The 144,179-nt window shown below is 41.2% G+C and overlaps 3 protein-coding genes across 10 annotated transcripts in view; all 3 read left to right on the forward strand.

Moving 5' to 3' along the window:
• The first annotated feature begins 3,692 nt into the window (after positions 1-3,692).
• ATP13A3 (ATPase 13A3) lies at positions 3,693-94,900 on the forward strand. 7 transcript variants are annotated; one of them, XM_045502556.1, is made up of 35 exons: positions 5,132-5,637; positions 6,408-6,451; positions 23,551-23,610; positions 30,957-31,055; positions 32,476-32,649; positions 33,609-33,791; positions 34,080-34,150; positions 36,050-36,130; positions 37,305-37,374; positions 39,593-39,727; positions 40,175-40,247; positions 42,985-43,116; positions 44,395-44,574; positions 44,712-44,869; positions 45,803-45,991; positions 47,693-47,754; positions 51,279-51,429; positions 54,374-54,490; positions 55,367-55,384; positions 55,477-55,630; positions 55,725-55,845; positions 64,962-65,086; positions 66,643-66,818; positions 67,827-67,949; positions 68,033-68,112; positions 68,952-68,994; positions 69,080-69,189; positions 69,487-69,583; positions 70,503-70,575; positions 72,413-72,590; positions 74,180-74,364; positions 79,823-79,911; positions 83,285-83,365; positions 84,862-84,951; positions 91,414-94,900. In XM_045502556.1, the coding sequence occupies exons 4-35, from the start codon at positions 31,005-31,007 to the stop codon at positions 91,609-91,611; spliced, it is 3,768 nt and encodes a 1,255-aa protein (XP_045358512.1). In that variant the 5' UTR covers positions 5,132-5,637; positions 6,408-6,451; positions 23,551-23,610; positions 30,957-31,004; the 3' UTR covers positions 91,612-94,900. The 7 variants fall into 7 exon arrangements, with proteins under 7 accessions (XP_045358514.1, XP_045358513.1, XP_045358512.1 ...); XM_045502559.1 differs by lacking the exon at positions 23,551-23,610 and adding an exon at positions 88,967-88,986; XM_045502557.1 differs by lacking the exons at positions 5,132-5,637; positions 23,551-23,610 and adding an exon at positions 3,707-3,783.
• A 4,406-nt stretch (positions 94,901-99,306) lies between these two features.
• Positions 99,307-101,729, forward strand: GP5 (glycoprotein V platelet). Of its 2 annotated transcripts, none has more exons than XM_045502562.1 (2): positions 99,307-99,434; positions 99,750-101,729. In XM_045502562.1, exon 2 carries the CDS (start codon positions 99,775-99,777, stop codon positions 101,461-101,463), a length of 1,689 nt encoding a protein of 562 aa, XP_045358518.1. In that variant the 5' UTR covers positions 99,307-99,434; positions 99,750-99,774; the 3' UTR covers positions 101,464-101,729. The 2 variants fall into 2 exon arrangements, with proteins under 2 accessions (XP_045358518.1, XP_045358519.1); XM_045502563.1 differs by having other exon boundaries at positions 99,313-99,417.
• A 31,216-nt stretch (positions 101,730-132,945) lies between these two features.
• LRRC15 (leucine rich repeat containing 15) overlaps positions 132,946-144,179 on the forward strand; it is a 13,272-nt gene continuing 2,038 nt past the window's right edge. Inside the window, exons 1-2 of the mRNA XM_045502564.1 lie at positions 132,946-133,027; positions 140,825-144,179. The exon at positions 140,825-144,179 is cut by the window's right edge and continues 2,038 nt beyond it. Coding sequence (XP_045358520.1) covers positions 140,830-142,584 — 1,755 coding nt within the window. The 5' untranslated portion in view covers positions 132,946-133,027; positions 140,825-140,829 and the 3' untranslated portion in view covers positions 142,585-144,179. The remainder of the gene's footprint in view (positions 133,028-140,824) is intronic.

Consider the following 144,179-nt stretch of genomic DNA (forward strand, 5'->3'; position numbering starts at 1 on the left):
TATTTAGAAGTATAGAAACAAAAATATGAGTACAACATAAACAAATAGAAGATAGAGACACTAAACAGATACTTTGTTAATGTTGTAAGTGTAATGAATGAGATGCACAGAAGAGAGATTCTTAGCCTGGGATTCAGGAAAGAGATGATTTTTGAGATTGTAAATTCATCCACTCATTCATTCGTTCATTCATTCATCCAACTACAAAATTTGAGTGTCTACCATATGCCAGGCTTCATCTAGTGCTGGGTATGTAGTAATAAACCAAATTGACTCAGTCTGTGCCAGTAGCCGCACTAAGAGATGGCGTGAGGGGATGTTTTATGTGTCTCTTCCCATAATTCCAAAAGTCCTTCCCCCATTTACAAAAATTGACAACTGACTTTTTCACTCTTAATAAAGTGCCATGCAAACACAGCCTCAGGACAAACCTTCATTTCCTCTTCCAAAAAGATTGCCACTTTTTTTTTTTTTAATGCAGTTTGTTTGTTTGTTTGTTTATAGACAGAGAGAGGTAAAGAGAGAGAGAGAGAGAGAGAGAGGGAGAGAGAGAGAGAATCCCAAGCAGGCTCTGTGCTGTCAGTGCAAAGACCGACACGAGGTCCAATTCCACAAACTGTGAGATCATGCTATGAGGTGATATATCAAGGGTCAGATGCTTAACTGACTGAGCCACCCAGGCACCCCAAAGATTGCCACTTTTAAGCTCCTTCTGGAGTGCAGCTGGTCCTCATCTGGTCTGGTGGGAGAGACAGGTGTTACATACATACATAAACTTGCAGGTAATTGTGATAATGGTTATAAAGAAAACAAATGGAGGTCATCAGAAAATAAAGGAAAGAATGAGTGGCCAGGAAAAGCCTTTCTCAGGAACTGATGCATACGCATTTAAACCAAGAGGTGAATTTGTAAGAGTTAGCCAGGCAAGGAAAAAAGGGAAGAGGCAGAAAGAACAGGTTTTGCAAAGGCTCAGAGGCAGGAAGGAGTTTGGTGTGTTTGCGGAACTGAAAGAAGGTGCAACTATGGTTGGAATGAGGTGAGGTGGGGAAGGAGAGCTGGGGTATAAGGAGAGTGATGGTGGAGGAGTGCCAGCGAGGCAGGCCACTTCCAACACTGGACCTTGTTCGTCAAAGATACTCACATTTTATTCTCCGTGAACTGGGAGCCTCCATCAAGAGCTGTGCTCCAAGTCCCACACAGTAATACACCCTGGCTGCTACGTGAGAATGGATTGGAAAGGAGTTAAGGGTGAAAGTAGGGGAATTAGTTGGAGGCTAAGGCAGCATCCCAGGTGAGCGATGGAGGTGGCTTGGGTTTTTCTAATAGCATTTGAGATGGAGAGATGTGGAAGGATGTGAAATGGGTTTGGTATTGGATTGGAAAAAACGACTGCCAGGTTTCTGGAGTGAGCAGTGGGTGCCTTTTGCTAAAGTCAAGAAACCTGGGAAAAGAGCTGGTTTGGGGAAGAAGGGCAAGAGTTGAGTTTTGGAAAAGTGAGTTTACGAGGTAGGAGTGAGACATCATGCGAAGATGATCGGGACATATGGCCCAGGGACTCTGAAGAGAGACAGGGGTTACAGGTATGCAGATGTTAGCTACAGCCATGGTGGAGAGGTCACCCGGGGGGACTGCATGTGGGTCAGTGCTCTTATCCTTTCTGGGTGTCCCAAACACCTTTGAGAAGCTGATGAAAACTACACTTCTCCCTTTTATAATAAAAGTTTTTGCTTTGAAGTTTAAGGAATTTGTAGACCCGTGAAGCCCACCCACAATTCTTGTGAAGTTGATAGATGACAAATTAAACAAACAAAAATTTGTGTAGAGAGACACATGCACTCTTGAGCCTGAACGTGAGCCTGGGCCCCAGCACCACTGAAAGGTAGGATAGAGGAGACACCACCATAAGTTGAGAGGGAGTAAACAAAAGGGAGTTCCAGAAGCAAGCTATGGAAACTGGGAGAAACTTGTCTCCAGAGTAGGAGAAAAATGCTGAAGAACCAGCTTGAAAGATAAGGTCTGAGAAGTATCAGCTGGAGTAGGCAACAGTGTGACCTTTGGGAGGCTCAGGACGGGACCTACAAAGGGTGGGCTCTCTCAGGAGCAGGCCCTGCCCCTCTCCAAAAGCTGGAATGAGGGAGAGACACCGGGTGCAGTGAATGTGTGGATGTTCCCTCTTGGTGATCTTGGTGGGGAGGTGATGGTGAATGCCAGAGGCAAGCAGGAAAGGGGTTTTGAGGGTGGAGGAGAAGCCAGACAGCCCTTATGGAAGGTAAAGTTAGAGCTTACTGGGAGGACTGTTGTCTATTTGGTGCTGTGATCATGGGTTGGGGCTTAAAGAAGGAGCAGGATGGAGGAGGGAGGGGCTGGGCCCTTCGTGAGCAGTTGCTGGGCCCAGAATCATCATGGGTGGAAAATCAGCAAGCCTCCCAGAACTTCTCAGGACTTGCTTCACTCTTTTTCGACTCTTCTTGGGCTTCTCTTCCTTCTCTGGCTCCGTCTTTCCCCTCAGCATATAAACACACTCAAGCTTTTCCTAGTGACTCAGCATCTCCAGTCAGTATCCAAATTCTCTCCTTGCATACCCAGAAGGTCTGTAGCAGGGAATTTCTTGATATATTCAATTACTTTTTTTCTTCCTACAGTTTTCCCTTGCCCTGCTGTGTGTGGCCTTGCTCTGGGGATTTTGGCTGCTTCTTGAAGTCTGGGGGGGCTCTTTGGGGGGTCTTTCAAAAGCCTTAATGCGTTGACAGGTTCATGCTGGATGCCTTGGAGGTACACTTGCAGCCAGAAGCCTGGGGAACGTCTGCAGCATTTTCAGTGAAAGCGCATTTCAGATAGTTCACTCTGGAGGCTGAGTGGAGGACAAGTTTGTCTGAAGGAGGCTGCTACAAAGGATGGCTGGAGCCTGTAGGAGGTAGGGGTTCGGGCTTATTAAGGAGGTGAAATAGATAAGGTTACTGGATAACTGGGTTACTGGATAAGGCAAAGGGCTGAATCAAGAATGACTCATGCCCAACTTTCTAATTCTGATGGCAGTAGGTGGTGGTGTGGACAGCTGAGGGAGGGGCTGAGACGGAGCTAGTGGGATGGGCTCACTCCCTGCTGTGCTGACTTTGGGGTGCCTGTGTGATGGGCTGCCAGGCAGGCAGCTGGATATTTGGGTCTAGTTTTTGTGAAAGAGGTCTGGGCTGGAGATGGCTGATTGGGTAGTTGAAACGGTGAGGATGGAGGTAGTCCCCAGAAGAGTGGAGTGACAGGAGCTTATGGGGAGGCTCTCATTTAAGGTGCAGAGTCACAATTGGTGTCACTGAAGGATGTCATCAGAGGAGGCAGGGGCCTCATTTACTGCGAATGTGAGAATTAGGAGAGCGCACGCCCTTGGAACCCGAGGGAGCATTGAGATTCCAGAAGGTGAGACTCATCTTGAGGTGTCAAACGTAGCGGAAAGATCCAGAGAGTTAGGCCTGAGGAGTACCTGCCCGCTTTGGGAAAAGGAAGATCAGAGGTTACTCTTGCCTGGGCAGGGTTAGGGAAGGGAGTGTGTGTGGGGAGAAAAAGTAGACTGCCACGCGTTGAGAAATGAGGAAGTGGAGAGGGGCAGGGGGAGGGACCGCGACGACATTAAGAGGCCAGCAGGAGAGGCAGAGAAGCACTTAGAAGCTACCTGCTGGAGAGGGCACTTTGGAGCGGAGTGCTGGCACCACGGTTTTGTTTTTAGACTTGAGAGACCTGAACTTTTTAAAGGCGGAGGGGAAACAGCCTGGAGCCAAGGAGCCGTGAGAGGTGAGGGAGGAGGCTTTAAGGGCTCAATCCCACCTAGCGAGCTTCTTACAGTTTGCCAACTTCCACACCTTTTATCTCCTGTAATCATTCGAATAGTGTGAGGTTTGAAACACACACACACACACACACACACACACACACACACACACACACACACACCGGTGAGACTGCGCCCAGGGGTTGTGAAGAGAGATGTGGACTCACTAGGTCCAGGGCGCTCTACACCACGTGAGGAAATTCGTGGAGCCTGTCCAGCCCCACACAATTTAGGGGGCCAGGAGTAGCGTGTTCCTGGCTCCCAGGGAGGTGACATCTGCGCCATAAACTCGGGGGCAGTGTGCTGTCTCAGATGATGTGTCACCATATGTCGCGGAGGGAGCCGGGTAGTAAGTAGCCCCTGAGAAGTGTCACCATGTGCTTTGAACCAGAGGCTGAATGCTTCCTGCGACGTATCCCGAAAGTGCGGTGGACCAGGGGTAGGGCGCGTGCCATCCCTTCCCCTTCTCGCGTTTAGGCAACTAAGAGTTCTGTTAGCCGCAGGGCGTAGTAACAATAGTGATGGCCCAGCTTCCCCGGCGCGGGCGCGGTAGGCTAGGGGCCGAGAGACTGCTGGAGCCCCAGGCAGCAGGTGGCGGGGCGCGCTCCCGGCGCGCGTCGCCGAAGGGACGCCGCGAAAACCAAACGCGCGATTTGTATATCCGGCCGGGGCCCTGCGCCGAGATAAAGCTTCTGCGGAGGGAAGTATTTAATTCGCTTCTAGCACCATCGGAAGAAACTCCTTCACGCCGGAGGCTGTGGGGTGGGCGCGTGGGAGCTTTCTCTTGGGTACGCTCCCCAGTCCTCCGCCCGAAGCCGGGTGCGCCGAGCCGGTTGTCAAAGGCGAATTACAGTATTTTGTTTGTTTTTCGATGGGGAGGCGTTGCTGTTAAGGAATGAAAGAGGCCTGGATTAGAGCTAGCATCTGGCTTCCTCTGCATTCTAGCACAAGTTTCCTGCTCGACCTTGACTCTGGCCAAGTCTATTCCAGGCCCCTCACTGGTCCTCAGCTTCCCTGTTCATGAAATGGGAATTTGGACTATGATCTTGTTTTTGCACAGCCAGGGTGGCAAACTCCATCTCGTCCAGGCCAAAAAAACGCCGTCCTCTATGGGTAGCCTCCTCTCCCCTACACCCAGCTCTTTGGAAGGGTCCTCTTTTCCCCTTCTTTTCTTCGCCCGCCTAGGGGGCTGAAGGGGAGGTGGGCGGGGACTGCCCCATCGGCCCGCCCGCCTCCGCTTGCCCCGCCCCCTTACGTCCCCTCTGCGCCCCTCCGCCCTCGGCGCGGGGATGAGGCAATCACGTGACCTCACATCCGGCGCGGGAGTCCCGAGCTCGCAGCGCGCGTTCCCCCGCCCGCCTGCCCGCCTGCCCGCCGGCTCTCCCCGCAGCGTGATCCGGGCGCCACGGCGGAGGGGAGGGGGGGTTCGCGACGTCGCTGGCGGCGGGAGGCCGTTTCGGAGTGCAGACCGCCCCCCTCCCCTGCCAGCCTCCCCCACCGCCCTCCCTTGTTCTCGCTCTGCCCCGGCTGCACGCCGCCGCCGCGGGCGCCGAGGAGGAGAGCGCGGACGCCCCTGTGCCCGGCGCGGCCCGGGCCTGCCCGCGGCGCCTCCCTCCCTTCACCCCGAGCCGCAGCGCGCGGCGGCGGCGGCGCCTCGAGCCCGAGCGACCCGCGGCCGCCGGCGCCGGCCGAGGGCGATGGGGCTGGGCTGAGGCGAGGCGGCGGCGGCGACAGCGGCGGGCCCGGGCCCCGGCTCCCCGCGGTCCCTCGGCTGCTTCGGCCGGGAGGCCGGCGAGGAGACGGCGCAGCGGCGGCGGGTGAGTGGTCGGGCTTTCCCGGGACGCAGGCTAGGGGTGTGGGTGGTGGTGATGGCGAGGGGTTGAAGGAGGTGAAGGGGGTTGTCGGGGGTGGCGGGTACAAGGAGGGCTTCTGGTCGGCTCCTCGGGCCGGAATCCGGCATCCCTTCCCGGGGGAGGTGAGTGGGGTGGGGAGCGGAGCGCTAAGACCGCGGAATGTGTGTCTGGGACAGGTGAGGCGAGGAGGAGACACCCACGTTGTGGGTGTGAAGGCCTGGGTTGGACACGCTGCCTGCGGGGCCGGCGAGTGTGTGCTGGGACTTGAGAGAGGGATGGTGGTCCAGCCCTTTTCGAAAGTCCTTTTCGAAAGATGGTGTGGTTGAAGGGCCGGGCGCTTCATGTGTTTCTGCGGGTGCTGCCCGAAGGGATCTTGAGTTCGTCCTTAGCCTCCGAGTAGTGGGAGCTTCTTGCCAATCACCGCATTTTACGGGTAACTCAGTGAGGCCCAGAGAGGAAAAGTGACTTCTGAATTGCTCAAGGCTTCTCACTTTGACTCTGTAAGCGAGCCTCAGAAAAAGCCAGGGTCCTCTCGTCCAGTACTTGCGCGGCCGCGCTCTCTACGGCCTTAACATCTTCCCCATTACCTTCGCATAGTTAGGCTTGGTAGATGTTTTGACCTCTTTTGAGGGGGTTGTGGCGGAGGGAATGGATTGAAGATTGACAGCTCCGTGCGGGGCTTCCCAGTTGGGAAAGCTTTTGTGACAGGTGTTTATCATTTCCTCTTCCCATAGATCTGACAGGAACATCCTTGGATCTTGGTGTCTGGACATAGGAGGTATGAATCACTCACGTAATTAACTCCTTTTAATCGTCAGTGTCTTAGAGCTATATTTAGTGGTTATATTAGTGCAAAATGAATGGGTATGGAGTTGTAAACCTAGAAACAGAATCCTGTGTTGCCTACGTATGATTCTGAACTGAATAAGTAGAACATTTGTGTACATGATGACTATTTTAGATCTATGAGTCAGGAAGTTAGACTTTTGTAAAAATCCAAGAAATGCAGGAAAGTTAAAGATTATTGCAAAATGAATACTGTCTTTTAAAGGCTTTGTTGCTAAAGTGAACGTGTTCTGATTCATTGTCTTTTGAAGAGTGATTTCGTAGTTAAAAGTGTTTTACCTTTGGTTACAACTCAGCCTCTTTACCAGGCACATATATTAATTTTGTTTCACTGGAATATATGGGGCAGTCTTTTCTCAGGAGGATTGTTACTTTGTGGAATAGGCTATAGGCTACAGTTGCCAAAATAAATGCATGTGGGCATCCCATTCTGGTTTAGCAATCCTTTTTTTTTTTTTTAAGCAGATCAGTTACTGGAAGTTTCAGGTAGTAAGCCTATTATTAATAATTGTCATGGAAGTTTACTTTTGCTACTCTCCTTGCCTTTGCATCATCCACTGTTAGATCAGGTGAGAGTGAGACAGTTGAGATTTTTGAATGTAGTTAGAACAGCAAAGCTTGTGTTTGCACAAGGCATTGGGTAGGAAAAGTGATGGCACTGGTTGTTTCAATTTATAAGTAGTAGAGTTATAAATGAAAATATTGAGTAACAGTTTATTTTGAAAATACAGTTGACAGGCTTTGATTTGATGCAGTGTTCAAATTATGTAGTAGGAGGGCTGATTTCTTTGTCTAGGTCAACCAGGATGCTTTATTTGGGGTATGCCAGGTAATTAAAATTTTAATTTGTAGCTGATTTGAGATAAATAGGATAAACTACATAGATAGGAAAAGTAGTTTTATAGTAATTAGAACAAAGCTCTGTAAGCCTGAATGTCTAAACATTATCTTCTGATGAGTTTCTACCTGGTTCTGCTTATTACATGTTAGAGCTAAAATACTTGTGTTGGTTTAGTTAACCTTTAATAGTTCTTTCATTTAGGTAGTATCAGTTTCCTGCCTATGTTATAGTTTGAATATGGGTTCTTAGGTGGATAATAACTGTGTGTTGGCAGCTACAACATATTGTAGAGAAAGCATGGACATGGGAAATCATACTGGAGTTTGATTTTTGACTTTTCATAACTAGTTGTTTGACCAGTGCTGATAGTTACTGAGTAAGCTCATTGTATGGTAAACTTTGAATTTAACACTTGACATGAATTAATGCATTTAAACCCTGTTTTACAGATGAGGAAACTTGAGATTCAGAGATGTTAAGTTGCTTAGAGTCACGTACAGCTAGCATGGTGAACCTAGAAATAGAAACTGCTTGTTACATACGGTAACAGAGTTAGGGTTCTGGCTGTCTTCAAAGTCCTTTGTATTCTAAGTTGCTTAACTTCCTGATCTTCATCATCATCATCATCATCTTCTACTTTTTTTTTTTTTTTTAAATTAAAAATGAATACTCATACTTACCTTAGCAGGTTTTGAGGATTAACTGAGCACTTGTATTCTCCATTTCCCTCTTGCATTTCATATACTAAATCAGGTTATGCTTCTGTAACATGGTTTTGTAACCACTTGTGAATATAACGTTTTAAAATGTGAGCATACCTTATTCCCAAGATTAATAGTTGTCCTAGGAGATGGGCTACGATCAGTGATATGGGGACATCCTGTGAAACTGTCTTTATTCTGTATTTTTTCCCAATGGTCTGGGTGATGGTGGAAGTAACTTTATACTTGCGAATGACAGCAAAATGGTTGTAGTTGCTAAAAAATAGAATTTTAAAAGGCTCTTGATTACGTGCTTTATCTCATGCTGGGTTCTGTTCACTGGTAAACTTGATAACCTAAACTATAAGTAGTAAGTGGAAGACTTTGTGAGTGGAACCTAAATTGAATAGCAGTTAGCAGCTTATCACGTGTTGAAGACCCGTACTCTTAAACCAATTCACAGTGTTATGTTAGAAGAAGATAATCCAGTGCCTGACATGTACCTGGTACGTCACCAGAAAGTTTGTTCCAGTGATGGGATGCATTCTGAATGTACTGTAGAGCTCATCTAATTAAATCTGCATCCAAGAGATAGCTGATGGGATTTGATCTTTGGTTTTGGAACATAGTTTGTGTGAAATGAAGCTAACTGGCTTATGTAGAGAATAAATCTGTAGTCACCAAAACCATGTTCTAATTAACCCATCTCACTAGTCCAGGAAACATGCAAGAAACAAGGAAATAATTGTTAGAGTCTTACTTAAATTTTGTTGATTTCATATTTTAAGAGTAGAGAAATAAGAGAAGGTCAGAATTAGAACACATCTTTTAAGATTTATTTAAAAAAGTAAAAGGTTCTGGGCTTATTGAATGTGGAGAAAAGTAGGTGGTATCTGTAGGGTAGAATGTCCTGAACTTAATGGTAGCTAATGATTATATAAGTTATGAGTTAAAAACATTTGTGTTAGTAAGATTAAAAATAGAGAGGTGATATGAAATGTCATGAATAAATGGTAATAAAAAATGAGCACTTTGTAATCACGAGTTAAAAGATGTTATGGAATTAGTAAGGAGGGAGAAGAATGCAATGAAGCAAAGGGAGAGCTGTTCAAGGAAACTTGAGGGTGCGCATTGCTGAGTTTCCATAGGACAGTGCTCCAGAGAGAAATGTCCCAATACGGGATCTGGTAACATCTTAGACCCAAAAGGCTCATAATGGGGCCTTTGTTAGGTCTGAATGGTAAAATATTAACTCAGCTAGGAAACTTTAAGACTGCCAAATTAAAGGAGTTATGTACCACGGGGCATCTCTCCCAGGGAAGAGGCCATATAGACTTGAAAACAGAGCTCCACAGAAGCAGGTTTCTTTGAAGGTACATCTTTTACCTCTTCCTGTCACCAAAGGCCACTAATGCTGGTATGAACTGAGAATGCAGGAAGAAGTACCCTGTGTTTAAAGTTGATTTGTGTGTGTGGGATGCGATGAATTAAGTGAGTTGTAATCAATCTCTTTTTTAAAACATTGTTTTAATGTTTATTTATTTTGAGAGAGAGACAGACAGTGTGAGCAGGGGAGGGGCAGAGAGAGAGGGAGACACAGAATCCAAAGCAGCCTCTAGGCTCTGAGCTGTGAGCACAGATCCTGATGCGGGGCTCAAACTCATAAGCTGTGAGATCATGACCTGAGCCGAAGTCGGACGCTTAACTGACTGATCCACCCAGGCGCCCCTGAGTTGTAATCAATCTCTGAATGGAAATTTCTCTCTCTTTTGTTGACTCTTTCACTTACTCCCTATGATCTGTTGACACCCAGATTCTAGTTAGGTAAGAAATTGAATTTCTGGGAAGAGTGAGTTAACTACGCAAAGTAGAATTTCCTGATTATATGATGTGGAACTTGCTGATGTATGTAGTCTTTTTCTCAGCTTTTTTAATTTATTTTTTATTAAAAGATTTTTTTTAAAGTTTATTATTGAGAGACAGAGCATGAGCATGGGAGGGACAGAGAGAAGGGGAGACACAGAATCTGAAGCAGGCTCCATGTTCTAAGCTGTCAACACAGAGCCCGACGCGGGGCTGAAACTCTCAAACCATGAGATCATGACCTGAGCCAAAGTGGGATGCCTAACTGACTGAGCCATCCAGGTGCCCCATTCTCGGAAATTTTAAATAAAAATATTTGGGTGCACCAGTTGGTGGAGCATGTGACTCTTGATCTTGGGGTTGTAAGTTCAAGCCTCGCCTTGGGTATACAGATTACTTAACAAAATCTTAAAAAAAAAAAAAAAAAAAAAAGAATTGTACCTCTTGTTGGGTGGTGGTATAAAGACATTTCTACCTCTAATAGCAAGCTAGATTAATTGACTATTCTATTTAGTTTTTTCTGCTTTCTTCATAAGGCATTTGTGAGTTGGACAATGAAATAATGAAGTGTGAGATTGGAAAACATTAATGCTGAATGGTCACAGATAGGTCAAAGACTAGTCCCTTCTTTTTATAGAAAAGGAAACATGTCTGGAGAGTAAGTGATAGCATCCTAGTAAAGGATCTGGGGTTAGACGGTTTCTTTAGGTAGGGTATTCTTTCCACTCTTTCCTTTGTTCTAGTTACCGGCCCATCTCAAAACTCGATGTGCATTTTTTCTTTTTTCTATTGAGAACCAACGTTAAGGATTGCTTTTGATTACTTGACAGGCTTTTATTTTATTTTTATTTTATTTTAAAATAAGTCATGGAGTAGTTACTACATGTCTAGTGTGCCTTCTTCTAATAGCATCCTTGTTGCTCTGCTTTTTCCCATTTGTGAAAAAGGATGAATAATGCATTAGTTATTAACTTACTTTGATACACAAGACCAATGTTTTGGTTCCCAGTTCTTTCTGATCTAAAGAGCTGAGTAAAATGAAATCACCTTTTATGTGGGGGCTTTGGGCCTAAATTCTCATTTAAGGTAAAAATCCAGTATAGTCAAAATTACCCTTGAAAAAGTCCTTTAGGAAGGCATCAGTTTGAAAACTGATTGTTGACTGACATACCGTTTTTCACTTCCAACAGCCAGTTATTTCTCCAGCTTTTAGGTTATTTTTTTTGTGTGAGCTGGATCATAATTGGCTATGTGAGATACCTTTGACAGGTGAATGGGACTTTAGATTGGCTGAGAAACAGCAAATTTATAGTCTCCATTGCATGCTCACTCTGGGACAAGGATGTAAAGGCAGGCATCCTGCCACCATTATTTAAAGTTATTTTTTCTCTTGTTTTTCTTTTTTTCCTATAGCACAGATAGTTGAATGAGTGTAATTAAAGGCATATATGATGTGAGTCCACAATGTGAATAATGGAGAAAGAAATTAGATATTTATGAAAATCTGTTCTCTCTCCACGGTTATATTGGGTGTTTTATAGCACACAAAGAACCTAGAATAATTAAAAGACTCAATAATAACGTTGGAAATATTAGGGGACCATTTGTACTTTGTATAACTCTGGGTTGATATTCAGCTATATTCAATGTTAGATAATGTCTTCCTTAACTACTAGTAAAATCTGCATTATTTTAAGAGAACTGTAGATGCACCTGGCTGGCTCCAGTTGGTAGAGCTTGGAACTCTTGATCTTGGGATTATGAGTTTGAGCCCCATGTTGGATGCAGAGTTAACTTAAAAATAAACAAACAAACAAACTATGTAAGTTGTTAATGTTTTCCTTGAAATTTAAAGTATCTGAACCTAAACATTACTCTTGGGATAGCACAGTAAGAAAATACTGGTCTGGTGGCTAAAGATGCCTTGGGAGAGGGTGTGATACATATAGGGGTTAAAATGTGGGCACCAGAGCCACGTACAAGTGACTTTAAATTCCAGCCTCATCACTGATTAGCTCTGTGGTTGGGTTCAAGTCACTTAACCTTTTTTAGTTTCTTCATTTGACAAGTGGAGGTAATAAAAGCTACTGGAGAGAATTGTGAGGATAAGAGCCTCAGTAAATGGTAACACACTATTATTTGTTCAATGTAGTTATGGTTTAATAACATTTAGCATATTCGAAACAAATGTGTGTGTGTGTGTGTGAGAGAGAGAGAGAGGGAGGGAGGGAGAAAAGTGAAGAGAGGGGAACGTAGAGGGGGGATTGAGGATTGCTGCCTAATTTATTATTTTAACTGGAGCAGCAGGCAATAATGACATAGTTTTGTATTCAGGCTTTTCATAGTAAAATACCATGATTTTGCATCTTTGGGAACAACATCCTAAAAAGCTCAAGCTGTTAATCTCATGTATCGCTAATGTACATTTTATGTATATTTTTATCTTTCCCTTTCTCTCTTTGGGTGTGTTTGCAGTCATTTCCCCCTATCCTCTGTGTTACTGTTACCCATTGTCTGTCCCTGGCCATGTTATAAAATTTAAAAATATGTTTAATTAGGCTTATTTAGTGGAATCTTATGTGATTTATTTTCATTTAGAAATACTGACTAGTGAAATGTGTCTACATCTTTAAAAGGAAGGTTTGAAATTTTATTTTCTCTCTGTGGCCTTTGGATTGATTTCTTTAAATGTGGGTCACTGGTTCTTCAAAGACCAAAGATTTTTCATTCATCTCTACATTATGCCTTAACTTTTTTTTTTTTCTTTTTAATGTTTACGTATTTTGAGAGAGGGCAGAAGCAGGGGAGGGGCAGAGAAAGAGGGAGACTGGATCTGAAGCAGGCTCTGTGCTGACTGCAGAGAGCCTGATGAGGGTCTCGAACTCATGAACCAAACTGTGAGATCATATGTAACCTGAGCCAAAGAGGTGCCATCAAGTTGAGGTGAGCCATCAAGGTGCCCTAATTATGCTGTAACTTCTTAAGCCATCAGTTTTCTAAGCTCATTTATAATTTATTTTGTCCATGATTTCCTAAAGTTTCTCTTAAAAAAAATTTTTTTTTTGCCTTACTGTTTTTCCATGCATAAAAGATAGAATCCTTATTTACATGCCAATTATAATAATGTGTTTCAGTTTACTAAATAAAATGTAAAGTACTACAGGCAAGTAGCCTAATTTTGTCTGGAGCACTTAATTATTTGAACGACTAGACTAACTTAACAAGTTCTCAGTTAAAGTCGATTTTTACCTCAGGGATCCTTTTGATAGGAAAATATGCTTTTTATAGTGATTACTACTGCCTTAGAGTTCATTGATGGATAATTTTGAGCTAACCCATGCTTGTTTTCTGTTCAGTTTTTGGTGAGAAGAACAGGATAAACTGTTTAGTTAGGTTCAAAAGCATCTTAATGTGTTTTTCTCTTGAATCCTTTCTTATCTCTGATGCAGCCCATAGTGAATGACCCTTCCTCATGTTGCCTTAAAAGTATTGTGGCAATTACCAATTATTGTAGCACCTACGTGTTGTGATTTTTATAGGCAGGAAGGAAGGAAGGAAGCTTGGTTAGGGCCTTTTGGTTATGCTCTTAGGATTGTGTTGGCACATCTGATTATTCAGTGTGTTTTAGTCCTGTGTGTGCCAAGCACAGGGCTAGATGCTGGATATATGTTGATGAATGAGTTCTGCCATCTTAGAGGTGAACAGTCTAGCAAGTGAACACAGTGCTGCTGTGCTGTACAAGCCCAGAAGACACCATTCACATTGTATTGGGAACGGGGCCCTGTGTCATGGCCTTTGGTCTCTTTCAGTTGAAAAAAGTTCAGAATCTCCATCACCTGCAAGTTAATCCATATCTGTATCATATCAGACAAGGCCCTTCATCATAGAGACCACCCTGTGCCCCAGTCAGTTTAGGTAACTTGTATTCCTGACATTTTCTAGGATTTCTCACCTTAGTACTTCTTCTTTTTTTTTTTTTTGAAGTTTTTATTTTAATTCCAGTTATGTAACATACAGTGTTATGTTAGTTTTGGGTGTACAGTGTAGTGACTCAGCACTTCCATACGCCTCCTAGTGCTCCTCATGGCAAGCGATCACCTGTTGAACCCATCCCGAGCTGCCTCCTCTCACCTCAGTACTTCTGCATGTGGTGATTTCTCTGCTTGGATTCCATCCCTCTGTTATTTTCCCTCTTTTTACTGCCTGTTTGCTTGAGGAACTTCACACCTTTTAGGTCTTATATCAAGGGATAGTTCTTCTCTGAAGTCTTTTCTGTCCTTTGCCTTCCTCTCCCTGTTCCTCATGCTCCCACGATACCTACTTTATAGCAGCACATAACCATTTTGTTTGATATGTGTTTGCTTATCGTCTAGTTTACTAGACTTGGCTTCTTGAGGTTAGGAGTTTAATCTTTGTAATCTCCAGCATTTAGCACAGTGCTTGGCACATGTGGGCAGTGACATCCTAAAACATGACTTTTTATGAAATCAGAAGTGGTGATAAGCCATAATGATTTGTGCTGGAATGTTACTTTAATATTTAGAGATTTATCCTGAAATGTTAGGATACTTGGGCAACATTGATTTTTTTCAATTAATGTGCCTTTTCCTAAATCAAGCAATGGTCTAGGGTAGATTTCAAGATACTACTGGCTAGGATAAAGACACTGTTTTAAGTTCATTGGAGAACATGTTGGTGAACCTTTCTGTCTAGAATAATGAAAAATTGACCATAAGTGGTCTCTAAGACCAGCAAAGCTTTTCTTTTTTTTAAATTTATTATTATTTTTAAGTTAAATCCAAGTTAGTTAACATAGAGTGTAATAATGATTTTAGAAGTAGAATGTAATGATTCATCACTTACATGTAGCACCCATTGCTCCTCCCAACAAGTGCCCTCCTTACGGTCCCTTGCCCATTTAGCCCATCCCGCCCCCCAGCACCCCTAGAGCAGCCCTCAGTTTGTTCTCTGTATTTAAGAGTCTCTTATGGTTTCTGTCTCTCTCTGTTTTTATATTATTTTTGTTTCTCTTCCCTTATGTTCATCTGTTTTATATCTTAAATTCCACATGTGAGTGAAATTATATTTCTCTTTCTCTGGCTGACTTATTTCGCTAAGCATAATATACTCTAGTTCTATCCATGCTGTTGCAACTGGCAAGATTTCATTCTTTTTGATTGCTGAGTAATATTCCACACACAAAGCTTTTTGATCGAAGAATGGGTGACCCATAGGATTGCAGTAGCACTCTGTTTCTGCCGGTAGCACCCATGGCTGCTACCATGTGGGAGTGGATGTGGTGACGAAATGAGAACACTTGTGGGAAGCCCAGGCAGGAATACTCTTAGACTTTTGCGTGGGCCAGCTTCTGAATGCTAGAACTACAATGCCCATTCCCTCTCTCTTCTACTTTTTTTTTTTTTTAAGTTTTGTTAGAGATTTATCTTAGATTTTCAGCTTTGAGAAGCTATAACTAATTTACGTATTAACTTCTGAACAGAATGACTGTTGATGAAGAGGAAGTTGTTGATACTGAAGAACACGGTGCTGTGGGCGGAAGGTGTATAGGGTTACATGAAGTCGGTAAGGGGCCTGGGAGGGGTTATTGGGAGAGTTGGAAAAGGACATTGGGATGAGTATAGGAGCATGCCAAAGACAAAATTTACTTGGTTGTGAAATTTTACCCTTTCTTCACACCCCTTGTCTTGCCCTGTCCCATTCATTCACCTAGATTGCTTAGTGCTGGCCTCATTCTCAACCTTTAAGTTTTTAGTCTGTAAGTCCAATGTTGTGGGACAAATGTTCTGACACATACAGAGGGACAAAGATGGGAGATGTCCTCTGCTGGAAGGTAAAGGGACACTCAGACTATGGTGGAGAACATACTTGACCAGGGTCTGGAAAAACTTGTAGGAGTTCTTTAGCCAAACTGTTAGGGCATTCTTGGCAGAAGGAACAATGTATGTAAAGGAATGGAGGCAGGAAACGAGCCCTTTGAGGGATTAAAATGTGTTCTATATAGATGGAAAGTAAGGTTTGTAAGAGGTGAATGATAACCTTTGGTGAAAGAAAGGCAGGTGGTGTTGATGGCTAGGCAGGGCCAGATTCTGAAGGATATTAACATGTTTTCCATTTAGTTGTGACTTTGTCCTTGGAGCCCAATTGGCTCTCTCCTCTACTTCCCCATGGTGGGGAAACACATAGTATTGTGCATTGTGAGACTTTTCAATTTTTTGCTAGTGAGAGGACTACTCAACTTTCTTAATCCAGTATATTTCTTCAAATGATACAAGCAGAGGATGCCTTTTTTTTTTTTTTTTTTAAGTAGGCTCCATGCTCAGGGCAGAGCCCAGTGTGGGGCTTGAACTCATGACCCTGAGATGAAGACCTGAGATGATATCAAGAGTCAAACGCAAAACCAGCTAAACCACCCAGATACCACAGGGGATACCTCTTTTTTTTTTTTTTTTTTATTTCTTCTGTAATTTATTTATTTTTTATAATTTACTTTCAAGTTAGCACATGGTGCAATAGTGATTTCAGGAGTAGATTCCTTAAGCCCCTTACCCATTTATCCCATCCCCCCCTCTCACAACCCCTCCAGCAACCCTCTATTCATTCTTTATATTTAAGAGTCTCTTATGTTTTGTCCCCCTCCCTGTTTTTATATTATTTTTGCTTCCCTTCTCTTCTGTTCATCTGTTTTGTATCTTAAAGTCCTCATATGAGTAAAGTCATATGATATTTGTCTTTCTCTAATTTCACTTAGCATAATACCTTCTAGTTCCATCCACGTAGTTGCAAATGGCAACATTTCATTCTTTTTGATTGCTGAGTAATACTCCAGTGTGTGTGTGTGTGTGTGTGTGTGTGTGTGTGTGTGTGTGTTGTGTACACACACATACACACACCACATCTTGTGTATCCACTCATCCATCAATGGACATTTGGGCTCTTTCCATACTTTGGCTATTGTTGATAGTGTTGCTATAAACCTTGGGGTGCATGTGTCCCTTCAAAACAGCATACTTGTATCCCTTGGATAAATAAATACCTAGTAGTGCAATTGCTGGGTTGTAGGGTAGTTCTATTTTTGTTGTTTTGAGGAACCTTCATACTGTTTTCCAGAGTGGCTGCACCAGTTTGCATTCCCAGGGGATGCCTCTTTAAATATTTTATTTTGGAGGGACTCTAACCAGTTTGGGAAATGCTTCTGCAGACCATAGGAAGCTACTGAAATTTTAAGCAGAAAGAAATAATCACGTCTGGTTTGTATATTGTTAAGAATGGGGAAGACCAGAGAGGGCATCAGGACCTGAGTTGAGGCAATGTCGATGGAGATAGGGCATGGTGAGGTGGATGTGAGAAAGGTAGAAATGGTAAGACTTAGTGCCTAGTTGGATACAGGTATGGAATAGGAAGGAGTCTAGGATGACTTCCAAAATCCTGGCATGGAGCTTTATGCAAATCATATTCATTTTTTTTCTTTACATTTTTTTTTTAACGTTTATTTATTTTTGAGACAGAGAGAGACAGAGCATGAACGGGGGGAGGGGCAGAGAGAGAGGGAGACACAGAATCGGAAGCAGGCTCCAGGCTCTGAGCCATCAGCCCAGAGCCCGACGCGGGGCTCGAACTCACGGACTGCGAGATCGTGACCTGAGCCGAAGTCGGACGCTTAACCGACTGAGCCACCCAGGCGCCCTGCAAATCATATTCATTTAAGGAGTAGAAAGATACAATAAAGTTACTGAATTTTAGCTGTATGTAAACATGTATGGTTGATGTTTAAATCTGTGGATCTGGAGCTTGAGAGAGATTAGTGCTGAAAATACTGATTGGCAGCTCTTGGTAGTTTTCACCATAGATGGATCAGTGTTGCCACCCTTGGTCCTTGGGTTATTACAAAGAGAGAAGGCTGGAGAATATTAATTAAGAAGTGGGTAGAGGAAGTGGGGCCTCGGGCAATGTTAATAATTAAGAAGTGAGCAGAGGAAGTAGAAACTTGGTAACCTGGCTACCTGCCCCATGACCCAGGCTAGTGTAATATGAAGTATAATTTAGAATTGTGGGAAGTAAAAGGTGTGGGCCATCTTGGGAACCTGGTCAGTATTTTCCTTATGAAAGAGTATATTTCAGGTACATTGGGCTTTGAAATGAATTTTTGGAAAACAGACCCTTGAAAGATGATACTGTCTGCATGTTAATTCCTTAATTTGTTGGTAAGGTTCTTTGACAGAAGTCACCCCATGCTTGACTTTGTGGGAAAATAAAAAATGCTGATTTTGGTTAAGTGAAGTTTATTTTTTTCCTGTTTTTAAAAGACGATATTGACTGAAAACTGGTCAGTAAAGTAGATAAGGCCTGTAAAAGTGTTTTGTAAACTAAAAATCCCTGTACAGATGTCAGTTACTACTGTTATGGTTGGCATAGTGCCCAAATGCATTGGTCTTTTTTTTTTTTTTTTTTTATCCTGAATAGTGGATTACAAAATGACCATAGGAAATGAGAAATTTCAGATTTCTATGATGGTTGTACCATGAGTAAGACCATTATTCTCTTCAACAGCAATTTAAAGTGTTTTTGGAATACTTGTTGAGTGCAGATGTTAAGGGCTTTGCGCTTCCTTTCAATGCTGAGTCAACATGGGTAGGTTTCAAGTTGGGGAAAAGGAGTGAAGTGGAAGAAGACAAATTCACATTATTTTAAAAAGATCCAAGTACTTACCAATTATAGTTGCAAATTAGCAGGATTGTACTTTTTGTACAGAAGAGTTTCCTAGTGATTTTGTGCTTCTTTTGTGGTCAGGTCTTCATAACGTCTGGAAAAATGAAGTGTGAACTGTAGTGTTGCACAGATGATGAGTAAAACTAATTTTGCTTTCTTGCCAACGTAATACAATAATCTTGAAGTGAACAACGCTGAGTTAATAAAGAAAAATTATTTTGGAGTTTGCTGTTAATAAGAAAAATGAACATCTCTGGGGTCTGTGTAACTCCTTAACATACTCCTTACAGACTTAGAATGTAATTTCCTGGAACTTTTTCTTCTCTCTGTTTCTCACTTTTTGACTATTCCCTACCCACCCTTGCCTCTTTTCCTCCCAGTTCTTCCTCTCCACTCTGTTTAGGTACCTGTCTGTGCACACTATTACTTTTTGTTTCATTGTGCAGGTACAATGTAATCATTTTGAATAGGTTTAGTCAACAGTTTAAACTCAGTGCTGTGCTACCAACAATGTACTTTTGCTCAGCTGAAATGACATAGTACTATGGAAAGTTGAGACCCACTTCAAGTAGTACATGCAGTGACCACTGCGTAATGATGGTTACCTGCCAATAGCAACTATAAGGTTTTATCTAAGCTACATGTTGGCTTCTGTGCAAAAATGTAGATAATATGAGTCTTAGAATTAAGGAATGTTTAAATTTTATTTTATTACTATTTTTTAAGGTAAGCTCTACACCCAATGTGGGACTTGAACTTATGACCCCAAGATCGAGAACCACATGCTCTACTGACTGAGTCAGCCAGGTGCCCCTGAGTGTTTAGATTTTAAAGAATGAATGTTTAAATTTTACGTTCAAATTGCTGATTGAAATGGCATGCAAGTTTTTAGGGATTTGGATCAATAGCATTACATTTTAGAAGAAATAATCACTAATTTGCATTAAAATGGAAGAAACATTCATATATTACTTAACTAAAGACCTTATCTTACCTCTGAATTTAAAAATGTAACTTTTAGTTTGGGCAGTTAGGCTCACTTAGTGTGTACAGACTGTAATTAGAACTCTAGATTTGTCAATTTCTATTGTATTAAATACCAAACAAGTTCTTTAGTGCTTGTTTTAGAATACTTGTTTCAGTTAGGTTTTTCTGCTTGTAAGTACCCCTAAAGCACAAAACTCATATACTCTATTTCCTGAGTTTGAAGAAACTGTTAATGGTAACATGTATGTATATGTACTTGTACATGTGACATGGATTTCTAATTGAGATTGGTGGATCAAAGTGTGGGAATATTAAATTCTGATGTACTCTTGGTTTTCCAAAACAGTAGTACAGATTCACTCTTAACAGCAGTCCATAGGGTGCTCCTTGTTTTTATTTATTTAGCCAGTTTAATGGGCAAGTAGTGTTTTACCACATAATTGTATGCTTTACCTCACCTTGTTCTCTAATAGGTTCGTGTACTTTTTAATTGTTACTGTAGTCCCTTCCCTTACTCCATAACATTGTAAGATCCCTAAATTCTGGTTTCAGACAATTGTGAATTCGGGAGTCATCTTTGTAAAGGCAGTAATAATACACCTGCCTTCTTTTCCCTTCACCACCATTATCATTTGTTTTATGTCTTATTTTTTCATTGAGACACATGAGACAGAAGTTATATATCTATAGAAAACTCTGCTTTCCAAGATTAGTATTTCCAGTGGCACTAAAAAAAAAAAATCTTACAACTTTTCATAATCACTTTTGATCAGCAGCTTCTCTATTAAGGCTAGTGAAAACTGTCAGCCTCTTTCCTTATCGATGTCGGAACATCACCTAGTGGTGAAAGAGTGCAACAGCAAGATGGGTATGGAGGCAATACTTGTGTAGGTCAAAGCTTTCATGGTTGGAATGTATCGTTCGGATTATTACAACTGCTTCATTTCAGTGGAGAAGAAGTTGAAACCAAGACAGGAAATTGAAACCTTCCAACCAAGTTGAAACCAAGAAGGAACTTGCAAAATAGTTCATGTTGAATTAATTGTCTTTTTTGGGGGGAGGGGGTAAAGTTGTATATCTCCTACAATTCCTAGTATAATAATGAACATGGCATATATGGTTACTTAATGCTTGTAGATGGACTAATTTGATTAAATAATTTAGGATTTGCTGCTGTTTATGTTGTGTCACTGGCTACTACTTTTCCTCAGTGGAGCCAAATTGTGGAGGGGACATCAAAATAAATACAAGCAACTCTAGCTTCCTAGAAATGTACTTGTTAAGGGGGCCTTCAAAATGACTACTTTTCTTGCCTGGGGTAAAAAACCTGATGAAGAGAGATCCAGAAAATCTGGAGAATGGTTTGGTAGAGCACCGTGAAGTGCTTTGCACCTTTCTACAAGTTTCACACCCAAGGGTGGCCATGCATTGGAGAATTAGAACTTTGTACAAATGCTCAGCCTTCCTTCTTTCCTTTCTTTAACTATTTAGATGGTAAAAGCATTAAAAAAGCACTAAAGTCTCTCCCACCCGCTCACCCTGCAATACAGTATCACCACTGGTGGCCACTGTGTCCAATTTATCGATCTATTTGGTTAGGGGTAGATGCCAATTTTCTTTCTAGGCCTACTGATTCTGCCTATTTTAAATATTCACTCTGTAGGACTGGTCTTATTGCAGTGATCCTGTCTATTATGTACTATTGCCTGCTGCAGCATTTTTCATAATAGATGGTAAGATTTTGAAACCAGTCTAGCAATTATAACACTTTTGTAAATCTCAGTCCTCAAATGTGAAGCTTTGAAAAGTCACATACGTGAAGATTTAAAGGGAGGTTTGAAAGTTTTAAGATCAAAGCAGCTTGAATAAATGAAAAAAAAAAAACCTCTGATATAAGTAGACATTTAAAAAATGTAAGCCCTTTATTTTGTATGTAAAAGAATTTTTACACATTTCCATTTTTTACAAAGCAAAAGTTAAAGCATAAATATCAATTGTCAGTCCAAAGCTACTTTTCCCCATTTTTACTAATAAGTGTTTTGCAGTTGACCAATACTCAAAGCCACTATTTTATCTAATGATGACTCTTACCACATGGAATTTCTACGAATAAAAGGATTGATTTAATGTATTTAATAAAAGTGATAACAACATACATAGGTATGCTGTAGTGTGGGCTAAGCTGTAATTCTTCATGTTCCTAATATTAACCCGAAGGCAGATAATTACCTTATTTTTCGTAATTATAACTTATTTTGTTTTAGCTATCACATTGTTTTGTAACGTACAAAAAATATAATTATACAAAGACTGTACTTGACAAATGTAAATACAGTCTTGGTTTGGTGTGTTTTGGACACAATGGTCTTTCTTGAGCCTAAACACAGAAACAAAAGCATGTATTATAAGAGAAAGTTCAAGATGGGAAGTGATAAAACGGGTGTTCAGCAGAGCTTTGTTAAAATGTAGCTGGTATCCTTGTAAAATTTCCACGTATTCATTAAATTATATTATGTCATTCTTATTGTTGAGAGCTGACTTGAAGTGTTAGGTTTTGCCCTCATAGAGAGTTGTGGCAATTTGGTTCCTGTAGTGCGGAGATTGAGTTTAAAAAAAAAATTCTTTTTACACAAACATTTGTGTAGCTATTAAAATGGAGTAAAGTAAGGGCTTATATGTATTAAGGCTCTTTTTATTTCAAATGTAAAGGGAGAGCTGCTTTTGAGTTTCAGAAGGTTATCTTAGTTGCCGTGGATGCTACGGATTTGACAGTGAAATAATATTCAGAGTGCTGACTGAACTGTTTTTACTTCAGGATCTTTAAAACACCTTTTGCTGAGTGGGCCTTCAAGATGGGTTTATCAAATTTTTATTTAACATGGGTAGGTACGTTTAAGTCTCAGAAAAAAAAAATACCTAGAAGTACAAAGCCAATAGGATGATTCATTCTTTCAACAATGCAAGGTGACCCTTTTGAGTCTTAGTCTTAGTGCACTTTTTAATTTTTAAAACTGCAGAGTGTATGTTACAAACTTAAAAAAAATGTTATGTAAGCATTTCTTTTAGAGTAATTCAGTTTTGTGAATTTTGAGTAATAATACATTTTTAACTTTAGTTTTTTTACTTCCATCTCTCTGAACTTGGCAAATACTGAAGTAGAAATTTAAAAATGTGTTCTTCAAAATTACTTCACTTGAAGTTTTACTCGTTACAGGTCACTCTCTAAATCACTTTGTGAGATTATATACTTTATAATTCTGGGCACATCTATGGAATATCCTTCAAACCCTCCATACATACTATTATAAAACTTTTGTTCCAACTAATAAATTCAGGTTTGAAGCAAAGATGGCTTAGAGGTTCGGGGATTTCTATGCCAGTTAAGGCCAACCCCTCTTGTTTTAGGAAATGAGATATGACTCTTATCCTAGAGTATTATACTTCAAATGGTTCTTAGTAATTATATAATGTGAAAAAAATCAGTAAACTTACAAGAACTAGCATTTGATTTAGTGAGATTTATTCCTGATAGCTTCACTTTGTCCTGTGCTGCTCTTTTTACTCACAAAAAATCAAGTTCATTGTAAATGCAAGGAAGGGTTTGGTTAAGCACAATAGCCTATAAGCTCCTTGCTATTTAGATAACATCAAGGCTGAGGCATGCACTGTGGAATTGGGAATTCAGTGTGCTAGCTAGATGTGACTTAATTCAAGAGGAGCTCTACCAGTGGCAGTTAGATGGCAGAAGGGTGTATCTTCTGAAAGTCCATTTAAAGTCCCTGAATATAAAAACCCTAAATTTTAATATCTTAGTCATCTTGAAAACAGTTCAGAAAGAATCAAAACAATATTTGGCAGAAAATTCTCACCTGAATGGATTTTTATGCTTAATTTTATTTTCATTATTAATAGCCAGATTTTGAAAGTGCTGCTGATACAGCAATTGGGAAGAATAATGATATAGTGCTTTTGGTAAGAAAAATTTCTTTAATTTGCTTTCTGTAATCTAAAAATTGACCTGATTAAAAACCATGTATGCACTCTTGCAAACTACCAAAGTTATATTCTGTAAGTTAAATGGATTTTAGAAGTTTGGTATTAATGCTTCAAATGTTCTAATTAGATATATGGTAGAATAGTATTTAATATATATTTTCATCCTTGTAAGCAATATAATTTAAAGTATATTTATAGATTTTTATTTTCATGGAGTCAAAGAAATGTTAGAGGCTTTGTATTATGTACCTGTTTTTAAAATGGAAATATACATTTATAATATGTATATGTTTTAAATGTAAGCTGCTGCAATTTTCTCACTGGATTTTATTAAAAGTTTATATGAAAGTCTTGGTGAAGTCTTGATAATTTCCTATGTGGGTATAGTATGTTTAAAGAGAATAATAATTGATGGTTAACTTTTTATTTAAATTAAATTATTTTTAATATCAACTTCAGTAAAATTGGTAAGACTTAAGAATTTTGCCTTAAAAAGTAAGCTAAATTTTAGAACAATAACAGTTATAAAAAAGAATAATGAGATACAATGGTTAAGAATTGTATTTTTAGATGATTATGAAAACTAGATTGTTACAGGCAACATATGAAGATGAGTTGATGTAGCTGAGTTGGACTGAGGTGAAGTCTGTCAAGATCCATTTGGGGAAAAGATTTTAAGTAGTTGCTAGTACGTGAAGTTAATGAAAACATTGAATATTAATGATAATTCTTTTTCTAAAATTATAAAAGCATGCTTATTCATCTGCTAATACATTCTACATTGAAAAATTAGGATTTCAAAAAGTGGGGAAGTACATCTGTATTTCTAGGCAATGGATAAAAGACAAAAATGAAGAAGAGTGAGAGTCAAAACTTAGCATTAAGAGACTATGGATAATGCCTGGTACTTGATTGGTCGGGTCAGTGGATTTGAGATTTATAGAAATAGAGTTCTCAAGGTTTATGGCCTTTGGTTCCAGGAATGAATATCTTCTGAAATTTTTTTTCTTTCTAAAAGCTTCAGATGAGTGCCTTTTATTTTATTTATTTAAAAACACTTTCTATTACATTTTCTACACACTAAAAAAGTAGGAAGATTAGGATAATGAACTCTCATGTACCTGTTATGCAGCTTTTAACTCAGCTGTAGCAATTACTAACTCATGCGATCCCCTGATGAATAAGTATAGGTTTTTTAATTTTTACTTTTTTTAAATTTGGAAGTAAGGTCAAACCTGCAGAAAAGTTGATATATTGGTGTAAAGTTGTTAAGTTCCTTGACTATCTTTCTGATATTTGCAGAATCTATAGTGATGGCTCCTAATTCTTAAAATTGGTAATTTGTGTCTTCCTCCTTCCCCCTTTGAGTCCAACTAGAAAAATGATCAATTTCATTGATTTCTACTATCAGTTTTATTAATTTCCCTTCAGTGCTTACTGTGGGTGTAATTTGCTGTTCTTTTTCTACTTTCTTCTTCTTCTTCTTTTTTAATGTTTATTTATATTCGAGAGACAGAGAGAGGGGGAGAGAGAGAGAGAGAGAGAGAGCTCTCAGCACAGAGCTTGACACGGGGCTCAAACTCATAAACTGTGAGATCATGACCTGAGTCAGATGCTTAACCAACCAACTGAGCCACCCAGGCGCCCTGTACTTTGTCTGCTTTCTAAAGGTAGACACTGAGGTCATGATTTTAGGGCTTTCTTTTCAGAATTTGAAATTTAGTGCTATAAATAATTTCTAAATACTCTTTTAGCTGCATCCCACAAATTTTGATATATCTTCATTTTCAGGATATTTCATATTTTCCCTATTGATTTCTGCCTCATGGATTTTTTTTCTCTACTTATCTTTCTCTTTTGGTTTCTAATTTAGTATAATTTTTTTAAAGAATTTATTTTGTATGACTTGAATTTATGTCTTGGAATATGGTCTTTCTTGGTAAATGTTCTGTGCACATGTTCAAAGAATGTATACTTTGCAGTGGAGTAGAGTGTTCTGTAAATATCAGTTGGGACCAATTTGATTGATAGTGTTATTCGGATCTTCTAAGTCCTTTGTGTATTTTGAGGATCTGTTAAATGTATACCTGTTTAGGATTACTGTTTTATGTTAATCAGTTGACCCCTTTGTCATTACAAAATGACTTTATCCTTGGTAATATTCCTTGCTTTGAGATCTACTTTGATATTAATACAGTTATTCCAGCTTTAATTTGAATAGTGCTTGCAGGGTATAGTTTAACTTTTAGTCTACTATGCCTTTATATTTAGGTTGCATTTCTTTTAGGCAACATATACTTGCTTATGGCCTTGCTTTTAAAACATAAAACTGTAATCTCCATCTTTTAATTGTTGTTTAGACCATTTATATTTAATGTGACTATTGATATTGTTAGGTTTATCATTTTTTTAATGTTTGAGTGAGAGAGAGGGGGAGAGAATGAATGGGGGAGAGGCAGAAAGAGAGGAACAGAGAATCTCAAGCAGGCTCCGTGCTCTTAGTGCAGAGCCCGACTTGGGGCTCAGTCTCATCAACTGTGAGATCATAACCTGAGCCAAAATCAAGAGTTGGACACTTAACCAACTAAGCCATCCAGGTACCCTGCCATTGTTTAAATTTTTTAATTTTTTTATTTTAGAGAGAGAACATGTGTGAGTTGGGAGAGGGACAGAGGGAGGGAGAGAGAATCTTAGGCAGGCTCCATGCTCATCGTGGAGCCTGATGGGAGGCTCAATCCCGTAACCCTGGGATCATGACCTGAGCCAAAATCAGGAGTCAGGTGCTCAACCAACTGAGCCACCCAGGCACCCCAATTTTTAAAATTTATTTATTAAAATTTTTTTAACCTTTATTTTTGAGAGAGAGAGAGAGATGAACAGAGAGAGAAGGAGAAACAGAATCCCAAGCAGGCTCCAGGCTCTGAGCTGTCAGCACAGAGCTCAGTGTGGGGTTCAAACCCATGACCTAAGCTGAAGTCGGATGCTTACCTGACTCAGCCACCCAGGCATGCCCCCCCTTTTTTTTAACTTTTAGAGAGAGAGTACGTACACACAAGCAGGGGAGCAGCAGAGGGAGAGAGAATCTCAAGTAGGCTCTACACCCAGCATAGAGCCCAATGTAGGGCTCCATCTCACAACTGTGTGAGATCATGACTTAAGCCAAAATCAAGAGTTGGATACTTAACTGACTGAGCCACCCAGCCACCCCAATATAGTTAGGTTTAAATCAACCATCTTGCTGTTTGTTTTCTATTTGTCTTTCCTCTTGTTTCCATTTTCCTCCTTTTCTTTGTTACATCAGTTGAGTATTTTTTATGGTTCCACTTAATAACCTCTTGATTTTTTTTACTTGTGACTCATTTATTAAAATTTTTTTTTTACGTTTATTTATTCTTGAGGGAGAGAGAGACAGATTATGAGTGGGGGAGGGGCAGAGAGCGAGGGAGGCACAGAATCTGAAGCAGGCTCCAAGCTCTGAGTTGTCAGTGCAGAGCCTGATATGAGGCTTGAACTCATGAGCCATGAAATCATGACCTGAGCCTAAGTTGGATGCTTAACTGACTGAGCCACCAGGCGCCCCATATTTATTAAAAACATTTTTTTAACGTTTATTTATTTTTGAGAGACAGACACAGAACATGAGCAGGGGAAGGGCAGAGAGAGAGGGAGACACAGAATCCAAAGCAGGCTCCAGGCTCTGAGCTGTCAGCACAGAGCCCATTTCAGGGCTGAAACCCATGAACTGTGAGATCATGATCTGAGCCGAAGTTAGTCACTCAACTGACTGAGCCACCTAGGCACCCTATGACTCTTTTATTTTAATGGTTACTTTAGATTTTAGAGTATACATCTCTAACTTATTACAGTTTACTTTCAAGTGATTAAACTCATGTCTGATGCTTTTCATTCCTTCGTGGAGATCCACGTTTCCATTTCCACTTTTCTACCTGAGGACTTCCTTTAACTTTTTTTTTTCAGGTTTTGTGTCTAAAAGTCTTATTTCACCTTTGATTTTGGAAGATATTTTTGCTGGGTATAGAATTCTCTGAATGGTTTCTTTTTCTCAGTACTTCAAGATGTTACTTAGTTGTTCTCACCTGTATTATTTTTAGTAAGAAATCTGTGTCATTCTTATCTATTTTTCTTTGTATGTAACAGATCTTTTTCTTCTGGCTCCTTTTATTTTTTTTCAACGTTTATTTTTTATTTTATTTCTTTTTTGGGACAGAGAGAGACAGAGCATGAACGGGGGAGGGACAGAGAGAGAGGGAGACACAGAATCGGAAACAGGCTCCAGGCTCTGAGCCATCAGCCCAGAGCCTGACGCGGGGCTCGAACTCACGGACCGCGAGATTGTGACCTGGCTGAAGTCGGACGCTTAACCGACTGCGCCACCCAGGCGCCCCTCTGGCTCCTTTTAATATATTTTTTTTAATCACTGCTTATGAGCAGTTTGATAGTGACATGCCTTGTTGTAATTATTCAGTGTTTATTTGCTTAGTATTAGTTGGACTTTTGGATCTGTAGGCTTATAATTTTTCATCTAATTTGGAAAAATTTTTGCCCTTATATCATTACATATTTTTGGTCTCTCCTACCTTACATGTGTATTAGGGCTTGAAGTTGTCTCATAACTTACTGATGTTGTTTTGTGCTTTTTTCTCTCTATTTTGTGTTCATTTTTCATTTTGGATATTTCTATTACTTTGTCTTCAGGTTCATTGATTTTTCTTTTGCAGCATTTAATCTGTTAATCCCATCTAGTAAATTTTTCATCTCCGATACTTTACTTTCTATCTTCTAGTCAGCTTGGTTCTTTTTTATATCTTTCATGTCTCTACTTAATGTGTTCAATCTTTCATTTTGCTTTTTGAACATAATGGACTAGAGTTACAGCAGCCACCTTATTGTTCTTGTCTTCCAGTTCTATTATTTGTGTCAGTTCTTGGTCTTTTTCTACTGATTGATTTTTCTTATTATGGTTTATATTTTTTTCTTTGCATACCTGTTAAGTTTTACCTGGATGTCGAATATTGTAACTTATTGGGACTAGATATTTTGTATTCTTATAAATCCCTTGAACTTTGTGAAGCTGTTAAATTATTTGGAAACACTTTATTCCTTTAGGTCTTAAGAGTTTTGTTAGGTAAGATCAGAGTAGCTTTTAGTTTAGGGCTAATTTGATCCCACTGCTGAAGCAACACCCCTCTGACTACTCTTCCTGATTCCTCGTGAGTAATGAGGTTTTCCACTGTGGTTGGTAGGAACAGGCACTCTTCTCAGCCCTGTGTGAACCCTGATAATTTTTTACTCTTAATCGTTTTGGATGGTGCTTTCCCTGGCCTCCAGTAGTTTCCTCACATCTACACTGATCGGTACTCAGCTTAAGACTTGAGGAGGACTGTCTTACAGATTTACATTGTTCGTTCTCTGTACAGATCTCTTCACTGATAATCTGCCCTGCAAACCTGCCTCACCCTCAGGGGATGCCTTTGATGCCTCCCCAACTCAGGGAGACTGTGGGCTCCCCCTGGGTTCCCTGCAGTATTGGACTATGCCTTACGCATTCAGTAACAATAGTTGATCTTTTCTGCAGGGAAAGAGGTTGGGCTTGCTCATTCTCCCAGTAGTCTATTAGCAGTAGGTTATGGCCCTCAAGAATAACTGCCACCTCAAGTCATATTGATGAATCAGTCTTACCATGGTGGAATGACTCCAGTAGTATGCTTCAAAGCTCTAACACTACCCTAGACTGAGAAGAAATTGTTACTAAATTGCCCACAGGGCTTTGTATGATAATGTGGCTTGTTTTGGAGATGTTGGGCCAGATACCTCTAAGACTTCATTTCCAAGATGGCAGAGTCTTTTTTGTGTATATTACATATTATCACGTATATATGTTACATATAACATTAATATATGTAACATAATTTATACATAATATATAGTATATTATGTATATATTATATATAGTGTATATAATGGTATATTATAACCGAAAGTTCTGTGTTATATTTCTGTAGAAATCCCACTCTAGTTAGCCCTGACTCCATCTCCTGGGCTAGCAGAAAGTACAGAAACTCTGAGTGCTCGTGCAGGAGGCATCAGTATTTTTTATTGGTCATTTTGTTGATGACATAAATCAAGAGATTTCATTACTCTTATTTTTACATATGGAATTTAAAATTCTCCTGTTTAATCCATATCATGTAAACATAAAGTAGCTGTTGCTATCTTAGCACAAAATCTTGCTTACATCATATTCAAGTATTTTTTGAGTGCTTGTCATGTGTCAGGCCTGTGTTTACACATTGAATAGATGAGTAGAGAAATGACATCTGGAATAGAGGTAATATTCCCACTGTGCTGTCCAGGGTTCAGCCTAGTCTAAAGCAGTGGCTATTTGGTCTCAGATATTTTTACAGTCTTGAAAATTAATAACTCTGAAGAGCTTCTGTTTATGTGAGTTATGTCTGCTGATACCATGTTAATTAAAACTGATATCTTTAATAATAACTTAATGAAACATGACCGTAATAAGCTTATTTCATATTAAGTAACATTTTTCTGAAAAATATTTATTTTCCAGAAACAAAGATCACAAGAAAACTGGCATTGTTTTACATTTTGCAAATCTCTTTAATGTGTGGCTGACTGTCTGATATTTGATATTAATATCCTTTCTCCATGCAGGGAAAAAATTTGTCAGTGAGCTCAATGAATTTTCTCCTAGACAGGCATCATAAGTAGTCAAATCATCAGAATATTGCCTAGTGGACTTGGACTCAGACTGAGGGAGTGATCTCCAATAGGGGTACAGCTGCCTGAGGAATTGACTCTTGGCCAGGGATTACCATTCATTTAATAGGTGCTTAATAAATATTTGTTGGATGATTAATAATCTTGGGGAGGTGTTGGGGTTGGTTTCACTGCTGATGCTTTACGTCTTCACTATACTTGAAGCAATAAATTGAGTTGGTGTGAAGTACTTTTAGCTGAAGATGGTTAAACTAGATTAGTGCTGTGAGTCTGGGGAATGGAAAGATTCTGTAGTGATTTCTTCTAGAACTTAATTGTTTTGTGCCATGGCTGTTGCTAGTATAAGTTAATTGATGAAATATGCCAGGTTTAGTGATAATATGTATCACGAGGACCAGCACACTATTGAAAATGTCATTAAAACCAGCTAGTACTTTAGTGAGTACTTAAATATCAGCTAAACTTTGATACACGTGTCATGACAAAAAATCTTACAGTATGAAGTTATATAGTCTGCTTAAGATACAGCAGAATCCCCAACATTTGGTTTTCCTTTCCGTCAGTTATCTTCAATTGTTCTGAAGCACAAGACCTCTCAAACCACCGTAGATATGGACAAAGAAGAAAGGAAGACTATCAACCAAGGTCAAGAAGATGAAATGGTAACCAATTTTTATAATTTACTTGTAAAGTGTGAAGAGTTTATCTCTGTAATTTATTATTCCAGGGAAGTAGAAAAGTACGTTAGAGAGAAGAAAAAAAACAATGCTAAATCAACCTGCTTTCCTCATCCTGAATGTGCTTTTGACTTGGGATTATGTAACATCTCTATTTGTTGGTTTTAGTATAATGCGTGTTTCACTTGTGGATTGTTAATACTAGAGAAGTATGCTTTTTTTATTTAGTAATTTAAGAAGCTACATTAGCTAATATATATAATCCCAAGTATAAGATTTCTAATTTTGATTTATAAAAAAGGCACTCTTAGGGTGCCTGGCTGGCTTAGTTAGTATAGCATATGACTCTTGATCTTGGGGTCCTGAGTTCAAGCCCCACATTGGGCATGGAGCCTACTTTAAAAAAAAAAAAAAAGGTTTAAAATCAGCTTAATAATAAAAAGCACTTTTCAACTCTTTGTGTGTGGCGGGGGGGGGGGGGGGGGGGGGGGAGATGGGATGGGATTAGGTTATCAGGTAAAATAAGACACTATTAAATGTGAATTTCAGATAAACCAAGGAATAAATTTTTCATATGAGCGTGTCCCAAATATTGCGTAGGGCAAACAAAAAAATTCATCAATTTTTTATTGAAATTTAAATTTAACTAGGCCCTCTGCATTTTCATTTGCTAAATTTGGCAGCCCTTGTTAATTATGGTGGTGAGGGGAGTAAACTAGAACAATTTAAATAATTTGGGTCAGGAGGTCAGATTGATCAGTCACAGCAGTATTGAGACAATTAGCTAATTATTTGGGAGAAACATAAAGTTAAAACCTGTATCTAAATGCAGTGTGGTGTTTTGGCTTATATCCTGGAACAGAAATAAGACAGTGGAAAAACTAGTGAAATTCTAATTAGAGACTAGTTTTAGTTAATTGTAATGGGTCAGTGTCAATCTCTTGATTTTGACAAATGTATCAAGTTAATGGGAAACTAGATGGAGGGTATACAGGAACTTTTAATGTTTTTGTAACTCTTCTGCAAATCTAAAATTATTACAAAATTAAAAGTTTATTTAAAGAAACCCTACCTTTTAGGGTGCCTGAGTGGCTCAGTCAATTGAGCGTCCAACTTTGGCTCAGGTCATGATCTCATGGTTCATGAGTTCAAGCCCCGCTTCAGGCTTGCTGCTGTCAGCGCAGAGCCTGCTTTGGATTCTCTGCACCACAGCCCCCCCCCCCCCCACCGCCCGTCCCCCCATCAAGCTTTCTCTCTCAAAAATAGATAAGGCATTAAAAAAAAAAAACAAAACCCTACCTTTTATGTGACAAAATAGTGAATATACATTTGGAAAACAAAGAACTTTGGCATTTTTCTCATACACCATGTGATATTTAATTGTGTGATCACTGTATCCTTGCAGGAGATATATGGCTATAATTTGTGTCGCTGGAAGCTTGCCATAGTTTCCCTAGGAGTGGTTTGCACTGGTGGCTTTCTCCTCCTCCTCCTCTACTGGATGCCCGAATGGCGGGTGAAGGCGACCTGTATTAGAGCTGCCATTAAAGACTGTGAAGTGGTGCTGCTGAGGACTACTGTAAGTCAACGTATTCACTTGTAGCTGATCATTTCAGGAGTGAAATAAACGCTTTTGTGTGTACTTCCTTCAGAACAATGTATGAGGAGAACATCACTGCTAGGATATAATCAGGAATACTAATCCTAAAAGCATTTGTGTTAGAAATGAGTTTTACCACAGTGATTAGAATGTGAAGGAATCCTAAAGATGATTATGCCAACCGCTTCCTTTTGTACTCCTTTCTTTTGTAGTTCTTGATGCACTGAGAGATTAAGATTAGATGCTTATCTGTCAGGGTCATCGGCCAGTTTAAGGGCTATGTCAGATCTGTTATTCACTAGGCCAGCTGCCTTTCTACTTTGTGATGTTGCTGCATCTAGGGTTTTGTTTGTTTGTTTTTGTTTTTGTTTTGTTTGGAAACATTTCATCAGAGGCTTTAATTTCTACTCTCAGTATGTTGATGAGTTCATTAAAAAATCACTCAAGATCTTTCAGGGGATATTGTATTAGTGAAATATATCGTAAAATGGTGAGCAATGGAAAGCACTTCATGTTGGAGTTTATACATCTTCATGAGCTGGTTTAATATTTAGTAGGAAGTGATGCTTTCTTAATTAGAGATGAGTAAATAATACGTAAAGAATGGGAATTTAAAAATATATTGAAAACTATGGGGCGCCTGGGTGGCTTGGTCGGTTAAGCGTCCGACTTTGGCTCAGGTCATGATCTCACGGTCCGTGAGTTCGAGCCCCGCGTTGGGCTTTGTGCTGACAGCTCAGAGCCTGGAGCCTGTTTCCAATTCTGTGTCTCCCTCTCTCTCTGCCCCTCCCCTGTTCATGCTCTGCCTCTCTCTATCTCAAAAATAAATAAACGTTAAAAAAAAAATTAAAAAAAAAAACTATATAGGCATTATAGGTATAGGTGTTATGTAATACATGGAATTGACTTTTTATCTTTATCCCTTTCTGTCTTATAAGGATGAATTCAGAATGTGGTTTTGTGCAAAAATCCGCTTTCTTTCTCTGGAAACTCACCCATTTTTGAGTCCAAAATCTATGACTAATAAAGTTGCAAATGGCCATGCTGTTCATTTTACTGAAAATTTGGCTACAGAGAATAGGCATGAGATGAGCAAATATTCACAAACTCAACCACAGCAGGTATGGTGATCTTAGTGTTAGAGTTTCTTTGAAAACCAGAATTACTACATTTTATTCTATCGCAGCCTATAATTTTGTGCTTGCAGTTATTTTTGTTTGGGATGAATATATATGCATATAAAATACTTATTACTATATATAACACAGTTTAGGTAATACTAGAAGAAGCAGATTGCATTTGCATGTGATCACTTTAATTTTAATACATAATAGATTTGTGTTAGTAAACTTAATGGTTAACAAGTGATGATAGTGCTTTTTGGTGTAACATTTATGTGTGTTCTACAGATTCGTTATTTTACCCACCACAGTGTAAAATACTTCTGGAATGATACCCTTCACAATTTTGATTTTTTAAAGTAAGTATTTTTCTTTTGTTTGGATTCTTTTACGAGTATCTTGAAAATGTTCTAGATGGAAAAGAATTCATTGTAGGGTTACAAAAATTGAAGAGGTATTTATTGCATAACTTTTATTCACTTATTAACTCCCTGGTGTTATTTGAATACTTGTTAACCATTTTAGGATAAATCCTACTTGCAACTTGTACCTTGGCAAAATTTACATAAAAGTTTGAAACAATATGATTCTCCAAATCCACTCTGAGTCTGAGTTCTTTTCTTTTTTTTTTTTAAATTTTTTTTTTTTTTTTCAACGTTTATTTATTTTTGGGACAGAGAGAGAGCATGAACGGGGGAGGGGCAGAGAGAGAGGGAGACACAGAATCGGAAACAGGCTCCAGGCTCCGAGCCATCAGCCCAGAGCCTGACGCGGGGCTCGAACTCACGGACCGCGAGATCGTGACCTGGCTGAAGTCGGAGGCTTAACCGACTGCACCACCCAGGCGCCCCCTGAGTTCTTTTCTTTTTGTGGGTTCATCTCAAAGTGAATTTTAGAGTACACTTTATAGTCCGTCAGAATATCTGAATTGTCATTTCCCAAACAGAAATTTAACTTTACTGTGTGGGTAAAGATTGAGACGTTGTCCAATGTGTTAAGCCTTGAATAGGACAAATTGGAGGAATCCCTTAAAATTTATTTTTTGTGGAGGCTTGAAGTTATGTTAAGTACTGAATTAATTAGGATTCTATTTTTATTGCTATTGTTAAAGTGATTATTATAAACACTCATTAAGTATCATTACTTGAGAGTGCTAAAGGAATTCTTAATATTAGCAATACAAAGAGAATCGCCTTATGAACATTTAAAGTATTCATGCCTGGATTTTTTTCCTCAGACACTAAAGAATTGGAATAATCTGGAATAGATTTGGGCATTTCTGCATGCCTAGTTCAGAAGACCATTTCTAGTTAAGAACTATTGCCTTACAGAACACTGCCAGTGAGCTGCCATTTTGTTTTTTTTGTTTTTTTTTAAAAAGACTTGGAGCTGATCCCTGCTGCTTTTGGAGAAGTCATCAACTTCAGTGGAAAAAAGTGTCAAACCTATTTGCCTGGTGGCATTTGCCAGCTGTAGAAGCTTCTGGAATTTAAGCATCCCAATGATAGCAGTTAATTAGGGAGCTTAATTTTTTTCTATCTGAAAAAAATGGAAAAGGATTGGAGATAAATGATGTGTAGGGTTCTCTTTGGAGTTCTTTGACTAGTATCTCAGTCAACATAAGCATAATTAAGACATTTGGGGGGAAAATTAGGTCTGTTGGTTGAATCCAGTTAGAATTGTTACAGATTTTGGACATTGACTGTGACTCATAAATTCTGTACTTCTCTCCCAGGTTTGTATTAGAACAGGGACAGATTTGGATTGATGCTTTTGTAGAAAAAAAATCAGTGAATAGGATTGTTAGCATGAAGCTTAAAAAATTGAAGAGGGAAAATTATATCTATATAATTTAATAATTAGAATTTAATTATTAAAAAGTAAAAAAAAATTAGTTTGGGATTCTCAAGTTAGTCATACTTTGCCTATAATTTTATTAGTTTAATTAATAGCTCTTACAGCTTTGGTACAGCCTTAAAGGATAATAATATTGTCATACAAACTTGAGTATTTAGAGCCATTTTATCATGTGATAGATACATTGGCTAATTTAGAATTTGCCACTTTTGAGACTTAGAACTTTCATTATTGGTTATCTTATGAATTTGAGATTTAAAATTCCCATTCATTATTTCAGTTTTTGTTAGGTTTCTATTTGTAAGGAAGTCACTTTAAAATCAGGAATATAGAAGAATAGGGCATTAAGACATTTGGATATTTTAAACTTTGTTTAAAGTAAAAACTTTGGATTTATTTAGGGGACTGGATGAAGGTGTTTCTTGTACGTCAATTTATGAAAAGCATAGTGCAGGACTGACAAAGGGGATGCATGCCTACAGGTAATTTTTATCCAACTAAAGTTAGATCTGTTATCAAAATTCCTAAATAAAGTAGTATGTATAGTCCACCCTCTTACCATATAGTTGTACATATTAATAGGTATTTAAACATTATAGACCTAGTAGTTGACAACTTACTGGTATTTAATTGAGTAAGACTGTCTCTCAGTTTAAGAATTATGAAAATGTTGAAACTGGAATTTTGAAGTTGGTATCCCTGAAAATATACCATATTTTACCCATTCTAAGATACATATTTTCAACATTTTAACATTTCTAAAGTGGGGATGTGTCATGCAGTGGGTGGAGTGTCATCCTTTACTTGACAAATGTTGTCAACATTTTTATCTTGATAGCACATAAAATGATGGGTATGTCTTACAATTGATAGCAGCTTAGATTTTCTGAAATGTATTGGGAATTGTAAGCAGGAGCTCAAAATTTACCACAATGAATATTTGTAAATTGGGATGCATAACCTTTTTTATCATGTTATTCTTTGTTGAAGTATAAGATTATACCAGTGTATTGCAAATTTAAAGATAAATGCTATTTTCAAATTAAATTAGCAGTTTTCTTATACTTCTGTAGCATGTTTTTTTCAGTAGAATATTGAAAAATTGATTCATTTAGACCCATACTTCATTAAAGGCAAGAATTAGTCTATCACATAGAAAGGACTAACAGGAGTTTAAGTGGAAGGATTTAAGCAACTTTTTAAAAGCATTTTTTAAAAAGTCAGATGTACAGTGTTTTGAAATAAACACTGTTAGTACAGTATTCTCATTAGAAAAATAGTATAGGACCCCTCAAATTTGTTTATTTAGTTTCTTGCAAAAATGAATTGCAATTCAAAATTGTTGAGGTGTATTGTGTTCAAGGATGAAAAAACATTTGCCGACATGGTTATTATAAACTAGTGGGAAAGATACTTGTCACACAAAAAGATCTGAGACAGAATGAAACAACAGTGTAGTTATCCAGTAGTGACTACTTCGATTTAAATACTGTAGGTAGAGAATTGAATTGTGGAAGACAAGTATGTGGAAACATGAATGTTGAAGTTCCAGATTTAAGAGCAATCTGTGGTTTGAGCTTTATCTAATGAAATGCTATCCCTAAATTATACTATTATTGTATAATGTGACACTATTATTATGTTTTCCTGTTGTAGAAAATTGCTTTATGGAGTAAATGAAATTACTGTGAAAGTGCCTTCTGTTTTTAAGCTTCTAATTAAGGAGGTAAGATAACATTTGTGATCAGTAGAGTTGTCAATTTGAAAAGAGCCATGATTTAAGTAATAAGATATTCTTGGTTTTCTGTTTCTTAATTTCTCTCTCACTAGCTCTCTTTCTTTTAACTTGGGAGGTAAAGGTAGTAACTTTGCTAGAGAAATAATTTGGGGGCATGAATTACCGTCTTATTACTTGTTTTGCTTTTTTTGTCTGTAAATTTTTTTCAGTCTCAGTGAGTTGCACATCTAAATCTTGACCTGTTTTATAGTTATATACACCATCTTTTCTCTTTTCTCCAATTTTTAGATGATTTATCATGTTTATTCTTCACATGATTATTTTGTGGTGCATTTTTGGGAACTAGACTTTGTACACTAACTTTGGAATACAAAACGTGACCTGTTGATTGACCATGAGGAGCTTGTACTTTATCCCAGGAGGGAAGTGTGTCAGTAGTTATTGTAGTGACTGCCCAGTTGTAAGTGCCATTGAAGAGAGGTGAATAAAGGTTATTCATGTAAAGGAAGGGAGCGTGGGATTTTGCCTGGCAGAGTTAGGCTCTTTAGTCTTCTTTTGATTTTTGGCTAAAAATCAGGGTTGGGTGATTACTTTTAATAGATACACAGATTGTTTTCCCTCAGTTCCTGAGAGCGACTGTATTTTGCTTTAGAACATAGCAGAGTGGGGCCCCTGGTGGCTCAGTTGGTTGAGCGTCCGACTTCGGCTCGGGTCATGATCTCGCAGTCTGTGGGTTTAAGCACCACATCAGGCTCTGTGCTGGCAGCCCGGAGCCTGGAGCCTGCTTTGGATTCTGTGTCTCCCTCTCTCTCTGCCCCTCCCCGACTCGTGCTATGTCTCTCTGTCTCAAAAATAAATAAACGTTAAAAAATTAAAAAAAAAAAAAAACATAGCAGAGTGTAGTGATTGGAGGAGTTAGAAAGCCTGGTTTATAATATGGTTTTGTCAGTAACTAGCTTTGCTCATTAGAAAATCTTTCTTCTCCTTTATCTATAAAATTGGAGTAAGTCCTTTCAAATTATCTCATGTAATTTTGAAGTAAAATGGGACTATATATGTGAAAGTGCTTTGAAAAGTTCACAAGCATCAATTTTAAGACATTTGGGGGAAGTTATTAATGAAATTGATAAAATACTATGATATTTGACTAAATGAAGGCTATTGCCAGGACTGCTTTATCTCTTTTTTTCATTCAGGTTTTATTTATTTACTTACTTATTTAAGGTTTATTTATCTACTTTGAGAGAGACAGAGACAGTGTGAGCAGGAAAAGGGCAGAGAGAGGGAGAGGGAGAGGGAGAGGGAGAGAGAGAGAGAGAGAGAGAGAGAGAGAATCCCAAGCAGGCTCTGCACCGTCAGCGCAGAGCCCAATGCAGGTCTTGAATTCATGAAAACAGTGAGATTATGACCTTAGCTGAATCCGAGTCGGACGCTTAACTGACTGAGCCACCCAGGCACCCCTTTTCATTCAGGTTTTAATCCTTAATTATTTCCTTAGAGAATACAAAATAGTATAAGTTTCTGTTTCCTATTTGTCTTCCCTTTAGTCTCCAGTGAACCTTTGACTTACAAGAAAATTGGTATTTGGAGTTCATAATAAGAAACACTTGTTCCTTTTAATTAAAAATTTTATATCCTTTAGTTGCCTAGTAATTATTGGAAGTAAATGTACTTTATTGTTGAAGCAGAATGAAGAATAGCTAAAGACACATTTTTGTCTGTTTCTGGCTGAATCTATATTTGGGTTTGATATGGGTCTAGATGGATGCAAATAACTTAAATTAAGCTTATTGAGGCAAACTCCAGTAGTTTAATGGTAAAAAAGTACTATGCTAACTCTTTGTGTTGTGTATGTTGCCCTGGGGTATTACAGAGCTTATCCTCTAAGTATCTTGTTGGTTCTTTCTTTTTTTTAAAATGTTTATTTTTGAGACAGAGTGCTAGTGGGGGAGGGGCAGAGAGAGAGAAAGGGAGACTAAGGATCCAAAGTGGGCTTTGTGCTGAGAGCAGTGAGCCTGATGTGGGGCTTAAACTCCTGAGCTGTGAGGCTGTGGAACTGTGAGGTCATGACCTGAGCTGAAGTCGGACACTTAATCAACTGAGCCATCCAGGCGTCCCTTGTTGGTTATTTCTTAAATGCAAAGGTGGAACATCTGTATGGTTATAAATACCTCATCCAATTTGACTTAAAAATCTTATTTTTTAGGTTCTCAACCCATTTTACATTTTCCAGCTGTTCAGTGTTATACTGTGGAGCACTGATGAATACTATTATTATGCTCTAGCCATTGTGATTATGTCTATAGTGTCAATTGTAAGCTCTCTATATTCCATTAGAAAGGTAAGTCCAGTTTATTATGGCTTTTACAACTGTGTTTGTATTTTGTAGTAACATGTAACGTGTAGAGTAGTACTTGGTACAAAGTAATACTCGATATAGTTATTCTTTTAGTTATATGTACTCCTTTCCCTCTCTTTTTGTGGTAGAGGAAGGCAGATGCTTTTTAAAGTTAGACTACCACCTGACTGTTTAGAGGCCATAGGGATCTATATGTGCTTATCACAGACTGAAATACTAGAGGGTTGATTCTCAGGACTGTCTCATTAAAATACTTCTTATTTTGTGTACAACTAATTGAATAATCTTTGAACCTTTTAGTCTTGACATTTTTAATGGCAGAGTAACATACATTTACCATATTAACTTATTTTATAACACCTTTGCTTTTAAATACCTTGAAGAGTGGGTTTATATTAGCTAATTTTCACGTCTTACCCTCTATTTTAGCAATATGTTATGTTGCATGACATGGTGGCAGCTCACAGTACTGTGAGAGTTTCAGTTTGCAGAGCGAATGGAGGTAAGTCCTTTAGGTAACACTTGGACACATAAATCAATAAAAGATACCCATTAAGCACTAATGACTGAGCAAGACAATGTATTATAAATAAAAAGAAGTGTTTGGATTTGTACTCCTCTCTGAGTTTGTATCAAATTCATTCACGTAAAATTGTATTTTTCTTTCTCTATTACTGTAACAGGTACTGTGATAGGCCCCGGAGATGCAGGGGTTACCAAGCTGGATATAGTCCTTGCCATCATTTAACTTCAGTCTAGTTGGAAAGGCAGATGATAAATAGTAACAATAAAGTGTGATAAATGCTATGATAAGGAGAGGTCAGGGAATTTAGATATTAGAGCTCATTTACTGTAGGTGTCAGGGACGGCTTCTTGGGAAAAGCATTTTTAAGTGGTTGAATTAGATAAGAGGTAGGTGAGAAGGTGGTATGATGGGAGTGAGAGAGGGAGAGAAGAGGGTTCTAAGTGCCCAACGTTCTGGAAATGAGAGGGAACTTGGTCATTGTAATAACTGAAGGAAATTCAGTGTGACCAGTGCAGCAACTAGATGATGGCAACTAGATGATGGATCTAAGGCATGTTAAGGAATTTGGCCTCATTCCAAAAGGCAATGTAAAGCCATCGAAGGGCTTAAAAGCAGGGGGGGCGTGATCTGATGTTTGCATTTTTGAAAAAATCATTTTGGCTGCTGTGTTCAGACGGGTTCAGAAGGGAGTGATATCAAAGACACGAAATGGATCAAGGTGAGGGTTGTGGAGATGGATAGAAATGAGATGGGACTGAAAGATACTTAAATGTGGGCATTGAAACAGATCTGATGATTCATTGGATACAAGGCGATAGAGTGGTGTCAAGCTTGAGGGGGTGGACATCGGTGCCACTTAAATAAGGAACACTGGAGGAGAAGCAGGTTTGTAAGGAAGGATAATGGTTTGGACATGTTAGTTTGTCTGATGTGAAGAGGTGTAAAGGAGATAAAGGAGAGGTGGCAGCCTAGCAGCACAGGCCTTGGAGGCAATATTCATTCTGATTGATTGAGAGTATCAAATCAGTTTCCATTCTCTTGGCTCAGTATACTAACTACATCCAAGCATAAACACAGCTTGGCCTGGCAGGTGCTTTCTTCCCTGTGCTTCCTGGTCACTTGTTGCTTTAGTCGGGAGTATCTGTCTTCTCTGTTGGTGTTCATCCTCTTTCTGCTCTGCTGCTGCTGAAGACACTGGGATGTTAGGACATTGCATTCAACTTGGATCTTCCTTATCTTATCCCCTTTGTAAACTCTAAGAGATCATTGCTAGTTTGTTTTCTGGTATACCTGAGAGGAGTAGAATTTCAAGTGGCATTAAAGCTTTGGAAGAATCAGGTTTATTATGCCTAGTATGTGCTTAGTATTATTACAAAGTTGTTTCCTCATGGCTTAGTAAAGTACTCTCCATTTTTCTTTAGAAAGGAAAAGAGTTTTCTTCCTACAGACCAACATCACAAACAGTAGTTTCTCTTCACCCGTCTTTGTTTACAAACTAGCATAACTCTCTCCTGAGCCTAGTGTTAAACCAGAGGGAGGGAAAGAATGAAAGGGAGTCTAAATGTAAGGCAGTCTTCTAGAAAAACCTCCTTTTACTTGGGAAGATCTTGTAAAAAAGCGTTTAGCTAACTTGAATAGTGTACAGATTTCTAAGGAAATAATGAACTAGGTAACATATTACAATGTTTATTTTGTAAATTTGTTTAAAATCTATCTAAAATGTTAGGACTACTTCAGGAATATTGAGAAGGCATTGAAATGTTGAGTAATAAATAGTGGCAGTGAGAAGAAGAATAGTGTAAAAAATGCTGTTAAAATAGAAAATATACTTGGGTTGCCTGGGTGGCTCAGTCCGTTAAACATTGACTTCAGCTCAGGTCATGATCTTGAGGTTTGTGAGTTTGAGCCCCGCATTGGGCTCTGTGCTGACAGCTCAGAGCCTGGAGCCTGCTTCAGATTCTGTGTCTCCCTCTCCGCCCCTCCTTTGCTTATGCTTTGTCTGTCTCTCAAAAATAAATATTAAAAAAATAATAAAAATAAAAGAAAATACATTTAAAAATTTCAATGCTTTCTATATTTCCAAAGGATAATTAATAGAAATTTGAGCTTATTTACCTGTTGCAGGGGATATCATGTGTTGACTCACTATCTGTTCTTTAAGAGGGCTGTTGTTATGAGTGTTGAAGTCTAGCCACCTGTTTCGTCAGAGGGGACTTGGCATCACATGTGTGCAGCTGGCATCCTATCAGGGGTCAAACTACCTGACACACTTAAACACCATGCTTTGTTAGCCTAAGGAATAATAATCTTATTTGTCGCATTTTCTTTTATTGAGATTGGCCTATTTAACTCCATTATATTTTTAACTTATTGAGGTCAGGTGACCTTCAGACAGATCTTTTATTTACTGTATTTGAATTTCAAGTTCAATGATATTCCTTTTTTTTTTTTGCATTTTTTTAAATGTTTATTTTTGAGGAGAGAGAGCTCGCGCGCACACGAGCAGTGGAGGGGCAGAGAGAGAGGGGCACAGAGGATCCAAGCAGGCTCCACACTGTCAGTACAGAGCTCCATGTGTGAGGCTTGATCTCAAAAACTGAGATCATGACCTGAGCTGAAGTCAGATGCTTTACTGACTGAGCCACCCAGGTACCCCTCAAGTTAAAGAATATTTTATTCAGACTTTTCTTTCTTCTTCTTTCTTTAAATCCAGAAATAGAAGAGATCTTTTCTACAGACCTTGTGCCAGGAGATGTTATGGTCATTCCATTGAATGGGACAGTGATGCCTTGTGATGCAGTTCTAATTAATGGTACTTGCATTGTAAATGAAAGCATGTTAACAGGTAAACTAAATGAGTAAAAATCAGATCAGTTTATAATGATATTAGGATTAAGTAGTTACCGATTAAGCTATTTAACTGTCTTATTGTATCTGTAACTGTAAAATATTGTTTGTTTTCTTTACTCATGTCATGAATGTGATGGATAATGAAGATTTTTTTTTTATTTGGAGGAGACTGAATTCTTCATTATACTCAGTTGTGAGACTAAATTATTACGCTGGTATTCACTACATCTTTTGGCATACTTTTGACATGGGGAAATATTTTACAGTAAGGGAAGAGGAAATAAGTCCTTTGCCTACAGAGAATGGCAGCATATTTACTTCCCTATTTGATGTGTAATAAGTGGGAATGAAGATTTTATATTTTCCTTAAGCTGGTGGGGGCGGGGTCAGGGAGGGGAAGTAGACCTTGAAATGACTTCACTTTGGAAATTCATAATCTGAAGGTAGAACTTTATATCTTTTTATCACTTGACCTTTTTTTTTCCCCTGGAAAGAAGTGATTCCTATATGTTTTCAAACTGTTAAGAGTTTTATCTTAAAACACAGTTGCACAAATATCCCTACATACTTGACACCTTTGAAGCAAGAAATGTGAGTGGTACAGAGAATTAAGTTTTAATGTGAAAAAGAATTTGGCAGTTTGTTGTTGTTTGAGAGAACTACCATACTACTTATTTCTTTTCTCCCTTCCCCAGAGGTCTTTTTTCTTCCGTGTGTGTGTGTGTGTGTGGTGGAGGTTAGGAGTAGGTCTTCACATCTTTGTGCTTTAGGTTGCAGAGTGCTTTCCAATTCATTTTTTAAGGATAAGAGAGCAGATGCTGGGCTATGGCAGCTACCTGGTGTTCTTATCTGAAACGTTACAAAATCGTTTCCAAATTATTATGACTCACAACTGACTTTGAGGAATTATTGTGGGAGACAGGACTTGATATTTTTCAACAAGGAAATTGGTAGATAGAAAGCTAATTGAATAAGCTTTGTTATCCACATAAGGTAACTCTTTTTTAATTTTGTTTTTTTAAGTAATTCTTACACCCCTACATGGGGCTTGAACACACAACCATGAGATCAAGAGTTGCATGTTCTACTGACTGAGCCAGCCCGGCATGCCACGCATATGAGAACTCTTAATAACTATTGAAACAGTAGTATGATAACATTTAACTGATTTAACAACTCAAGATTTGTGTGTTTGATGGTAATTTCTATGCTTTAATTTATTATTTATTTATTTATTTATTTATTTATTTATTTATTTATTTATTTTTTAAAGGAGAGAGTGTTCCAGTAACAAAGACTAATTTGCCAAATCCTTCAGTGGACATAAAAGGAATGGGAGATGAATTCTATAGTCCAGAAATACATAAACGACACACTTTGTTTTGTGGGACTACTGTAATTCAAACTCGTTTCTACACTGGAGAACTTGTCAAAGCTGTAGTAGTTAGAACAGGTAGAAAACATTTCATCTCTTCTTGCATGGTTTAGCATATTTGATACCTACTGAATGTTTAAAAAGAGATTTTGGGAAATAATTCTCATTTTCTTATAAAAATACAGTCATTTTTTTCTTTAAATTTTTTTTTAAAGGATTTAGTACTTCCAAAGGACAGCTTGTTCGTTCTATATTATATCCCAAACCAACTGATTTTAAACTCTACAGAGATGCCTACTTGTTTCTACTGTGTCTTGTGGCAGTGGCTGGCATTGGGTTTATCTACACTATTATCAATAGCATTTTAAACAAGGTATGTAAATGGGACTCTTAATAGGGTTTGATTCTTAATGATCACAATTCTTAATGGCTGCTAGGGATTTGAAATGAGATGAAGAACTTAACTTTTAATTTAATTTAATTATATGACACTAGTAGCTGTTACTTTAGAGAGTACAGATATAGAACATTTTCATCATAGAAAGTTCTTTGGGATAGCTCTGGTTTAGGCAATCTTTTTCTTGCTCTCTTGTGACTTAAAAAAGGGAGGGTGACCACAAACTTACCAAAACCTTTATTTTTATTTTTTGTAACTTTTGGGATATATAGCATTCAAGTTATTTGTGAGCCCTTGTCAAACTTCTCTTTTCCATCCCTTTTGGAGATGGGCACAGTACAGTGCTTGTAGCAAGTCAGTATTTGATAGATATTGGTTGAATTTTGAAGTGTTGAAGTGTGTGGTGTGTGAAGCGTGTAGAGCTCTTAAAATGAAGATTTCCTTTAAAAGTAGCTTACGTTCGGGGCGCCTGGGTGGCTCAGTCGGTTAGGCATCTGACTTCAGCTCAGGTCATGATCTCGTGGTTTGTGAGTTCGAGCCCCACGTTGGGCTCTGTGCTGACAGCTCAGAGCCCGGATCCTGCTTTGGATTTTCTGTCTCCTTCTTTCTGCCCCTCCCCCATTTGTGCTCTGTCTCTCAAAAATAAATAAATGTAAAAAATTTTAAAAAATTTAAAAAAACTTAATAAAAAAAGTAGCTTACATTCCATAGTCCATTGACAATTCATTGAGCTTTCTATTTTGCAGACTCAAAAGGGAAAAAAATTGTAAATACTTCTTGGATGTAAATACATACATACACACTTATATGTAAAATTGAAAATGGTTTATAGATTCTTCACTAAAGAAATACAGATTAGAAAATATTTTATATTGGCGAGTCTGACATTTATTTTTGTGTTTATTGTAGGTAGAAATTAGGGTCATAATTATCGAGTCTCTGGATATCATTACCATTACTGTGCCACCTGCACTTCCAGCTGCAATGACAGCTGGTATTGTGTATGCCCAAAGAAGACTGAAAAAAATTGGTATTTTCTGTATCAGTCCTCAAAGGATAAATATCTGTGGACAGCTGAATCTTGTTTGCTTTGACAAGGTTGGTTCAGTTTTATAATCATTCTCAAAGGTTACTTTGGTAGCTTTTAAATATTTAGATTAAGGTTTTCTGTATTCTCTATCAACAAATTTGTACACATTGTATAATGTTCTTCGAATATTCCTCTTTTTCAGCTTATTTGACACGTGAATCATTTTTGTACATTCTCATTGCTTTTTCAATTTTTAATACTTTGGTATTGCCCAAATCTGCAATTGTCTTTTATCATTCATATCCAGAATTATGCCTTATAATAGTAATAAAGATTATCTGATCTTTCTTGTTTTTAACAGAGTAAGCTCCATATAGATGTATTTACTGGAATTTTATTGCTATTAATTATATATGTTTAGTTAAAGTTTGCTCTGTGATTTTATTGAATATCTTTCAAAATTATTAAGGTCACTGATTTCACAATTTTATGTGAAAATGACCAGTTTTGTACACATATGAAATATTCCTTGCTTTGTCCTATGGAGAGTTTTCCTTTCCTCTGCTGAAATTAGTTTTCCTAAGAGTTTTAGGAATTAAATCTTGACCAAAAAACCTTCCATCAAGCTCTTGTTGGTAACTGATAGGATAGGAATAAGATTTTTGTGCATGATCACTATTAAAGGAAAAAATGTGAGACGTACTTTTGTTTTTAAAAAAAGTCATATCCTAGGGCAACTGGCTGGCTCATTGGGCAGAGTGTGCGACTCTTGATCTTGGGGTCGTGAATTGAGCCCCACATTAGGCATGGAATTACTTAAAAAAAAAAAAAAGGTCCTATCCCATGACTACATTTTATATTTATCTGTTTGGAAAATTTCACTTATGCTTGTCTTTTTTGGAAACCTTACAATTAAAATTTTTAAGCAGATAACAAAAGTAGAGGAAAGATACAAGTATAAAAAGTCCTCATTTACCCATCACTCAGCTTTGTCAGTTAATCAGCATTTTGTCATTCTTCACTTCATCTGTCCCCTCACTTTGAAGATGGCAGCATCAGACATTCTTTCACCCAATATACCTCAGTTTTATCTCTAGAAGGTGTTAAAAAAAAATTAACTGCAGTACCATTGTCTTATTCCACTTAACAAATTAACAGTTCTTTAGTATTATCTAATATCCAGTTCATATTCAGCTTTCCCTGCCTTTCTCAAAAGTATCTCAAAATTTTACAGTTTGCTTTTTCTGTCAGAATCCAAATAATGATTGCATTGGTTACAATTAATCTGTAACAATTGTTTTTCTTGCCCCTTACCCTGAATCATCTATTGAAGAAACCAGGTCATGTACATCTTGGATTTGGCTGATTGCTTCCTCCTGGTGTCATTTAACGTGTTCCTCTTCCTTTTTTGGTTCCCTGTGTCCTAATGTCTCCTTCCTTTGTAGGGATCCTTGATTAATTGTTGCATTGTTCTGTTTTTTTCATAATACAAGTCCATAAACATATACTTCTACATATATGCCCTCCGCCCCCCCACAGAGGAACCATATCACAAGGAATGTTCTGTACCCTTTCCCCACTTTAACTGTTTTTCCTGAAAGTTATTTTTTATCAATATGCAGAGATCTTACTAGTTTTCTTTATTTATAACTATATACTACTTTTATTATGTATATGTAGCATAGCTTTTCATGTTTTTCTTTTTTTTTTGGAGGCATTATACTTTGTATATATGTACTTTAATTAATTAATTAATTAATTTTTTTAAGACTGGAACTCTTACTGAAGATGGTTTAGATCTGTGGGGGATTCAACGAGTGGAAAATACACGGTAAATATTAGCTAGAGTTGATAATTTATTAGTTACTTCCTAATATTTTAATGTATGAGATATTCAAACATATACTGAGTAATATTACAGCTGTGTACCCACCACCATGATTAAACGGTTGATATCTTGTCATACTTGCTTCAGATCTCTTTTAAAAGATTTAAAATATTACAGATATTGCTAACATCTTAAATCTATCCCTTTCCATAGCCCTACCATCATTCTGAAGTTGTGTTCTGTTAACTGTCTTTGCATGTTTATAGATTTAGTCTACAGACATATCTCTCTCTCTAAACAGGACCTATTTGTAAACAAATGTATATGACTGATACAATGTACATGTGTTTTTGCTGCTTTTTTTTTTTTTTTTTTTTTTTTTGGTGCCTCTTAACATTGTTTTCAAGATTTATCCAGGTTGGTATGTATGGGGTCTAACTTATTAATCTTAACTATTGTTTGGTATTCCGTGATATGATCAAATCATAATATCTGTTCTAAGGGGCAGTTTCATCTTTTTTCTCCCTTTCCCCTTCCACTTTCACAAATGGTGCTGCAATTATAATTCTTACACAGAACTCCTTGTGACCATGTAGTTGAAATTCAGTAAACAGCTTCTTGAAAATGTTGGTGCTGGGTTAGATAGTACATGCATGGCTACAGGTGTAGCAGGTACTGATCTCTAAGTGATGGTGCTCCCACTGCCTCCCTCAGTGGGTATGAGATCCTGTTGCTCCAGTTCTTGCCAGACTTGGTATTGTCAGGCTTCTCATTTTTGCCATGGACAGATATGAAATGGTCTTTCATTGTGGCTTTTTGCAGTTTCCTCATTACTTATAAAGCTGAGCTTATTTTCACATTTTTGGAGGGATGGTCATTTAGCATTCTTCTTGTATTGTCACTTTATATATTGACAATGTTTCTGTTGTGTTCTTAGTCTTACTCATTTATTTGAAGTCCTTTGTATTTATTGAGAGGTCATCTTTTTCAGTACTATGCATTGCAAAAATATTCTAGCAGTCTGTCTTGTCATTTTACTTCCTTGTTGCCTTTTGATGGCTTAGTAGTTGTATTTATGTCATTTTTCCCCCTCAGAAGTCTGTGGGATTGAAGTTTATAGAGTTTGAGAGAGTATTGTTTTGTTCATATAATTTCACAATTGTTACATCTTCTTGGTAAATAGTTTGTCACATTGTGACCTTATTTAATGCATCCTGCCTTAAATTCCCTTCCATCTTGTATTTCTGTAGTTACATCCCACCTCTGTTACCCAAGGGTATCTTTTTCATCACTTTACTTTTTAATCTTTCTGTGCCATTGTGTTCACATTTATAATTCCAAGTAAATTGGAAATTATTTCTACCATTTCTCGCCCTAGTTCACACATTTTCTCAAATTTCTCTCTCATATTTTTGTACAGTTTCTCAGAATTTATACATTTTCATCTTTTACTGCTTGTCCTTAAATTATTAAGTCATAGAGTTTCAAGTTCATGGGTGTCTTTACTGGGTTTCTAGCCACCACCACCCCCCCCCAAGAAAGCCATGGACTGTAGGATATTTTTTTGATTATTCTCCTCCCCTCTTATTTATATGTATTTGTTGCACAGTATTTTATGATTAGGATCTGAGTTTTATGCCATCTGCATGCTAAGATTTACCTCGGTTTATGAACATCTTTGCTAACCATTGCTTCTTATATATTCCATTCTTCTGGAATAAATCACCATCTTCTGCAGCTACATTTGTTAGTGATTCTTTTGTTTCACTATGACTTTTTTTTTTAACTTATTTTTATTTACTTATTTTTAATATGAAATTTATTGTTAAATTGGTTTCCATACAACACCCAGTTCACTATGACTTTTGAAGAATGGCGTAGCTGTCTAGATTTCCAGGCTGTCACTTGTGTTCTCTTAGCGCTTCGAAGGTGTTATTCCATTCCTCCTGACTCCTTTTTCTTTCTGTTTTTTAAGGATCCTTCTTTATCCTTGATTTCTGCAGTTTCACCATGATCTTTTATTTGTGTAGGACTTACTTGCTTCTTGATTCCAAAGATTTATGCTTTTCATAAATTCTGGAAATTTTTAAGCTTTTTTTTTTTTTTTTTTTTTTTTTTTTTAATTATGACCTTTCCCCCATTCTTTGTTTTCTGTCCATCTGGGAATCCCGGACATAGGTTACATAGGAAATTGCACTTGTTTTTTTTTCCAAGTCAGCCTGTCCTCCTCTCCCCCCATAGTGTCTTGTTCTTTTTCTAAGTCTTTAATTTAAAAGTGCCCTTTTTGCATTCTTTCACATCGCCATTCTATTATCTCAAATTTATGGGATTCTAATTCTGTCTTTGTTATGTCTGTTGAGTCATGGGAATGTTTCCCAGTGCATTTTTAAATTACGGACTTATGCTTAGCAGGAATTTTCTGTGAGATTTCTTTGTGGCTGTGTTGTGGGAGTTCCTCTCTGGAGACTTTAGGCTGTGCTTGGGCCAGAGTGGTATCAGTCGTGCCAGATGAGCTTTAATATTACTTTCATAACTTGAGGATCTCTGGACCAGCAGTAGCATGGATTCAAACCCAGATCCTATCCTGACTGGTGTTGTGATTCAGAGTTTATGCCCTAAAACCAGACCTCCTGCGTTTGAATCTTTGCTCTGCCACTTGTGTGCTGTGTAACCTTGGCAGGTTACCTAACCCTCTGTTTCAGTATCGCTTCTATGAAATGAAGATAATAAAACCTCTTCCTGTGGTGAGGAGGACATGAGTCAGATATGTTTAAAGTTATTAGAACAGTGCCTAGTGCACAGTAAATATTTTACAGATATTAATGGTTTTCTTGAGCTTTGGGTGAGAGAAAAAGAGATCAGCTTATTCTTAGTTTGGATATGTAGGTAAATTATTTTCAGTTTATTGTTTTTCCAAAGATGCTCTTCAAGAGCACTGGCTATCTTGGGTGAAAGGGATCCTCTCAGTTTGAACTCCCCACTTTGTATCTGTCCAGGACTTTGTCTTCCATTCCTATATGGGAATTAAAGCCTGGGTCCTTAGCATACTGGGATGACTCCCCTCCCTTCTTCCTTCTCTCGCAGTCAGTCAGCATCACTCAGGTTCACATTCCTCTGGTTTTCCTTTCCTTCCATTTCTGACACTTGAAAATTTCCTTTTCATTCTTATGAGCTTGGTTTTACATTTAAATGATGTTGTGTTACACATTCATTTTGTGTTTTTACAAAAGAGATTTTATGTATTCTTATATGCCTATAGGCAGGAATTTTAATTATTAGTATCTAGTATTTTCTATATTGTTATGTCTGGCATAGGTATTCAGAATCTTAGATAAGATGGTATTTTAGTTAATGTGTAATTTACATGGAAGAAAATGTTTCTGAATGCTAAAAACTGTAGTGAAAATTAATATGCACAGAAATGCAAACATTTTTATTTCCATTTTTTTAAATTATAAAACCTGAGTATGATTAGAATATTTATAGTCTTAGATTTATGAATCTAATTTAGTGCATTTTCTATTTAGTTTTCTTTTGCCAGAAGAAAATGTTTGCAATGAGGTATTGGTAAAGTCTCAGTTTGTTGCATGTATGGCTACCTGTCACTCACTCACAAAGATTGAAGGAGTGCTTTCTGGTGATCCACTTGATTTGAAAATGTTTGAAGCCATTGGATGGGTAAGTTCAATATTTTAAAGCACAAGTAACTTGAAGGAAAATAATCTTGCAGCAGAAAGATGGTTTCTGCTAGTTGTTTTGATGACCAGTTCATCTTGTACCATAAAGGAACTATGTAACATTGGAGAAACATTTATAATTGTGTAAAAAAGTGTCCGTTTTAATTAAATTAACTCACTCAAACACCCTTAATAGAAGATGATCTTCTCAGGTGCCTGCTTTATGTTTATAAGAGAAAGCAGCTGTTAGCAATTGGGGGTAATAGGCCCGAGTCAGAAAGATGATCTTCAACAACAATAATCTGTTGACCATAGGTGAAAAGTATAGCCCTGTGTCTTCATTGTTCTTTTGTCCCCATGTTCTACTTTCTGTGTCCACACACACGCACACACACACACACACACACACACACAGTTTTGTTTACAGTTTGTTTGTTTTGGCATTGATCATTTTGAGTGCATGCAGTGTTTCCTGGTTACCATTTCACAGTATTGTGTCCTTTTACAGATGCAATAATAAGGTTGTTTTTAAAGTTCCTTCTGGCTTCTGAATTATTTTCTCTGGGTCAGTTTTCTTTCTCCCTCCCAACACTTAATCTTTTTCCTTCATGCCTTTTGTTTTCATGATATATCTTGATGGTACATTCATATTTAAGAATTAAGGTTTGCTTCGATAATTCTGGGTAGCTGCAGTCAGGTTTTTACCCTTGCCCATATGTGTGTAAGTCTGTTTACTTGAGCTGTGTCTCTTCTGAATGGCAAGGCTGACCCAGGGGGAGCTCGCTGTGTGCTGAGGGTGAGTCCTCATCAGAGGGCATCCTCAGCCCAGAGCTGCAGAGCTGGCCTTGTAGGTTGCCCTCCTCACCCGCTCTGCTGACCCTCATGGTAGCAGCCTTCCCTCCTCTCAGGTAGGTCGTTCATGTCTCTAGACAGTCACCCCTGGTCTTGTGTTTTGTTTTTATTTCTGCTTAGCTCAGCTATTCGGGCTGGTGAAGAATGTCCCTCCCTTGTATGTCCTCTTGTGTTTATTCTGGGCTACTGTTTCTTGCACTGCTGCATTTGTCAGTACAGTAATCAGTTTGCCTTTTATCTTCATATTTGAAATCCTTCTTTTTTAATTTCCTATTTACTTTGACAGGATTCTTTCTTTTTTTGTATTTTGTTGATTTTTTTTTTAATGTTTTAATGTTTGTTTATTTATTTTGAGAGAGAGAGAATATCCCAGGCAGGCTTCACGCTCTCAGTGGGACGTGGAGCTCAATCCCACAAGCTGTGAGATCGTGACCTGAGCCAAAATCAAGAGCTGTACACTCAGCTGATTGTGCCACCCAGGTGCTCCTGTTTTGTTAATGTTTTGAAAGAGGCACATGGATGTGTGCATTAGTGTTTGTCCATCTTCTGATAGCCCACAATAAATATTTGTCAAATCTAATTCCCAAAAGGCCTTTAGAGGATAATTTATGAGAGTAAAGCAAAATAGGACTGGTTCATCTTTGATGTTCTCTAAAACTTCTCTCTAGATGAACAGATTTTCAGTAGACTTAGTGTTCTGTTTGTGCATCTTTTAAAAATGGGTTAAATAAGTAAGTTTGTATAATAGCATGTTTCGTTGACACTGAGATGTCTTGATGCTTGATCTTATCACAAACTATCAATGGAATGTTTCCACATAACCAGTCACTGCTGTTATTTGATGTGATCGATGCCATATAAGAACATCCCAATTTCAGAGATGTTAAAACATACCTTAGAATCGTATAAAATTGGCTCATTGGGCACAGTGCCCTTCCCCATCATTTTCCCATCGATTCCTTCACTTTGAACTCTAATTAATTTATTTTTTCTTGTGTATGTGTACTTCATACAAGTTTTTGTTGGAATTTATCACCAAAAACAAGTGTTTTTAAATTAAATTTCAAGCACTTAGGGTTAGTAGTATCTTAACCAGAAATGTTCACTCTGAAACACTAAACTCAAGTCTTTGTACCTCAATGTGTGCTTCATCCGGTGGTTCTCCTAATTGTATCTGAGCTCCATATACTTTACAATTTTTTTTTTTTTTTTTTTTACATTTATCTATTTTTGAGAAACGGAGTGAGACAAAGCGTGAGTAGGGGAGGGGCAGAGAGAGAAGGAGACACAAAATCTGAAGCAGGCTCCAGGCTCTGAGCAAGTGGTCAGCACAGAGCCTGATGCGGGGCTCTAACCCACAAACTGTGAGATCATGACCTGAGCCAAAGTCGGATGCTCAACCAACTGAGCCACCCAGGCACCCCTGAGCTCCATATACTTTTGAATCCTCTCCTGTTAGCAGAAAAGAACCCTTGGATGATAGACTGAACATTTTTGGAACTGCAAGAATCTTCTATTTTTTTGCAGGAATAGTCTCTAAATCCTACGACAAGTCTTAGTTTTAGGAGCAAAATGAGAAAGATTTTCTCGTTTCTTTATTCCACTTCTCATCTCTGTTTCCCATCTCCCATGGATTTCCAGGACTTTAACTTTGTTTAAAATACATACAGGGGCGCCTGGGTGGCGCAGTCGGTTAAGCGTCCGACTTCAGCCAGGTCACGATCTCGCGGTCCGTGAGTTCGAGCCCCGCGTCAGGCTCTGGGCTGATGGCTCAGAGCCTGGAGCCTGTTTCCGATTCTGTGTCTCCCTCTCTCTCTGCCCCTCCCCCGTTCATGCTCTGTCTCTCTCTGTCCCAAAAATAAATAAACGTTGAAAAAAAAAATTAAAAAAAAATAAAATAAAATACATACAAGTTTACTTATACTAACATAAACATAAGTATGCTAATATATTAGTGGTCTAGTAGTGCTCGTTTATTCTTTGGGTACTGACTTTGTTGTCGTTATTACTGAAGATAGCTGTAATGTTTCTTTTAAAAGTAGAACCAGTGAATTGAATTTTATGAAGTAATGTGTTGAATATTTTCCTTTCAGATTCTGGAAGAAGCAACTGAAGAGGAAACGGCACTTCATAATCGAATTATGCCCACTGTGGTTCGTCCTCCAAAACAGCTGCTTCCTGAATCTACACATGCGGGAAACCAAGAAATGGTGCGAAATCACGTTAAGTTGGATGATACTTACCTTAATACTTAAGTTAATACTTAACTGTTAACGTTCATGTTCAGTCCTCATTTTGAACTCTTGCTAGAAGATGAAATCACATGTCCTTTATTTAATTCTTAGGCAGATACGAATATTTTAGCTGCATTTATCCAAAACTACACATCTGGTGTGTGTCACAGGCACTCTGTGTGTAAAACATTGAGATGTAATTCTAATTACCATTACTTTTCCTTACTATTTATTGAACAACTTAGGCCTTGTGATTTATTTTTATTTTATTTTTTTTAATTTTTTTTTTTTTTTCAACGTTTATTTATTTTTGGGACAGAGAGAGACAGAGCATGAACGGGGGAGGGGCAGAGAGAGGGAGACACAGAATCGGAAACCGGCTCCAGGCTCTGAGCCATCAGCCCAGAGCCTGACGCGGGGCTCGAACTCATGGACCGTGAGATCGTGACCTGGCTGAAGTCGGACGCTTAACCAACTGCGCCACCCAGGCGCCCCTAGGCCTTGTGATTTAAACAGTGATTAATCCTTTAAATTCTTATGATTTAGCAGAAAGAATATGTGAATGGCTTTATTTTTAGGAGAATTTTAAAATATGTTTCCCCTTAGTTTATTTTTAGTACTTAATATGTTAATATTTTAGGATAACAAAGTATTTGAAAATATTTAAGCACACATTAAAAAAAAAAGGAGATAGTAGAGAAGCAATCTTGAAACCTGACTTTGAAATACTCAAAGCTCTTTGCTATTTTTTAGATAATGTTTTGTGCATGTATAAAGTTTTTTTTTTTTTTATAACTTGAGTATGTTGATGAATCTAATATGTACTATTTATTCTCTTTGTTTTATTTTTAGGAGCTGTTTGAACTTCCAGTAAGTGAAGAATGTTTACTTGTTACTTAAGGATATGTGTTTTAATTCCAAAAAAATAACAAATGCTTTGTGCATCTTTTGAAATCATACAGGCTATTTATGAGATAGGAATTGTTCGTCAGTTTCCGTTTTCTTCTGCTTTGCAACGTATGAGTGTGGTTGCAAGGGTGCTAGGGGATAAGAAGATGGATGCCTACATGAAGGGAGCACCTGAGATCATTGCTAGTCTTTGTAAACCTGAAACAGGTAAGGAATCAACTAGGCTTTGAATGAAATTGTTATTTGTGTAAGCTTGTAGTTGCAATTTTAACAATGGCGTTTATTTTTTCCTTTTTAAAAGTTCCTACTGATTTTGAAAAAGTTCTGGAAGATTACACTAAACAGGGCTTCCGCGTAATTGCTCTTGCACACAGAAAATTGGAATCGAAACTGACTTGGCATAAAGTACAGAATATTAGCAGGTAAGGTGGATGAACAGTCATTCTACAGCTTTTCCGGTAGTGTATAGTTTATATGTCATGTACAATAATTTATATGTTGTGAGTATGTATTAAATATTTATTTTTTATTTAAATCCAAGTTAGTTAATATAGAGTGTAATAGTGTTTTCATAAATAGAATTTAGTGATTCATCACTTAACATATAACACGCAGTGCTCATCCCAACAAGTGCCTTTCTTAATGCCCATCGTGCATTTAGTCCACCCCCCCCACCCACAACCCCTCCAGCAACCTCTATTTGTTCTTTATATTTAAGAGTTTTGTATGATTTGTCTCCCTGTTTTTATATTATTTTTGCTTCCCTTCCCTTATGTTCATCTGTTTTGTATCTTTAATTCCACATATGCAGAAGTCACATGATATTTGTCTTTCTCTGACTTATTTCGCTTAGCATAATATACTCTAGTTCTATCCACATTGTTGCAGATGGCATGATTTCATTCTTTTTAATCACCGAGTAATACTCCATTGTATATATATGCTACATCTTCTTTATCCATTCATCTGTTGATGGACATTTGGGCTCTTTCCATACTTGGCTGTTGTCGATAATGCTGCTATAAACATTGGAGTGCATGTGCCCCTTCGAAAGAGCACACCTGTGTTCTTCGGATAAACACCTAGTAGTGCAAGTGCTGGATCATAGGGTAGTTCTATTTTTAATTTTTTGAGGAATCTCCATACTGTTTTTCAGAGTGGCTGCACCAGTTTGCATTCCCACCAGCAAAGGGTTCCTTTTTCTCCGCATCCTCGCCAACATCTGTTGTTGCCTGAGTTGCTGATTTTAGCCATTCTGACAGGTGTGAGTTGGTATCTCACTGTGGTTTGGATTTGTATTTCCCTGAGTGATGAGTGATGTTGAGCGTTTTTTTTCATGTGTCGGTTGGCCATCTGGATGTCTTCTTTGGAGAAATGTCTATTTGTGTCTTTTGCCTGTTTCTTCACTGGATTATTTGTTTTTTGGGTGTTGAGTTTGATAAGTTCTTTATAGATTTTAGATACTGACACTTTATCTGATGTGTCATTTGCAAATATCTTCTCCCATTCAGTTGGTTTCCTTTTAGTTTTGCTGATTGTTTCCTTTACTGTGCAGAGGCTTTTCATCTTAATGAGGTCCCAGTAGTTCATTTTTGCTTTTGTTTCCCTTGCCTCTGGAGATGTGTTGAGTAAGAAGTTGCTGTGGCTGAAGTCAAAGAGGTTTTTGCCTGCTTTCTCCTCGAGGATTTTGATGACTTCCTGTCTTACGTTGAAGTCTTTCATCCTTTTTTAGTTTATTTTTGTGTATGGTGTAAGAAAGTGGTCCGGGTTCATTCTTCTGCATGTCGCTGTCCAGTTTTCCCAGCACCACTTGCTGAAGAGACTGTCTTTATTCCATTGGATATTCTTTCCTGCTTTGTCAAAGATTAGTTGGCCATACGTTTGTGGGTCCATTTCTGGATTCTCTGTTGTGTTTCATTGATCTGTGTGTCTGTTTTTGTGCCAGTGTTATACTGTCTTGATGACTACAGTTTTGTAATACATTTGAAGTCTGGGATTGTGATGCCTCCAGCTTTGGTTTTCTTTTTCAGGATTGCTTTGGCTATTTGGGGTCTTTTCTGATTCCATACAAGTTTTAGGATTGTTTGTTCTAGCTCTGTGAAGAATGAGGGTGTTATTTTGATAGGGATTATATTGACTATGCAGATTGCTTTGGGTAGTATTGATATTTTAACAATATTTTTTGTTCTTCCAGTCTGTGAGCATGGAATGTTTTTTCCATTTTTTTGTGTTTTTGATTTCTTTCATAAGATTTCTATAGTTTTCAGTAAATAGCTTTTTCACCTCTTTGGTTAGGTTTATTCCTAGGTATTTTATGGTTTTTGGTACAATTGTAAACAGTATCAATTCCTTGATTTCTCTTTCTGCTACTTCATTATTGGTGTATGGGAATGCAACTGATTTCTGTGCATTATTAATATATCCTGCAACTTTGCTGAATTCATGGATCAGTTCAAGCAGTTTTTTTGGTGGAGTCTTTTGGGTTTTCCAATAGAGTGTCATGTCATCTGTGATGAGAAAGTTTAACTTCCTCCTTGCCAGTGTGTGTGCCTTTTCTTTTTGTTGTCTGATTGCTGAGGCTAGGACTTCCAGTACTGTGTTGAACAGCAGTGGTAAGATTGGACATCCCTGTCATGTTCCTGACCTTAGGGGGAAGCTTTCACTTTTCCCCCATTGAGGATGATATTTTAGCTGTGGTCTTTCATATATGGCCTTTATGATGTTGAGGTATGATCCTTCTAACCCTACGTTCTTGAGATTTTTTTTATCAAGAAAGGATGCTATATTTTGTCAAAATGCTTTCTGTGCATCTACTGAGAGAATCATGTGGTTCTTATCCTTTCTTTTATTAATGTGATGTATTACATTGATTGATTTGCAGATATTGAACCACCCCTACAGCCCAGAAATAAATCCCACTTGATCATGGTGAAGAATTTTTTAATGTATTGTTGGATTTGATTTGCTAGTATCTTCTTGAGAATTTTTGCATCCATGTTCATAGGGAAATTGGTCTGTAATTCTCCTTTTTAGTGGAGTCTTTGTCTGGTTTTGGATCAAGGTAATGCTGGTTTCGTAGAATGAGTTTGGAAGTTTTCCTTCCATTTCTGTTTTTTGGAACAGCTTCAGGAGAATAGGTATAAACTCTCCTTTAAATGTTTGGTAGAATTCCCCTGGGAGGCCATCTGGCCCCGGACTGTTGTTTGTGGGAGATTTTTGATTATTGATTCAGTTTCTTTACTGGTTATGGGTCTGTTCCAATTTTCTGTTTCTTCCTATTTCAGTTTTGGTAGTTTATATGTTTCTAGGAATTTATCCATTTCTTCCAGATTGCCCAGTTTGTTGGTATATAATTTCTCATAATATTCTCTTGTTACTTGTATTTCTGAGGTGTTGGTTGTGATTTCTATTCTTTCATTCATGATTTTATTTATTTGGGTCCTTTCCTTTTCCTTTTTAATCAATCTAGCTACGGGTTTATCAGTTTTGTTCATTCTTTTAGAGAACCAGCTCCTGGTTTCATTGTTCTGTTCTACTATAATTCTTCTTCTTTTTTTCTTTCAATATCATTGATTTCTGCTTTAATCTTTATTATTTCCCTTCTTGCGCTCACTTGGCTTTGTCTGCTGTTCTTTTTCCAGCTCCTTTAGGTGTTAAGTGTAGATTGTGTATTTGAGACCTTTTCTTCCTTCTTTAGGAAGGCCTGGATTGCTATATACATCCCTCTTATCTCCTTTGCTGCATCCCAGAGATTTCAGGCTGTCATGTTTTCATTTTCATTGGCTTCCATGTACTTTTTATTTTTAATTAAAAAAATTTTTTAACCTTTATTTTTGAGAGAGATGGGGTGGGGGGAGAGAGAGAGAGAGGGAGGGAGCGAGCAAGCAGGGGAGGGGCAGAGAGACTGAGACACAGAATCGAAGCAGGCTCCAGGCTCTGAGCTGTCAGCACAGAACCCAGTGCAGGCCTTGAACTCATGGATCTTGTGATCATGACCTGAGCCAAAGTTGGACGCTTAACCAACTGAGCCACCCAGGCACCCTGGCTTCTATGTACTTTTTAATTTCCTCTTTAATTTCTTGTTTAACCCATTCATTCTTTAGTAGGATGTTCTTTAGTCTCCAAGTATTCATAATCTTTCCAAATTTTTTCTTGTGGTTGATTTCGAGTTTCGTAGCATTGTGGTCTGAAAATATGCAAGGTGTGATCTCTGTCTTTTTGTACTTGTTGAGGGCTGATTTGTGTCCCAGTATGTGATCCATTCTGGAGAATGTTCCACGTGCACTCAAAAAGAATGTATTCTGCTTTAGGATGAAATGTTCTGAATATATCTGTTAAGTCCATTCAGTCCAGTGTGTCATTCAAAGCCATTGTTCCTTGTTGACTTTCTGCTCAGATGATCTGTCCATTGCTGTAAGAAGGCTGTTGGAAGTCCCCTACTATTATGGTATCGTTATCAATGAGTTTCTTTAGGTTTGGGATTAATTGACTTATATATTTGGGTGCTTCCACGTTGGGGACATAAATATTTACAATTGTTAGATCTTCTTGGTGGATAGACCCCTTAATTATGACATAATGCCCTTCTTCATCTCTTGTTACAGTCTTTATTTTAAAATCTAGTTTGTCTGATAGAAGTATGGCTACTCTAGCTTTCTTTTGACGACCATTAGCACGATAGCTGGTTCTTCATCTCCTTATTTTCAAACTGCATGTGTCTTTGGGTCTAAAATATGTCTCTCGTAAGCAGTATATAGATCTCACCGACCTGCTATCAAGCACCTCTCCTTTGTCTCAGGCCTCCATCCACTCCCTGCCTCTACCCTGTCTGTGTCCAAGCCATTTGCCTGTCAGGCAACACCTCCTTCCAGAGTTTTATCTCAGATGGGGTTGTGTTTCAAAACCCCACACTTCATACACCACCACCACCACCACCACCACCACCACCTCCACCCCTGCCCTTCCCTGGCCTGGAGCCACGCTGACTCTTTGGGGGAGGGTCTCACTGAGCAATGGCTGTGTGCCTGCTTGCCCCAGAAAACATTTGTGTGATAGTGCAGTGGCAGAGGTTTGGAGATTGTGGCTGATCAGAACACACAGCCAGAGCCAGGGTTTGCTGTACTCTGGTGTCTCTGTCTCGGTACCAGCAAATGTGACTGCTCTCTGGGGTCCTCTGGGACCTTTGCCTTTGTGAAGGTTGTATGGCCTTTACTAAATGCTCTCCAAGCAAGGGAACCACTTGGTTCCCCGTGGTTCCCTCAGACCCCTCAGACCCTGCTGCCTACTCCTGGTGATTTGCCCTGCTTCCTCACCAGAGCACCACCAGGCACTGAGCTCCACTGTTCAATCCTGGTGGTATTGAAACCTTCTCCTTTCTTCCTGTCAGTGGTTTTGGGGGACAGATTTCTTGTTCAGTTTCCTGTGAATGTTTTCACTCTTTCTCTTTCTCTCCAGCTACTTTCAGGGGAGTGTTTTTCCTGCACTCTCCTGATGTGCCGCACACTCCCCCTTTCTTTTTCCTTTCTCTGCAAAAATGGCTCCCTACCCTCTGTGGCTTTTCTCTTTCTCAGTTCGCCTGTCCACGCTGTGTACCTGCCGAGTTCTGTGGCTCAAGTTATGCAGATTGTTGTGTTAATCCTCAGATCAATTTCCTGGGTGTGCAAAATGGTTTGGTGCTGATCTAGCTGTGTTTCAGGGACGAGACAAGCTGAGGATCTCCATGCTGCTTAGCCATCTTTCCAAAAACCCTATTAAATATTTATTGAATGTATGGAACTGTACCTCATGCAGTGTTTGTTTTAGATGATTGAGATACAAGTACAAATCTTTGAAACCCTTCTCAGTTTGTTAAATATTTATTGTCTGCTATGTGTCAGGTATGTTCTAGGAACATAATTATGTTTGAAAACATAAACATAATTCTATAGTAGTTTGTTTTTCCCAAATAAAATACTTGGTTTTGCCCAGTTATTCGAACCAAGTATTATTTTGGCCAGAGTAACATGAATCCTAATAACTAATTACCACCATTCCCCACCTCCCTGCTTCCAAAGGTCGAATGACATAACCATCATCACATTTACTTTTCTCCAGTCTTTTCCACTCTTTAATTTGTGTTTCATAGTGCCTCCAGAGAGCTGTTTAACACACCGGTCTCTAGTTGGAATTCTTTTTTTTTTTTTTTTAATGTATATTATTTTATTTTTGAAAAGAGACAGAGCACAAGCATAGGAGAGGCAGAGAGGGAGACACAGATTGCAAAGTGGGCTGCAGGCTCTGAACTGTCAGCACAGAGCCGAACATGGGACTCGAACCCACGAACCGAGAGATCCTGAGCCGAAGTCAGACACTTAATTGACTGAGCTGTCCAGGTGCTCCTCTAGTTGGAATTCTTATAAATGGCTTCCCATCATCTACTGGAAGAGTTTACTGTTAGGAAAATGTATCAGGAAAGAAAGAAAACAAAACACGCAACACTTAATATGAAAAAAAAAAACAAAAGAAGGATGAATTACACAAGCAGACAAGAATCAGAAAAAGGCATACAAATGGCCGATGAACACATGAAAAGGGTAGTACACTTTATTTAGTTCTTTGAGGAACTACAAAATAAAACCACAGTGAGACATCACTTCTCTCCTAAGGTTGGAAAAGTTGAAAATTTTGACAATACCAAATGTTAGTGATGGCTTGGGAAAATTTTAACAACATACTGCTACTACACTATTGTAGATTCATAATAAACATGTGTAGTACCTATCAAAATTTGAATTTGCTTATACAGTTTGACCCAGCAAGTGCAGTTCTAAGAATCCAGATTAAAGAGCTATTTCTATGTGTGCATAAGGTTCATGTTTAAATAGTGCAAATAACATAATACCCATAGGGCAATGGCTAAACTATGGGCTGTTAACATTACTGTTAATAACAACTCCTCCTGCTGTCAAAGTAGAGCATTCCTATAAAATTGTTCCTAAGCTGAAATGGCTTAAAGTGAAGAAACAGTTACAATTAATGTATGTGGAAAAATTTTTGCTTCCAGACGCCAAAAATAATCTCTTTGAAGCTTTTCTTATAGCGTAGGACACATCTTGCTAATTCAGGCACAGAATAAATCAAGGTAGAGTAAGAAGCTCACAGACACAGTTCAAAACTATGCGGCTTGATGTTGAGATGCAGATTATAATCCCTAGGGAAGGAACTGGGGAGCACCTCTCTCTCTGCGTGGAAGTGCGCTGCTTCTAAAATGGCTTGCTGCAAAACACATGTTGGACGCTATATTTGCCTCTTATTTTTTTTTCTCGGAAGCAAAAAATCTTCAGGTTTCTTTTGGTTAGTGAAAATGAGTAACGTAGGCCTTTCATAAAGGTGAAATGGCCTAATGTGAACTTGGAAAAAGTGGGAGATCCCTGTATCTCAGGCACACTAAGTGAAAAGAGTAGGATGGTGTTTATATTTGTTGTGCAATCCTGTTTTACCAAATGAGAACTAAGGGGTGGAGTGGCTAGCCCAATAACTAAAAGGAAAAACTGCATTAGGAATTCTGCCTATTGAAACAATATTTTGGGGTGAAGCATGTTTAAGCATGAACGTTTCAAAAAAAAAAAAAAAAGCATTAGCCAGATCTGATGGATATGCATGGTTGGGAGCTACACATGTACAATGTTACGTTCTAATTCTGGTGAAGGGCACGTTAGGCTCTTTCTCTACAGCTTCACCTTTTGCTGGGACCTTTAAAACTACTGATTTGTCTGTAGTTCTTAAGCCTGTCATATTCAGACATCATTGTGTGCCCTTGAGTAGGCTGTTGCTTCTGCCCAGGATATCCTGTCCCTGTTTCTCTCTTTCTCTACTCTCCTTTCACGTGCTTCAACCAAGAACCTCTCTGTATTTCCATCTTATCTTACAAGAGCAGGTTTTGACATTTCTCTCATAGCTTGAACCTTTCTATCTTGAGTTGAATATTGGATTATTCATTCATTAGAGAACAATATTGCCATGACCTGTATCATTCGTTGGAGAGTAAGGAAACCAGTAGCAGCCAGAACCTAGCAGATCATGAGAACACGGCATGTAGTGCTTTGACCCCAGAGTTTTCACATCAGTACAACTGTGTTCTTTGAAATGCATTTTCAGGCTTCAAGGCTTATTTTTCCTATCACCACCAGCAGTGTCATTTGTATTGCTTCTTAACTGTTCTTTGATACCTTTACCACCCATACATAAATATAAATTATATTTCAGAGTGTTTTATGTTTTAGAGCTATGTGCTTAATAAGCACCTTTATTGAATTTTGTATAGAAAAACCAGTTGGTTATTGCCAGTCTGAAATTTTGGTTCCTAATCTCAGCCTTCTTTCTCCATTGAAAAAAAACAAAACAAAACAAAACCTATTTCTGTGATACGGTTCTGGTAGTTTGAAATTTCTTAAGAATGCATCCATTTCCATGATAATGCACATGTTATTTTTGCATGCATCTCTTTGCTTGCACGTCTGTTTTCTCTCTCTCTCTCTCTCTCTCTCTCTCTCTCTCTCTCTCTCTCATACACACACACACACACCCCACAACCAAAAAAACGCCTTGAGAGTACAGATCATACCTTTTCATCTTTGACCTTCCAATGACCGGTAGTACTACTTGGTACAGAGTGGATACTCAACTTTTGAAGGAATTGTGTCCTGATAGCTATTGAATATTTGTAAATGTTCTCAGAGACCCATTTCTGGGGCCCAAATAGATCTCATTGTCAGACTGCTAATAGTTTTAATATCACACTTCTAGAATCAAGAATTTGATCAAAGGGCACATAGGTGGCTCAATCAGTTAAGCATCTGACTCTTGATTTTGGCTCAGGTCATGATCTCACAGTTCATGAAATCGAGCCCTGAATTGGGCTCTGCTCACAGTGTGGAGCCTGCTTTGGATTCTCTTTGTCTGTCTGTGTCTCTCTCTCTCTCTCTCTCTCTCTCTCTCTCTCTCTCTCTCTCTCTCCTTGCATGTGCTATCTCGTTCTCTCTCAAAATAAATAAACTTAAAAAAGAAAGAATTTGATCAAGACTTTTCTAAAATTCTTCAAAGACTTGATCATAATACAATATAACTATTGAATGTGCTTATAGTCAAATTTTTTCCTTTTCTCTGGACATGTAAGTTAGGGTATGTTGTGTGGAGGTGGGGACAGTAAAGCATAGATTTATTTATGCTTATTCATTTTGCAGGTGGAATATAAGATGAACATTCCTTAGTACTACAAGTGTTTAGTATCTTACAAAGATAACATTTCCAAATTATCCTTATTCTCACATTTCCAAAGATGAAATTTAATTTCATTTATATCTCTTGGGAATTGTTTTTCCAGATATAAGTTTGAGATATTGAACTCAAACACATTTATGCTTTATTCAACATACAAAAAGGTTTGATATACAATTTATGGGTATTTTACATTGCTTTATCAGTATAAAGAGAACAGATACTGTTTCATTACGTGTTAAAATTTCTAAACCATTATGTGTTAAAATTTCTTTTTCTGCAGAGATGTCATTGAAAACAACATGGATTTTATGGGATTAATTATAATGCAGAACAAATTAAAGCAAGAAACCCCTGGAGTACTTGAAGATTTGCATAAAGCCAACATTCGCACGGTCATGGTCACAGGTTAGACTTTATAAAAGGACACAGGAAAAATTGAGTGTGACTTTTAGAGTTCAAGTTATATAATGTGGTGGAATGACCAGATAGTTATAAAAGCACATAGTGGCTTCATCCTCCCATGCCCCATTTCAGCTCAGAATATTCTTCAAAGTTATAACTTTGCAATACTCTTTTAAGGGCTAGCAAATTCTATTTATAGAAACAGTAAAATGGTGAAGGGCATACTGTAAAAATTTAGATACTGCTCCTTTTTTGTTACCTCTCTTTAATAATACATTATAGCAGTTATTATATCTTGTGCTATTTGCAGGTTTGTTTTCCCTATTAGAATATACGATTCTAGAGGGTGAAGACAATGTTTTGTTCATTTTGGGGTCTTCTGCAATTTTTAAAACTGCGCCAGATGCATGAAAAATGATTAACAGATATTTGTTAGAATTACATTTTTATGTATAAGAGTATGTTCATTATCATTGCTTGAATGCATACTAGTGAAGATAGCCATTGTTTGATTTGTTTGTGATTTTTGACTACTAAGTGATTCTCCCGGTATTATGCTGTTGATAAATATTATGTAATTCCCATTCCTTAGCTTTGTGAAACTGTGGCAGCTCCTAAGTGTTTTTTCTTAGTAAATAATCATAATTAAGGTAGTCACTTTATGGCTTTATATATTCACTAAGCCTTATATGGAAAGGGCATGTGTACATTTTTTTTTTGTTTGTTTGTTTTAGACTCTGAGACCCATCCAATAGTATACTTATTACTATGTAGCTCAAGTAGATACATTTATTAGCATCCCAGCAATTCCTTGCTTCTAATGATTCCTCCTTGAAAGCACTTTCCTCTTTCTCTGCTGTGACAAACTGTGGCTTTGGTTCCCAAGGGGGGGGGTCACTCTTGTCATAGGAGGATGCCCTTGGAAATAATGTGTGGAAATTGGGGGAAGAAGTAATATTGCCCTTCCGTTCTGGCAGCAGTGAACTTCTCATACCTTTGCTGGCTTTTCACATATGTTTATATTTTCTTCTCTTGAGCCTGTCCTTACAGGGCTTCTTTTCAGTTCTTGCCTTTTCACAACGGAGAGGTTCTCTTTATAGCTTGCATTCTTGTTACCTTCTTTATCTTTTTGCTTTTGTAATCCATTCTTTTTTTTTTTTTTTTTTTTCCCTGTGATCTTAGGCATTCTTGTACAGACTACCGGTCACTCTTGAGTTATTTCAACAAATAGTTTTTGAGCACCTGCTGTGTGTGTGACACGGTGCCAGGCATTGGTGGGTGCTACCAGTGCATGACAAAAAGATTCAGAATGTATCTGACTTTAAAAAGTGTGGGTAAGAGTGGTCTGTTTAGCATATGTGTGCTGGAGTTATTTGAGGCTTCCTTTGAAAAGTATGTTTTGATTTTTGGTATTTTGAAGCTCCAAGGGTAAGACTGTACAGGATCCTCATTTTGCCAAGCGTAGTCGGGGGTAATAGAGATTCTGGGTAAGTATTGTTGTCAAGTACATTTATGTTTCCATTTTAATTTTAACATATTGTCAATATCTTGAACATTAGGTGACAACATGTTGACTGCTGTCTCTGTGGCCAGAGACTGTGGAATGATACTACCTCAGGATAAAGTTATTATTGCTGAAGCATTACCTCCGAAGGATGGGAAAGTTGCCAAGATAAACTGGCATTATGCAGACACCCTAACACAGTGCAGTAATTCATCAGCCATTGACTCGGAGGTAATGTCAAGATGATTTTTTCCTTTTGAAGCTTGTTTGTTTGAATTTAGTCTGAAGAAATAAAAAGTGGTGCATTAAAGTACAACACAACAAAACATAAATGAAAACAGACACCTGGGCTGTCTCCTCAGAGATTGATTCATTAGGACTAGGTAAGACCCAGGTACCTCAAATTGTGGATATTTAGCCAAAGCTGAGAAGCACCATTTTAAAGTATAAGAATCCCAGGTATTTGTCCTATTTTTAAAGTAGCGATAAATGATACAAGTGGTCCATAATGTTTCATTCATGCATTATTTCAAACTGAAGCTGATATTTAGCCTTTGTTTATTTGTTTTAAATAAACATCACTGGATGATTACCTTAACATTGAGTTTCTTTTCACTTTCAAAAAATGTTAAACTTTGATTGTTTTATGTAAAATATCAAATGAAAGAATTTAGTTTTAGATCTTATTTATTTGTTTGTTTGTTTATTTATTTATTTATATGTTTATTTTTGAGAGAGACAGAAAGAGTGAGCCTGAGTTGGGGAGGGGCAGAGAGAGAGGGAGACACAGAATCAGAAGCAGGCTCCAGGCTCCAGGAGAGAGCCTGGAATGGGGCTTGAACTCACGAACTGTGAGATCATGACCTGAGCTGAAATCGGACACTTAACTGACTGAGCCATCCAAGCACCCCATAGATCAGATATATTTAAAATAGGATTGGGGCGCCTGGGTGGCTCAGTCGGTTGAGCATCTGACTTCGGCTCAGGTCATGATCTCACAGTTTGTGAGTTCAGGCCCTGCGTCGGGTTCTGTGCTGACAGCTCGGAGCCTGGAACCTGCTTCGGATTCTGTGTTTCCTTCTCCCTCTGCCCATCCCCCTCTTGTGCTCTGTCTCTCTCTGTCTCTCAAAAATAAATAAATAAATGTAAAAAAAAATTTTTTTTTTTTTTTAATTAAAAAATAGGATTGTATTACTCGGTTTGGCTGCCTAAATATTGTTTTGAATGTCTTGTACATAGGCTATTCCAATTAAATTGGTCCATAATAGCTTAGAGAATCTTCAAGTGACTCGTTACCATTTTGCAATGAATGGAAAATCATTTTCAGTGATATTGGAACATTTTCAAGACCTTGCTCCTAAGGTTAGTGACTTGGGTTTATGTATGTTTGTGTTCACAAGAATACATTGTGAATAGTATTTTAAATAAATTCATATTTTTTTCAGTTGATGTTGCATGGCACTGTTTTTGCTCGTATGGCACCTGATCAGAAGACACAATTAATAGAAGCATTGCAAAATGTAGAGTAAGTATTGGTGGTGTTTTATTTTTATGAATTGTAATTTCATTTTCAAACCCAGAAAAGTAACTGATATTTCATGTGTATAGAATTGTCACCTGCAAGATAGGTGATAACTCTAAGTGCCTCTTTACAAGAGGCTCATGTACTCATTTATTTAGCGAAAATAAATATCCACAATTCCTTTTCCAGGTAATATCTTTTAGATAGAGTTCATTTACTCAGCTTCTAGAAGTGACTTTATAGTTTCTGTAAATAATTATGTTTCCAGTTTTAAAGGGAGAAATCTTTACTGATAACCTTAAAAGTAGGTTACTAAAGACTGTACAGGCCCAAGACTTTTGTTCTAAAGATTAGGAAATTAAGATGCCAAATAATAAACTATTTGCCCAGCTTATGACAGAAATGGGACAATAACCCAGGTCATTTGACTTGCAAGCTGGTGCTGTTTACAAAGCAAAATGCCTGTGGTCAGTGTGGTAAAAAGATTCGTCAGTTTCAGTGGGGAGGTCTTGGTCTGTTAGCTGTTCATAATGTATTAGAAAATCCTTTTTTAAAAAAAAATTTTAGTGAAAAAATTTTTAATGTTTGTTTATTTTTGAGAGAAAGAGAGTGTGAGCATAGGAGGGGTAGAGAGAGAGGGAGACACAGAATCTGAAGCAGACTCCAGGCGCTGAGCTGTCAGCACAGAGCACGATGCAGGGCTCAAACTCATGAAGTGCGGATCATGACCTGAGCTGAAGTCAGACACTTAACTGACTGAGCCACCCCGGTGCCCCTGAAGAAATATTAAGTTAAATGTTGTTTATTTTAAAAAATTAATCGACATAATTTTTGTTTCTCAGTTACTTCGTCGGAATGTGCGGTGATGGGGCAAATGATTGTGGTGTAAGTATGGTTTTTGTGATTTATAATTCTCTCTACCCAAGTCCCATTCACAAAACTTAACTCCTTTTCTTCTTCAAACCATTAGGCTTTGAAGAGGGCACATGGAGGCATTTCGTTATCAGAGCTCGAGGCTTCAGTGGCATCTCCCTTTACCTCCAAAACTCCTAGTATTTCCTGTGTGCCAAACCTTATCAGGTAGCACAAATTGAAAATTTTCCCATTATCTCTTTGTGGCTTGCTCTAATAATGTAGAAAAAAATTATAGAAATGAGTATGAATTTGTTGTAATGGTGTATTAGTATATTCTATACCTTAGTTACCAACTGGTTGCTACTTTTCATCTCTTTCAGTTCTGCTTTGGTTTAATTCTTTTGGTAGAAAAGTGCTTTGTTGTAGCTGTTGAATGTTGCTATTCATCTGTCAAGATATAATTGTGATTTGGAAGAGGAATTCAAAATGCTTTTATTCACATGCCAACATTTGTTTTCATAGGGAAGGCCGTGCTGCTTTAATGACTTCTTTCTGTGTGTTTAAATTTATGGCTTTGTACAGCATTATACAGTACTTCAGTGTTACTCTGCTATATTCTGTGAGTACCAACATTGCTTATAGAGATGCTGCTTAGTGTTAAGGCATTTAAGCTAAAAAATTGAGTATGTATGCGTCTACTAATTATGAAACTTACATAACTAGCATCTGTAAGTTTTCCTTTGGTTTGTTATATTTTGAGTAGCAGATTGAAAATCTCATTGATCTAGAATAGCATTTTCTTTAAGGCTGACAACTGTGGCTAAAGCCTCGTGAATAAAAGATGATTGTATTCTTTTTTTGCCTTTAGCTCAGATTGGGCATCTTTCTTAGAACTCTTCAAAATGTCAAGCTGTGACATATTTCAGAATTGTAGTTAACCTTGCGATACATTTTTAGAAAAGGTCAGAATGAGAAAAGATGTTTCAGCAGTAGTTTGTAGGACTTTATGCACTTGGAGAAAAAGTGTAAACAGTGGTGTCCATAGGTAATCCACTGGATTTTATAATTGAAGTGAGATCACTTTAGAGTTTTCTCAAAATTAACATTAGTGACATGCCAGGGAGTCTTTGTGAAAATATCCTTTCTACCTTGTAGAAAGTATCAGGAGGGATGGTGTTAGATATTAAGGAAGCTTTGAGATACTAATTTTCAAGAATGTTGAATATTGTGAGTAAAAGCTTGTGTTTCCTTTTTGCCAAAAGGTTTAAGATTTATATTGAATGAATTTTTAGGAGATGCCTTTTATATTAATAAATTGAATGTTTGCAAACGTATGTTCTATGTCACTAATATCAAAGGCAAATGTGTTTTAATTTTTAAGCCAGTCCAAGTGTCATTTTAAAGTTGTCTTTATCGGGGTTGAGGGGGAGTGCATGGAGGGGGGCAACTGAAACCAAAGGAGGAAAATCTAAGGCCAGGGAAAATGGTATAAAAATAATTTCTGAAAACTAATTATGTTTTAAAAATCACTTCTGTAGATCTTAAGTAACCTGGGAGACTTCCAGTTTCTCTTCATTGATCTGGCAATCATTTTGGTAGTGGTATTTACAAGTGAGTATTTTGCTTTACTATTGATTTAAAAGCATATGAAATTCTGATGTAACTCATTAAACTTTGGTAAATTTATATCAATAATTATAACAGTGCATACTTCTTCAGATTCCCTGTAAATATGTTCTTTTACTACTCATTGTTTTCATTTGCCCTATTTTATTGTTCTCTGTCCATGAAATATTTGAAATATTTGAGAATAAGTTTCTGTTATCATGCCCCTTTGTCTCTGAATATTGTGTATATTGCCGTAAAACAAAGCCATTCTCTGACATAATTAAACATAGTTATGGGGCACCTGGGTGGTTCAGTCAGTTAAGTGTCCGATTTCGACTCAGGTCATGATCTCACAGTTTGTGGGTTCGAGCCCCGCATCAGGTTCCGTGCTGACAGCTCGGAGCCTAGAGCCTGCTTTGGATTCTGTGTCTCCCTCTCTGTCTGTTCCTTGCCTGCTCGTGCTCTGTCTCTCAAAAACTAAACATTAAAAAACAAAACAAACCATAGTTATAAAGATCAGGAAATTTAACACTCATACAATATTATCTAACCCACAGGCCATAATCAAGTGTTGTCATATATCCAAATAATATCTTTTCTACTTATTTTGTTCCCCTAGTTCTCTAGACCAGGATCTAACCCAGGCTCACAAATTTCATTATCTTTTCTCTTTGGTCTTTTTTTAATCCAGAATATTACATCAGCCCTTTTTTGGGCATCTTGATGTTGACATTTATGAAAGAAGAGAAACCAAATATATGGATGTCTGATGTGGTCTCTTTAGACTTGGGCTATGAATTCTTGGCAGGAACATGGCAGAAGTGATGTTGTATCCTCAGTACAGCATATGAGGAGACACAAGATGTTGGTTTATTCTGGTCTTTGTGATTATATAAAAATAAGTAATGATGTAATGGGATATGACCCATTTAGTCAAATGAATATTCACAAGTTCATATTGGAAATAAATAGGGAGAGAAGGGAAAGCTCTTCCTGAGAGTAAAATGCAAACTAATAAATATAGAAGGAATGATGGGCTTAGACCATGAAAAGACCCTGATCTGATTGATCTGTTAAAACAGCTAATTCTATCCTGTGCATTAGACCAGCATCTCTGGCCTCTACCCCTACGTGCCAGTAACACAGCCAACCAAGTTGTGGTAACCAAGAATATCTCCAGACATTGCCAGATGTTCTCAGGGGTCAAAAGCATGTTGATTGAGAACCACTGGATTAGATCGTCTTTAGTGGATACTAAAACTGGCGAGTGAAAGTTTAATGAGGAACAGGATTTTTACATAGTTTCAATATCTTTTTACAAATTACTTACCAATTATAAAGAGGAATGTTGTGGAGAAACTTGGGGGGCATCACCTTAATAGTGATCAAAGCCTTTTTTGGTTACGGTTATGTTTATGTAGCTTCCAACCTTTGTTAATGTCTTTTTAAGAGGAGAAAATATGTATTATTACTGTAGATTTGCAATTAAAGATTGAGAAATAAATAAATTTTTAGTTGAACATACAAGGATGGTGATTGATGTTATAGTTTATGTTTAGTATTCTTTCTACTTATACTAGTGTTTCTCTGAATTTCAGTGGGGTAATGTAAAAGTACTTACTCATGAAAAAAATAGTACACTTTTGAAAAAGCCATGAAAAAAATAGTACACTTTTGTTTACTCTTACAGATTACTTAAATCTGTATGACATCTGGATTGGGTTTTGGACAATTTTTATAGTAAAGATTTGTTAGAAATAAATTTAAGTTCCTAAATGAATCTGAGTTTTATAGCAACTAATTTAGATAAAAACTCCTCCTGTTTTTCTTCTCAATATAGTGAGTTTAAATCCTGCCTGGAAGGAACTTGTGGCACAAAGACCACCCTCAGGTCTTATATCTGGGGCCCTTCTCTTCTCCGTTTTGTCTCAGATCATCATCTGCATTGGATTTCAATCTTTGGGGTTTTTTTGGGTCAAGCAGCAATCTTGGTATGAAGTATGGCATCCACAGTCAGAGTAAGTTGGTCAATCCATTTAAAAAATGTGTGTAAGATATGTGTAACATGTATGCATGTAAAAATAAGTTTTAAAATTTATATAACAGTTCACAGGCAGCTTGATTAAATAGTTAAATTATTTGGCTTATATTTGATTATAAATATTATGGTAACTCCTTTTATCTGTAGAAAGATGGTCAGGCAAGGTCCTCATGGTCACTACCAAGATGAGGATATTGGACCAGTTTCTTAATTTGCTACTGAGCTTTGCTTTCCTTACCTGTAAAGTGAGAAAGTTGAAATTAATCACTAGAGTCTTTCCTAAACCCAGAATGTTTGTGTGTCGAACTTTTCTACCCTAAGTTTAGGAAATAGCATTTTAAAACAAACAATAGAAAAAAAACTCGTAAAAAAAGTGCCAAGTGCTTCTCTTACTTATAAGGTAGAGTGTTTTGTCAGTGACAAATTATGATAACATTATTTTAATTAATCAAACATGTAAGCCATTCACTAAGGTAATTTTGTAGAATTAAATTTTTAGATGCAAACATTTATTTATAGTTTGCTTGTAATGAAAGGAGATTGTCTTTAAAAGTTTCAGGAAACTTGGGGCGCCTGGGTGGCTCAGTCGGTATAGTGTCCAACTTCGGCTCAGGTCATGATCTCGCGGTTTGTGAGTTCAAGTCCCACGTCGGGCTTTGTGCTGACAGCTCGGAGCCTGGAGCCTGCTTCAGATTCTCTGTCTCCCCCACTCTCTGCTCCTCCCATGCTCATGCTCTGTCTCTGTCTCTCAATAATAAATGTTAAAAAAAAATTTTTTTTTAAAGTTTCAGGAAACTTTAAGAAATTTAACATTACTGTTTGCTTATATGTACATATGGACACTGCACATAAAAAGAAATAGATGGAATTGTTCCGGAGTATCTTTCCAGAGTTCATTTGTAGCAGATTAACATTTTGTTACTAGTTGCCTGTGCTTATGTAGTTAGTGTTTTAGTAATGGGTATTACCTGTGTTTGTCCTGCCCATCTGGGAGTAGAGCTCAAAGAGCACCATACATCGGTGAGAATATTGAGGGTCGTCTAGGTGCCAGGTGCTTTCCTAGGCATTGACAGAGTCATCCCTCATTCCTTAACAGTAACCCTGTGATGGCACAGGTGGTATCCACACTTATAGGTCAGGAAATGGGCTGAGAAATAAAGTAATATTTCCTCGATTAAGCCAAAAAATTGGTAGAGCTAAGGTCAGACCTAAGGTCTGTTAACCTCTACTGTGTTAAAATTACTCTCAAAGTTTGATTTTTTTAAAAATTTTACCCCAGTATAATCCACATACAGTGTTATATTAGTATCATCCTTAAATTTAAACAATGAGTGGGGCTTATTTATTATGACGTTTCTTCTAGTTTTTTAAACTGATTGGAATGTGACTAAAGAGAAGAGACACAACGCTGGTGTTGCCTGTTCCATATATTTTACCTTGATGTTGTTGGATCTCTTCCTATAAGCACCACCTTATTTCTGTTTATGTTGTGATAGTGATTGAGGACAGTGAACTTTTGGGAAGTGAGTATTGTGTTTAGTATTGTAAACATTTTTTGTGTTCTAGTGCTTGTAATACGAGAAGCCTGTATGGGAATTCTTCATACTTGGACAATGAAACCAAACCTGATACACATAATATACAAAATTATGAAAATACCACAGTGTTTTTTATCTCCAGTTTTCAGTACCTCATAGTGGCAATTGCCTTTTCAAAAGGAAAACCCTTCAGGCAACCTTGCTACAAGAATTGTAAGTTTGGCATTTGTTGTGATTTCTTTTATCCTGCTTCCTTTCTTTAAAAATAACGTAAGAAGAGTAGAGTTGAAACTGTTCTTTCAATGTGAAATAGGTCTTCATGAATAGAATGAACCTAGTGATTTAGATGTTTACTGTCTTGTTTTGTTCTCATGGGAGCTGCCAGTCTAAAGTTTAAAATTGAAGCCACCCTGTTCTAAACATTCCTGGTTTTCACATCCTATTGCTTCTGGCTCCAGCTTTTATTTTTACAGCATGTTGCAGACAGAGTTAGAATTAGAAGCAGGAACAGAGGATCTTCAGTTGGAACAGTGGGTATTGCTCTCTGCTGCTGGGCGGTCTGCACAGTGCCAACTGTCTTCCTGTCATTTTTGATACTGGTGCAGACAGCGTTCACCTGCAGTTCTTTCTTTCTGTCACCTCTGCATCCACTGCCGAAAGGGCCAGTAGAAGGGAGTCTTGTGCTGGTGTCAAACTTGTCTACCTATGGCAGTAGGAGATAGCATTTCGATTAATCAAAATTGGAGCTTATAGGGAAAAACATCAATTGCCAATTTTTTTAAAATTTGAGAATATACTAATATCTGGGACAACTTAATTTTTTTCATATAAAACTTCAGATATTTGCAATATTATAGAATGAATAGTAGTTATTTTTGTTGTAGATGTAAAGAAATGCTGGTGTTCTACTTGGCAAACTGGTCACAGATTTCGGTAAATTATACCTGTCACGTCAGTTTACAGCGCATTTTCACATTATTTTATTCTTCTACCCTATGTGGTTTGTAGGTCAAGTTTTATTGCTTCATACATTTGGACAGGTTAAGATGATTCAAGTATCAATATTGTCATCTGTTTTTACTTTTTTTTTTTTTTTTTCACAAAAACTGATATTATCTAATAAGTAGAAAGTATATTACTGAGACAATATTGGAAGCATGCTCTGGGACAAAAAGCCTTCCATAGAAGGTCAATCACTTCTTCTAAGAGGACTTTGTAACTAAAGTTAGCTTTAGTTGAGGTGAACTTATGAAAGTTGATGTATGTGTTTTAGTTTTAGTTCCATATTTTTAAATTTCAAGGAAATATTTAGCATGCCCAAGGTTAGCTGAAACATCTGTCAGAGAATAATGCCTCCCCCCCTTTTTTTAATTAAGAAAACTGGTGTTCAGACTGTTTGGTAAGCAAGACAGCTGTGTCAGGAAAGTTAATTTTAGAGGTCTGAGAAAATCTACCATATCCATGCTTCTCCAATTAAAAAAAAGATTGTTTTGGGGAGCCTGGGTGGCTCAGTCGGTTAAGCGTCCGACTTCGGCTCAGGTCGTGATCTCGCGGTCCGTGAGTTCAAGCCCCGCGTCAGGCTCTGTGCTGACAGCTCAGAGCCTGGAGCCTGTTTCAGATTCTGTGTCTCCCTGTCTCTGACCCTCCCCATTCATGCTCTGTCTCTCTCTGTCTCAAAAATAAATAAACGTTAAAAAAAAAAAAAAAAAAAAGATGTTTTCCTATTTTAAATGCATCTTTTGTGTTATTTGGAAAACTTCAAAAAACTTAAAGGCTTTGTATTCCCATGTAATTTTGTATTAAGGTATTTTATATTCCAATTTAATTTCAAATTCACTTGAATAAAAAGTAATCCCAATTGTTGATCACTGGCCTATTTTTATTAGAACATGATTAAAAATTGTGGTTTGGCAGAAATATAGCCACAAAACTTTTGTCCTTAATATAAGCAGTTTGTGCATGTCTGTCAGTGGATAAACAGAAGTGCATGCTATCTTAAAACATGCCTGCTAGAAAATAAAATAGGAACACTAAAGTCAACATATACATATTTTACTAATTTTCACATCTTGTCTGCCTGTCATTGGAGTCTCCTAATCTTGGAGTTACTGATGGATAAAGAAAGAAAAGTAGAAAATAAGAAGTGACAGAAATAAAGTCTAACTTTATAAAGGAATATACAATATAAAGTATAAATATAGTTGAAATGAATGGAGAAAAGGTTAAGGCTTTACTAGAGTTGACATTAGCTTTTCATTTTTTACTGTAGAATAGACAGTTAACAGTTCTTTGCCAGGACTTGCTAGTTGCTGTTCTCTGTATCTAAATAGTAAAACGTATGAAACCTGTCTTGAGATTACTGTTTTTAAAAATTAATATCTGTCTTAGGCATTTAAGGCAGTCTCTTCAGAGTTGGTTTTTTTTTTTTTTTTTTTTTTTTTTTGTCTCTTCTACTGGTTGGATTCTAAATAAAACCAAATTTCAGTCTGTGGTGACCCATTTTCAACTTTAGCTTAGCCCACTTATATTTTCTCCTTTGACCATGCTATCATTTCGAGGGCCATGATGATACAGACTTAATTCTTACACTCTCATTTAACTAGATGTGATTTCTTGGGATTTGGCTTCAGTTTTTGCTCCAGTTTCTTGACTTGACCCCTATAACTCCTGCTTGTGACATCCTAGTCCTTTCTCAGTCTGTGAAGACATCACTACTGAACTGCCAGGATCTCTCTTCCTCAGGGTATATGCATTTTTTCCTGTTCATCTGCCAGGCCTGAATTGGTTGGAGCAGATACCTAGAGGCCCTGCAGGATAAGCTGGCCTTTCAAAGATAAGAAACTGAGTAAGGAAGGGCGAGGGGGTGGGGGGAGAGAAGGGAGAATTAGGAATAAAAAGACTTGAGATTTGTGGTTATGGGTCAGAAGATCCCAGTTCATATATATTTTTTTTTTTTTAATTTTTTTTTTTTTCAACGTTTATTTATTTTTGGGACAGAGAGAGACAGAGCATGAACGGGGGAGGGGCAGAGAGAGAGGGAGACACAGAATCGGAAGCAGGCTCCAGGCTCCGAGCCATCAGCCCAGAGCCCGACGCGGGGCTCGAACTCACGGACCGCGAGATCGTGACCTGGTTGAAGTCGGACGCCCAACCGACTGCGCCACCCAGGCGCCCCCTCCAGTTCATATTTTTTGAGGAAGGAACAGCTAGAGAAGTATATATCAGAGTATATATACAGAGTATATATACATATATATATATATATATATATATATATATATATATATATCAGTATATAAAGTATATATATCAGTATATAAACAAGTTTGTAGGCTTATTTATCCTATGTAAGGGTTTATTTTTGAGTCACATACCAAGGGGAGTATAAAAGAAATCCTTCTGGTGCTTGATTTTGTTGCCACATTCCATCAAAATGGTCTGGTATCATCAACAACAAATCTGTGATGCCCTAAGCTGGGACATATTTAATAACTTTAATTTACTTATTGCTTTGCCTTTTAAGGACTAAGTCTGCTCTTTCCTATGGTATCCTCATCATGTTAGTTAAAATACCTTGACTCCAAAGGACTTGTTCCCTGTTCACACAGCTTTGTGGTAGAATCTAAATCTTTAACTTATGGAACATTGTTCCCTGATCTCCAGTTACCACCAACACAGAATTTGTTTTGATTGCTGTCTTCTGGTGAAGAGCATTACTTGTACTTCAGTAGCAATGCCAGCAGAGTCCAGGAGCAGAGAGCACAGTTTACTAGAAACTCTGTACCTCTCAAAAACCTGATTTTCTCGTCCTTGGTTTCCCTATTGATCTTTTCATTGCAGTGGTTATATACATCTGCCAACCATGCACCTCCCCGTCAGATTTCTTTGAATAGTGCCTCTTTTTCTCCCCTGGCTAAACAGAGGAGAGGTTCAACTGCTTATTTTCTGCTTCACATGGAAAATCTTGGCAGATTTTTAGAGGTGTGATCAAAGGTGTGTCTTTCTAGGAGAAAGACAGGAACATTTGAGAAACACTGTTGAGGTAGATGTAAGACATTTGTGAGCCTGAGTAAAGGAAAACAAAAAAAAAATTGTTTTTTTCTGGCAACATGTCAGGAAAGTAGATTGCAAATCTGTTTTGCTTATGGCTGTAAAAATGCATTCGAATTTGGAAAACATTCAATATGGGCTATTACTATTTTGAACCAGCTTTCTTTTCTGTCTCCATATCTCTCTGGCATTTGTATTCTGACCATTTCTTGTTCTTTTTCTGAATTTGTCTTTTGTGTGCTTCTGTACTTGAAATTAGCACTGTCCAAACACTTTAACTGACCACAATAACTGTTTGAGTGACTGTGTAACTTATATATTACTTTAGTTGCTACGTTTATTGAATAGAATGTTATAGTTCCTGTTTATAGCTTAGTAGTATGTTTTAAAAATAAAGATCTAGAAAAAATATTTTTTTTTAATCTAGCATGGACCCAAATTTTTCAGCCTGTTGGTCAGTGACTTATAATAAAAAAAGTGTCCCCACTTTGACATGAATGTTAATAAAACTTCCAGCCCAAGTTGTTAGAACAGTAAATCTAGATATTAATACATGTAAACAATAAATACATATATATAGAACATAATGTTATTTCTACAAAACAATAAATATTGGCTTATAGTTTTGAACTGACATATTAACAGTGTTTGTAAATGGCTCCCACATTTAAAAATAGTATGAGATTCCTCATTTAAAGTCCAAAAATTGGATATTAACTTCTTTACCCAATCTGAAGGCTTCGTGATAAAATTTTGGTTTTACATGGTGTTAGTAAAATTTGAGTTTCAAGATGACCTCAAATAAGAACTTGTAAGTAAATATCCAAACCAAAGAAACAAGGGGAAAAAGTTGGGGGGGGGGGTAGCAATATAATGGGGAAAGTTCTGAGCCTTAAGGCTCATTATATGAGAGTATGTTTGTATATTTGCAGGTGTATGCATGTATGTACACGGTTAACAAAATGACCACAAGCAGGGAGTTTTATTTTGGAGTTAGGAAAGTAATGCAAAGTATTCTGAGACTGAATTTACCGCTCCTAGCTACTGCAGCAAGTGGATTAACCCACATTTAAAATAGTAGATACTCAGTTTCTGGGTTTTAGCGTACATTTTCTGTAGAAATATTTCATGGAGGAAGTCATTAAGAAAGTGGGATACACTTAACAGAAATATACTTACAGTCAAATTAGAATGTCTCCATTTAGGATTATAACGTACTTAATACTGGGAATAAATGTTATTCAGTATTTTTATATTCAACAATAATGATTACATACATGTTTTAAATGATAATTTCATTTTGCTCTACATAATCTAGTCTCCTGTCTGTGAATTATATATTGACTTGATTATCTTATAAATTAGCTATCTATCTAGGAGAACTACAAAACGTCTCCTATTTTTATAAATGCTGATTATTTCTATGTCACATAATGAATCCTTTGGGCCTGGATGATGTGCCGTACTCTAGGAAATAACATAAAACACACATTTTATGTACTTCATCAACCTAAATAGATGTATCCAAAACCAAATTTAGGATTGCCGGTATACCAGTTGTTATTATATGCATTTTTATTTAAAGGAACTTCTAATTTAATTGTTTTACTTTCTTTTTCAGATTTTTTTGTTGTGTCTGTGATTATTTTGTATGTTTTCATATTACTCATCATGTTGCATCCAGTTGCCTCTATTGACCAGGTTCTTCAGGTAAGGGTTCAGCACATCAATTACTACTGGTTGTCTGAGGGTGATAATATCTAGTAAGACAGTGATAGAAGATGAGACACTAATAGTTCATGAAAGTTACACAGCCAAATAGGACTTCTGGATGTTTGCTAGGGCTTATGATCTACCCCCTCCTTTGTTCTCGGGTTACTGGGGACAGAGACTCAACTCTGAAGGTCTTTCCTCCCCAGGACCTCTTCTTTCTGAATTTTCTAAAATGCAGTTAAAGTGACCCAAAAATACCCTAGAAAGAATAAAGAACATAATTGGAACATCAGCTTTTATTGCTCTACCTGTTATTTTATGTTTCTTTCCTGTTCCTTCAGTCTTTGCTTCTGGTTCCATTTCCCTGTCTACAAACAAATGTTGCTTGGTCTTTAAAAATAAAAAAACTTTGACCCTGTTACTTGATCTGTCCCTTATCGATCCACTTCTTGAGTAGTCTATACCTACTGCCTCTTCTTCACTGTCCACTGAGTTCTTTTTTTCATTAAAAACTTTATGAATGCTGAAATACCTGTTTTATATAGAAGAAAATGCACACCTATTTAAGTTGTTAAGCATAATAGTAATAAAAGAACACCCATGAGTTCATCATCCAACCTAAAAAGGTAACACTACCAGCATCAGTAAGGCACGATCATGTACCTTTTTCCAAACATTCTGAGGGAACCACTATTCTAATTTTTTATCTCATTGGCTTGCTTTTCATTATACAATTACCATACTGTATGAAGCCATAGAAGTTTTGCTTGCTTTTGACCTATATGACAATGTTATCTTACTATTTGTATTTTTCTGTGACTTGCTTTTTCCCATTAGCATTATTTTTAAGAGGCATCCATGTTGATACATGCATTTCATTTTCACTACTATATAGATTGTAGGAATATATTTTCATGCATTTCTCCATTCTCCATTGGTAAATAATTAGGTTGTTTGTAGTCTTTTCCTGTGTTAACAGTGCCGGTATGAACGTGCAGTACAGGTCCCGTAGTGTATGGGAGTGAGTGTTGACATACCACAGAGTGGGAATGGAGTGGTTTATCCCAGGTACAAGCAGCTGTGTTATTCAACTTGGAAGAGATTGACGATTTATAGTCCTTACCAGCAGTGTATGAGTGTCTGTTTCCCCACATGCTTCATGGAGGGATTTAGATAAGCACTTTAAGCAAAAGAAGAAAACAAAAACCACTTATGTTTCTCCCGCCACATGTGTCTTTCTGCTGCTTCATATCTGTTTTCTTAAGTTCAGTGGACTTGTCCTTTTAATTATTTTTTTCCCAACCTTACTTGACTCTTCAGCAGTATTTGAAAAGTTAGTCATGTGATTATTCTTGAGACTCCCTCTACAATTTTGTGATGCTGTGCTCCCTTCTGATTTTTTCCTACTCTTATGACTAGTTCTCATTCTCTGTGATGGATTCAGACTCTTCCTGTTCCTTAAATGTTAGTGTTCCACACATTCTTGTTCTTCTCGCTCGTGTTACTCTGTACATTTGGGTGAGCTGCTCTATAGTGCCAGCTTCACCCATGGTGCCATCTGTGTTGGTCTAGCTCTCACAACTGAGCCTTAGGATTGAATATGCACTGACATACTGAATATTATATGCGTGGTTCACCCATCAATTCTCTGATTCAGCATTTTTATAACTAAGCTTATCATCATATTCTTCCTCAACCCTGCTTTGTCTTGGTTTTTTTAGTACCACCATTTATCCAAGTCAGAAGTGTGTATATGTGTCCTTGTCTTCTCCTTTTCTTTTCAAAGCCAGTCTTTTCCTAGATTCTCTCCATTTTCTTACTCTGAATCTTTTAGCTTTAATCCATCCCATTTGCCACCTAAAAAGAAACCGTTGTTTCCTCTATTCACAAAACTTCTGACACCAGTTGTGTGGGGGTTGTTCCCACACTCGTCTCCAACTCTGGACTCCAACTCAGTATCTTACAGTTCAGTTCTGGCACTACCTGGAATTAGCCAGACCCTACAGGTTAAGGGCTGTGTCCCACAAGAGTGCTCCCCAACGAATTGCAAGTCCCAAGTCATAACCTGTACTTCTGACTAATTAGCTATGAACCAGAGTTCCCAGAACCCACTTCTCAGGTTTGAGAATTTGCTGTAAAACTCAGGGAAACACTTATGTTTATTGGTTTATAATAAAGATTATAATAAAGGTACAAATGTACAACCTGGTTAAAAGGCAGATAGGCCGAGGTCTAGAAAGGTCTTGAGCATAAGAGCTTCTGTTCCTGTGGAGTTGGGGCTGCACCACCCTCCCAGCACATGCATGTGTTGACCGAACCAGAAGCTCTCCAAACCCTGGAGTTGAGGGACATTTTTTTAAAATGGAGGCTTCATTATGTAGTCATGGTCCATTATTAACTCAGTCTCTAGTCCCTCTCCCTTCTGTGGAGGATGGGAGAGCGGGGCTGAAAGTTCTGAGCTTCGAATCATGGCTTAGTCTTTCTGATGACCAACCCCCACCCTGAAGCTATCCAGAGCCCACCAAGAGTAGCCTCATTAGAATAAAAAACATGATACCCAGGATATTCCAGGAGATCTAGAAGCTCTGGATAAGATGCTTCTGTTGCCAACATCACTTGGGAAATTAAAAGAGTTTTAAAAGCTCTGTGTTACACAGAAACCACATATGTATTTCTTATTTTGTGGCCCCATCACTAGTTTCAGCTTCCATCATCTCTTGCCTTGATCACTATAGCAGTCTCCACCCCTGAAATCTTTCTTGCTGGAGTCATAGGGGTTTTTCTAAAACCTCTTAGATCATATCAACTCCACAGCACCTAGCATAGTATCTTAGGTGCTCAGTAAATATTTGCTAGTCGACTAAAAGGTGAATGCATGAGTGGAATTTTTTTTCTTTTTCTTTTTTAGACCTTAGAAATTAAACATAGATTTTAAAGTGAAAACGTAGACTGTTTGTTAAATTGATTTGGATAGTCCTTTTATGAATTTGTCTTTATATCAATATGTAGAGTTTTGAGTGATACTTCATTATTAGATTGGTATCTGCCTCATTGTTTAAAGACAAGACTTTACTTTAAAAATAGGGACTTGTTAGAAGTTCATGAACCAGTAGAAAGTATGGGCTTTTGAGTCTTAGTGATTAGGATTTGACTCTAAGCTCAGCCGCTTTACTGTATTCTTTTAACCTTGAGTTACACTTTTGTCATCGGAAAAGTGGATATACCTTGTGGCATTGTTAAGGATAGAGTAGATAACGTATGTGAAGGTACTTGGTATATAATAGGAATTCGGTAAATGTAGAAATTATTATATAATGCAGTAATGTTAATTGCGTACTACAATTTTAACTTAAAAATTTTTGTCTTACAGATAGTGTGTGTACCATATCAGTGGCGTATAACTATGCTTATGATTGTTCTTGTCAATGCCCTTGTATCTATCATGGTGGAGGTAAGCACTTCAGATGATCAAATGACTATGTTGCTGTTTTGGGATTCTTGGTGATTTAATACTCCTAGAGGAAGAGGACAGGTGGCAGCATGGAAATCTACCAAGAATCTCAGTTTCATTTTAGTTAAAATCATTTAGCTTTTTCTTCTTGACCTTTTCCATGAACTGAATGTAGTCCTGTTAAGGGATATAACTTAGCTGCACTTATACAGATAGGAGAAAGTAACCAGTGAGATAGCAAAAAGCAGTGATCTTTAGAAGGGAGAGAAGATTGGTGCTCATAGTAAACCAGTGATCATGAAATCACAGTGGGCATGTACCACCAGTGACCTGTGATATACAGTAAAATCTCCCATTGAAGGAAAGAAAGGAGGGAGGGGCTTTCTCCATGAATTGTAGTGAATTTTAATAACAGTTTATCGAAAGTATAAAATAACGACCACTGTGAACTTACCAGCACTGATTGCTGGAACTTCGTACTTGGTAGTTACTTCTAAGTTTCCTCTAGAGGTCTTAAGTCCTCTTTGATCCATTGTGTATTTTATAGTTACTCTCCTGGTAGGATTGCCTTTAATTTGGCTTCTATAAAGGGAGCGAGTAAGTTCTCATTTGCTCTTTTTAATAAGATTGTGTCTGTTCTCAGAACTACTATTCTAATTCACTCCTCTAGTAGCAATAGGTGAAATGGAAGAAGGAGATGCAGTTGTGATTTTTAAGTTAAGGGTTTGTTTATGAGTTAGGCTTTTGAACTAAAATTAGGTAATTTGTGGGGAACTGTGTGTGCCTTGGTGATAATTGTTCTCAACTTGGAAATTATGTTTAATTTGTTATCTAAAAGATGACTTGGTATTTAAATTTGGGCCATAGTGGGCAGCATGGATATTATGGTACTGATCTTTTTAAATTGCCCAATGAAAATGGTTTTCTCTGTTTTATGGACACCAGAAAGTACATCCAAGATACTATATTTTAAAAGCTTTCCTTTTTCTATAGAAGTTCATCTGTTCATATAAATGTTATTTCAAATAAAATTTAAAAAAAATTTTTAAGGGAATCCTCTCATAATTTCTCTTAATTTATTATTCTTGCTCACCGTCAGGAATTATTTATGTTGGACTCTGATGAAGTCATACACATTTATACATATTATGTTTCACTCAGTGAAAATAATTCATTGTTAACTCCGATTATAACCATTATTTTAATATGGGAAAGGCCTGAGGATTCAAATAAAAGCCATATTTTGTGGAAAGTTTAGAGGTCCCATTTTATCAAGAATTTTATGATGATTTATATTTGTTACAAAAGTTCTGTTGTGTAAAACAAAAAAAGTTCTATTATACTTTATCCTTTTTCAATATTAACTGAAATTGTATGAAAACCAAGTCATGTTTTTCACTAATGATGCAGCATTGTGTGAGCCTTTTAAAAATGTGCGCATTAATAAAGAATGACTTAGTCATTTTTAATTCTTAACTCACTGGAATATCTCTCAGAATTTCTTCCTTGACATGGTCCTTTGGAAAGTTGTGTTCAATCGAGACAAACAAGGAGAATACCGCTTCACCACCACACAGCCGCCACAGGTTGGAAATCAGCACTTGCTCTCCATTCTTCACGTGTATCTAGGCTCCTTTAGTTGTGTGCTCTGCCTTCTGTAGGGTGGTATTCTGTTGTGTGTCACCTCCACCTTTCCCCTGCGCCTGGCATTCCATTTCCTGTAAGGAGTCCTAGAAAATTCTTGGCAAACGTTTGTTACAGGCTTTTCAGGACTTCAGGAATTTCATAAGTCTCTTTTCCATTCCAATCCTTATCTTCTCTGTGTCTGAAGATCTTTTTCTCAGTAGTGAGAGTTCATTTTTCCATTTCTCCCTGGCTTACATGTTTACAGTTTTCATGAGTCCCATTAGAAGCTAAATGAGATTCATGTAAACAAAGTTATGAAATGGGAATTGTTCATGAATCAGAGTCCAGAGAACAAAATTTTGAGGAATTATTTCTGATTGCTTGTCAGCAGTTACTGTGCCTTAATTTTGGGCAGCTCTTTGGCTTTTCCAGACATATGTCTCTCTTCATTCAGAAAAAAATCTCAGAGAGACACTGCAGATCTTTATATATACCATCGCTTAGGACTTTTGAGTTTTTAGATCCATTAAGCAGCTTACTATTTGAAAGATACACAAGCTCCATGGTAAAAAGAGAAGAGAAAGAGATGAATAAAACCCATTTCCTAGTGTTTGGATGCTGTAGTCATATACTGTAACCTCTAGTCATGTAGTATATGACTAATACACATGTATGTACTTCTACAACACATAAGGAAACATATAAGGTCCGTCTTAGTTTTTTTTAAACTGATAACCATTGAATCAGCTCTGATCCACTTGTTTAGCTGTAGAAAACTTGACAATCCAGTGTCTCTTTGCCTCATGATCTGACCCATTGCTGTTTGTAGGTGCGTGATGGGCTTTTTACATATGCCAAGTCCTAAATCTTCTGCTCATCCTCAGCCAAGAGGAAAGCTGTCAGAGTTCAAGAGGATTCCCTGGCATTTCTGAGTTGGGTCACTCACTTATTTTTAGCCTTCTTTTACCTAAGTAGCAACTTCCTGAACTTTATTTTGGTAGTTTAGTAGGCTCGATGCCCAGAGTAATATCACAGATTGCTTTCTTTTTAAGAGGTCCTGTGGAGTGCCATTTCCTTTTTTAATGCTTTATGACGAAGAGTGAAAGTTTGGTACTAATGGCATGTGTCTGGCTTCACCTTTAGTTCCTTTTTCTCAAAACAGTATAGTGATATGGCTAGAACTGTATCAGGGCTCACGTCCATTAGCGAAATCTCCTCTGTGTCTGAGTTTTTTTTTCCTTTGGGTTACCTCACTACATTACTTCAAGGGGTGGATTTCGGCTCCTATCATCAGTCCTCATATGACATGTTTGCATTGGCAAGGCCCAGGCCAAGGAAAACATTTACATTGAGTTTTCAGCTCTCACTGTTGATCCAGAAAATGCAGGGGTGCCTGGCTGGCTCAGTTGGTGGAGCGTGCGACTCTTGATCTCAGGGTCATGAGTTCAAGCCCCACATTGGGTGTAGAGATTACTTTAAAAAAAATAAATAAGATTTTTAAATAAGAAATGCAGATTCTGAGGAGGCATTATATATCCCTATTTAGTCAAAAGTGGGGGGTCATAAGCCTCCTTTAAAATATTTGAATTGGACATTTCTCCTCACACAGGAGAGCAGGAGAGGGGCAGAGAGAGAGAGAGGGTGACACAGAATCCGAAGCAGGCTCCAGGCTCTGAGCTGTCAGCACAGAGCCCGATGTGGGGCTTGAACTCACAAACCGTGAGATCATGACCTGAGCCGAAGTCGGATACTTAACTGACTGAGCCACTCGGGCCCCTCCTCCTTATTTTAAAAGTCTGTGTCTCTCATGTGGCTTCCTATCTCTGAAGTGTTCAGAGGAGAGAGTGAAGGCAGAAAGTGGTCTAGAATAGACAAATCCAGCATCCCCTGTGTGTTTGCCACCTTGTTCTGAGAATCACTGAGCAGGCAACGATTTTAGTCTTCAGTTTCTGTGATTGTGATTAAGAAAGCATTTTTAAAATTACTGGCTTTAGAAAAGAGTTCTTGTAATGTGTTAGCACAGAATGATACACTTTCATCTTCTGACACTTTCAGAATGTGTAATGTGGCTTCACTGTTCATATTTGTGACCCTTCAAGAACCAGTCAGCTAGTTATATTACCATAAGGTCTCAATCAGAGACCACTCTGTTGCTCGCCACCCCCCGTCCCCAGACATTTGATGGTGTCTGGAGACATTTTTGGTTATCACAATGGGAGGGGAAGAGGGGTTGCTACTGGCATGTAGTGGGTAGAGGCCAAGGATGCTGCTAAATGAACATCCTATGGTAGTACGCAGGACAAACCCCTCCCAACAGAGAATTTTTAGTCCAAGATGTCACTGGTGTCAAGGTTGAAGGTGAAAAGAGACTAGAGGTGAGAGTGGCCTGCTGCATCAGGAACTTCTGTGGCTGCCGTAATTCTCCTGTGCCACAAACTGTTGTTCGTGTCTGCCTGCTCTGTGCTCTTTTCTACCAAGAATCACAGGAGATCTTCTCAGACTGCAAGTCCCAACTGTCTATATTATTTCTGGGGGATGAAAAGCCCTATTTCTTTTTTGTCTTCCTAACCATATAGACCCATATAGGTTGAAAGTTTCAAAACAAGAGGCCCTGGACTAGGCTCTGGGTCTTAGACAGTTGGATTGGGAAGTCAAGAGCCTCATCTGGAAATCTCTGATAACCTTTTCTAAAATACCTGATAATCTGTAAGGTACTGTGCAACACCTCCAGGATCCTCCCAAAATCTTAAGGTATTTCTCACTTCACTATATACGTAAAGAAGCAACATTCAGTCAACTTGCCATGGTTATGCCATCTACTGAGTGACAGAGTTGGGCGTTGAAACCAGGGTTTCTGATTTTAAGAAGAGTTTTCTATAGAGCTTTACCCTGTTTGGGAAGATCTGTGCAGCATATTCTCTTGCTAAGAAGCATTGGTGCATATCCCATGTCTGGTAAACTGAGGCCACTTAGTGGTAGATGCGGAACTAGGATTACATCATCATGTAGTTTGATCCCGCCTGAGGATTTGTGCCTGATTGTTTTCCTTTTGCGGGGGAAAGCAAGTATTAGTTGTAGTCCTTATGCCACTGAAACATTGTTTGAGCTTACTTAGATAGAATGCTAATTCTGGTTGTCTTTATTTTTATATTCGGGATTGGTATGGAAGAAGACTATTATGAAAACCACAGTATCATTACAGCATTTTTCCCACAAGCATGGCTTTATTCCTTTACATGCTACTCATGAAAACATTTTGTAAAAGACACTGCTGAAAGTAAACTGGCATTGGGGTTCTAGAACCAACAGCTTGGAATGGTCTAAGAAGCAGGAGAATTTTAGCTGTCGATCTTTTTGCAAGTTCCTTGTTTCTCTGTTGGACTGTGGCAGCTTCTTTCCCATCTTTGAGGGATACACTTGGTTGTTTAACCACTCCTTCCAGTTGCTACGGCTACTGTGTTCTCCTGCTTCAGGGACTTGTGCCTAGGTGTTTGGGGAGACCCGAGTGCTCATTCTGAGCCCTGTGCTGCTCCACATCTGCCTTCTTGGTGCACAGAGCTTCTTTCTCTTCTTGCTACCATCATCTCTCCCTTGGTTCATTTCTCATTCTAGCATGCCTGTAGCACCTGTTATTTTCTCTACCAGTGAATTCTGTTGTATTTGAGGATACATGTGGTATGTTTGTTTCAACTAACAAACCTGTGCTTGCCTATCGTGTTCTTCATGTGTATGATATTTGGGGAAGGGGAGGGTACAGGAACAAAATGTTTCCAATTTAAGCAGAAGGGGGATCCCCTAGTGTTTCTTGTGACTTAATTTATTTTTTCTAAATTACAACAAGTGTACTTGTTTTTAATAAGGAAATAGGATTTTTTAAAAACATATTCACCTTAATGTGGAAGGAGTTCTATTTAATTATGATTCTGTTTGCAATGAAATTTGTTTTAATTTTATTGCTTGCCACACTTTCTACAGGTAGGAAACAATGGATATAGGTATATATGTGTCTATTGGTGTGTAGTGTATGTATGTGTGTCTCTTAAATTTGGAGACCCTGGGCTATGATTTTCCTTAACTCAGCGTGCTATGCTTGCCACATTGCCCTTTAACCTGGATGGCTCATCTGGACAGACAAGGCCTATCTTTTCTTGCCTTTTTTTTTTTTTTTTTTTTAGTCTTTTCTTGTGGTCCTTTAACAGTGCTGTAGGCTGTAAAATAAAAAGTGACAGCTTTTGGATTGATTTAGGAACAATGATCTTTCCTACAATTACATTGAAGAATTAAACACCTTTGGGAAAAGATAGATCGAAGTAGTGAGCCTCACCTCAGGTTAAATGTCAAGGGTTATTGTATATGTGCTTGCATGACATGTGTATGTGGAAAGGAATTACAGTTGACCCTTTAACAACACACGTGTGAGAGGTGCTAACCACCCCCCTCACTGCGCGGTCCAGAATCTGTGTATAACTTTTGACTTCTCAAAAACTTAACTACTGATAGATAGCCTACTGTTGGCCTTACTGATAAAATAAAGTTAACACATATTTTGTGTGTTGTATGTATCATATACTGTATTTTTACAATAAAGTAAGTTAGATAAAACTTGTGACTACAGAAATCATAAGGAAGTACTGTATTTATCAAAATGTGCATAATCGGACCTACACAGTTCAAACCCATGTCGTTCAAGGGTCATCCGTATTTGTTATTTGGATCACCTTGAGAATCCTATATCTAGTCTCTTCTGTATCCTAATGCCAAATATTTTCTTGTAGACTTGTTTTAAGATGATGATGATAAACTCTTTTTAGCTATGACAGTAAAGACGCTACTAGATAAATGATCTCCAGCATCTACCCGCCCCCCAACCCCCTGCACCTTACTTGTGACCACAGTTTGTGCCTGTGAATTCCTGGTACCAGTGCAGCTTACCATGTTTGTTGACAAAATAAACTAGAAGACCTTTAAAATTTTTTTTAAGTTTAAAAAAAAATTTTTTTTACTGTTTATTTTTTATTTTTGAGACAGAGACAGAGCATGAACAGGGGAGGGGCAGAGAGAGAGAGGAGACACAGAATCTGAAACGGGCTCCAGGCTCTGAGCTGTCAGCACAGAGCCCGACGTGGGGCTCGAACCCACGAACTGTGAGATCGTGACCTGAGCCGAAGTCGGACGCTTAACTGACTGAGCCACCCAGGCGCCCCATTAAAGTTTTTATTTTAAAGTCTTTTTGCTGCTCTCCATATGTTTCAAAACCTGTGTTATAGCAAATTTGCCTCTCTCAATGATGAAGCCATTTGGGTGTTAAAATTAGAATGTTGCCTACCGCGGTTATGTTACACTTGCATTTTGTGAGATTGCCTCCGTTGAGATTAAACCTACTCGTAGTTTGATGGCAAAACAAAACAACCTGGGATTTAGATTTTGCTTTGGAGAAGCAACAGCCAAAATAATTAGAAATTGACTGTTGATCTTCAGAGGTGAAAATGACCACAGGTCTCTGAATACTCATTTTAGTTACCTGATTTCAGGTTTAGTTATTTATCTCAAATTTCAATTAAGACCAGTTCTGAGGGCCTATATTGAATTTACACTTTTGTACAATTACTAGGGACTGCTTTCTTGTTCTTCAGAGACTGTTTATCTAAGATCACATTCATTAAAAACATCAGGATTGATCCAGAAAGATTTCAGTGCCAGCAGAGCTTTTTATTACGAAATAATTCTAAGAAATAGTACTCAATTTACCTTTTCAGAAGTAATTTTCTGTGTACTTCTTTCCCATAGTGGAACACCAGGGGACACTATAATTATAAAATGAAAATTTTTTTATGTTAATGAAAGTGTGTTAAAAGAAGTGATTGACAATAAACATGATATAAATTCTAATTTTGACCTAACAATATTTTCATCGTGCTTCATTTTTTGAAAGGTGACATTCACTAACAGTAACAATAATATTTAACAATGCTTTCTTCCAAAAAATGATCAGCAGCTAAGTTGCCAGGAGGAATGGTATTAAGAGATAATTTGAGATAGAATATGAGGGTCTCTATATTAAATATGAAAAATGTTTTCTTTCTGAATAGTTTATAGTTATTCTTCGTACACTTGATGTTTTATGTGTTGTAGAATTATAAAACCCAGATCTGCAAATTTTTTTAAAAAATGTATCTGCACACAAGAGGATAGGTACATAAAACTAAATAAAATGAAATTGCATTGATAATTTAAAAAATCTTAAAAAATATGTTCCTAAATAATTGAAAGCTGACCTTTTTTACTTGAGTTTTTTTCATTTGTCATATGCAGAAGTCATTTCCTCTTACTTTTCTGTGTTGATGTACTGTGCTTTAAAAAACTTGTTAAAAACAAGCAGCCCTTAATCTACTAGTGTGTTTTTCCCCCCCTTATTTTCTTAGGCGTCAGTGGATCGGTGGGGAAAATGCTGCTTGTCCTGGGCCCTGGGCTGTAGAAAGAAGATACCAAAGGCAAAGTACATGTATCTGGCTCAGGAGCTCTTGGTTGATCCAGAATGGCCACCCAAACCTCAAACAACAACAGAGGCTAAAGCTTTAGTTAAGGAGAATGGATCATGTCAAATCATCACCATAACGTAGCACTGCGTCACTCTCAGTGGTATGCTGGTAGCAGGAGAATGTAATTTCCGGACTTTCCGATCCTGTGCGTCAGAATGGCACCATTTCAATTTATGTCTCTTCTAGTAATGCTGATTTCAGAGGTTTTTTGTTTTTGTTTTTGTTTTTGTTTTAAATAAGACAGTTGGCCTGCCAGTTAAATTCATAATCAGTCTGTAAAGTCTTATATCTGTATTCAGGAACTACATATTACATATATTTCCAGAATTTTCTTGTTACCCTCAGTGATGCTCTTTAAATAGGGTACAGAAGAAAGTTGATATTTGATAGGTTTTTAGACATCAGCTTCTGAGACTTGGTTAATGCGTTTAAATATATTTTCACAAACCCTTATCAGAAAAAGCCCTCATTTATTTACCACCCCTAAATTTCTGATTGATAAATAAAATGGGTGTTAATTAGCCTCTAGTGAAAATAGGTACAAAGCCTGTTTTCATTTGATTCCAATATTTCTTCCAAAGAATTCCGTGTATACACAGACCAGTTCCCTTTGATAGCCTAGGGGTGAGTTTTATGATGTTGCTTATAGAACAACTCAGGTAATTTCCATTTACGGTTTTATAATTTCTGTACAAACTGCCTGAGTTTTATTTTTCTAATCAGCAAGGTGCTTCACTGCCTTCTTCAGATGTCCCTCAAAGCTATTGAATGGATCTTGTGATCTGTCTGCTGTCAATAGTACGATTTACTTCAGTTAAATGTTGTAGAACCATAGAACCATTTTCACTAGGAAAAAAGATTATTTCCTTTGGCAATAGATATAGATCTATCTTTCTAATATCTCTTCATAGCTGTTTTTTCTCTCAGGTTTTATCATTTTAAAGATTTTTCTTTTCTTCTAGGTTTTTAATTACTTAAAGACAAGATAATAGTGAGTTGTTTTTTTTTTTTTTTTAGTTTTTTGAGTTAGACTTTTACCTCCTAAAAATTTTAAGGGTTGATATAAGTCTCCTATCAATAATGAGGCTTAAAAATGAGTGGTTTTGAATGACTGCTACTTTTTCAAAGCAGGATGAACTTGGTGAATTTGTTTTATGCCATTAGATGGCGCCAGAGGTCAGAGCTTATTTTGGATTGGATGTTTACAAAGGAGCATTTTTTGGTTGTAAAAATTTCTGGGGGGGGGGAAATTGAAATAAAGTTAAGACTAGACATTAATTGAGCCAAAAGAAATGTGAAAAAGATTTTTCGCCTGTTTTATCTGGTTAATGTTTAAATTTTAAACAAAATTAAAGTAACTTTAAAAATGCCTTTCTAGGTAAGATCCAGCAGCTTGGCAAAAACCCACAGTTACGATAAACAAGGAAACTGATATTGCTATAAAATGGACACTAAACTGCTAAAACTGTGGGACGTTATCCTATGTTCTTCCTTAACTGGTAGCATGCTTGTGCTTTCCACTTCTAGCTAATCTTTATTTTCCTGATAGATACGTACCAATTTATCAAATGTTAGCTGGAACTATAGAACCACACGGTTCTCATTTCTTATGCTGCAGAGACCTGAATGATGTTTGGTAACTATAGGAAAATGTAAGTTACACTCAGGATCACTGTTATTGCTTATTGCCACTGATGAATGATTCTTATAAAAATACAATCGAAGTTTTCCATCAAAAAGTATAATATGATATTAATACACCTTAGGTAAGAACAGTTGTTCCATGAATGATTCTATGAAGCTATGCATCTTAGACCTCTTGAGCTGTGATTTAGCACTGTTTTCTATAGTTACTTATCTCGATCATTTTTTAATTTCCACATTCATTTCTGATATGTAAAAGTGTTATTCTTAAGTGATTTCCCAGAATTGTAAATTTTATTATTTGATTTAAATACTGAAGCATATAATTAAAGTAATTGCTAAGTAGCAGCTTAAAAATCCAGTTATCGGATTGTATTTAACATCTTTAAGAGCATGATCATAAAAAGCTATATTTTTTACACCCTTTTTTTTTTTAACATTTAGATTTTATAAGGGTTTTATATCTCATTTGTCCATATTGTTTTCAAAGGAATGAGGTTTTTAGGTAGGTGGAAAAGCATTTGTAGGAAGTTACATTTCAACATAGACAAGGTGGGTTGCTCAAGTTGTAATTGATGGTTTCCAGAATGTTATTTGAAGAATGTCTGTGAATCCAGGTGTGGGTCCTACTCAGTGCCATCGATAGACTGAGTTCTCTCTCTGTAGATCACCATGACATAGTAATTTTGATTCTGAATTTCACATTAAATTATTTGAGTGTATACAGACCTAAATTTAAAAATCTGTACATATATTATTTTGATGTATTAAAGATTAATATTGCCGATTTAAATTTTATTTATGCACATACTTAAAGGACAGAAATGTCCAGGAAAGTAATTGTTAAATAATGATATGTAACTTTTTAACTTTTTAAATAAATAACAAGATTTTTAATGTGTGTCTCCCTCAGGGTTGTTTAAAGTTTTTTGGTTTTTTTTTTTTTTTCCTCCCTCAAATATAAATAGTGGTAACTATATGTTTTGTATCTTCTAGCACCAACTGCTGTAAAGCAATGCTGCAAATAATGCTTGAAGAAAAGTGGCTAAGCCAACAACAAAAGAAATACTTTTTATATTAGTTTTATAATTCTTACATTTGAGAGCTTTCCAAATTGCACTTGGATTTAAACAGAACTGTTGCAGTCTTGACTCTTATTTATTTTGTCTCCCGTGTTTGTGAAGATACTGCACAGTTTCAGAGGCATGGTAAATAACATATCATTGTCTATGTATTCTGTTCCCCAGCTGGCTATAGATCCACTATCCAGAGAAGAGCAAAATTCAAGCTTTAGAAAACATTCTATAAGATCTCACGCATGCAATTTTGACATATCTGAAAATAGGTTTTTGTATATTTATGGTGGGAGGTGGTTGGGAACTTTTGACAAAATGTGGGGTGTTAATTTTTGTACAGTCTGTGGGCATTTACACATATTTTTAATGTAATAAAATTTGGTAATTATGTGCACATTAAATTAATAAGATAGTTACTTCCTGTTATGATTTGTGAATTCCCTAAGACTTTGGATTTTTTTAAGTAACTTTATATCAGAAATGATACTGCATCTTTATATTTTTTAAATTGTATTGCTGCTCAAGAATGGTACCCTGATGTCAAAAAGGCATACATTCATAATTGTACATTCAGCACTGTAAATAACCTTATGAAATCTTTTTTGGATTGAAAGCTATTCAAAATAAAAATTTAAATGATTGAAATGACATTTTTTTTCCTGCGTCCTTCTACATTTGTGTGCCATTTAGCTATGCAAGTACTGCCCTCTCTGGATCTACTTTCCTACTTAATACTTATCCATCCCCCCCCCTTTTTTTTTTAACTTTGGATTTTTGAAGGGAATAAATACCACATCCCACATATTTATCACATCGTGTGTGCGACCATCCTGTGGAAACCCATCTGTCAGATACAATATAGAATCAAATGTTAACAGCGTAAGAAGGTCTGAGGGAAATAGTGAAATACAAGACTGGAGGCTTATAATCTATTAACCGTTGGGAAGATCAAACCTAGAGCTAATGCTCCGTAAAACATGGTAAGTTTGAAGCAAAATGGCAGCTGTGGGTGCAAAAAGAGCATTCCAGGGAGAGACAAACTGTGGAATTAATTACTTGGTGCTAGAAACCCCAGAGAAGGCAGGGTTTGTGCTGGGCCAGGAGGTCTCTCCGGACGTCATGGGGTCCTACAGGAGATGTGCGTCCTCTGCTGTGGCCTGTGTGGCTGGCTGCGGTGTGATGGATTGAATGGATGGTGTGAAGGTTTAGTTTGAGTCCACGTTCTTTCCATTCACTATGGTTGTGTAGCAAATGCCATGTCCCCACAGCCTGTGTGTGGGCACCACCATCCTGCATGTCTCTATCTTCCCTGTGCGTTGCTTCCAGTTGCCATATTTTGAGTATGTGTTGCAGGGAAGGAGGGAGTTGTAGGAGTCTGGATGAGACTGTCAGCGTTCAGAGTGCCCTAGTCTCTGAGTCACCATCCACCGAGGAGAAAAGCCTATCTCATCCAGGCAGACAGAAAGGCCAAATCTTACAGGCCACGGTGACTTTTATACAGGAGTTGCCTCTTAGGACAGCAGATTTCTAACCTGTTCTGTGAACCCAAAATACGAAGGATGCAAAACACTGGAGCCATCAACTTCATTCGTTGTTCAAAATAACTTCTCGGGGCATCTGGGTGGCTCAATCGAGCGTCTGACTTCAGCTCAGGTCATGATCTCACGCCTTGGGGGATCTCTGTTGTCAGCCTGTCGTCGCAGAGCCTGCTTCAGATCCTCTGTCCCCTCCCCCGCCTGCGCTCTCCCAAAATAAATATTAAAAAAAATACTTCTCAATATCCCATCCAGATTTTCAACGAATGGACTCACAATTTTCCTCTACCATCTGCAACTTCCATACCCTTCTTGGGCATTCGAATGTCCTGCTCTCTTCAAAGAATTAACACTTGGAGGTCATTCTGATTGGAGTGCTTCCTGGGGAAGTAGGCCACAGAAGCCTACCAGAATTTGACACGAAGTCTTATGCTGATTTTAAAATCTATACAAATCATGTATATATACTATGTTGCCCTTGTTATACATCATTCTGTTAGACACCAACACTTGCAGCTCTGATTTTTTCAAAGTCCACATGGCATTCCATTGCATGGGTATTTTCATAATTTAGATGACTACTTCCCTGTTGATGGTCATTTAATTTTCTTTTTCTGTTACAAACAACCCTGCAGTGTTTTTGTGCACAGTTTTTTTTTTTTAAGTAGGCTCCATACCCAATGTGGGGCTTGAACTCATGACCCTGAGATCAAGAGTTGCATACTCTACTGACTAAGCCCATAGGTGCCCCATTTTGTGTACAAATCTTAATGAGCATAGACACGGTGTATTTTTAGCAGTAGAACTGCTGGACAGAGGATGTATATGCATATTTGTAATTGGTTGATACCGCTAAATTTTCCCCCAAAAGTTTGCTCCAATTTATAGTTCTACCACTGTAGTATGAGAATGTGTTTCTTCACACTTCATAAAGTGCTAGATATTGGCAGTTTTTAAACATGAAAAGGTTATTTCAGTATGGTATTGGTACAGGGGTTATTAAATAGCCCAGAAACAGACCCACACATTCATGAGATGGTTGGTTCATGACTGTGGTAACATTGTTGTTCTAATGGCAGAAGGAATTGATTTAATTATATATAAATGGGGCTAGGCCAGCAGATTATCTTAGTGGGGGGAAAAAAATGGACTCAACTCACACATCATACACAAAAATGAATTCTAAATGGGTTAAGGATCTAAAAACAAAAGACAAAACTATAAAACTCAGGCATTATAGGAGATTTGATGGGGGGAGGAGGAGTGGAGGATTTATTTCAATACAAAAAAAATCATAAAAGATTAATAACTTTGGCTATATTAAGACTTAATATCCGGGGCACCTGGGTGGCTCAGTTGGTTAAGCATCTGACTTTGGCTCAGGTCATGATCTCATGGTCTGTGAGTTCAAGCCCCACATCAGGCTCTGTGCTGACAGCTCGGAGCCTGGAGCCTGCTTTGGATTCTGTGACTCCCTCTCTCTCTGCCCCTGCCCCCCCCCCACTCATGCGCTTGCGCACTCTCTCTCAAAAATAAACATCAAATTAAAAAAAAAAAAGACAACATCCATAAAAAGACATCATGAAGAAGATGAAAAAGCAAACTACCAACTAATTGAAGATAATTGACATCTATAACTGACAAAGGATTAGTATCCAGAATACATAAAGAATGCCTACAGTTCAGTTTTCTGAAAGACATAAACATACATATTTGCATATAGGAAAATGGGCAAAAGAAAAGCACCCAAATTTTTTAGAAGATGAAGCACAAGTGAGCATTAAAAATATGAAAAGATGGGGCACCTGGGTGGCTCAGTGGGTTACATGCATGACTCTCGGTCTCTGCTCAGGTCATGATCCCATGGTTTGTGGGATCCAGCCCAGTGTCAGGCTCCATGCTGACAGTGGGAAGCCTGCTTGGGATTCCCTCTCTCTCCCTGTCTGTCCCTCCCCCATTCTGTCTCTGTCTCTCTCTCTCTCTCAAAAGTAAATAAACTTTAAAAAAATATGAAAAGATGCCCAAGTTCATCATTAAATGGGGGAAATGAAAAGAACCACCCGGAGACAATTACTTGCTATGAATGGTAAAAATTAAATTTAAAAAATCAATTCCAGGTATGGGCAGAGGTAGGTATGAAGCACAGGAACTGCCACACACTAGGCATCATATATTGGTACAACTACTTTGAAATGCAGTTGGACATTCCTAAATTAAATTGAACATGTGAACACCCTTCAACTCAGTAATGCCATTTTTTAACATATTCTAGAATGTTTTTAGCCTTATTATTTCTAAGAAGAAGAAAAAAACGAGTGGAGCATTGGAGAATGTTCTTTGCTTTATTATTCCTAAATGGGGAAGAGAAGAACTGGAATAAAGAATTGGGGGGCACGTGGGTGGCTCAGTCAGTTGAGCGTCCGACTTCGGCTCAGGTCATGATCTCACAGTTTGTGAGTTCAAGCCCTGCGTCGGGCTCTGTGCTGACAGCTGGGAGCCTGGAGCCTGCTTCAGATTCTGGTCTCCCTCTCTCTCTCTCTGTCCCTCCTCTGCTCACACTCTGTCTCTCTCTCTCAAAAATAAAAGTAATGATAAAATTAAAAAAAAAAAAAAAAAGAATTGGGACAACATGGCAAGAAAAGGAAGACTCGAAGTGTGGTCCATTTGGGGTATGGCTGCCACAATGAGCCCACCATGTCACTAAACTTTCCTAGCATCACAGAGTCATAATGTGCTATTTTATGGAGAAACTTCTCTCCTGCTCTTATCATTCCTTTGACAGTAAGACTCAGGTTACGAATGGTCTCTTCCGTTTGAAGATATCTGTCATTAAAAACCAGAATATGCCCTCTGAGATAAAGTCCTTTCCATGACTTTTATTCTGGTAAAGTCTTTATCCTCAGGATGCAAGGATACTTCCCTCTTCCTTTGGAAAGTGTTGAATCACAGGCAAAGCCCTAAGCCTTTCAGTTGCTTTGGGGTGCAGCACCATTTCAGGTAAGGCCAGATACTTTAAAAATTAGGGATGGGCAACTGGAGGGCTTGGTTAGTCTATATGTGCATAAGATATATGAAATTTAGTACAAGAAATGATTTGTGTACAATTCCACTTGGGAAACATTGTTTTGGCAGATTAGTATTACTGTGCATATTTCACATGTACTTCAATGCCACGAGTTGGTATTAATTTTTTGTTAAGCATCTTAGGAATGATAGCTCCCTGTCAACAATTCTAGCTCTATGACCCTGGGTAAGTTATGTACCCTTTCTGTGTCTTAGTTTCATCATCCTTTAGCTGGGGTTAAGAATAATAGCTACCTCATAGGGTTAGCGTAAGGAGTGAATGAATTAATGCAAATCAAGTGCTGAGAACCATGTGGCATAACGTGATAGGTATTACCTGTTTTTCTCACTGTGGCTAAATAGAGGCGTTCGCTATTCGAGAGCGTTATTGTTTTAGTAGAATAAGTACTGTGCATACAGCATGAGTGTGGTAAAAGGAATCAGGTGGTGGTTGCTGTTGTTTTTTGCAGACTTTGCCGTTCCCTTCACGACTGCTGGTTATAGCCACCCCTGGGTAAAGGCGAGAAGATCAGGGCTCTCTTCACCGTGGGCACTGCTCAGTGATGCATGTGAGACATTCTTGAATGTGAGAATAATTATTTTCATCAGTTCTATGTAAGGATTTTAAAGTATTGGCTTTGAAAACGCTTTAACTTTAAGGCTTTAAACTGAGAGTAGAAAATCTGTAGAACAAAAGGATGAGACCTCGCAGTGTAGAATGAAAGTCTTTTCACCACCCCCTCTCCCCCCCCCCCACCCCCGCCCCAGGAAAATCTGCATTTCTAAGAGGGATACTTTGTTGTATCTGGTAACACTTAAAGCCAGTGATAATCCTGGTGGAAGGCTCATGCCTCCGCAGGGTTGCAAGATCCAATGTGAGCGTTTTGTGTGTCGCCTCCAGACCTCCCGCTGCGGCCCTTGCAGACATGCTGAGAAGCGCCCTGCTGTGCGCGGCGCTGGGGCTCCTGCGCGCCCAGCCTCTCCCCTGTCCCCCCGCCTGCAAGTGTGTGTTCCGGGACGCCGCGCAGTGCACCGGGAGCAGCGTAGCGCGCATCGCCGAGCTCGGCCTGCCCGTCAACCTCACGCACATCCTGCTCTTCCAAATGGGCCGCGGCACCTTACAGAATCACAGCTTCAGTGGCATGACCGTCCTGCAGCGCCTGATGCTGTCGGACAGCCACATTTCCGCCGTTGCCCCCGGCACCTTCGACGACTTGATAAAACTTAAAACCCTGAGGCTGTCGCGCAACAAGATCACTCATCTTCCGGGTGCGCTGTTGGATAAGACGGTGCTCCTGGAACAGTTGTTTCTGGACCGCAACGAACTAAAGGACATTGACCAAAACATGTTTCAGAAACTGGTTAACCTGCAGGAGCTCTTTTTGAACCAAAATGAACTCGCTTTCCTTCCCGCTCGCCTCTTCACAAACCTGGGGAACCTGAAAGTGTTGGATTTATCGAGAAATAATTTGACCCACCTGCCCCGGGGATTGTTTGGCGCACAGGCTAAGCTGGAGAAACTCGTGCTGCACTCGAACCAGCTCGTCTCTCTGGATTCGGGGCTGTTGAGTAGCCTGCGTGCCCTGGTGGAGCTGCAGCTGGACAGAAACCGCATCCGCTCCATCGCACCGGGGGCCTTCGACCGGCTCCGGAGCCTGAGCTCCTTGACGCTTTCCAGAAACCACCTGGAGTTCCTGCCCCCGGCCCTCTTCCTTTATTCGCACAATTTGACTTTCCTGACCCTGTTCGAGAACCCGCTGGAGGAGCTCCCGGAGGTGCTCTTCGGGGAGCTGGCCGGCCTGCAGGAGCTGTGGCTGAACTGCACGCGGCTACGCACCCTGCCGGCCGCCGCCTTCCGCAACCTGAGCCGCCTGCGGGCGTTCGGAGCGACCCTGAGCCCGCGTCTGAGCGCGCTCCCCGAGGACGCCTTCCGGGGCCTGGGCGAGCTCCAGGTACTCGCCCTGCACTCCAACAGCCTGGCCGCGCTCCCCGGCGGCTTGCTGCGCGGCCTCCGCGGGCTGCGCCGCGTGTCGCTGAGCCACAACCGGCTGCGGGCCCTGCCCCGCGCGCTCTTCCGCAACCTCGGCAGCCTGGAGGGAGTTCGGCTCGAGCACAACCTGCTGGAGACCCTGCCCGGAGACGTGTTCGCGGATCTGCCCCGGCTGGCGGAGGTCCTGCTGGGGCACAATCCCTGGCGCTGCGACTGCGACCTGGGGCCGTTCCTGGCGTGGCTGCGGCGGCACCCGGGCCTCGTGGGCCGAGCCGAGCCCCCGCGGTGCCGCGGCCCCGGACCCCGCGCCGGCCTGCCGCTCTGGGCCCTGCCCGACGACGACCCCGAGTGCCGGAGCGCCCGCGGCCCGCCTCCCCGCTCCGCCGCAGCCCCCGCGGCCCCGGGCCACACGGCCTCGGTGCCCGACAGCTGGGAACCCCGGGCCCCGGCGCAGCTCGTGGCCGACGGCAGTCGCCAAGACCACAGCCTGTTCTGGGGTCTTTACTTCCTGCTTTTGGCTGCTCAGGCCGTAATAACGGGGGTCATCGTGTTTGCTATGATTAAACTCGGCGGGCTCTTTCGAAAATTAATCAGAGAGCGAGCGAGCGAGCGAGCTTTTGTTTGAGTCAATGGGACAACCTCGCCGCGAATTAAAACGTGGCCAGAGTACTGTCAGAGGTGGCTCGGGGGAGAATCCGGACGGGCTGCTGCTGTCTTCCTCTCCGCTCTCCCTCCCCTCCTCCCCTCCTCCCTTCCTACTTCCCCCCTCTTTCCTCAATCCCGCCTCCCCGTCTCCCTCCTCCGTCCCTCCCCTCAGTAGGCATCCTTGTCTGCCTTACAGGATGGATTGTTCTCTTAAGCTACTTTTGAAAAGCAGAACTCTTGCAGTTCTTTCCTTTGTCCTGTCTTTTTCTCACGTTGTGTGTCTCAGACCCGTGCACTATTTGGGGGAGAGCTGGGTTTCCTTCGTTCGGCGTTTATTTTCGGAGGAGGCCTCCTCTGTGATAGGCGGGAGACAAAGAACACAAAGCCTTCCCACCAGGAGCTCGGCCCCCAGGGACAGAAGCCACGAGGGTCAGTGGTGCGGGCTAAGTGAGGGGCAGCAGGAGAAACCGGCAGGAGGAGGGGACTGGAGCAGAGGGACCCTCTGCAATCCTCTGCTTGTTCCAGGAGGAGCAGCTCCCCAGAGGTCTAAGTGCCCAGGGAGTAGGGGCCCTGGATCCTCGGAGTCCCTGTCGGCGCCCGGCGACCACTGCTCTGCCTGCCTGTTTGCCTTCTCTGTTTCTCCTTGCTTCCTGCATGGGTGAAGCTGTCATTGTGACACTGGGTTGGTTTCCATTTCCTGGCACTAAATGCTACCTCATTTCACAAGCATTTATGGAACACCTAACATGTGACAGCTGTTCATGAATTTTAATGATAAGCTTGGTTTCTAGTTTATTATGGTGGCATCACGTTCTCAATTAGTCTTCCAACTGAGGGCCATAAAGCTCTTATTGCTTTAATTGGATGTCTGTGCTCTTGAGAAGCAGTGGTTTAAACATGGGCCGGACACTGGAAAATCGTGGTGTCAAATCCCACCCCCACCAACTGCACAGGGCTTTGGGCAAGACACCTAAACTCCCTAAGCCTCTGGTGTCCTCCTGCCTGGCAAGGGATAAATAGTGCCTGCCTCACAGAGTTGTTGTGAGAGTTAAGGGCAATAAAGCGTGTGCTGACTTCGCCCAGTGCCCCGCATACAGTCAATGCTCAATAAATGTTAGCTCTTATTATTAAAGAGCAAGCAATTATTACTGCTGTCATGATCGCTAAAGAAAAGCTATGAGCTGGTTTCTTCTCTGTGCATTTAAAGGTGAGAGCAAACTTTCTCAGATGGGAGATTACATTCAATCACTTTGTCTTCCCCTTGGTTGGTCTTGGCCCTGGGTAGTCGGGCTCTGTGCTCACAGTTCCGAGCAGTAGGTCCTCTGAACACCAACTGTTGTGGAGCAGGAAGGGCTGGGTTCCTGGCGTTGGTAGGCAGACTTCTCCTTCAAGACCAAGTTCAACTGGTAAAGCCTTCCATGACTGCCCAGGCAGACTCAAGTGTTCCCTGTTGTGACTGGTGCGTATGGAGCTCAACAGAACCAAATAGTAAAGTCGGTGACTGGTGCCTATGGAGCTCAACAGAAGTTGGCTATCCTTATGATTAGCTCTTTCAGAACACACAGTGTTCTAACATGCCTCAGGGCCTTTGCATATGTTCTTTCATTCAGCAGCTATTTGTGGAGTACCTCCTCTGTACCAGGCACTCTTCTTTTTTTGAAAAAAAATTTTGTTTTAACGTTTATTTATTTTTGAGACAGAGAGAGACAGAGCATGAATGGGGGAGGGGCAGAGAGAGAGGGAGACAGAATCAGAAGCAGGCTCCAGGCTCTGAGCCATCAGCCCAGAGCCCGACGCGGGGCTCGAACTCACGGACCGCGAGATCGTGACCCGGGCCAAAGTCGGGCGCTTAACCAACTGAGCCACCCAGGCGCCCCACCAGGCACTCGTCTAAGTGCAGGGAGAGAGCAGAGCATAGAGCAAAGTACACGCTTTACATTTCGGTGTCCCCTCCAACGAAAACATCTCCCCGGAACTCCTGGCCATTATCTTCAAACATTCAGAAGAGTATGGAGAGCAACCTTGGATACCTCAACCAGCTTTATAAAAAGCTGCTATATTTGCTTCAGATATTTTTTTTAACACAATAAAATATGACAGAGTTGCAAGTGCCTGCCTGTATCTCTTCTCTGTGCTTGTTCCTCTACCCTCCTTAGAGGTAAGCTACTTAATACATTTGGTGTTTTACATTCTCAGTGGTATTTTTTTTATACTCTTACTACACCTGTCTACAACCTTAAACAGCGGAAAGTAATGCTTTGCCTTTTTAAAAAGTTTTCTATAAATGATGCGACTCGGCATGTAGCATTCTTCAAACTTTTTTCTCTGGGCTCACAGTTTTTTAAACAGGTTTGTTTATTTAATCTCTACACCCAACCTGGGGCTCAAACTCATGACCCTGAGATCAACAGTCACATGCTCTTCTGACTGAGCCAACCAGGCGCCCCTCACGTATTTCTGAGATTTATCCATAAGAAACATTTGGCTTTCGTTCATTCATCTTAATAAATGCATAATATTCTGTTGAATGAAGTTTCCACAACTTACTTGTTCTGTCTTCGATGGACATGTATTCCCATTGTTATCTTTTTTCTTTTATTCCCCATTATTCCACATCCTCCTCAACTCATGATAATACCATAATTTTGAATTTTTGTAAATCTGATAGGCGTGGAATGGTATCTCCTTGTTGATTTATCTTACATTTCCCTGATAACTGGTGAAGTTAACTTACTTTTTTTTAATGTTTATTTATTTATTTTTGAGAGAGAGAGAGAGCACAAGCAGGGGAGGGGCAGAGAGAGGGGGAGACACAGAATCCGAAGCAGACTCCAGGCTCTGAGCTCTCAGCGCAGGGCCTGACACAGGGCTTGAACCCAAGAACTATGAGATCATGACCTGAGCCGAAGCCAGATGCTTAACTGACTGAGCCACCCTGGTGCCCGAGAAGTTGAACTTATTTTTAAATGTTTAAACTTAAATATTTAGATTCCTTCCCCTGAAAATTATCTGTGCATATACATTGACCAATTTATAATGGGGCATTTTGTATCTTTTTTTTAATTGATTTGTAGGATTCTTTACATATTCTGGGCACTAATCCTCTGTAAATTGTATGCTTTGGAACTCTCCTTTTGCGGTTTTTGGCTTATTTCACAGTAGTTATGTTGTCTTTTGTAGAACAGAAGCTTTAATTCTAATCTAGTCAAATTTAGCAGTATAACTTTATGGTTTGTGCTTTTAAAAGAAATTGTTTAAGAAATTCTTCCTACTCTCAAGTCATAAAAGTAGCCTCCTATATTTTCTTCTAAAAGTTGTAAAGGTTTGCTTTTCACATTCAGGTCTTTAGTCCACGTGGATTTTTTTTTTTAATGTTTACTTATTTATTTTGAGAGACAGAAAGAGAGAGAGAGAGAGAGAGCACGGGAGAGGGACAGAGAGACAGGAAGAGAGAGAATCCCAAGCAGGTTCTCAGTTCCTTGCTCAGCGAGGATCCCCATGAGGGGCGTGCCATGAGGCTCAGTCTCACAACCGTAAGATCATGACCTGAGCCTGTATCAAGAGTCGGATGCTTGGGGCGCTGGGGTGGCGCAGTCGGTTAAGCGTCCGACTTCAGCCAGGTCACGATCTCGTGGTCCGTGAGTTCGAGCCCCGCGTCGGGCTCTGGGCTGATGGCTCAGAGCCTGGAGCCTGTTTCCGATTCTGTGTCTCCCTCTCTCTCTGCCCCTCCCCCGTTTATGCTCTGTCTCTCTCTGTCCCAAAAATAAATAGACGTTGAAAAAAAAAATAAATAAATAAAGTGTTAAAAAAAAAAAAAAAAAAGATCTGATGCTTAACCAACTAAGCCAGCCAGGCACCCGGGAATTTGCGTTTTTTTATATGGTGTGACATAGGGAACGAACTGTATTTTTTCCAAACGTGCACGCCATTGCCCCAGCCCATTTGTCACATAATCCATCCTTTCCGCGCCGGTTTGCAAAGCTACCTCTGTCATTTGTCAAGTTTCCCGATGTGCATGGGTTGGTCTCTGGCTTTTGCATGGGTCAACCACTGGCCTATGGATCTCATCTTATACTCACTGTATTTATCATCATAGCTTTCATAATTCTTGGTACGGGGTCACCACTCCACCCTGTTCTTCCTTAGAAAAAGTCTCATCCATTCCGGACCCTTTGCAATTCTAAACACATTTTAAGATTAGCATGCCAAGCTCCACTGAGACACCTGCTGGAATTCTGATAAGGATAGCAGTGAATTTGTAAACCAGTCTGGGGCAGGATTTGCATTCTGTACATGGTCTAGTGCAACTGTCTGTAAACATGGTTTGTCTTTCTATTTATTTGGGTCTTTTCTAATCTTTCAATGAGGTTTCAGAATGTTTTGCATAAGAATCCTGCACAGGGCACCCGCGTGGCTCAGTCTGTTAAGCATCCGACTGTTGATTTCAGCTCAGGTCATGATCTCATGGTTGTGAGATTGAGCCCCACATCAGGCATGGAGTCTGCTTAGGATTCTCTCTCTCCCTCTATCCTGTCACCCTGCTCTCTCTCTCTCAAAAAAAAAAAAAAAAAAACTTGCACAGATTTTGTTAGATTTATTCCTAATTCTTCTCCCCTTGTTTTGTTTAAAAAAATTTTTTTTAACGTTTATTTATTTTTGAGACAGAGAGAGACTGAGCATGAACGGGGGAGGGGCAGAGAGAGAGGGAGACACAGAATCTGAAGCAGGCTCCAGGCTCTGAGCTGTCAGCACAGAGCCCAACGCGGGGCTTGAACTCACAAGCTGTGAGATCATGACCTGAGTTGAAATCGGATGCTTAACGGACTGAGCCACCCAGGCACCTGCAATTGGAATACTTTGAATGTTTCATCAATAAATGTGACTTTTATAGCTTTAGTTTACTAAGAAGTTTTTTTTTAATTATGAGTAGGTGTTGAATTTTAATTTTTTCATCGATTAAGATCTCATATAGTTTTTCTCCATCAATGTGTTAAAGTGGTGAATAAAATTTATAGATTTTGAAAAATAAATTCATCCTTACAGTCCTATAAAGTAAACCCAAAGTCATGCATTTAAAAAATACACGTTGGATTCAGTTTGCTAATGACTTTTATTATCTGTTCATTAATGAGATTTCCTTGTAAAATTTTAAAAAATAATATCTTGGACTGATTTTGGCTGTATAATCCAAATTATACAGCCTCATAAAGTGGGTGGGGACAATCTCCCTGGGAACAGTTTGTAGAAAATAAGATTACATTTCAGGGCACCTAGGTGGCTCAGTGGGTTAAGTGCACGACTTAGGCTAAAGTCATGATCTCCCCGTTTGTGAGTTCAAGCCCTGCGTCGGGCTCTGTGCTGACAGCTCAGAGCCTGGAGCCTGCTTCGGATTCTGTGTCTCCCTCTCCCTCCCTCTCTCTCTCTGCCCCTCCCCATTTGTGCGCTCACTCTCTCAAAAATATACTTAAAAAAAAAACAAAACTGTTGCATCTGCGATTGTCCTCTTTTTTTCATGCCTACTATTGTTTATATCCACCTTCCTCTTTCTTGATCCAAATTGCAATATTTTTTCTATTTTATTAGCTTTTCCTAAGAACAAACTGGGCTTCGGGACAGCCCTCTATGGTCTGATTGTTGCCTATCACATTTGTTGGCGGCGTTCATCTTTATTATCTCCTTCTTCTGTTTTCTTTGGGTCTGTTTAGTTTTTTCTTCTTCATGACTCTGTAGGTCGGATTCTCAGCTCATTCGTTTTCATCCTTTCTTCCTCGGCTCTCCACACTGCCCCTCCCCCACCAAGTACTGCTTTAGCAGCAGCTCCTGTTTTAGGCTGGGGTATTATTAACACTTGGCCTCCATTTTCGTCCACTTCTGCATTTTCTCATTTCCATTATGAGTTGCTCTTCGGAGTTATTTAGAAGTGTGCTTTTTATTCCAATATTTAAATAACTTTCCTGTATTGATTTCTAACTCACTTGTGGTCTGTATGATGCCAATTGTTTGTGTCGAGTTGTTGTTTTTTTTAAGATATTTTTTCTTATTTATTTATTTATTTGAGAGAGAGAGTGCGTGCACATGCATGCATGAGCAGGGAAGGGGCAGAGAGACAGGGAGAGAGAGAATCTTAAGCAGGCTCTATGCTCAGCATGGAGGCTGAGGAGGGCTCGATGTGGGGCTCTACCTTACCACCCTGAGATCATCACCTGAGCCTAAATCAAGAGTCAATTGCTTAACCGACTGAGCCACCCAGGCGTCCTTGGAGGTTTTTTTTGTTTTGTTTTGTTTTGTTTTTAAGTTTATTTATTTTATTTTATTTTTTCAATATATGAAATTTATTGTCAAATTGGTTTCCATACAACACCCAGTGCTCATCCCAAAAGGTGCCCTCCTCAATACCCATCACCCACCCTCCCCTCCCTCCCACCCCCCATCAACCCTCAGTTTGTTCTCAGTTTTTAAGAGTCTTGGAGGTTTTATTGTTAAGTAATCTCTATGTCTAATGTGGGACTCAAACTCATGACCTGAGATCAAGGGTCACACGCTCCCTCTACTGAGCCAGCCAAGCGCCCCTATGATCTCAGTTCTTTGAACGTTTTTGAGACTCATTTTCTGGCCTAGTACATAGGCAGTTTTTGTAAATGTTTCTATGTGCTTGAGAAAAAAAAAAAATTATCTTTTAAATCAGGTTCATGGAGTGCCTGGCTGGCTTAGTCGGTGGAGTATGTGACTGTTGATCTTGGGGTCCTGGGTTCAAGCCCCACGTTGGGTGTAGAGATTACTTAAAAAATAAATAAATAAATAGGGTTCAGGTTATTAAACATCCATTAAATAAAGCTTATTAATTGTGTTGTTTGACACTTCTATAACCTTACTAAGTTTTAGTTTGCTTACCTACAGAAAAAAGTTTGTGAATTTCTTAAGTTCCTATTACAATTCTATCATGTATCTGTCTATCATCTATCTATCATCTAACAGTATATAGCCACATGGAAATTTTAAATTCCTGGTTAACTTAAAATTTTTTAAGGTTATTTATGTTGTTTTGCCTTTTTAAGGTTCTAAGGTTATTAGGTTTTAAAAAATGTTTTATTATGTAGTGTTAGTTTTTATCCCTATAGCATTTTCCTTTTAAAGACTATTTTATGTGGGATTTGTTTGGTTTTTTAGCCATAGCAGTTTATTTTGGTTACCATCTCTATGACACATGTTTTTTCATTCTTTATTTTTACCTTTTCTCTTTGGTTTTACTTTAGGTGTACATTTTGTAGGCAGCATATAGTTGGATTTTTCTAAATTTTATTTAGATAGTATCTTTCTGTCCATAACTGAAGTTGATCTGTTTACATTTATTTTAGCTGCTCACTGATGTATTGTTACTAAGGAGTTATCCTGTGTTTTCTATTTCCCATTTTCTCTCTTTGCTTTATTGTCCCCCTCTCTTTACACCCTCTGGTGGATTGATAAATTTATATTACTCCCTCTCTCTCTCTCATATACATTGGGGTTTTTTTTGTTTGTTTGTTTGCTGTCTGTTTTTCTTTTAGTGGTTATTTTAATATGCGTAATAAATTATAAAATTAAATTATATAAATTATAAAATTTTCCAACAAATTTTAAAGTATTCAGTCTTTCTTTTCTCTTTCTAAACATGGCGTGGATTTTACTGTCTTCGCTCCCCAGTGAACACACAATTTAACTTTGGGTTTGACCTTTACAAACTTGATTAAAGCTTTAAAAAAAAATTTTTTTAATGTTTATTTATTTTTGAGAGAGCGAGAGAGAGGCAGAGTGCGAGCAGGGGAGGGACAGAGAGACAGGAAGACACAGAATCCGAAGCAGGCTCCAGGTTCCGAGCTGTCAGCACAGAGCCTGATGTGGGGCTCGAACCCACAAACCGCAAGATCATGAGCTGAAGTCAGACGCTTAACCAACTAAGCCACCCAGGCACCCTGAAGGCTTTTTTTTGTGTGTGTGTAATTGAACTTAACCTTCTGATGTATTATGCTTTTTTTTTTTTTGTAATTGAGCTTAATCTTCTGATGCATTATGCATTTATGCTCATATACATTAGTGTGAAACAAATGAAATTTCTGATATTCAACCATTTTAGCCTAAAAAAAAAAAAACCACACACACACATACAGCTTTGTGTGATTCAGCTTTATAGTTCCAGCACCATGTACAGTTGTTCCAAAGGTTACTTTTGTACTTACATTGCAACTTTCCCGTCTTGGTCCATCAGCTACAGTCTCTCTTGACACCTCTTTCTGTAAGTCGCCATCAGTGCTCCAACTTGTCCCATGCCGACTTTTCCCTTCTGCCTGCCAATTGCTGTTAAGAGTGGTGACTTTTAGGGGTGCCTGGGTGGCTCAGTTGGTTAAGTGTCCAACTCTTGATTTTGGCTCAAGTCATGATCTCACAGTTTATGAATTCAAGTTCTGCGTGGGGCTCTGAGCTGACCCCAAGGAGCCTTCTTGGGATTCTCTGTCTCCCTCTCTCTCTGTCCCTCCACCCCCAATTCAAAATAAATAAATAAACATTTTTTTAAAAAGTGATGACTTTTATATTCTCTTATTGTAATTAAATTTTTGCTGACTGTTAAAAAACTTGAACATGAATAAAAAAGAATTGATGTTATTGCTTCTTTGTAAAGATTGTTTACTATGGTGTTGGGTACTACATCGTAATTACACTTCCTTTCTAGCAATTCCTTCGTTTTTCTCGAATTTCGAGAAATCGCTTTAGGCCTGCTACCCAGCTGTTTCCTGGAGCTCCTCTTCATGGCTTTCCTCAGTTGCTTCCACTGTTTCCTAAATTCCATATCTTCCTCTTTCAAGTTTACTCCCTTATTTTGTAACTTCTTAAGAAAGGGGATACAGAGGGTATCCTCTTTTCTGAGTCCTTGTGTAAAACTTTATTCTCCATTCACACTTGATTGCTAGTTTAGCTGGAAATAGAATTCTGAATTCAAATTATCTTCTTCCCCCAAGGTTTCTGGTGAGCATTTGTTATTATTTATAGTTGACTCATTGTTTCTTTTTAGAAGACTTTAGTATCTTCTCTATGTCCTTTATGTTCTGGTTTCAGTATCATGTGCCATGTGTTGCTCTTTATTTCATTCACACTGCTGGAAACATCCAGGTTCTCGGGAGACTGGTGTCCTTAAGTTTTGTGAAATTCTTTTCTAATATTTCTATCTACTAATTATATTATCTATAATTTTTTGTCCTCTCTTTTAATTTTTCTTCTCTTATTTCTTCTCTTTTTAATCTCTCTTGTACTTTCTGGAAACTTCTCAACTCTATCTTCTAACACTTTAATGAAAATTTTAAGTTCTGCAATTGTATTCTTAATTTCCATGATTCTTATTCTTTAATTGTTCCTTTTCATAGACTCATATTCTTGTTTTATGAATGCAGTCTCTTTTGGATTTTTCTTAGGATACTAGAGTTTACATTTTATAGTTTTTAAAGTTCCCTTTTATTTTCTGAACTGTATGTTTTCTCTGGGATTTGTTGTTGCACTTGTTTGTTGTTTGCCGCAAATCCTTGTTTGTTGGTTCATATTTTAAAAGTGAGGCAATAGGGGTGGCCAACTTTGAGACTTTTGTACACGCGGGCAAGTGTTGTTGACTGGCAAGCTTCACTTTAGGGCCCTGGGGTAGCAAGCTGAGTACTATGCCGGGAATCTCTACAAGCAAGGATGTTTGTGGAGGGTTGTTTTCTCCAGGACCTTATTCTTTAAATAACTTTTTTGTTTGTTTTCGTAGGGATGGGAGTAGAGGCAACTGTTCCACATACTAGCTTTCAAATAACTTCCTGGTTTTTACTTCCACAGTTCATCTCACCTGTCCTGCACTGTACCTGGTGTGGTCAGTCTTTAGGCCTCCATGGGGCTCTGTTAAGGAAAATGGCTCACGATGGCCGTGGCTTCCTCCTCCTCACCTACAACTGTTCGGTTCAATAAACTTGCTGAGTTCTCCAGTCCACTGATACTCCTCTCCCATTCTCTCTGATGTTGTGGGTTTATAACATTTCAACTCCTTTACTCCCATCTAAGTAGGGAGAGGAGGGAGAGGAGACAACTGGGTATGACAAATTCACACATTTAACTGAAAGCCCATCCATTTCTAGTTTATAAGTTTCTAGCCCTGGAGCTTCTTTGCCCCTGGGCAAAACTGGGTCTTCCTTGTCCTGGGTCCTGGGTTCCTCCTATACTTTGGGGTCCCATAATCCCTCCCACCCACCCCCCACCCCCCCACTGTTATCATTGGCTTCTCTTCCTGGAACCATTGCAGGTTGGGCTCTGAATCTCTACTGACATTGGGACTGACCAAGTCTGTTTGGGGAGAAGTCACTCTGGGCTTCCCAGCCTTTAAAAATCACCATTACTGCTAGGGTGTGCCGAAGGCAGGGAGATTCCAGGACTCACTGCCCAGTAGCTGCACACACCCTCATTAGGCATCTGGAATGTTACAAGATGATTTCATCAACATCATAAAGAGACAAGCATTAATTGCATTCAGTGGCTGGATCCAGAGTACCGGGAGCCTGAGATGCCTTGGGGGAAAAGCAATGAACAGCCTCTGCTTCGTGACACCCTTCCCTCCATCACTTTCTACCTCTGTTGGTCCTTCCTGGCTCTTATTACCCCAACACAGATATTGATATTTCCAAGTCCCTCAGGAGACTTCTGTACTCCAGCTACTGACGCATTCTACCAACCTTTATTAAATATCGAATACATTCCCGGCACCATGAAATCAATTTTTCAAGCCCTCACAACTGCCTTGGGAGGTAGGTATTATTATCCTACTTTACTGATGAGGAAACTGAGGTCCAGGGTGGGGCAGTAACATATCTGAGGTTATGACTGGCAGATCTGTCATGTGAACCCCTCTCCTGGCTTCAGGCCTAGAGCTTTCCAAGATCCTGACCCTACTGCTGCTTCTGGTAGGGAAGGGCTCAGCTACTCAACGGGGACCTGTTGACTTGGGGACGCAGGCACCGGGAGCACACTCAAGTTCGTGGTTATAGGCATCCTGATTCAGGGGTTCTAGTCCCTCCAACCTACCAGGGGCCCCTGAGAACTGAACATCATTTGTGGCACTCTTAGCTGGTGAGAAGGAGAAAGAAAGAGAAAATGAAGAGAGGAATACAGATACAGAAGAAAAAGGCATGGGGAGAGAGGTGGAGGAGAGGGGAGGAATGAGAGAAAGGAACTGGAAATCTTTTTCTTTTTTTTTTTTTAAGTTTATTTATTCATTTTGAGAGAGACAGAGAGCTCATGTGCTTGGGGAAGGGGCAGAGAGAGGAAGAGAGAGGATCCCAAGCAGGCTCCGCGCTGTCAGTGCAGAGCCTGATGCGGGGCTTGTTCCCACAAACCATGACATCATGACCTGAGCCAAAATTAGAAGTCTGACACTCAACTGACTGAGCCACCCAGGTGCCCCAGGAGTGGGAAACCTTAAGTGTAGGCCATTGTTGACAGTTGCTGCAGGCCTGGCCCTGACCCAGCAGGAGCGATCCAGAGTCCACAGGAGGCATCCACATGTGGTGGGAACAGAGGAGAGTTGGTCTCAGATTGGGTCCCAGCCATGCCACTGACTCAGTTTCCCTCACTGGGGTGTTACAACAGTCAAAGACGATAATGGATATATAAATGCACTGTAAACTAGGGGCGCCTGGGTGGCGCAGTCGGTTAAGCGTCCGACTTCAGCCAGGTCACGATCTCGCGCTCCATGAGTTCGAGCCCCGTGTCGGGCTCTGGGCTGATGGCTCAGAGCCTGGAGCCTGTTTCCGATTCTGTGTCTCCCTCTCTCTCTGCCCCTCCCCCGTTCATGCTCTGTCTCTCTCTGTCCCCCAAAAAATAAATAAACGTTGAAAAAAAAAAAAAGAAAATGATAAATGCACTGTAAACTAAAGCTCTGTTCAGCACTGAGGGCAAGGTGGCTGCCGCTCCATTGCCTCACACCCCAGAGCATCACCAGGAACAGTACTGCCTGACCTAGAGGAGACCCAGGGACAAAGGACATCAACAGAGGATGTAGAGAGATACCAAGGATGCAGAATGTGTCTTGTCAGCCAGCCTCTGTGGCACTGTCCTCCCTCCACAGGCCCCACAGCCCAGAGCTCCTGCCCACCCCTATCCCCTCAATGGCCACAGCAAAGACTACCTGGACGGAGGCTGCCAGAACTCAAGGTCGCCTCAGGCAGAAGGCAGAAAGCTGGGCTTCCTTCCTGGCTGCAAACCTCTAGCAATTTATGTTTGCAGGGACACCGAAAGAGAAGCGGAATATGTCAGCACTTCTGAGTTATTGTCTTTTCACGCTCAAGTTCCAATTCAGCCTCAGCTCAAATTCTTCTCAGTTGACTTGTAGCACAGGAGTAGAGGAGGTGGCCTCAGTGGAATTCTGGAGACCATCCATCTTTGGGACTGATATTGTTCTAATAAGCTATTGGCCTCATGACCTGTTCTGAGGCATTTAGGTGGAACAAGGATGAACCTCAGAGAATCTTCTGGATGTATCCGACCCCAGTGTACCATGACCCTCCCACTGCCCAGTACCCATTTCTGGTCCAACTAAGGTAACTCCTGGGCACCGAGAGATCTATTAACGTTTCCAGTGATGACAAAGACAGGAGGGTTCAATTTAAGGACGGTTCTTCTCTGGAGCTGTCAATGGGAAGACAGGAGCTGCCTTGAAGGGTAATGAGTGAGTCTCTAAACCTTAGCGGCAATCAGGCAGAGGCTGGGTCTTTCAGAAAAGAAATCAAATAAAGGAAAAAATTCTCCATGCTTTCTTGTCTCCAGGCCTTGTAGGAGCACATTCTTTGTGTAAGTCCCTTTTCCCTTTTGTGCCAGGGTTGTCCTTGAAGAGCCTTAAAGGATCCATTCAAATGTAACGCGTCTTCCCCCAGGCAGAGTTAGTTGTTTCTGGGGCTGCAAAGATGTCCAGGTCCTAGTCCCCAGAAGCCACGAATACATTTTACCTAACAGGGCAAAGGGACTTTGCAGAAGTGGTCGGGTTAAGACCCTTGGGGTGGGAAGGTTATCATGAATTGTCCAGGGGAGCCCAATGTAATCACACGGGCCCTCCTAAGTGAAAGGAAGAGGCAGGAGGTTACAGAGAGAGAGATTCGAAGAAGCAGCAACACTGCTGGCTTTGAACGTGGACAAAGTGCCGTGAGCCAAGAAAGGCAGGCGGTCTCCAGAAGCTGGCAAAGAAGATCCGCGCGTCTCCGGAAAGAACCCAGTCCCGCTGACACCTTGATTTGAGGTCAGTGAGACCCATTTTGGGTTTGTGGTCATTTGTTATAGCAGTAATAGGATTGACCTCTCGCGGTTCTCATGCCTCCACGATAGCTTCTAGCACACTTTATTGTACTTCTACATGTGCTGATCTCCCCACTTGGGCTCCTTGGGATAAAAGTTATATACTAAATAGTCTTTCCACCCTGGAGCTCTGGGTGCAGCCATCAGCTGGCCTCCAGAAGGGGACCTGACAGATTAGCCTCAGCACACACTGTGCTATTGGGGGATTTCACCCCGGACGTCGCGGCCTTTTGCAGAGTTAAATATTCTTCCTTACTGGTGTTTTGGAAAATCAGGGTTTGCCACACGTGTGCAAGTATGAGCCACGGGGTGCCCGTAACCCTGCTTTCTCTGAGCAAGTATGGCCTCCCTGTCTGGGTCTCGGAAGCTTGGATCAGGGAGTTTAAACACCAGATAACAGAAAGGAGAAGGGGCACGTGTGTAACGCTTGGAGATGCTGGCCTTCAACTTCAACGTCATGTTCAATCCCGGGGATCCACAATCCGTCGAGTGGAGAGACTGGAGTCGGAAATAAGTAGGATGGAGAGGGGCTGGAAGAAGGGCTGAACGCAGTCCTGTGGGAACTGGTTTAGAGAGCCAAGGGGATTCAGCCTGGAAAGGGGAGGATTTGGGGGTCCTGGTCACTGTGTTTAACCAATTAGAGGGTTGGTATAGGGAAGAGGAAGGGATGTGTTCCATATGGTTTCAAGGGATAGGATGAGGATCGATTAGGAAATACAGAGTGAGCAGGGGAGGAGATTTGGGGTGAGTCCAAGAACTTGGCTGGCTGCCATCAAGGGTTGGAGTGGCCCGCCACCTGGGGCTGTGAGCTGTCTTTGGAGGAGTTCAGACGGTGTCTGAGCAACCCCAAGATGGAAGGAATCCCAGTGTTTGATAGAGATAGGTGTGAGGCTGGTAAATGCTCATTAAGGTCCCTTTTCCCTCACACGGTCTGTGATTAATCGACCCAGCCCTGGGTTGAACTGGGTGGATATGGGTGTAACCCTCTGCCCGGGCACTGGCCACTGGAGACATTGGTCACAGCCTTGTTGAGCTGACCTGTGTTGAGTGGAAGACCAGTTTGTAGGCATTGTGTTGGCGTGGGTGCTTAGTACCCTGGGATCCATCCATGTTCTCAAACAAACACGCGTAGAACTAGCTGCCCCAACAGCAGGCTTTTTGCAGCTGGCTGCTCTGGGAAGGGGGCTTCTCACTGGTCCACAGAGGCCTCCTTGGGTTTTGTATTCCCAGATTGCTTTGAAAAATCTCAATCTTGGGTTCCCACATGATCCTTTGCAGGGCTGGCCCCTAGCCAAAGCGTGTGTCTGGCTTTCTCACATCTCCTTTTGCCCTCCCTCAAGATACCCAGGATTGCCTTCCCAGGGATCAAATCTTCGCTCTGCTCTTGACCAGCTTGCGTAGCTTTGAGTCCATTTTTTCCCCCTCCTTGGGCCTTAGACCCCCATCCATAAAATGGAGGTCTGGACCAGAAAGTCCTTCCCACTCTGATGCTACAGGAACCCCAAGTCTACGTCTTGAATCGAATCACTTTCCCTCCCTTGTCCATCCATCTACCTCTGTCCTTTCAAAGACATATCCCTGTCACCTGACCCTCCCTCCCACCCTCAGGCCGCACTTGAATGGCTGACCTTGCTCATCACCTAACACTTAAGCGGCTACCGAAAGGGCCTTTCCTGGGACATGGGAAATCAGGGTAAGCACCCACTCCTGTGTCCCTGTCCCCATACACGTTCCCACTGCCCTCACCATGCTTTGCAGGAATCCACTTTGGCTGGTTCTCATGACTCCTTCTTGTGGGGAACCCTGGCGAGGTTCTGTCGGAGTCACTCACTCAGTCTGTGCTGGGGCTGGGCTCAAGGCTCCCTGCTGCCTGGGAGAGAAGACGCATCCTCTGCCATTGAGCATGGAGTGTCACTTTTCCTACTGCGACAGCAGGAAATGTCTTGGTTGCTGCAACCCTGCTCTTAACCCCCACGGATGGCCGGGAATAGGCGTTCTTGGAACAATCATGGTGAGACCCGGGTGAGAAAGTGCTCTGTGACCAACAAAACTCTGTGTGAGCAATTACTGAATCCAAAAGGTCCACTGGGAACCCCTGGTCCTCCCCCGGGGGCAGGCCCTCCCCTGGACTTGGTCTCTCCTTAGTAACATCTGCACAGGTGCGTCATGTCAGCAGATTGTATTGTACCTGGGGTCAGAAATGTTGAGTTCAAGTGCTTCCTGGAGAGACACAGAGAGAGAGAGAGAGACAGAGACAGAGACAGAGAGACAGAGAGAAAGCCTGTGGACTCCTGACTTGGCTGTGCCCCTCACTGTATGACCCTGGGCAAGTTCTCCCCTCTGGACTCAGTTTCTTCAGTTTCCTGTAAATCGAGAAGTTTCCTTTCGATGCCATAGACACCCACACATCCTTAGTGTGGGTGAGATTCTGTGAACTCAAGGATCTTCTCTGCCTACCTGGGACTCCTGGTCCACACTGCCCTGGAGTTGTGGCTGAGGCTGAGGCAGCAGGGAGACTAGGGTGGTCTGAGCAGTGAGTGAATGAGCGGCCAGAAGGGCCATGGACACCCCTGCTTGAGCTGCCCCCGAGCCTCCCTTCCCGAGGTGCCTGTGAGGAAAGTGGGGCTGTTCCACATGCTCGTGAAATGTCACATCTTCCCGAGAATGTCATCCTCCTGACAGGCCTGCAGTGCTGGACTCTTCTTATTTTTTTAATTTTTAAAATGTTTTTATTTATTTTTGAAAGAGAGAGACAGAACACAAGCAGGGGAGGGGCAGAGAGAGAAGAAGACACAGAATCCGAAGCAGAACCCAGGCTCTGAGCTGTCAGCACAGAGCCCGATGCGGGGCTCGAACTCACGAACCGCGAGATGATGACCTGAGTTGAAGTCGCTTAACTGACTGAACCACCCAGGTGCCCCGGCAGTGTCAGACTCTTAAACAGCCCAGCCCTTTGGACTTGGTTTATAGGTTGAGTTTTGGGATATTACTGAAATGCCCAGTTGAAAACCAATTCCTGCATCTTCGTTTCTTTTGGAGGAATTCTTGTTTTTGCTCAGGTTAACCAGGTGGTTTCTTTGTTGGGCACTTCTTTTTAGGCAACTTGATTTCATAAAAGGTCAACTCCAGTAAGGGTGGGTCTGTATTTTCTGGAGAGAAGCCCAGCACCTCGATAGTGGCCATCCGATGAGGGGAACGATACTTAGGGAGAGTTGGTGGAAGGAGACATGTGCTGTGGCTCACCACTCCTCCTGACAGCCTAAACTCTGTCCCCCAAACACACCAGAGTTGCAGAGGGCTGGGGTCTGGATCGCACGTACTGGGCCCTCCGTAGAATTTGCTTCCTATTTTATGGCAATTCCCATTGGCTCATGGAGGAATGTGCTGAGAAACAACGGGCTGAATCTGAAGCGAGCTCCAGGCTCTGAGCTGTCAGCACAGACCCCGACGCGATGCTCGAGTCCACAAGCAGTGAGATCATGACCTGAACCAAAGTCAGATGCTTAACCGACTGAGCCACCCAGGCGCCCCTTTTTTCCTATGTTTTATTTGAGTTATCTCCAATCTTTTTTGGAGCCAGGCAGGATAAGAAAGAATACGCAAATAGATGGATGGGTGGGTGGGTGGACATACAGTTCTCTGGCATGACCAGGCAATGGATCTACCCAGAGTCACCAGTCTGAGAACCATGATTCTGCCCTAAATGTGAGGAAATGCCCCCCCGGGAAAGAGGGGGTGGGTGGATCAGAGCAGGGGGAGAGCCCAGGGCACATCCTTATTCAGCCCAGATGCCAGCTCTCTCCTTCTTGTCTCTTGTCATCTGGGCCTCCCCTCTATCCTGTTAACCATTCTCTGCCTCATTGCAGGTTCCCAGTGATAATAAGCACCATCATGGCACTCCTGTCTTCAAACTCCTCTCCTGTCAGAAACGAAGCCCAATCATTTCCCTTAATTTGCCAGCATGGAAATGGCCAATGCCAGAGAAGACAGTCTGTCATTCCAAGGATCTAGGTGGTGGCTCTCACATGGGACCTAGACTCATTACGATCACGTGGCAGTGTTTTTCCCTTTGGAGCAATGACATAGCTTCATTTATTAGGAGCAACAGCTATTTTATCTGTCTTATTTCTTATGCTAAGGTTGACCAGAAGGCAGTCTTAAAAAGTAACATGTTGTTCTTCTGAAGAACAGAGAGTAATAGTAAGAAAGTGTGGGGTAAGACAGGGAATACTGGATTCTAATCCCAACCACTGTCTGAGACTTTTCTGGAATCAGTTGCCTTTTCTAGAAAAGTACATAGTTAAACTAGATGACATCTAGGGTCCTTTCAATCCCCATCCTCTTTCTCCCCTCTCAAAAAAAACCTGTGGTTTTGGGTCAGTAATGGTGTGAGAATCCTGACCACTCTAAGGTGGCAAAAATGTTTCTGGATGACACAGTTTTAAGCAATTGTTTGAACCAAGGAAGAACTCTATTCCTTCTGATACCAATTTTATTTGGAAAACTCTACTGGGTTTATTCCTTTTCTTGACAAGCCCTTCAGAAAAGGGGATGTTGAGGGGTGGGGAGAGGCAAAGGCCTGAGACGAAAATGTCTATGAGGGAGTCTGACTTTCTGAACTGTAGCTACTGTGACCTTTCAAAGTATGGGATCAGATAAATGGCCTGGAATCCAACCCAGGTTGGACTTAGAGATTTTCAAAGCAAGAGAGGAGACAGAATTATATAGATGCCTCAGCTTGTGCAAGCCATCCAAAGGGGCTCCAGTCTGAAAGGCTGTCTTCAGGACTTACTATGGAACTGAGTTCCAGAAGGCTGTGAGGCTCGGAACAAGAGCCAGCGATTGGCCATAGCTTTACCTGGATCCAGGCAAACCACCTCGTACTCTGCAAGAACTTCTGGCTCCCACCCAGCTTGAGGAGACCAGGGCCAACCCCAGGACTCTGTGCAAACATTCTCCAGGCCCCTGGAAACTATTTCCATCCCCAGGACTCAGACCTCACTGGAAATTCTTGTCCACAGTCCCCTAAACCTCCTAAGGGAAACCTCTCCCTTGCTCAAGACCTGCTTTTACCTTCTTCAACTCCAGATCCACCATCTTGGTTCACTCTCTGTACCGGCGCCATGGGAGAAGGATGGAAAGAGGGTGTCAATTAGCATTTATTAAACAGCTGTTTGGTCTGGGCACCGTGTGTGGTAGGCAGTGCAAGGAGTTAGGAAAGCTTGCGGTTAGTCAAGGTGGATGCAAATAGGAACTCTGAACAATTTCTGCCTCCCTCCCTCCCTTCCCTTCTCCTTTATCAGATGAGATGAGCCGAAAAGATAGGATTTTTTTTTCCCATAGAATAACAGGCTGCCATAAGTGGTTATCTAGTGTAATGCCCGGTCCCACTTTACGGATGTGAAAACTGGCACCCAAAGGGGGAAAGGACTTGCTGAGGTCCGTGTTCTGAGCTCCTAGCCTTCCATTGTCTTTCTTGAACCTTGAATCTGGCTAAATGACCTTCTCCTGTTCCTTTTTGGATTGTACACTGAGAAGAATTTGTAGGGAGATGAGCAAGGCAGGTTTCTCAAAGTGGGGGAGCAGGGGGAGGCTAGGGCTCCCTGGATTGAGCCCACGTGCCCCTGTGTTTCTGTGCAAACTTCAGTCATGTATGTCCTTCAAAACAGACCTGTTCGTTCATGTAATAATTAAGGAAAACACAACAGCTCCTCCAGCACCCGTCTCTGACCTTTAATTAGGTGTGGTGACGCTCCAGCCGTGAGGACTACGAAGTTGCTAGTTTAATCATTTCAAAGGCTGCTCTGTTTTACTGTGGCATAAAATTTGGAAGTCTCATATTAAAATGTGCCAGTAAATGTAACTGGAATTGCTTTAGGCCAAAGAGAACTTTTCCCTTCCTCCTGCAGCCAGCCCCGACTCTTTCCTACCCCCATCTGTCAGCTGTCTGGCCTCAAACTCTCTGAATCCCTTTGAAGGAAAGGGATGGACAGGCTCTTTGAAAAACAGTGTTTAAGAAGACACTTGGCAAACTTAACCTGAGTCCATCTGTATGTTCCGGGACGTGGCTGGGCTCAGGCTGTTCTGGAGGCTGATGGGATGAGAAGGCAGACCCTGGGGCTTCTTGGACCGGGCAGGCTGGGTCTTGATAAAACAAATGAAACGATAATGACCGCCACCCTTCCCGGTTCGCTGTCACCTATGGAGAAAAGTTCAAGTTTCTCAGCCCAGCTTAGAAGGGCTTCATAATCCAGCTCTCTGTCAAAACTCACTCCCCACAAACACAGCATCTATTCTTTGGGCCCTCGCCTAAAATGCCCACCTACCCCCTTCAAACCCTTTCATTCACCCTCAAAGGCCTGTGTCCACCCCGCCATGCCTTCCTTGCCCTATCCTGGCTGAGCAAACCTTTCCGTCCTCTGTCCTTCGTGACTCACCTGGGAGAAGAGAGCATTGCACGCCGGGGGCTAATGCTGGGCAGCGGAGGTCCCTTCTGAGAAACACTGCGCCCTTGCTCACAAGGGCTGGCATGGAGGGCGGGGTCTTTAAAATATGGAGCATTTAAGGAATGTTCACTTCATTATAAAAACTGTCAAGTCATATACGGAAAATGTGGAAAAAAATATAAAAGACAAAATTATAGGGGAGGGAATGATGGCTCACATGCACATCATCCAAAGGCAGGCCAGCCTTCCTCAAAGGCTGGGGACACAGCCGCTGGGCCAGGGAAGCTGAGTTCAGGCCGGAGCAGAGGGGTGCGTTCGGCGACCTGTCCACATGCAGGTCAACCAGGAACCAGCTTAGATTGGCTTTGCGTGTTCTCTATTTTTGATAACGTTTGCACGAAGGCCTAATTTTTCATTTCCCAGAAAAACGTTTCACGAGTTCAACAATGGTCTTCGACTCTGTCCAGCATAATTCAGTCTGAGGATCGTTTCATGTGTGTGCGCGTGCGCGTGGGTGATAAAATCTACGGAACATAAAATTTACCACTGTGACCATTTTTTTGCGCGGTTTGGTGGCATTAAGCGTAGTCACATTGGAGTGCCACCACCCGCTTTTCAGTCTTTTGGGTGCACCCCTAGAAGAATCGCCGCATCTTAAGGTAGTTCTGTGTTTCAACTCTTGAGGAACAGCCATCCCATTTCCCATAGCAGCGACATCGTTTTACATTCCCAGCAGTGATGTACCAGGGCTCCAGTTCCTCCACATCCTTTCCAACCCTTTATTATTTTCCATTTTTTGGATAGCAGCCATCCTTGTGGGTGTGAGGTGGTACCTCACTGTGGTTTTGGGTTTGCGTTTCCCTGATGACTAGTGATGCTGAGCATCTCCTCATGTGCTTGTTGGCCATCGGTGTATCTTCCTTGTTGAAATGTCTGCTCAGGTCCTTTGCCGGTGTTTTAATTGAGTTGTTTGTTTGAAGGTTGCTCTTTCACGTGTGAAATCCTCTCTCCTCCACCCACTGCTTCCAGGCCTGACAGCCTCCGACCAAATAGCCTCCTTGGAACACTCATGACTCTGAATACATCATCATCATCATCGGGAACAGAATGCGGGGGACCGAGGACAATCTCATGACACTCGTCTTTGCAGAAACATCACTAACAACCAGCTGTGGATGGAGATGAGTCTGGCAGCTGTCACTGATTTTAAGAAGGTGACTGTCTGCTTGTTGGCCCCGTTGGTATTATTCTATATATTGTCAGTGTTTCTGGCTTCATTCTTCCACAAGACGTTGGCATGCAGTACTTGAAATAGACCGAATTCTGCCCCTTTGGGACAAGTAGGAAGATTATAAGGTCCTTTCCTCAAAGACTGCCCTTTTGATGTGAGCTAAAAAGCAACAATCCTATCAGAAGGGAAGGACTGGGAAGGGAGAAAGGCCCTCCCAACTTACTGGGCATCTGCTGCGACCAGGACCTGAGTTGGACATTTCCACACATGATTTTTCTTCTAGTCCTTTCATTATTCACAGCAGGCAGGTGGCTATCTGAGTTCACACACGGGGACAAAGAGGCTCAGAGAGGTGGATTAAGTCACCAAGGTCCCGATCAGTGCCAGGCAGAGGTGGAAAGCACCCTACAAGTCTGAGCCCTTTCTGTGACAGCGAGCACTTCTGTTTCTGCTGCTGGGACCACACCCGAGTGGTAAAGTTGGTGCTAGGAGCCTGTTTCCAGAAGATATCGTTTGCTCTATCTCTGCACTTCTCATTACCTCCTTCTCTGCTGGGCATTTCCATTCAACCTCTGCCATGTTTAATCTGCTGCCATCCTAAAAGCCGGGCCTGGCCTTCCCTCCAATCTTTCCCTCTGGGATGTGTCTCCTCCACCTGCTCCTTCCACTCCCTCGAAACCACTGACTGTCCTTGTCACAGGCTTCCCGACATCCACGGGCCTCACTGATTTACCACCCATTCTTCTTAAACCCTGCTCCATGCTGCCCATCCAAACCCTCTGTCTTGCTGCTCCTAAGACCACCTTCATTGCTCTTTCCTGGTCCCTTTGGTTCATTCTTCTTCCTCTACCTGCCTCAGTAATAAGACGGGGGAAATACCCAGGCTGCCATTCTGAACCCTCTTCTTCTGCATCCAGATCCTTGAGAATCTGATGAAAGTCATGAGCTGCCTTCCTGGAAAAGCATACAGCACATTTCCACATAACTTACAGACAATTTCAGGGAATTCATAGGCTGCAACTTCCTGTCAGTACTTTAGGTGTAGGGAGGCTGCTTTAATGGCTGGGGCTTATGGACTCCAGATTAAGGACCATTGCTAGACTATCTCCCCTTTATGGTTCTGTGGTTTCTTAGAGTTTGTTCCCACCCAGACCCTTGCCCTGAGCTCAGACCCTGATTTCAGGCTCCGTGGGACAGTCCACATTGTGGTCCCACAGGGCTCAAAGGCAGCCTGTTCAAAATGAGTCTGCCCCCTTGCTTCTTGCCACTTCCATGTTCACGAGTCCTCTTAATGTTACCCACCATCTACTGGGTCTGTCGTGCCAAAAACCTGGCTGTTCCTTTCATGGCTTTTTCTTTTATCACCCATGGCATGGACTGCTAATAGCCTACCAATGGCTGCTTCCCTCCTCTTCTACTGATATAAAAGTTTTCATTAATTAATTAAGTTTTATTTTATTTTGAGAGAGAGAGAGAGAGCAGGGGAGGGTCAGAGAGAGAGGCTAAGAGAGACTCTTAAGCAGCCCACGCTCAGCGTGGAGCCCGATATGGGACTCCATCCCACAACCCTGGGATCATGACCTGTGCTGAAATCAAGAGTCAGATGCCCAATCGACTGAGCCACCAGGCGCCCCTAAAAGTGTTCATTTCTATATGGTGCTCAACTCAAGACTACATTTCCCTTGCAGATGGGGGCAGCCACATGACTAAGTTCTGGCCAATGGAATATGAGTGGAAGTGATGTGTGTAGCTTTTAGGTCATGCCTTTAAAGAGAAGGACTGAGATGCTTCCTCTCTCCTGTCTTTCCCTTGGCTAGAATGTGAACATGAAAGCAGGAGCTAGAGCAACCATCGTGGGCATGGATTGAAGATGGCTGAGCAATTGGATGGATGGGGTCTTGGTCCCTGATATAGTCAAGCCACCATTCCAGGCTTGATGGGAAATTAACATCCGTCTTGCTTAAGCTCTTGCTATGTTTGGCTCACTTTGTTATGGTGGCCTAACCTGTATTGTAACAGCCCCACTGTATCACCTCACTTCCCACTATAACCAATCCATCACCGTGTTGTACCAGTTCACTCCTTATTATCACCTCCTGATTCAGTCTCTTCTCCATTCTCACTGCCCTGTCTTCATTCAGGTTTTCATTGCCTCGCATCCGAGCTGTTGCTATAATTTTTTATCAGGTCTTCTTACCCTCTCCAACCCACACCCCCTCAGTGATCCATCCTCTAGGCTGCTGCTAAAACTATCCACCTTCCATATCTGTGTTTCTCAACCTCAGCACCATTGACATCTCAGTCCAAATAATACTTGGCTGCAGGAGACTGTCCTGTCCACTGGAGGATGTCTAGCCTCATCTCTTGGCTGTACTCACTAGACGCCACTTGCATTCTCAAGTTGTGATGACAACCCCGAATGTCTCCAGATACTGCCAAATGTTCCGCGGGATGGGGAAGAATCACCCCTGTTGCAACCACTGCCCTACACCCATCTGACTACGTCTGTCCCTGGCCAAAACCTTCTGTGGCCCTCCATGGCCACCTACAGACTGAGTCCCATTTGGTGAGGCCCCTCATATGTTGGGTCTTGCCTTCTTCCCAGGATGGTGTTTCTCCTAAGCCCTCACGTGCACCCTGCTCTCCACTTATCCTGAACTGTTGGCCACATGCTGGATGTGCCATGGTCTTCAGCGCCTTTGAGACTTTGCAAATGCTATTTGTTCTCAGAGGCCCAAACGCCCACTCATCCTACTGGGTTTAGTCCAAGGGCCTCCTCCTTGGGGAAGCCTTCCTCCCATGGTCCAGGAAGGCTCAGTGGCTCCCTTGTTGGCCCCAGTCCATGTATACCTTCCACCTGAATATGACTGTTCCTGTATTTGAGTGCCTCCCAGAACAAATTCACCCTTGTATACTGGCACTCAACCAGGGCCTGCCACTTACTGAATGCTCCGTTTGCTGAGTGAATGGAAAGCCCCGTGGCAAGCAACCAGGACAGTTGAGGGAAGGGACTACGTGTGGTGTGTCCAAAGGGGCAGATGGCACGGAGGCTTTGGAAGGGGGTGAGCCTGTTTATGGGTCTCAAATATCTGAGGCGATGGCCCCCAGGCCAGGGCAGGCACTATGGGGCCTGAAGAGGGGAAGGGAATCCACCGGTGGAGGTTCCAGGAGGTGGGTTTCGGTGTAATAAAAAGAAATGTTTAAAAGCATAGAACTTTAGGGGCGCCTGGGTGGCGCAGTCAGTTCAGCGTCAACTCTTGATTTCGGCTCAGGCATGACCTCACAGTTTGTGAGTTCAAGCCCTGCGTCGGGCTCTGTGCTGACAGAGTGGGATTCTCTCTCTCCCTCTCTTTCTCTGTTCCTCCCCTGCTTGTGCTGTCTCTTTCCTTCTCTCTCTCTTTCAAAATAAATAACTAAACTTCAGAAAAACAAAAGAATAAAAATTTTAATTGTCTTTTAAAATAGTTGTTCTAATTGTCCATGAGATGCAATTCAGGAATGTGTTTCTATTTAAATGTAACGTAAGACAACACACAGTTATAAAAAATCCTTATCCATCACTCCCTCTGCTACTGCAGCAGTTCTGTGTGTCCTTCCATGTCCTTGTCCTTTCCTAAGCATTTACACATAGCTATAGACAGAGATCACATATGTGCACATGTGCACACACACATATATGTGCGCACACACATATATGTGCACACACACGCATGCACGCGTGCACACACACACATTTACATGCATACATGTGTGTGCACGCGCATGTGTGTACATGTGCACATGCGTGTGTGTGTGCATGCACGTGTGCGAATACACACACACACACATATAGATATAAAACTGGATGAAACTTTATCTCACCTGCACTGTTCTTTCAGGTTCCTCCTCATCTGTGTTATGAAAGCTGTTTTATAAAACTGAGAAAATCGACAGAGACTTGGCTGGCAACGTAGTTTTTCAGTCCCGTTGTGAGAAGCTGTCCACCCAAGCGAGAGAGATGGCTGTTGGTCTTTGAGAGTCACTGCTCTGAGAAGCGACCTAAAATTCTTCCTTCAAAGAACAGTCAGGGCTTTGGGAATGAGCTGGAAACCAGGTGGGGCCCCGTGGCCTTCTCTGATTCCAGCATGGCTGGGCGCCACCCCCTGCCCCTGGGGACCAGCAGGTGGGAGCAGAGCAGAGTGACCTGGGGAAGAAGAGGGGTGGGGGACAGGCAAAGACAAGAGCCTTGGGTGCTCATTTGAGGCTGATTCCATGAGCCATTCAGTAGGAAAACTGATGTTCTGTACCATCTTCTGGCATCTCGTGTGATCATGATGGGCAAATAGTGACATCGTTTTCCTCACTATGTTTCCCATATATTGAAATATAACTGAGGAGTTACATGTATATGTGTTTCCCCATAAAACCAGTAAGTGCAACATATAAAAAAATATAATATTAATTATAATATATAAGTAATATAATGTATATTAATTATAATAATTTTGATAATGTATATTTATTAATCTCTTTTTTAAATGTTTTTTTAATTTATTTTTGAGACAGGGAGAGACAAAGCATGAACAGGGGAGGGTCAGAGAGAGGGAGACACAGAATCTGAAACAGGCTTCAGGCTCTGAGCTCTCAGCACAGAGCCCGACGCGGGGCTCGAACTCACGGACCGCGAGATCGTGACCTGAGCCGAAGTCGGCCGCTCTACCGACTGAGCCACCCAGGCGCCCCTATATATTAATCTCTTAATACATGAAGTATATTTTTCTTCTTTGGCAAATGAAGATGTATCCAATCTTTTTAAATTGGGTACTTGGTATGGGTTTTTATGATGCACGGAATCATTGTCTTATGGAAGGACATTCACATTGTTAACACAACCTATTGCTGCAAACAATTCTGCGCTCAGTGTTCTTGGGCACGTAGCTTTGTGCACACATACGATCGTGTGTGGTGTTGCACTGACCGTGGTGAATGGGTTTACACATTTTGAATTTTGATAGCTGCTGCTCTACCAATTTATATTCCCATCAACAGTACCCACATCCTTAGGAGCCCTGAGCGTTCTCCACCTTTTTTATCTTGCCAGTTCCCCCCCCCCCCACCCCAGGGACTTCATTGTGCAGTCCTGACTCCCCTCTCCCGGAGGTGGACCAAGCAGAGCTATAACTCTGTCTCTTGAGGTTGCTGTAAGGGCTTTCATGACCTCAGCTCCCTGGGTTCTATGCATATTAACTAGACTTGGGAAACATGCATGGGTGGGAGGGATAGACCTCTTTGAAGCCCTAAGGCAACCCCGGCCCTTCTGGTTCTAGGGGAGGGGAGGGGGGCCTGGAAAGTGAGCCCTGAGGTTTATAGGGCCCGTGGGTGGTGAATCAGGCTCTTACTTTCACCAGGAGATCTCACTTCTGGGGGCTGACTGGGGCCATTTTGCTTTCTCAGTAGCAAAGAACGTGTTGCTCCATGAAAGAGGGGTTCTCGGTGAGCTAAAGCTCACAGGTCCTGTAGCTGGATCCCCAGTCTGGAGAACTGGTCCTTCCTGCATGGGCTGCTTACTGTCTTGAAATACATGTCCTGTCATGAAGACCAGAGAGGATGGTAGGAGTGCTTTGGAAACTGGATGCCCTGTGGACAGCCAAGGGTCCTCCACTAAATCTGAAACTCCTGCCATACTATGCTTCCTGCAGTGTGGCTCTGTGCCTCTACTCTCCTCCCAAACCCTCGGTGTCTCCCTACTGCCTGTAAGGGACCTCATGTTCCTCAGGAAGGCGTCCCAGCCCTCTCCAGGAAGACCTGCCACAAAACCTAGGCTCAGAGTTTTTGGAGAGCCCCCTCTCCTTGCTCTGATTCAATGGTTTTCCTTAACTCGCTGCTCTCATATTTCCAGATCCTGCTCATCTTCGAAGGCCACCTTCTTCACGAAACTCAAATGCATCCACATTTATCCAACTTATGCTGAGGACTTCACGTCCCTCGACTTCTTGAAATCCTTACTCTAATTTAAACATGGCCACACTCTTATCTGCAAGAGTTAAGTGAGTGTAAGCACACAGTGGGAGGGAAAGCATACAACGCACGTCCAGGGTTTGAATTTTGGCTCTGTCACTTAGAGTGTGATCTCAGGGAAATTAGTTAACTGCTCTGAGCCTTAGTTTTCTTATTTGTAAAACAGGGACAGTTACTCCCACTCACAGGATTATTGGTAGATCAGTGGCTCTCAGCTCTGTGCGTGTGTGGGTGGGTGGGTGTGCATGCTCTGGCAACATGCATTTTTGGTTGTCTCAACTTGGGAGGGACACTAATGGTATCTAGTGGGTTGAGCCCAGGGATACTTTAAGCATCCTATGATACAGGCACATCTCACCTTTTTGCACTTTTTTTTTTTTTTTTTTTTTTTTACAAATTCAAGATTTGTGGCAACCCTGCATCAAACAAGTCTATGGGTGCCATTTTTCCAATAACATTTGCTCACTTCATGTCTCTGTGTCGTGTTTTGGTAATTTTTGCAATATTATAACTTTTTCATCATTATTATATTTGTTGTGGTGATCTCTGATCCGTCATCTTTAATCTACTATAGTAATTGTCTTGGGGATCCACAAACCACACCCACATAGCATGGTGGACTTAATCCATAAATGTATGTGTTCTGACTGCTTCACTGACTAGCTGCTCCCCCCATCTGTCTTCCTCCTTTTGAGCCTCCTAATTCCCTGACCCATAGCAATATTGAAATTAGGACAATTAATTGCCCTCACATTGGCCTCTAAGTGTTCAAGTGAAAGGAAGAACCACACGTCTCTTGCTTTAAATCAAAAGCTAGAAATGATTAAGCTTCATGAGGAAGGCATGCCGAAAGCTGAGACAGGCTGAAAGCTTGGCCTCTAGTGCCAAAGAGTTAGCCAAGTTGTGAATGCAAACGAAAGTTCTTGAAGGAAAATTAAAAGTGCTACTCCAGTGAGCACATGAATGATAAAAAAAAAAAAAAAAAAAAAACACAAAACAGCCTTATTGCTGATATGGCGAATGTGAGTGGTCTGGATCAAACCAGCCACAATATTCCCTTAAGCCAAAGCCTAATCCAGAGCACGGCCCTAACTTTCTTCAATCCTATGAAGCTGAGAGGAGAGGAAGCTGCACAATTAAAGACTGAAGCTAGCAGAGGTTGGCTCATGAGGTTTAAAGAAAGAAGCTGTCTCCATGATATAAACGTGCAAGGTGAAGCAGGAAGTTTTCCAGAAGATCTAGCTTGGATAATTAATGAAAGTGGCTGCACTAAGCAACAGATGCTCAATGTAGACGAAATAACCTTCTCTTGAAAGAAGATGCCATCTAGGACTTTCATAGCTAGAGAGGAGAAGTCAATGCCTGGCCTCAGAACTTGAAAGCACAAGCTGACTCTTTGGTGACTTGAAGTTGAAGCCAGTGCTCAGTTACCATGCTGAAAATCCTAAGGCCTTTAAGAATTATGCTAAATCTGCTCTCCCTGAGCTCTGTAAATGTAATAACAGCACCTGGATGGACAGCACATCTGTTTACAACGTGTTTACTGAATAATTTAAGCCCACTGTTGAGACCTACTGCTCAGGAAAAAAAAAGATTCTTTTAAAAATATGACTGCTCATGGACAAAGCACCTGGTCACCCAAGAGCTCTGTTGGAGAGGGGAAATGAGGTTTTCATGTTTGCTAGCCCGACATCCATTCTGCAGCTCACGGGTCAAGGAGTCATTTCTACTTTGAAGTCTTAGTCCTAAAGAAATACATCTCAGAAAGCTCTAGCCGTCATAGATAGCGATTCGTCTGATGGATCTGGGCAAAGTACACTGAAAACCTTCTGTCAAGGCTTCACTGTTCTAGATGCCATGAAGAACATTCATGATTCATAAGAGGAAGTCAAAATATCAACATAAACGGGAGTTTGGAAGAAGTTGATTCCAACCCTCGTGGATGACTTTGAGGGCTCAAGACTCCCATGCAAGAAGGAACTGCCGATGTGGTAGAAATAGCCAGAGAACCAGAATCAGAAGTGGAGCCTGAATATGGGACTGATTGCTGCAACCTCTTGATAAAATTTGAATGGATGAGAAGTGGCTTCTTAGGGATGAGCAAAGAGGGCGGTTCCTTGAGATGGAAGAGACTTCTGGTGAAGATGCTGTGAAGATGGTTGAAATGATAACAGAGGATTGAGAATATTACATAAACTTAGTTGATAAAGCAGTGGCAGGGTTTGAGAGGTCTGACTCCGATTTTAAAGGAAGTTCTGTGGGTAAACTGCTATCAAACAGCACCACGTGTTCCAGAGAAATTTTTCGTGAAAGGAAGTGGCAAACTCTGTTGTTGCTTTGTCTTAAGAAGTCACCAGTGGCCACAGTTTTCAGCAGCCACCACCCTGACAAATCAGCAGCCTCCCACACTGAGGCATAAGTTCCTATCAGCAAAAACATTATGACTTGTTGAAAGCTCGGATGATGGTTAGCATTTTGAAAAAAAAAAAATCTTTTCTACATTTATTTATTTTTGAGAGACAGAGCACAAGTGGGGGAGGGGCAGAGAGAGAATGAGACACAGGATCCGAAGCAGGTTCCAGGCTCTGAGCTGTCAGCACAGAGCCCGATGCGGGGCTTGAACTCACAGACCGCAAGATCATGACCTGAGCCGAAGTTAACTGACTTGAGCCACCCAGACACCCCGATGGTTAGCATTTTTTAGCAATGAAGTATTTTGAAATTAAGGTATGTACATTGTTTTAGAAATGATGCTATTCTTCACTTAAAAGACTACAGTAGAGTGTAAATGCAACTTTATACGTTCTAGGAAACTAAAAAATTCATTTGACTCGCTTTACTGTGATACTGGCTTTATTGTGGTGGTCTGAACCTGAACCCGCAATATCTTCTTTGAGGAATGCGTGTACCTGGGACAGCTCCCCACGGTAAAGAATCTTCTGGCCCCAAATCTCAGTAGTGGCAACATTTAGAAACCTGGTATAGATAAAATACTGTAGAGATGTAATAAGGTGCCTGTGGGCTCTATGGTTCACAGTAGGTGCTTCATAAATGTCCGTCCTTCTCTCAGCTCTTCACGGGCAAGAAAAGTATCTGATTCATCCCTGTGCGGACCTCAGCAGCCAGCGCAGAGTGGCTGAATGTTACAATCAGGAAGGAAGGAAAAAAGGTAAAGAGGGGATATTTTTATTCTTCCACGTTCTACAAAAAGGAGGTTGACGGCTTCAGTTTGGGGAGGTGAAGGTGCCTGGTTAGTAAGAGGGAGGGGGTTCTCCACACAGAATGTTATTTGGAAGGGAGGTTGGTCGTTGAAGAACCAGGGCTGGGAGCTGTTGGGGTGATCCCTCCAAGCGGTGCCTGCCCCTCTTGGGCTCATGTCACTTAATGGACAGGGTGCTTTTTGTTTCTGGCTCTGAATCATGGTGCCACCAGTAAGGAGGAATGTGACATGATTCAGGCTGTAGGGCTTGACCATCGCAAGCCACCCAAGTGACTATTTCGGTAATAACACTATGCAGTTTTATATCTTCCTTTCATCGCTCATCTCAAAGCACAGTGCAAACATTAATTAAGGCTTCTGGCATTCCATGAGGCATTGTGTGTAAATATCACTCTCCCCACTGGGCTGAAAAGGTAAACTGAGCCAGGGAAGGGCACGTGGCTCAGCCCAGCGCAGTTCCTGCCTTATTGAGGCTGCATCTTGGAGAAGATGCTAGGGTTTGGCTGCCTCCTCACCCCATAAACTATGACTTATTTCTCTTCTTCCCCAGGTCCTCTTGGTGATACCAAGAACAGAAATGGTTTCTTGTCCCCCACTTAGGGCAGCCGGGAGTGGGCTCCAATGCAGAGGTGAAGGTCACAGGGAGCCTCTCATTCTTAAATATGCCCCTTGACTGCATGCCCTTATCTCTGTGGGGCGGCAGCCAGGGAGCAGAGGATGATATCAGAAGGGAAACGAAACTTTGTTTTTTTTGGGGGGAGGGGGCACGGCTGGGGGGTACTTTATCTCTCTTTGGAACTTAAATGCTTTTCCCACCAGGTTAACAAATAAGCAAATTGGGTTAGGCACAGAAGAGTGTTCCTTGTATTATTCTTGCAAATTATCCATAAATTTGAAATTACTTCCGAATTTCAAAGAAAAAGGGAAAAAAAATCAATGCTTTTCTACAGCCACGGAGCTTTCCCAGAGCCGAAGTGGCCAAGGCAGCGACTGAGTCCCAATGGAGCATTGGAGGCAGGAGGAGAAAATGTTCTGTAAAAAACACACACACACACACACACACAACTAAATCATGCAGGAGAAGTCCCCGCATCCTGCATCTCCGAGGAGGCTGTGCCCACGGCTGGGCCGCCCGCCGCCCCGGCCACAGCCCCTCCCCGCCACCGCGCCGACACTGCCCCCGGCGGTGACTCACGCCAGGACCGTTTAAATACGGGGAGTGACGGGCCCGCCGCACTCATGCTGCCGCCTTGAGCCGGCAGCGTCCTGCTCTCGGGCTCCCTCTGGTCGACGGCGGGCGGGCGCCGAGCTGCTGGTAAGTGGGCAGGCCGGCCGCCGCGCCCTCCCTCCCTCCCTCCCTCCTGCCGGCCAGCGCCCCGGCTCTGTCCCCCACCTCGCGTCTGGCAGGCCGGCGTCCCGGGAAGAGGCTGGCGGGGTGCCTGGGGATGCTCTCCGGAGGGGGCCAACCCCCGCGAGCCTGGGGCCACCCGCCCCCTGCCCCACTTACCCTTACCGCCCCATGAGGTCAGTCTGCGGTGCTGCCCAGGTAGTTTTCAGATGCCCCGAAAGTTAACTAAATTATCACTGGGACTGTGCTATTAGGGGAAGAAGTTCCCTTTTTCCAAGGTTCGGGTTATTTCGAACCCGCGTCCTTTCCCCCAGCACTTACTGTGGTGGCCGCCAGTGGCCTGCCCGCGTGTGGGTCTGTCCAGGACCAGTGGAGGGTTTCCCAGAAGACAGATCTGTCCTCTTTTCCGGGCCTTATGATTGCTACGAAAGTGGCTTCAGCAGAAGTGCCCGCCCAGTTCGGATCTCCAGTTTGGATTTCGGCTGTGGACTGAGCATCGTTTCGGGGTCTAAGTTTGTGTGTGGCTTAGGCGGCCGGCAGCCTTGCCCTCTCGCCAGCCAGATGTGTCTGGGGGTGGCCGGGGCTGCTGGCTCTGAGCTGGGAGTCGGGGCTGGGTGTGCATGTAAAATCCTGTGACTGAGGCACCCTTACCCGCATCTCTGCTCAGATGTAGAGGCAGGAGTGGGGCCACGGAACCAACTGTGGAAAAGCAGAACTTTTCTAGAGCTTCCCCCCTGTGCTGAAGTGTGAGAGAGCCAGCCTACCTCCAGGGCCAGATGTATTACCTCAGGGCAGGCCGCGATGCTCTTGGATTAAGGTGTCACTCAGACTGAAGGTGCCAGCACCTTCTCGGATTATAGCACTGGATCTCCAGCGACTCCCAGATATGCTGGCGCCACCGTCTCCATAATTTAGAAATTCTCTAACGGCTGTCACTTCTTTCACTGCACTGATGGGACAGCTGGGGTACAGTCAGGACCGGACAGTCCCATTTGCCTGTGGTCTTGAGTCAGTGGGTGGGCTCGGCAGTGATGAGACAGGCCTGGGAGAGAGGTCAGGGCCAGGGGGGAGCGTTGTAAACAGACCCTGCAGAAAGTCAGGGCACTGGAGGCTACCTGGGCTTGCTCTGTAAATGCCGGGGGGGTGGTGGGCTGCAGATGGGAGTAGTTCCAGATGCCGAGACATAAGGAGAGATGGGGGAGAAGCTGTCCCCACTCGGTCCTGCCAGCACATGCTCCCGAGGCTGTGATTACACATGGCAAATTGCTTCCCTAAATCCCAACCACGAACGAATGACTATAACTTCTGGTTTCACTGCCTCTCTGGGGCTTTTGGGACATAGGATTTAGAAACTTTTTCCAAGATGCTTTGTTGAGAGGTTCATCCATTTCTGTCTGTTTTGGGTCCCCTGGGGGTCACCCCGAGCAGGGGGCTGTAGCCAGTGGCTTCTTTCATAAAAACGTGGGTCGAGTGGGAGCTTCTCCCCTGCTCCGCTGGCAACTTTGTTAGTATCTCCTGCCCCTTCCTGCGAGCTAATTACAGGCCTGCTTTGGCCTCTGCAGGAAGCCCTACCTCCCCTAACCCTGGGGCTGGAAAGGACTTGCTTTTTTCTTACTCATGTTCATTTTTAAACAAGTGAAGAATGTTTTGGCTTTGAAGGACCAGGAGAGATGGGGTCAACAATCGAGTCAGGTGGGGGATGAGCCTTGGGGCTCCAGCATGCTTTGTGTTTGGGGTAGAGCATTCCTAATTTAGGTAAAACCCCGAGGGGGCTGTGTGTTCAGATTATGGGATTAATCCCTTCTGGCAACCCCTTCTGTCCCTGCCCTCTGCTCTTCCAGGCCACTCAGGTGAAATTGAGCCAACATAGCATCAGAGCAGCCTTGAGGAAGGACATCCCTCAAACAATGCAGGCTGGGAGTAGGGAGGGGTACTTGATCTTGGTTAATAATGCTGGGCAGCTGGAGGGTGGATTGCATGTGAGCCTGAGATCATTTTAGGACAGAGGGAGTAAAGCCACCTCTTCCCCCCTTTCAGGCACTGCCAGACACGTGGTGGATAAGGTCCTGAAGCCTCGTGATAAGGTTCAGGGGCTCACCAAGCTCTACAGTTAGGCAGAGTCCTGATCTGGATGTCAGGAATCTTCAACTGACTGTATGACCTTGAACAAGTCCGTTCCTCCTCTGGACCCCTTAGTTTTCCCATCTACAAAATGACCAGATGGTTTGACAGGATAGTCAAAAGGCCCTTGCACCTCCGATGCCCTGGGCTCTAAGTGCTGCTTTTGGAAATAGCCTCTACTGCTACGTTCAAATTAGCACAAATCTCAGATTTCTGACAGCGGTGACGAAAGGGCCAGGGAAGGGAATATTGGTAGAGGTCTCTGGGCGAGGTCTGTGATTTGGCCTTCAGCCTCCTTGATCCTGAGGTCAGTCTCTCTCTTCTTGGCAGGAAATGACACAGGTCAGGAGTATGTATCTGAGCTGGGCTAGACCCCAATGAGTGCTTCTGAGTATAGACCATGGACACCTACATCAGTGTCCCTTGGGGCATTTGTTAAATGCTGCAGAGTCTGGGGCCCACCCAGGCCTAGGAATCAGGATCTCTGTGGGTGGAGTCTCAAGAGAGCCTGGTTTTACTCAACAGCAGAATGAACAGTAACTACCAGTGACATTTATTGGGTACTCATTCTGTGCCAAGAACGACTCTCAGTGCTTTGTGGGTAGGATTCATTTAATCCCCACAGCTGCAATGCTACTTCAATTCAACAAGCATCCCAGTATCTTCCAGGTGATTTTTATCTACTGATTTGGGGTGTAGGGTGGTTACCCCCCATTTAGTGCGATGGGGACGTCTGGATGCACTGAGCCTCTCAATCAGTGGCTTTAAGCCCGTTGACCAAGCACTGATGAGCAACTTGATAGAGGCTGATACTGGCTGGAGGGGGTGGCAGAGTTGTTGGGGGTGGGGGAAGACAGCCCCTCAACAGCTCCAAGCCTGACATCTCCCTCGGCTGGATGGGGCAACATGTCACTGCAGGTGAGGCCATGCTTAGGGGAAGACCTCTGTGGGGAGAGGGCATAGGCCAGGGAAGGAGATCTTCTCTCGGTTCCTCAGTTTCCCCGGGTGCACTGGAGGGGGTCAGGACCAGAGGCTCCCCAATCCCATGAAATGGCTCTTGGCTATTTGAAGATGCACTGATTAAGAAGCAGGGTTGCCCTGCCTGGGAAACTTCTGCAACAAGGTAGACCTGAAAAGATGGGTATGAGTTCCTCAGTCTTGGCATGAAGGGGCCGGGCCAGGTAGCGTTGCCGGCCATTCAGGGTAACCTGCATGGTCTATGGGAGGGAGGGTAGGTGAATGGTGGGGCTTTAGGCCAGATTTCCCTTCTGTCTCCAGTCAAGGGCCCTTGGAAGTCTTTACAGGAGGCCTGGAGAATGTACCCAAACTCACACTCCAGTTTAACATCAAGACCAGCGTCGCACATCTGTCTCCCAGGCTTTTTCCAGAAGTTTGCTCCGTGGCATTGCAATAAGAAGGCATCTCCTCCCAGGGAACCTCATGTTTAGGGGATGTGAATGATGGTAATAAACCAAAAAAGTGCCAACCCACCAACCAACAAAGCCCAAGGCTTCAACGCTAATTATGTGTTCACTCATGAGTCACAGGCAGTTCTTGCTGAAGAGACTCACAAAGTGCCTGGGCCAAGTGCTTCTACTCCTGGGGAGGGACCGCGTCGGGGTGTCCGGGTGAGCTGCCTGTCCGTCTGCTTGGCTTACTGAATTCCTGGGCCGGCGACAGACCCCGGGCTGTCCCTCCTCCTAGGACAGGGGCTGGGCTGAGTTGCTGCAGTGACTGAGGACGCCTTTGGCCGCCTGGAGGAGGAGGGTATAATTAGGGTAGCTTTGTGGGTCTTTAACTGGCATTTGTCACGGCTGCCAAGCGGCACCGGGCAGCGTGTGCTATTAGGCTGCTGTGTGCCGGGCTCCTGAGCACGCCCGCAGCACTCGCTGGCTGGCCAGCCCCGCGCCTGTGGCCCCTCCGTCCCCTGAGGGCTCTGTAGCTGGGTTGGAGGTGGGCCCTCTGGAGGTCCTTTGGAGCAGTCGGTTCCTTGTGGTGGGAACAAGTGCTGGAAAACAGGAAGCTGCTGCGTGTGGCGCTGGGGCGGACTCCGCAGACATAAGGATTTATAAGAAGGAAAATCTGCAAATTCTTGCAATGTTTGTCAAGCTGAGTGTGGTCCATTTTAAACAACAGTGGCTCTGTTCCCATAAGGGAATTATCTTTTCTCTCTTCTTCTCAAGCCGTGAGGCACCCTCCCCTGGCCCTGGGCCCTCCCTGAGACTGGCATGACGCCCTCCCCACCTCCCCCCGCCCCAGCTGGGGAATGCAGACTCAGGGAAGGTCTGAGATGGCTTCCTCAGAGGGCATCTCATCCCACACCCTCACTTACAGATGAGGAAATCTGACAGGGACTGCCTTGGACTTGCCAGGTTGTGGGCACTTAAGTTAGTCCCCGACATTGGGACCACAGCACCATTTTGAAGCATGGTGAGCATAGAAGTAGACATTAAAAATAAATGAAGCACATCGCATTACCAGGAGCATTTAGAGCTTCTCCTTTTTTTTTTTATTTTTTAATTTTTTAATATTTATTTATTTTTGAGAGAGAGACAGAGGCAGAGCATGAGGGGGGGAGGGGCAGAAAGAGAGGGAGACACAGAATCCGTAGCAGGCTCCAGGCCCTGAGCTGTTGGCACAGAGCCCGACGTGGGGCTCGAACCCACAGACTGTGAGTCCCTGACCTGAGCTGAAGTCGGACGCTTAACCAACTGAGCCACCCAGGCGCCCCATTTTGTTAAGCCAGTCCAGGGGGTCTTTCACACACACATGTACCAAGGAGATGGGCAAACACCCACACCTGTCCACACAGATCCTTGGGAGCACAGGCACAATTAGCTGGGTATATGGATCTCACATCCTTGCTCTGGACTCAGCCTTAGAATCCCAAAATCTTGGGGGATAGACAGGACATCAGCTGTCATCCAGTTCAATACCCTCCCAGCTGTAGGAATCTCCCCTCCAGCATCCTTTCCAGAGAGTTGGTCTGCCTCTGCTTGAACACTTCCAGTGATGGGGAGCTTACTAACGCCATGGGTTGTCCATTCTGATTCAGACAGTGGTGAGCTGAAATGTGCTCCCCTAAAGTTTCTGCACACCACTTTTGACCTCTGGAGCCACAGTAAGGCTGCCTTCTGTGTCCCAGGGCAGTCCTTCATGTATTCTTGGCAAGTGCTTATAGCCTCCTCCTATCTTCTTCCAGGTATCTATCCACAGTTCCTTCAACGGGTGCTCGGAAGTTCTCATTTCTAGGTCCCCTCACCGTCCTCTTACCCCTCTCTACAGGGCCTTCAAGGGACCAGTTTGTTATTGGCCTTCTTGAAGCTGGGGCACAGAAGCACAGGTGTGGCCTGATGAGGGCCATGTAGAAGAAGACCATCACTTTCTTTGTTCCACACTTAATACTTCTGTTAATGCAGGCTAAGATCAACATTAGTTTTTCTGGTCAGTCTTCTTTCTCTGCTACTATCAGTAAAAAGTCTTAAGTCTTTGCCCTGGGGTGGATGTTGAGTCACTTTTTCTGTGCCCCCTGTTTAGGCTGTTCATTTTCCACTCTTAAGTTCTGGACCTTCTTTTGTCTATACAAATTTGTGCTTCTGGATGTGTCTATAGCTTCATCGGACCCCATTCCTCTGCATCTAGACTCTGGTGGCCAAGTTTTTCTTTCTTTCTTTTCTCCAACACATTACATAGTTACTCAAGTCCTTAATGTAAAAATACAACAGGTCGGGGCTTGGATGGGCTGTGAATAAATGAAAAATCAAGGTTTGGGTGGGTAGAGATAAACTTGGGTTCTGTCCTCAGAGTAGGCTTGTTGAGAGGGCAGGGAAAGGGTGCACTGAGTTAAGGCCAGGTTGGGAAGCTTGGATTATTCTGAGTTATGGGCCAGACTTTGGACTCCATGAGTTCAGGAAGAGAGGCTAGAGAAATACCTTCCCCACCCAGCCAGTTTATGCCTCACATGCCATCATTTCAGATTCCTTGCTCTGACCTGTATTGCATTGCAATAACACTCAGAGCACTCACCCAAGAATCTGGAGGTCCCGAATTTAAGCTCTGAGCCTCAGTTTCCCTGCTTCCTTCATCCCCAGAAAATAGTGCGGATGTATGATCAGCCGTTCTTCGCCCTTTGGAAGTTAGAGACCCCTTTGAACCTCAGTTCGAAGTTACAGATACTGCTTTACACATACTCAGAAATCTCTAATCCCCTTGAGTAAGATTTCCAAGATTAAAAACACTTTGAGGCCTTCTTGTCTCCATGAGTCTATAGAGTCCAAGTTGTGGATGACCTTGAACAACTGCACGCATTTGCACAACACTGTGCAGGACACCCCCACATCCATTCTTCTGTTTGCTCCTCCCAGCGGCCTCAAGAAGGGGCAGAGGCTATCCTCCCAATTTAACACACGAGAAAGCTGAGCTTGAAGGTTTCAAGTTTCCTTTCAGGTCAAACAGCTAGTTAGTGGTTCTTAACTCTACGTAGGGCTCAGTGCCCACAGCTCATGGCTGCACCACATTGTGTACATTATATATCTAATTATATATATATGTACATATCTGTATATGTATCACTTCTGACCTCTGATCTTAAATATCACCTCTGACCTCAAATATCGAACCTTTCATGGGTTTGGGCTCCATTCCCAGATCAGCACCATGCCCTGTGGGAGCATATGGCCCTACCACCTTTCAGCTCAAAGTGCATCTCAAGTTTTCTGGGACTTACTCAAGGCCACTCAATGTTTCTTTGTGGAAACTGGAACTACCCAGAAGGTAGACCCCAGGCATTGGCTCCTTCCAGAGAGACAGGAAGTGGCATAGATAATTTCCTTTCACTGGGAAGGGTTTGAATTAAAGCCGGGAAGGGGTACCGAAGGGCCAGGTTGTCAGTGGTGGTGATGGGGCAGGGCAGTGCCGGGAAGTGCCAGGCAGAGGAAAAGCTGAACTTGCCCTCTCGTCCTTTCTGCCAGATCAGCAGCGCATCCCACCTTTGTTGGCTGCTGCTGCTTTCCCAGAAGAGGTCCATGTTTGTGGTCTTAGCATCTTCTGCCAGGTCTCATTTCCTATCTGCTCCTCCCCAGGAGGTCATGTTCAACCCGCAAGTTAGTTGCGCTGTGAGGGATACAAGGATGTGTCTGATCCAGAGGGCTGGATCCAGGGTACAACCCAGACAAGATACTGTTCCTGCCTGAAGGAATCTCTGGGGATGAATGATGAACATCCCTGCCCTTGAAAAACTTATTGACTAGAGAGGGACAGAGACGGGGACGCAACGAATTCCGAACGAGGCCAGCTGTGGCATGGCCATAATGGACACTGGGAAGACCACCTGCGTGGGAGGGTAACTAATGCTGACTCACAGAATCTGGGGAAAGCTCCTAGAGGCGACTGCATTTGAGCGAGACTTGGAAGTATGGGGAAGATTTAGATGAGGACAAAGAGCACTCCGGGTGGGGGAATTGCTTGGCATGTGGGAAAGGTGAAGGGGCTTGCTGACCGGACCGTAAGTAGCATATGGCAGGGCATATGGTTGTGGGGTTCAAAGGCAAGCTGGTGTTTGGCACCAAAGGTTGACGTGGGCTTAAAAATAACAGCAGTGTTGGTGAGATGACCCTGACTCACGTGTGCTCTCTCCCCTTGCAGAGGCCATGTCGCTGAAACATTACCTTCTTTTGCTGGTGGGCTGCCAAGCCTGGAGTGCAGGGCTGGCCTACTATGGCTGCCCAACTGAGTGTACCTGCTCCAGGGCCTCCCAGGTGGAGTGCACTGGGGCACGCATCGTGGCAGTGCCCACTCCCCTGCCCTGGAACGCCATGAGCCTGCAGATCCTCAACACGCACATCACTGAACTCAACGAGTCCCCATTCCTCAACATCTCAGCCCTCATTGCCCTGAGGATTGAGAAGAACGAGCTGTCTCACATCGTGCCAGGTGCCTTCCGTAGCCTGGGCTCGCTGCGTTACCTCAGCCTTGCCAACAACAAGCTTCAGGTGCTGCCTATTGGCCTCTTCCAGGGCCTGGACAACCTCGAGTCGCTCCTTCTGTCCAGCAACCAGCTGGTGCAGATCCAGCCGGCACACTTCTCCCAGTTCAGCAACCTCAAGGAGCTGCAGTTGCACGGCAACCACCTGGAATATATCCCTGATGGTGTCTTCGACCACCTGGTGGGCCTCACCAAGCTCAATCTCGGCAAGAATAGCCTCACCCATCTCTCGCCCAGGGTCTTCCAGCGCCTGGGCAACCTCCAGGTCCTCCGGCTGTATGAGAACAGGCTCTCAGAAATCCCCATGGGCACTTTTGATGGGTGTGGAAACCTCCAGGAGCTGGCCCTGCAGCAGAACCAGATTGGCATGCTCTCCCCTGGCCTCTTCCACAACAACCGTAACCTCCAGAAGCTCTATCTGTCCAACAACCACATCTCCCAGTTGCCCCCTGGCATCTTCATGCAGCTGCCCCAGCTCAACCGTCTCACGCTTTTTGGGAATTCCCTGAAGGAGCTCTCTCCGGGGATCTTTGGGCCCATGCACAACCTGCGTGAGCTTTGGCTCTACGACAACCACATCACTTCTCTGCCTGACAACGTCTTCAGCAGCCTCCGCCAGCTGCAGGTCCTGATTCTCAGTCGTAACCAGATCAACTACATCTCCCCAGACGCCTTCAATGGGCTGGTGGAGCTGCGGGAGCTGTCCCTCCACACCAATGCGCTTCAAGAGCTGGACGGGAATGTCTTCCGCATGTTGGTCAATCTACAGAACATCTCCTTGCAGAACAACCGCCTCAGACAGCTCCCAGGGAATATCTTTGCCAATGTCAATGGCCTCATGACCATCCAGCTGCAGAACAACCAGCTGGAGAACCTGCCCATGGGCATCTTCGATCACCTGGGGCACCTGTGTGAGCTGAGGCTCTATGACAACCCCTGGAGATGCGACTCAGACATCCTACCACTCCGCAGTTGGCTTCTGCTCAACAAGCCCAGGTTGGGGACAGATACTCTCCCGGTATGTTTCAGCCCACCCAGTGTCCGAGGCCAGTCCCTCATCATCGTCAGCGTCAGTGCCGCTGTCCCCAGTGTCCAGGTCCCAGTGATCCCCGAGGTGCCCAGCTACCCGGAAACACCACAGTACCCGGACACACCCAGCTACCCCGACACCACCCCCATCTCCTCCACTACTGAGTTCACCAGCTCCGTGGAGGACTACACCGACCTGACCACCGTTGAGGTCACCGATGACCGTGGCACGTGGGGCATGACCCAGGCCCAGAGCGGGCTGGCCATTGCCGCCATTGTCATTGGCATCATTGCCCTGGCCTGTTCCCTGGCTGCCTGCATCTGCTGTTGCTGCTGCAGGAAGAGGAGCCATGCGGTCCTGATGCAGATGAAGGCACCCAATGAGTGTTGAAGAGGCGGGCTGGAGGCGGAGCTGGGGGACAGTGGGACCACTGGAAGATCTGGGAATTTCATTGTTCCACCTCCACCCCTGGGTCCACAGAGCCATCCCCTGCTTCCTCTCTGCTCCCCAAGAGAAAGGCTCCCCCCCCCACTTTTTCCTGACCTGCCTTGTTCTCCTATAGAGAATCAGCTCTTGCAGGGCCTTCTTAACCACCAGGGAGATCGAACTGGCCACGGCAAAACCCCCCTGGGGTTTCTAATTCATGTCTAATTCACTCGAGAAGGCCCCTCTCCACAGCCTCACCAGCTCTCCTCCAAGAACAAGCTTCCCTGTGTCCACGGCCCTGCTGGCCTCTGTAGACTCCGTTCCCATGTCTGCTCACTTTGTGGGACTAGTTCTCCCCGGGGGGAGGGGGGCAGCTCCCCTCCCAAGTATGATGTAAGTTGATTCCCCTTCCTTCGCTTCCCCCCCGCCTGTGGCATGGCTGTCCCCTGTCAATGTTCTGCTCCTGAAGGCAGGGTGAGTTCTGTCCTCAAAGAAGGCTTCCACCCACTCAACTGGCTTCCTGAGAGTGGCCAAGCACCCTGGCTTTCGGATGCTGTGAAAGAGACAAGGAGGGACCATGTCGCTCAGTTCCTGTGGAGAGGGCCGCTGTCAACATCTCTCACGGGGTCGTTATCTGGAAAAGGAAGAAGGGCACCAGTGCAATAAGTCAGCCTCGTGGAGAATATTTCTGAACTGCAGACTTTGCTTTGAAAATTTTGGTCCCTTGGGGAATAAGATCATGTAGAATGTCTGCCCCCTAAAAACATTTAAAATCAGCTTATTGGTACTGGATGGAGAAAGCACCCAGGTACCAGGGGGCCTTTATGTTCACCCCTAGGGTTTTTCTCTTTTAACTTTTTATTGAAGTGTAGCATACATACAGAAACGTGGGAGTGTGATCATGTAGAGTTGGATGGATCTTCACGAACAGTTCATACCCATGTAATCAGCATCCACATCAAGAAACAGAGTATCACTAGTATCTTCAATCCTGGGCTTTAACTGGAGAATACAGGCTTTTGGAGATGGGTCCCCATGAGCCAAGCCAGCCCCTCAATGTCCCTGCCAGCCAGCCCTTGCAAAGGCCCAGCTGCCAGGGGTGGCGGAGAGGATGTGGGTACATTCCGGCCTAGACAGCAGATGTTATTAGATCCCCACGCCCCAAGGCACCCAGGATGGCCAGGTTAGAGGCATCTCGACTGCAGAAGACCTTTCTCTGCCCGCAAGCTGTCTGCTGCTGATCGGAGGCCCCTCTGCCTGGTCCTTTTATGGGCATGCTATGCCTTATATCTGTTTTTAATTTTCACTCCCCATTTGAGGGAAGTGAAATAGTTCAGAGATGAGATCCTTTAATTGAAAAGCCAACTGTAATGGAACCCGGTAATCCTGTTAGCGTGGTAAAATCCCCCATCAGTCAGCAAGACACGGACGTTCATCACATACAGCAGGCAACATCAGGGCATACAGAGAGGTCACGCTGGGTCAGGGGGCTCTCTGGGACTCCTTGTGCCTGTGGCCTGGTTATGAGAGTGGAGTTGTTTGGTCTGGGGTTATAATAG

The sequence above is a fragment of the Leopardus geoffroyi genome, chromosome C2 (assembly GCF_018350155.1).
Source record: "Leopardus geoffroyi isolate Oge1 chromosome C2, O.geoffroyi_Oge1_pat1.0, whole genome shotgun sequence".
In the NCBI taxonomy this organism is placed as follows: domain Eukaryota; kingdom Metazoa; phylum Chordata; class Mammalia; order Carnivora; family Felidae; genus Leopardus; species Leopardus geoffroyi.

Coding starts and splice junctions, on each gene's coding strand:
- ATP13A3 (XM_045502558.1), top strand. CDS start 31,005: ATGGACAAAGAAGAAAGGAAGACTATCAACCAAGGTCAAGAAGATGAA. Junction 40,248..42,984: donor AGTTTGCAGAGCGAATGGAG/GTAAGTCCTTTA, acceptor CTTTAAATCCAG/AAATAGAAGAGATCTTTTCT. Junction 47,755..51,278: donor CAACGAGTGGAAAATACACG/GTAAATATTAGC, acceptor TTTTCTATTTAG/TTTTCTTTTGCCAGAAGAAA.
- GP5 (XM_045502562.1), top strand. CDS start 99,775: ATGCTGAGAAGCGCCCTGCTGTGCGCGGCGCTGGGGCTCCTGCGCGCC.